The sequence below is a fragment of the Lynx canadensis genome, chromosome E1, assembly GCF_007474595.2.
Source record: "Lynx canadensis isolate LIC74 chromosome E1, mLynCan4.pri.v2, whole genome shotgun sequence".
Classification (NCBI taxonomy): domain Eukaryota; kingdom Metazoa; phylum Chordata; class Mammalia; order Carnivora; family Felidae; genus Lynx; species Lynx canadensis.
In genome coordinates, this window is record NC_044316.2 from 44287565 (window position 1) to 44417531 (window position 129967).

The following is a 129967-nucleotide window of genomic DNA, read 5'->3' on the forward strand; positions in this document are numbered from 1 at the left end:
AGAATAAAAATAACTATGTGCCAGTTTTCCTGGGACCCTAAAAACAGGAGAGCTTGGAAGACTGCATCTAATTTCCTAGCCACCAAAAAAACTTTATGGGTGGTAGAGGCTGCCAAGAAGAGAGGGAGGCAAGCCCACCAAATCCCTGAGGCATGCCAGAGAGCCAGTTTGGGTTAAGAAAGAAGCCCCTGGAGAAAAGCCCTGTATGATTCCATGATAGGTAATTAAGAAGACTTTGCAACACCAGGATTTTAACATTTACACAAAATTATATTTCAGCAGCATTGTTTTCCTTACTGATAAATTCTCTCACTCTACCTGTATATCCGTGAATGTTTGCATCTACAGACTGCTGGCCTAAATTTGATTGCCATTGTTTGAGCCAAAAAGCTCTAAGATGATGTCTTAGCTGGCATTCTTGTCAGGATTACTTCATTGTTTAATCAACAAATGGGATTTAAAAAAAAAAATTTTTTTTTTATTTATTTATTTTTGAGAGACAGAGCACAAGTGGGGAGGAGCAGAGAGAGAAGGAGACAGAATCTGAAGCAGGCTCCAGGCGCTGAGCTGTCAGCACAGAGCCTGACACAGGGCTGGAACTCACAAACCGTGAGATCATGACCTGAGCTGAAGTCGGACATTCAACGGACTGAGCCACCCAGGCACCCCGGGATTTTTTTTTCTTTTTCTTTCTTTTTTTTTTTTTTTTTAGAACATGAGAACACCATTCTTCAAATTTTCAACTTTTACCACCTTTTAATTTTTAAAGGTGAGAAGGTCGATACTAGTAACCTGGAAATTTTACTGGAAAATATGGGGATAACACTCACAGAAGATGAAGGCCTGAAACTACAGAACAAGCTTCCAGTTGATGGTGAGCATTAAAAATACCACAGTGGGGAAAAATCTCAGTGGCCTTCAGAGAAGTTGAATATGTGGACTTTTTTTTTTTAATTTTTTTTAACGTTTATTTATTTTTGAGACAGAGAGAGACAGAGCATGAACGGGGGAGGATCAGAGAGAGAGGAGACAGAATCTGAAGCAGGCTCCAGGCTCTGAGCTGTCAGCACAGAGCCTGCCACAGGGCTGGAACTCACGAACCGCGAGATCATGACCTGAGCCGAAGTCGGACGCTTAACCGACTGAGCCACCCAGGCGCCCTGAATATGTGGACTTTTTTTTAACTAATACTGCCTAGTTAAGGAATGTTTCATCCCCCTCCCCCCATCACCAAAATGATTTCACCAAATTGAGATCTGTTTCCACTCCTCTAAGTTTTATTCTTGGAAGTGAAATATACATTTCTAGGGGCCCCTGGGTGTCTCAGTCGGTTGGGTGTCCAACTCTTGATTTTGGCTCAGGTCATGATCTCACAGTTCATGGATTCAAGCCCTGCATCAGGCTGTGTCCTGACAGCTCAGAGCCTGGAGCCTTCTTCAGATTCTGGGTCTCCTTCTTTCTCTGCCCCTCCCCCACTCACACTCTGTCTCTCTCTTCTCTCAAAAATAAATGCACATTAAACAATTTTTTTAATCATTTAAATTTCTAGAATAAAATATTAGAAGTCTCCATTTCTGAACCTATGCATGTTTCATTATATATTTAAATATCAACACTCCTGCCTGAAACTTATTTTTTCCCCACAGCCAAAGGAAGGGTGTACATGAACAGATTGATGAAAGAGTTACAGTCTCTCAAAGGTGAGTAAGAAGCATATTGAAAAGGCAGGTAAAACTGGTCATCAGGTTTTGCTCTTATTTTCTTTTTTTTAATTTTTAATTTTATTCATTATTTTTTTTAATTTACATCCAAATTAGTTAGCATATAGTGCAACAATGATTTGAGGAGTAGATTCCTTAGTGCCCCTTACCCATTTAGCCCATCCCCCCTCCCACAACCCCTCCAGTAACCCTCAGTTTGTTCTCCATATTTATGAGTCTCTTATGTTTTTCCCCCTCCCTGTTTTTATATTATTTTTGTTTCCCTTCCCTTATGTTCATCTGTTTTGTCTCTTAAAGTCCTCATATGGGTGAAGTCATATGATTTTTGTCTTTCTCTGAATGACTACTTTCACTTAGCATAATACCCTCCAGTTCCATCCACATAGTTGAAAATGGCAAGATTTCATTCCTTTTGATTGCTGAGTAATACTCCATTGTATATATGTACCACATCTTCTTTATCCATTCATCCATCGATGGACATTTGGGCTCTCTCCATACTTTGGCTATTGTTGATAGTGCTGCTATAAACATTGGGGTGCATGTGTTCCTTAAAAATAGCATACCTGTATCCCTTGGGTAAATACCTAGTAGTGCAATTGCTGGGTTGTAGGGTAGTTCTATTTTCAGTTGTTGTTTTTTTTTAATTTTTTTTTCAATGTTTATTTATTTTTTGGGACAGAGAGACAGAGCATGAACGGGGGAGGGGCAGAGAGAGAGGGAGACACAGAATCGGAAACATGCTCCAGGCTCTGAGCCATCAGCCCAGAGCCCGACGCGGGGCTCGAACTCACGGACCGCGAGATGGTGACCTGGCTGAAGTCGGACGCTTAACCGACTGCACCACCCAGGCTCCCCTATTTTCAGTTTTTTGAGGAACCTCCATACTGTTTTCCAGAGTGGCTGCACCAGCTTGCATTCCCACCAACAATGCAAAAGAGATCCTCTTTCTCCACATCCTCTCCAACAACTGTTGTTGCCTGAGTTATTAACGTTAGCCATCAGACAGGTGTAAGGTGGTATCTCATGGTGGTTTTGATTTGTATTTCCCTGATGATGAGTGAAGTTGAGCATTTTTTTATGTGTTGGTTGGCCATTTGGATGTCTTCTTTGGAGAAATGTCTATTCGTGTCTTTTGCCCACTTATTCACTGGTTTATTTGGTTTTTGGGTGTTGAGTTTGATAAGTTCTTTATAGATTTTGGATACTAACCCTCTGTCTGATACGTCGTTTGCAAATATCTTCTCCCATTCTGTCGGTTGCCTTTTGGTTTTGCTGATTGTTTCCTTCACTGTGCAGAAGAAGCCTTTTATTTTGATGAGGTCCCAGGGGTGCATTTTTGGCTTTGCTCTTATTTTCAAAAACTCTTCCTATTTTTCAATTTTCAGATTATTATCCCAGCTGTCCCAATGGTTTGTTAAGTCAGTGTTTATTCTTCATATGCTTTAGGTACATTACAGTAACCCAAAGGCAACGGTTCCCAAATAAAGTTGTATATTAAAATTACCAGGGGGAGCGTGGAATATGTAGCATTCAAGTCACTAGGCCCCTTTCTAGTTATATTGATCTTGAATTTCCAGGGATAGATTCTAGAAGCATATATTCTTAAAAAGTGTCTCAGAGAATTATGATAGAGTAAATCCATGGATTGGCTGTCTGTCTGGCTCAATGGATGGCTAGCTGAATGGACAGATGGGTGGGTGGGTGGGTGGATGGATGGATGGATTTGTAGTTGTCCATTAATTTAGCAAGTTTCACATTCTTCTGTTCAAACACATGTATAAAGGTTAATTTTAGTCTGTGCTATGACTTACCAAATACCCTTAATTGTTCACTTTCTTCCCTTAAATGTTTTCCTAAAAGTAATAACAGAATTCCATAGGTCAGGGTTTAGGAATTCCTCACTTAGATAACAACAAACCACATTTAGTTGGATAGTTTAATTGTTCTTTGCTCTTCATTGTCTATGTAGTATTGATGCCTAGGCATGATCTATAATAACCCACTCTTTACATCATTACAAATATTTTTCATATCCCATCCCTTTCTTTCCTAAGGGGTGAAGGTGTCTCTAAATAAGGTGGACACTTTCCTGAAAAACATGGGAATTGATCTCAAGAAGAAAAAAATCCAGGAACTGAAGGACCTCCTACCAACTGATGGTGAGAATTTTAAGTGTCAATATACTCTTTAGCCAAACTTTGGGCTTGAGGCTAGTATCAGGCCTGGACTACCTACCTGAAGATATGATGTATCTGAGAATAAAAAGAAAGAGTGAGGCCTTTCACATAGCTACTAAACTAAGCTCAATGGCTCTCACTTGGGAAGTATCACCAAGAATGGTGCCCAGTATACATGGCAAGTGTCACTCTTCACAGGGAACGCCAGGGTTCAATGAAGAATACTCAAGATTTTAATCTTTGAGTCCCTACCACTAACCAGCATTAAACAGCAATGAGCAACATGGTCCTGAAATGTGTAAGGCACTATCATCAGCACTTTATATATATCGTCTTACTTTATCTTGCAAACAACTTTATAAGGCAGGTTCTAATTTTACTCCCATTTTACATATAAGGAAACTAAGGCACAGAGAACTCAAGTAGCTTGTGTAAAGTCATAGAGCTAGTAAGTGGTGGGCTGGAAATCTGGCTCCAGAAACTATTAACCACTCTGCTATACTGCCATGAACTACTAGAACTAAGAAATTTAAGAAGATACATAGTAATGGTCAACAGAATTCATTAAACTTGGCATATATCAGACTGTTCTCATGCTGGTAGAACTGAGAAACATTCATGAGGAAATTTTGACACCTGCCCCTTTGAGGAAGGAGTGAAGATATAAGATCCAAGTCAATGAACGTGGACTTTTCTAAACCAGTAGTACCTTCCACTATTTTATTCCATAAACTTTAACTGAATGCCTATAATATGTCAGACACTGTTCTAGAGCCTCGGAAACGTTGCCTTAGTAAGAGGTAAGCGGTTTTCCCCAAAATGGCTTTTTCTTTGGTTTTTAATCCCTTTCATAGCTCTCTTAACCTGCCAGTTCAATAAATACAGATATTTGTCTTTGCCTTGTTTTTCTACTATCCTGAAACATGAGAAAAGATACCAGCACAGTGATTTAAAATGAGGCTAATTCTAATCTAATTCTGTGGACTACCTTGTACATCTGTGGAACCATCTGAAATAGGAGGCAAGACTGTTTCAGGGGCCCGATAGGCCTCAGTGAAGCTGATTAAGAGACACACAAAGCAAAAGACCTAGGATCTGTCCTTTACAGGAACAGATTTTTCTCCAATAAAAGTTTTTCCTTATCCTGTGTAAAAGTCATAATATAATAGTATTCATCATCATCATCATCATCATCATCATCATCATCATAGATGCTCTAAAACTATAAAAGGATACCAATAAAAGATCATCATAACTGAAAAGACATAAAAAAAAAAACAAGCCAGGAAAAATTCCATATCTAAGAACCTGAACTATAAACTGGTTTTAAAGCTACTTCATTCTCTGCAATATGTTTGCATTCTACTGGAAGTTAATTATTTAGGAAGCATTTGTGTTTAGTATCAATCTTTAGTATCAATTTAGTAACAATCTTTTGCAAACTCTTAAACTAATGCTAAGGTAATAGTAGGAATACAAAGTGATTCTTGGTATCTCACTCTTGGAGGAATTGACAATCTTAGAATTATTACTACACTTAAAACAAGAGTGTGAACATGTTTGAGGAGTGACGGATTGGCACCCTTGACCAAGTCATAAGTGGAAAATGACTATGTCCACAGGCGGCTCTAAGGTTCCAAACTGAATCTTGCCAATTAGAGTAATTGCATCTTTTAACTACTATCTTAACATCCCAACCCAGTGCTTCTCAAACTTGCAATATTACAAACTACTAAAAATGTATCCGTTGACCTCCAGTAGCTTCAGAATTGAGAAATAGCCTAAAGAAACTAAGCACGTAGTCTATGAAAAAGCCTCTCAGTTGAGAATGGGTACTGCACAAGAGTTTTGTCATCATATCTGGGAATGTAACTGAATATATCAACATGATGATTATCATGTTGGCAACCTGAGAGCAGCTAGACATGGCGTACAGCACTCTATCCTTTACAGGGATCACTTGATGCTAAGGTGATCATAAGTCCAAAGGGAAAGTCAGCACTTACAAAATGGAAACATCATTTTTAAACAAAATTTTTAAACTCTCAAAAAATTTCAGACCCGTGCCTGCAAAAGAGTAACCTAGTAAATAATAGATTGTCTTGAAGGAAAGGAGAGTGCTTTAAACTTTGTTCATGCATTGTGCTGTATGTAATTTGATAATGTAAAATGCAGGAGCTATATTAATTTAAGTTAATGACATAAAAAAATAATAAACTTCTAGGGAAAGTGTCTCAAAGTGGCTGAATTTGGGGTTTCTATTTCACAATTTAAAATTTTTATATCATTTTTCTAAAAATCTTTTTCATGCTTTTTAGTCTTAAAGGTAATGGGAAGATTGATGTAAATGTACTGATAGATGAAGTTAAAAATATTACAGGTGAGTGAGATGGTACAATGAGGATTATATTATGTGATCTTAAAGTTTTATATGGAACTATTTTTCTTACTTAAAATTTAGGTAACATACAGTGCAATATTGGTTTCAGGAGTAGAATTCAGTGATTCATCACTTACACACAACACCCAATGCTCATCACAACAAGTGCCCTCCTTAATACTTATCGCCCATCTAGCCCTCTCCCACCCACCTCCCTACACCAACCCTCAGTTTGTTCCCTTTCCTTAAGAATCTCTTGTTATTTGTTTCCCTCTCTTCTCTTCTCCCACTCCCTCCCATGTGCTCATCTGTTTTGTCTTTTAAATGCCACATATGGGGGCGCCTGGGTGGCGCAGTCGGTTAAGCGTCCGACTTCAGCCAGGTCACGATCTCGCGGTCCGTGAGTTCGAGCCCCGCGTCGGGCTCTGTGCTGACTGCTCAGAGCCTGGAGCCTGTTTCCGATTCTGTGTCTCCCTCTCTTTCTGCCCCTCACCCGTTCATGCTCTGTCTCTCTCTGTCCCAAAAATAAATAAACGTTGAAAAAAAAAAATTTTAAATGCCACATATGAGTGAAATATCTACTATTTGTCTGTCTCTTGACAAATCTTGAAGATTGACTTATTTCGTTTCCCATTATACATTCTAGCCCTATCTGTGTCATTGCAAATGGCAAGATTTCATTCTTTTTGATGGCTGAGTAATATTACATTACACACACACACACACACACACACACACACACACACCCCACATCTTCTTTATCCATTTATCCATTCATCAGTTTATGGACATTTGAGCTGTCTCCATAGTTTGGCTATTGTTGTTAATGCTGCTATACACATCGGGGTACAGGTACCCCTTCAAATCTGAATTTTTGTATCATTTGGGTAAATATCTAATAGTTAAAATGCTGGGTTGTATGGTAGTTCTATTTTTAGTTTTTGAGGTGCCTCCATACTGTTCTCCAGAGTGGCTGCACCAGTTTGCATTCCCACCAACAGTGCAAGAGGGTTCTCCTGTCTCCGCATCCCCACCAGCACCAGTTGTTTCTTGTGTTGCTAATCTTAGCCATTCAGACATGTGTGAGGTGGTATCTCTCATGGTTTTGATTTGTATTTCCCTGATGATGAGTGATGTTGAGCATCTTTTCATGTGTCTGTTAGCCATCTGGATGTCTTCCTTGCAGAAGTGTCTATTCATGTCTTCTGCCCATTTCTTAACTGGATTGTTTGTTTTTTGGGTGTTGAGTTTGATAAGTTCTTTATAGATTTTGGATACCAACTCTTTATAAGATATGTCATTTGCAAATATCTTCTCCCATTCTATAGGCTGCTGTTTAGTTTTTTTGTTTCCTTTGCTGTACAGAAGCTTTTTATCTTGATGAAGTCCCAGTAGTTCAGGTTTGCTTTTGTTTCCCTATACGGAACTATATTTTTAACACAATAGTGTTTCCTCCCTCCACTTATTCATTTAACAACTATTTACTCAGCATTTAAATGTGGGCATTGTTCTAGACACTTAGGATATAAGAGCAAACAGAACAAAGATTATTGCTCCTCTGGAGCTTACACACTAGCAGGGGAAACAGGCAATAAACAATAAACATAATAAGTAAGTCATTATGTAGTATGTTAGAAAGTGATAAATGCTATAGAAAAATGAAAAGTATACTAAAGGACGTTGGAAGAGGAAGGTGTATTTGGGGAAAGGGGCACTTATGGCTTTAAATAGATAATCAGGCCTCCGAGAAGGTGACATTTGAGCAAATACTTGAAGGAGGTAAGGGTTTTGTCCATGTGGGGACTTGTAGGAAAAGAATTATAGGCAAAAGGAATAGGGACTAAGACCTAAAGGCAGGAGCATACCTGGACTATTCAAGGAAAGAAAGAAGTGCAATGTATCTGAAGCTGAATAAGGAAGGAAAATAGTAATAGGAGATGAGGAGAAAGAGGTGATGGGTGCGAGATTAGTCGGGACCATGAAAGCCCTTCCAGGACCTGGGCTTTCTTTTTTTGTTTTGTTTGTTTGTTTGTTTGTTTGTTTGTTTGTTTTAGAGAAATGGAAAGCCATTGCAGGTTTTAGAGTAGAGGCATGATATGATCTGACCTATGTCGGATGTTTTCATCAGATCTTCCTGGATTCTATGGGGAGAACAGACTCGGGGAGGTAGAGAATAGGGAATTAAAACCCTAAAAGGGCTTTTGAAGTAATTGATGTTAGAAATGATGGTGATTCATACCAGGGTAGAAAGCAATGAAGATGATTAAAAAGTAGCTGGATTCTGGATATATTTTAAAAGGAGCTACTGTGTTGATGGATTTTAACCAGACTGATTGTGGTGATCATCTCATACCAACATCAAACCATTATGTTGTATACCTGAAACTAAAGTAATGTTATATGTCAATTTTATTTCAATTAAAAAAAATAATAAAAGAAGTCAACAGGGTTTCCTGACAGCAACTAGATAAAGGAAGAAGTCAGGAATGATTCTAAGATTTTTGTCTTGAACAACTAAAAGGATAGACTTTACATCAGAGTCTGGAGAAAATTGCCTGAAACACAGGTTTAGATGGAAGAAACTTAGGAGTTCAGTTTGGGATATTTTAAGATATCTAATAGACTCCCAAATAGAGATAACAGGCACAAAGCTACCAGTAAGTCACAAATTCAAGAAAGATATCTTGGCTAAAAATATAAAATTGAAAGCCGTAGGCATATAGATGATATTTAAAGTCATTAGATTGAATGAATTCACCCAATGAGTGAGTGAGTATAGATAGAGAATGAAAGAGAACTAAGGAGTGATCTTGGCACACTTCAACATTAAGGAGTGTTAAAGCAGGGGCGTCTGGGTGGCTCAGTTGGTTAAGTGTCCAACTCTTGGTTTCAGCTCAGGTCATGATCTCATGGTTTGTGAGTTCAAGCCCCACTTCAGGTTCCATGCTGGCAGTACGAAACCTGCTTTGGATTCTCTCTCTCCCTCTCTCTCTGTCCCTCCCCTGCTCACATTCTCTCTCTCTCTCTCTCTCTCTCTCTCTCTCTCTCTCTCCCTTCCTCTCTCTCTCAAAATATAAATACATTAATTTTTTTAAGTAGTGTTAAAGCAAAAAAGACCAAGAAGTGACCAGTGAAGTAGGTAGAAAACCAAGAGAATATGGTGTCCTAAAAGCCAAATAAGTAGATTAGGTTGGGTGCCCCCAGACACAAACCCTGAGACAAATATCATACAGGCAGATGGTTTACTTGGGAGGTGAGTCCAAGAAACACAGATAGGGGAGTAGAGAAGTGAATGAAGGCAGCAAATACAGTATATGTTTATCAGGCAAGTTACCAAGAAGATAACTGGAACTTAATCCCATTGGGGAATATCTGGGAAATGGTATAGAACACAGCCTCAGGGGGAGTGGGAGAGCTAGGTTTTTATATCAACTCCTATCAGTCATTGGTTGGTAACTGCTCAAGGAGAGGGAGGCAATATTATTCCACTTGTATTTCCAGCCAGTTGAGCATAGGCAGAGTGAACTCTGCAACCAAAGAAATCCCTCAGATAAAGAGATGCCAACAACCGAAACTTGGGCTAGCACACATTAAAATGGTAAGGGTTGAAGAGATGTGATCAGTGCATCTACAGCAGCTTGTAGAAGTATCAGCCAAGAGGGCAGATCAACAGTCAAATAGGTCAGTAGTTCAAGTAAGATAAGACCTGAGAACTGACCATTGCATATAGCCGCAATAGTGATCTCAAATCATCAACTACCATTAATGATACAAAGAAGAAAATTATCAGGTAGTGAAGGTGGAAAGAAGGCCGACTAAAGTGAGTTTAAGAGAAAATGGGAAGATAGCATTTAGAAGCATTGTGAATATCTGAGAAATATTGCTGCCAGGGGAAGCAAAGAGGTGGAACAACGAGGCAAGTAAATTGGTGAAAGTGACATCAAGAGAAGGCTTTGTTGTTTTTTTTTTTAATTAAAGACATAAAAGAAGATATGATCAAATGGAAGAAGAGGAAGTGGGAGTTTGAAAAGAAGAGATATGAAGTAGTCATCTAGAAAAGGAGGAAAGTTAATACACTAGCAAAGTGTAGTGTGGTTGCCCAACCGAATTAAGGACTCACCTGAGGTTCACGATCATACATTTAAAGTGAGAACAGTCAGCACAGTTGACTCCAGCTCTAGTTCAGCTACCTGCCTGCAGGCACAGAGTAAGCACAAACTTGTATTTAAACAGGAATGAGCTTTTGCCAAGTGAGTATATTGCAAGCAAGGGCAAAGCAATTTAAATCTGATCTTTTGCAAAACTTAAATACACGTACTTTCTTTGTTCACCATTGCTTTTTACTTCTGCTCTTTTTTGGGTTCAGATTCATTCTTCCTGAAGTACATACTTCTTAGTAATTTCAACAAGGGTTACTCTCTGAAAATGCCTTTGTTTTACACTCAGCCTTGACTCATGCTTTGACTATGTCTAGAGTTACAGATTATCATTCTACCTTAGAACTCTGAAGTCTGCCGTGCGTATCTCTGACGAGTGTAAAGAAACTGGTTCCACAAGGTTGAAAAATTGAAAGCTGTATTCATTTATTACCACAGGAAGGAACTTCATTGGACAGTCTTTCAGTCCCTCTGTTTCTCTACCACTCCCCCCATCCATTCATTGGCAGAGTTTAATATGGAACCAGCTAGCAAAACAGAAACATGGTCTACCAAGTCCCAGCCTCAGCATCACAAAGCAGAGATTAGAAGGGTAGAGTTGGGACTGAGAGATAATAACTAAACAGCTGAAATAGTCTACCCCTCTGGCTACTCAGCTATGGACTCTTCTACATATGTTTGAACTTAACTTCCATATGACAACAAAACAACTCTTTGTTTCCAACGAATAAGATGCAACTGTCCTTCCTACAAATGAAGGTGTTCTCATTCTCTTACCAGAATTAGGAGAAGCAAAGTTCCAGGAGTCTATCTCTGGGAGACAGTCATACTATCTCTGGGCTATGTTAATTCTCAAATTTCATTACAGTCCCATCTGAATATTCTGTAACCTAAAGACAATCTTGTAAAGTTAACCTATAATAAAAAGTCATATTTAAATTTAAAAGGGAAAAAAAAGGAGAAAGAAGAAAATACATATGAATATTAGACAGAAAGATGATAGATTCATATATCCACTGTTCTGTGACCTCTTTTTTTGCTGTTAAAAATCAACTATAAGTTTTCATTGTTTATTTATAGTTAATCTCTTTTTCTCTTATCACTCTTATCTCTATCTTTGAAATTCTCATTATCATGTGGCCAAGTGTGGACTTCTTTTCATTTTTCCTGCTTGGAACTTATGATTCCTAAAACTGAACATTCATGCCTCTCATCAAGTTTTGGAAACTCTCAGCCCTTATGTTTCAAATATTGCTTCTTTTTTTTGCTCTTTTCTCATTTTTAGAAACTCCAATTACATGTATGTTGAACCTTCTCATTTGCTCTTCATTTCTTTTCATATTTTCCCTATTTTATGTTTTTGTCTTTTCTTAAACCTCTCTTCTAGCTCACTGTTTCTACAACTGTGTCTCATACTATTTATCCATTGGGGTTTTAATTTCAATAACTACATTTTTATTTCTAGATATTGTTTTAGTTCCTTTTCAAATTAGCCTATTTTTCCCCCAATTTCTTGTTCTTATGCCTTTTTTGTTTTCTCTTGTCTTCAGTAGATTTTTAAATATGTGATTTCAAATCTATCTCCCTATTCTCATAGGCCCAGATTACAGTGTAACAATGTAAATATAAATTTACTCAGATTTACTGAAAATTTTAATAGAGAACCAGCTTTTATTGTCATTTTTAAAACTAGTCCAATAATTCAGGTAAAAGAAGAGGAAAGGGAAGGGGGCAGGGAGGCCCAGAGGAGGGTAAGGAGAAAAGTGTAGAAGAAGAGCGAAAAAAAGAAAGAAAAGAATACAGATGTTATATTAGTGGTTGAATTATTAGTCATCAAACACATCTAAATTACTGAGAAGTTGTACAATCCCTGTTTCACCTATTATATATGATATTATCTTATCATTGAAGATACTCTCTTAGGTTAAGAGAAGATTTTCTTACCTCCTTGATTCTGAATAGCTAAACCAAGCTTGATTATGCCTAGTTCTTCCCCGCTGAACCTGGGAAGGATATTTCCTTATGTTTATGTATGTCTTTCTAAAGGAGAGAAGATTCCTACTGAGGACCTGAAAAATGTTCTGAAAAACATGGGAATAGAGATCACAAATAAGGAATATAAAAAGTTTCTGAAAACCCTGCCAGTTTCTGGTAAGCATTGAAGTTCTACTTTACTGATATCTAAAAATGTATTCATTCAACAAACATTTATTGAAGATCTGTTGTGTTCATGGCACTATCCTAAATTCTGGACAAACAGGGACCATGTCTGCAGTGACCAGGTCTCCTCAAGTCCTCAAAACTGCACAGAAGCTTTGTTTTAAAGTTTTGTGTTAGAAATTCTACTGTTTGAAACATTTTATGTCAATTAAAACTATGTTTTTTTAAAAGACTGAATCCTAGCATTTTAAAAAATATTGTTCTTTCATTTAGATTTTGGTCTAGTAAACTGGGACCTCTACAGTCAGAGGTCCCATTACAGGACAAACAAGTTCTTTTTTCCCTTTGGGAAAAAAATCTAAGGTCTAAGCTGGAAGAAGATGAAAGGGCAGAAGGGCAGGAAAGATGAAGAAAGAAAAAATGAAACCAAATTGTGAGGAGATAACAAGAAAGAAAAAGCTGTGTGCATTTTAGCAAACTAGAGTACCACTAACAATAGCCTTGTATTCTGTCCAGGGATAGAGTATCAATACACTGAGTTTTGCATTTCATTGAGAATGAATTGTGATAAATTTCTAAATTTCCCCTTCCTGAAAGTAAACACTTTAATTTCCGTGAACCATCAAAAACTCAATTATGTTTTATCTTACAGCTGATAAAAAGGTGTTTGAGAAAGAATTACTAGAGGGTGTGAAGTCCTTCAAAGGTGAGTGAGGAAAAGGATAAGGACAATAAAATATCAGACTGTTGTAACTGTTTTTGCTGATTATATAAATAATCAGGAAATTATGCATTTATTCAACGAATATCCAAGTGTCTCCTCTGTGTCGGGTATTTGAGCTGGAATATATAAAGTAACATACAGAAAAAAATGCAATTACCCATAACCCCAGGTGATATTCACCTTTTTTATTATAGTTATCACTATTCTTTTTTTTCTGTGTATACAGGTGTACAGATAATTAAACTCTCACTGTATATTTTATGTATCCTACACTTAATCCTAAAATTATAGTGTAAGAATTCCATGTCATTAAAAAAATTTTCTTTAATGTTTATTTATTCTTTAGAGAGAGAGAGAGAGACTGGGGGAGGGGCAGAGTGAGAGGGAGACACAGAATCTGAAGCAGGCTCCAGGCTCTGAGCTGTCAGCACAGAGCCTGACCCGGGGCTCAAACTCACAAACTGTGAGATCATGACCTGAGCGGAAGTTGGACGCCCAACCTACTGAGCCGCCCAGGCGCCCCTAAAATTTTTTTATGAACATCATTTTTAATGACTATACATCAAGTTGTATTTATGATTTACTTAGTCATTTTTTTCTTGTTGAACATTTATTTACATAGTCTCCAGTGGTTTGCTCTTATACATCTGTGATCTTTGTCCAACTTTAAGTCAGTTGCTTTGAATAGATGTTTCTAGTAAATCCAGTAAATCTTAACATGGTTAAGGCTGTGATATATATGAGTGGATAAGACTACTGGTTACCATTATGCCCTTGCCACAACAGTTTATTGTCACATTTTTTGATCCTTGCCAATTTGATAAATGAGAAATGGAATCTAGTCATTGCTTTGATTTTTTTATTATCAACGAAGTTGAAATTATTTTTATGTCATTATGTCTTTTGGTCTTTTAATTACTTGTTCCTGTCTTTTGCCCATTATCCTATCAGAATCCAAGCTTTTTCCTCCTAATTTGAATGGCCTCTTTATAAATTAAAGATATTAGCACAATTGTCATAGCTACAGAAAATACTTTTTTGCTTTGTCATGTCATATGTTTTATAATAGTTTATTGAAATATAATTTATATACCATGCAATTCACCCATTTAAAGTGTATAAATGGCTTTTAGTATATTAACAGAGCTGCTCAAACATCATCAAAATCAATTTAGAACATTTTGATCACCCCCCAAAAATACTATACCCATTAGTCATCACTCCTCGTTCTCCACAACCTTCCCAAACTTAAGCAACCAACAATCTACTCTCTGTCCATTATGTTGTATTTTTACACACAGACGTTTTTCATTTTATGAATTTGATTATATCAGTCATTCCTCCTGTGATTTCTTTTTTTTTCTTGTATTTCAAAAGTATTTACTATCTACACAGCATATAAAAAAATACACTTTATTCTTGTCTTCCTAAGATTTCACTTTCTTCATTTATTATTTGACTCATCTGAAACGTATACACTGACTCTCTGTAAATCCTCATATTTTATGGTGATTTGATAAAAAAACTATTGTTTTCAGTTATTCTGCCTCCTTAACTAGTTTTTCCTTATGTATAATTATATTAAGAAGGTAATTTATTACTGTAGCAAGTTTCAAATCCTTTGTCTAGAATAGCATGATTTGATTGTTGTCCTTGCCTAATTTACCATTTGCCAAACTCCTCCTCCTTTACATTTCTTCTCCCTTGTATAAACTTCCCTCAGAAGTTTAGTTATGGGGTCATGTTTTGTCCCTGACTCCCACACAACTTGCTATAAAGAGCTTCTTTGTGCTTTCATTTCTAGATAGGGTTGATGGCCTGCATTTTTCATTGTATGACATCCTTATCTACTTTTTCTTGTTTTTATTAAGGAGGAAGAGTCAATGTTGGTAACATAAAAAATGTTCTACAAAGTATTGGGTTCAGACATGAAGAAAAAGAAATCCAGGACCTGCAAACCCACCTACCAGTTATTGGTGAGTATTTAAGATATATTTATCCTGGGGCACCTGGCTGGCTTAGTTGGTAGTGCATGAAACTCTTGATCTCAGAGTCATGAGTTCAAGCCCCATGTTGGGTGTGGGGCCTACTTAAAAATAAATAAATAAAGGGAGAGAGGGAGGAAGGGATGAAGAAAGGGAGGGAGGAAGGACAGAAACCTTCTTCCAGTAGACAATGACTAGTCTACTCTGAAAGCAGTGAGGAAACACATGCTGGGGAGAGAAAAATCAGGGGCAGAGATGCAATTTAGACGTTGCTGCCAAGGTCCAGATGATAAGAGTATTAAGGAACTACATGGTGATAAAGGGGCAGGACTGATAAAGGGGCAGGTGATGTGGTAGGTGAAGGGGAGAGAGGTACTAGAAGTGTGAAGCAGAGGTTCATAGCTTATATGATTGCCACACACACACACACACACACACACATACACACACACACACACACAAAGGCAAGAGTGGGAGGAGAAACAGAAAAAGGAGCAGAATGAAGACAAAAATGTCTAGAACATAACTGAATTGGGCACCTGGATGGCTCAGTCAGTTGAGTGTCCAACTTCAGCTCAGGTCATGATCTCATGGTTCATGGGTTCAAGCCCCACATCGTGCTGACAGCTCAGAGCCCAGAGCCTGCTTCAGGTTCTGTGTCTCCCTCTCTCTCTGCCCCTCCCCTGCTCACACTCTGTCTCTCTCTCTCAAAAATAAATAAACATTTAAAAAAATGTTTTCATACTGGCACAAAAACAGACACTCTGATCAATGAAACAGAATAGAGAACCCAGAAATGGACCCACAAACGTATGGCCAACTAATCTTTGACAAAGCAGGAAAGAATATCCAATGAATAAAGACAGTCTCTTCAGCAAGTGGTGCTGAGAAAACTGGACAGCAACATACAGAAAAATGAACCTGGACCACTTTCTTGCACCATACACAAAAATAAACTCAAAATGGATGAAAGACCTAAATGTAAGACAGAAAGCCATCAAAATCCTCAAGGGGAAAGCAGGCAAAAACCTCTTTGATCTTGGCCACAGCAACTTCTTACTCAACATGTCTCCAGAGGCAAGGGAAACAAAAGCAAAAATGAACTATTGTGACCTCATCAAAATAAAAACTTCTGCACAATGAAGGAAACAATCAGCAAAACTAAAAGGCAACCGACAGAATGGAAGAATATATTTGCAAATGACATATCAGATAAAGGGTTAGTATCCAAAATCTATAAAGAACTTATCAAACTCAACACCCAAAAAACAAATAATCCAGTAAAGAAATGGGCAAAGACATGAATAGACACTTTTCCAAAGAAGACAAATGGCCAACCGACACATGAAAAAATACTCAATATCACTCATCATCTGGGAAATACAAATCAAAACCATAATGAGATACCACCTCACACCTGTCAGAATGGCTAACATTAACAACTCAGGCAACAACAGTTGTTGGCAAGAATGTGGAGAAAGAGGATCTCTTTTGCACTGCTGGTGGGAATGCAAACTGGTGCAGCCACTGTGGAAAACAGCATGGAGGTTTCTAAAAAATTAAAAATAGAACTACCCTATGACCCAGCAATTGTACTACTAGGTATTTATCCAGGGATACAGGTATGCTGTTTCAAAGGGGCACATGCACACCAACATTTATAACAGCACTGTCAACAATAGCCAAAGCATGGAAAGAGCCCAAATGTCCATCGATGGATGAATGGGTAAAGATGTGGTATAAGTACATAATGGAGTATTACTCGGCAATCAAAAACAATGAAATGTTGCCATTTGCAGCATGGAAGGAACTAGAGGGTATTATGCTAAGCGAAATTAGTCAGAGAAAGACAAAAATCTTATGACTTCACTCATATGAGGAACTTAAGACACAAAACAGATGAACACAAGGAAAGGGAAGCAAAAATAATATAAAAACAGGGCGGGGGACAAACGTAAGAAACTCTTTAAAAATGGAGAACAAACAGGATTACTGGAAGGGTTGTGGGAGGGGAGATGGGCTAAATGGGTAAGGGGCATTAAGAAATCTATTCCTGAAATCATTGTTGCACTATATGATAACTAACTTGGATGTAAATTTAAAAAAATAAAACTAAGTTAGAAATAAATAATTTTTTAATTAAAAAATTAAAAATGACACAAAAAATCAAACAAAGGAAGTTAGATCCTAGGTGTATTTTGATCTGGTTGTTGAAAGAAAAGAAAAAAAAAGAAAATATAATTTTTAAATGTATACGATAAAATAGAATAAAATGAAATGAAGTAAAATAGAATTTTAAAAATTTACAAAAAAAATTTTTTTAAGTAAAAATTTTTTAATTAAAAACAGAAAATAAAAATAAATGTTTTCTTTCTGTATCCAAGAATAAGAAAAGAAAAAAAAAAGGAAAAAAGAGAGAAAAAAAGAATCAATAGTTGGACCAGTGAGCAGAATGAAATCTGACTGAAATTACATCCAGTTTTCCCTTGAAGTTTAACTGTGAAGCACTTTATGGTCCATGCACTAAGCAGGCAGAGAGACTTGTGGTGGTCTTCTAGGGCCTCAGCTTAGTTGGCGCAGTGGATGGGGCTTGGTGCAATGGCTCCTTTCTCCACTAAGCGGTGCTGCTTAGCTTACTGGGGTGGATTGTTTTGGGGTGCGCGCATGCGTTGGAAAGGTGAAAATGGGGTCACTCAGCTTCCCAGTCTCTCTTACCAGAACTCTGCGCTGTCACCAACCAGCGATCAAGCACCCCTCCTTTATCTCCAGCTTCCATCCGCTCCCCGCTTCTACACTATCTGTGTCCAAGTGTCAGCCTGCCAGGTGGCACCTCCCTCCTGAATTAAATCTCATAAGGGGCCGTTTCCCTCACTTCTAGAGACCTGCAGCTTGGACCTGCTCCGACCCTCTGGGGGAGGGTCTTGCCAGGCAATAACCGGGTCCTGACTTGCCCCCAGGAACGTTTGTGGGGTTGCACTATTGCAGAGGTTCACAGATTATGGCCAGGTGCCTGCTTGTTCCAGAAAAAGGTTGTGTGATCATACCCTAGCATCTTTGTTCCAATAGCAGCAAATGTGGCTGTTCTCCAGGGTCCACTGGGACCTTTCCCTGTGAGGAGGCTGCATGGCCTCTACCAAATGTCCTTCTAGCAGGGGAACCGCTTCTCCCCTTGTGGCTCTCAGACCCCTTGGACCTCGCTGCCTGCTCTTGGGGATTCACCCTTCCCACCAAAGCACCGCCAGTTATTGAGCTGCGGAATTTCTGACTCTGCTCTCCCCTGTTTATGGAGTCCTAATGGCATTGAAACCCTCTCCTTTCTCCCTTTCTTGCTCAGTCACTTGTGGGTGTTTCCACAGTTTCTCTCTAGCTACTTTTGTGGGGAGTGCTTTTCCTGCACTCTCCCCTTTCTCCGTCCTCCCTCTGCAAAAACAGCTCCCTACCCTCCGTGGCTTCTCTCTCCCCCAGTTGACCTCTCTGTGCCTTGTACTTGTTGAGTTCTGTGGCTCAAGTTGTACAGATTGTTGTGTTGATCTCAGATCAATTTTCTAGGTGTGCAAAATGGTTTGGTGCTGATCTAGGTGCATTTCAGGGACAAGAGAAGCCGAGAGCGTCCATGCGGTTCTGCCATCTTGGCCCCTCCCTAAGGTCCTGAGTTTTAAATACATTCCTTTAATTGTGCTACTGGCTATTTACCCAAAGAATACAAGAACACTAATTCAAATGGATACATGCTCCCCAATGTTTATTGCAGTATTATTTACAATAGCCAAGATATGGAAGCAGCTTAAATGTCCGCTGATAGATGAATAAATAAAAAAGATGTGGTATATATAAACATACAGTGGAATATTATTCAGCCATTAGAAAAGGAATGAAATCTTGCCACTTGCAATGACATGGATGGAACTAGAGCGTATAATGCTAAGTGAAATAAGTCAGTTACAGAAAGACAAATATCATATGATTTTACTCATATGTGGAATTGAAGAAACAAAACAAACAAGCAAAGGGGAAAAAAATAAGAGAGAAGGAGACGAAGCAAGAAACAGACTCTAAGTTACAGAGGACAAACTGATGGTTAACCAGAGGGGAGGTGGACAAGGAGATGAGCTAAATAAGTGATGAGGATTAAGGAGGGCACTTGTGATAAGCACAGGGTAATATATGGAAGTGTTGAACTACTATATTGTACTTGAAACTAACATAGCACTGTGTGTTAACTAACTGGAAGTAAAATAAAAACTTTTTAAAACATAAAGAGCTTTTCTGATTTTGATTATATCTACCTATTAATGTTAATTGTATTAGAAATTAGAGCACATTTTAATAATATGCATTAATTCACTTTAAAAATAATAAATCTATTACATGTTAAATAAAAAACATTTTTTGAAAAATGTATTTTTCTGGGGCACCTGGGTGGCTCAGTCGGTTAAGCATCCGACTTCAGCTCAGGTAATGATCTCACAGTTGGTGGGTTCAAGCCCCACGTCGGGCTCTGTGCTGACAGCTCAGAACCTGGAGCCTACTTCGGATTCTGTGTCTCCCCCTCTCTCTCTGCCCCTCCCCCGCTCATACTCCGCCTCTCTCTCTCTCAAAAGTAAATAAAACATAAAAAAAAATTTTTTAATAAAAAAAAGAAAAATGTATTTTTCCAAAATAAAACAAAAAATTTAGTGAGAAGAGAGGTACTGTTTTACATATTTATATGTCAGTTTTACATCTGTATGGTTTCTCCTATCTGCCTCTGCATTAAATCTATTGGGATATGTTGTTTCAGTTGGAGTATATAAAGACAATCTGGCCTCACATAGATGTATGTAGTTGGCAAAGGAAGGAGTATTTCAATAGCCTCTTCAGATAATTGTGGATATTCTTCTTTGATATTATCCCAAAACTCAACAAGTGGTAGCTTCTTAAAGTTTAGTAGCAATATAGGATCAGAAATCATATAAATGAACTTTTTAGACTTGGTTACATTAAAAATCTGTTGGTCTGTCTTACACTTAATCTGTTACCCATGCATGGATATTTGTAACATCACATTTTGGTCATTTGGAAAATAGTGGCTCACTGAGTTATACAGATCTTCCAAATACTGGCACATTTCATTATTCAATATTAAAAAATGATATTTGTTAATATTGTCACCAATCTAATCAGAAGAGTGCTCAGTATTGGGAATCTATCAAGTCATTGTGTAAATACAAGGTTTCCTAAATTCAAACTTGTGTTTGAAAATTTGAACTCTACCATTAAAACATCTACTGTCAATTGTTTTCTTAAATTAACAGGTTTACTCTGTTCCTTTACAAGTAGATGCTTCCCAAGTACCAAAGTAAATTTTGTCCATTTTCTCAAGCAAAAATGGTGATCCATGAAAAAGCAGCTAGTTTGGGGGTGCTTGAGTGGCTCAGTTGGTTGGTCTCAGGTCATGATCTCACAGTCTGTGAGTTCGAGCCCCACATCAGGCTCTGTGCTGACTGCTCAGAGACTGGAGGCTGCTTCGGATTCTGTGTCTCCCTCTCTTTCTAACTCTCCCCTGCTTTTGCACTCTGTCTCAAAAATAAATAAACATTAAAAAAAAAAGGCAGCTGGTTTTCTTGAGACTCAATCACACCAGTTCTTACCTTTTCTGTAAGAAATCATTCTATTTTAGTATGCAACTGACATGCTTTCTACAAACTTCTCATTTCACTATACAGAATATTAAAAAGATGTGTTCTCAAGGGTTCAGATTTAATAAAACTAACACCTTTTGCTGAACCATCAAGAACACTTAAGTGAAACTGACATCCATTTACTACAAGCATGTACAGTGATGAACACAATGATGGCTAGTGCTGTTTGTTGCCTCAATTCATGCAAAGATGTCAGCAATTTTACCCACTACTACTTTTGCACCATCAGTGCAAATGTCACAAGTGTAAAATGCAAAGGGTATTGGGTGACTCCAAAGGTCCTTGGACCACACTTTGAGAACTGTTGCTCTAACCTGTCTCAGGCTTCTACTTAGTGCAAGAGAACTAGGTCTGAAAGACGGAAAACTGCCTGGGGTGGAGCTGACTTCAAACAAACAAAACATCCCATTCACCATAAGACTCCAAAGATTTTTAACAGCTTATGAAGTAAATAAGAAGTTTTATTAATTGAATGGTTATATACTTAAAGCTCAAACTTCTTTCCTTTATTATATGTTCCTGTAGATTGAAATATAATAAGGGGTGCCTGGCTGGCTCAGTCAGTAGAGCATATGACTCTTGATCTCAGGGTTGTGAGTTCAAAGCCCCACGTTGGGTATAGAGATTACTTAAAAATGAAATATTTTTTTTTTAATTTAAGTTCAAGTTAGTTAACATGCAATGTAGTCTTGGGTTCAGAAGTAGAACCTGATGATTTATCTCTTACATGACGCCCAGTGCTAATCCCAAAAAGTGCCCTCCCTAATGCCCATCCCCCATTTAACCCATCCCCCCACCCACTTCCCCTCCAGCAACTCTCAGTTTGTTCTCTGTGTTTAAGAGTCTCTTATGGTTTGCCTCCCTCTCTGTTTTTATCTTACGTTTCCTTCCCTTCTTCTATGTTCATCTGTTGTGTTTATCAAATTCCACATGAGTGAAATCATATGATATGTCTTTCTCTGACTGACTTATTCAGCTTAGCATAATACCCTCTAGTTCCATCCATGTTGTTGCAAATGGCAAGATTTCATTCTTTTTCATCACTGAGTAGGATTCCATTTGTATATACATACCACATCTTTGGTGAGGATGCGGGGAAAGGGGAACCCTACTGCACTGTTGGTGGGAATGCAAACTAATGTAACCACTCTGGAAAACAGTATGGAGGTTTCTTAAAAAATTAAAAATAGAACTACCCTATGACCCAGCAATTGCACTACTAGGTATTTATCCAAAGGATACAAAAATGCTGGTTCGAAGGGGCACATGCACCTCAATGTTCATAGCAGCACTACCGAAAAAATAAAATCTTTAGGGGCACCTGGGTATCTCAGTAGGCTAAGCATCCAGCTCTTGATCTCAGCTCACAGTTCGTGAGTTCGAGCCCCATATCAGGCTGACAGTGAAGAGCCTGCTTGGGATTCTCTGTCTCCCTCTCTCTCTGCCCCTCTATCTCTCTCTCTTTCTCTCAGAAAATAAATAAACATTTAAAAAATAAAATTTTTAAATAAAATATTTTTTAAAAAGAAAATATAAAATTTTTAGAATAAAACATGAAAAATTATTGGGATTCCATACACCAAATCTTCATTTAAGAATTTTATATAGGGGCCCCTGGCTGGCTCAGTTGGTAGAGCCTGCAACTCTTGAGCCTGGGGTTGTGAGTTCAAGCCCCCCACTGGGTGTAGAGTTTACTTAAAAATTTTTTTAAATCTTAAAAAAAAAAGAACTGTATATAACTTTTCAAGTCTCATTATCTTCATCTGATTCTACATTCTGAATTTTCCTACAGAAGATGAAAAGGTGGAGTTGGCTGTGTTGATGGAAGCAGCCAGTGCCTTTACAGGTGAGTGAGAACTTGTAGAAGACATCATAAAGTTGAGATCTTGATGCCTTGTAGAGAAGTACCTTTTTAAAGCAGTACTTTGCCCCCCCCATCCATCATTAGTAAGTTTGCTTTGTTCTTTTACTTATTTATTGATGATTTTCATCTTATTGCCAATAACTTAGATTATTAGAGATTTAGGAAAAGTGTGGCCACTCTCAAAAAGAAGTATTAACTTGTTCGATATTTTGACCAGTGTTTATTTCTCCAGTGTTTAAAGAATCAAAATCCAGGTGAACCCAGTAAATCTCAAGGTGAAGTTTTTGCATCAGGAAATATGGTCACTAAGAACAGTCAGCCCCATAGTCCAAGTCATGAAGCACTATCAGAGCTAGTATCAGTATAACTATGCACATTCTATATACCATCACACTGCCCCCATGTTACTCAATGCTATATTCACCCCCACACAGAAGAGAAGAGTTGTCTTCTCATTTTGAGTAAAGAAACTTTTCAGGTGTTGGATTTTACCGTAACTCTAGTGACTGGAGTCAGCTTGTGTGTTTCAACTTCATCCTGCAGTTGGAAATAATGCTGCACTAGATTATGTTCGCCATAATTCAGAATAATTCGATTTCTTAATGTTTTCACCTGAAACGATTCCCATCTATTCAAAGGAGAAAAGGCGGAAGCCAATGACTTAAAAAATGTACTGGGAAACATGGGAATTGAGATCACTGAAACAGAGCAGTTGATGCTGTCAAAAACTCTGCCAGTCTCTGGTGAGTATATAACATGCCACCGTGGTGCTCAGGGAAATGTGGCACTGTGGGCTTCTGGGGGAGAACTGTCTGATGTCCTAAGAAACCCCCTAAGGAACATGCAGTCCAGACAGAAACCCCATTCTCATCTGTGTTTTAGTTTGGAAGTGATTAATTTTTAAGTGAAAAATTTACAAGTCAATGGGCCCCTGCTAAATAGTTTTTTAACTTTTTAAAATTTATTTATTTATTTTGAGAGAGAGAGAGAGAGAGAGAGGAGGGGCAGAGAGAGAGAGAGAGAGAATCCCAGGCAGGTTCCATGGTGTCAGCACAGAGCCTGATGCAGGGCTCAATCCCAGGAACCGTGAGCCAAAATCAAAAGTTGGACACTCAACTGACTGAGCCACATGGGCGCCCCACCCCCCAACTAAATATTTTAAATGCCACACAGCTGACTTCTCTGTAGCTCCCCTGAATGTGCCTCCCCAACACCCCATAATCCAGCAACTAAAAGATAAACACCTGAGAGCAGGGTGCCTCCAGAACCATGTGCTGGGACTGTCAGTATTCGAATCCAATTGGTCAGTCCAATTAGTCCCTCAAAAACCACCTCTTGGGCACCTGCATATGCTCACCACTAGAGACCCTAGAGACCAGCCTGTGCCCCACCTGTGTCTCCTGCCCAGTCTCATGGACCTCCACGTAGACCTTCTTCCCACATACACACTCCCATCACCACTTGTCCCCTAAGCAAGAGCGAGCCTACACATCACCGAGGGGGCTGGTACCCCTTGATGGCAGAAGCAGCACCATGGGCAGCAAATGCCCGATGCCCATCTGTATTCTCCCCACATACACCTAAGGCTGTGGCCACTTCCCGTGTCTAGCATTCCCCTAGATTTCTCTCAAGGAGCCAATTATGAGAATTGGGACATTGGCTCTGAGACAGCAGGACAAAGACGCAGAGAGAAGATGGGCTGTCATGGAGATAACTGCATATACATGCCAGGCATTGTGGAGTCTGTCAACACTGGAGACACTCCTGCCACAGGAAGGGGCCTTTTGGGACAGACAGCACCTGTGGAGATGGGTGGGGCTGGCAGATGTCCCGTGTTCTCCGACCCTGTTGAATTTCCTCTCCATTTATGGAAACTGTCTAGAGAACATTTATTTAAATATTGTTTTATACCACCGCTTGGATTGATAATTATTTTTAATAAAATCCCTTTATAGGTCTATCATTCAGGCTAAACATGGACTTAGAGGAATACCTTATGGGCCTAGGGCACGAGCAAGGAAAAGGGAGAAAGGCAGAGCATCAAAGTGCAGTTCAAGAAAGAAAAAAAAAAGAAGAAGAAAGAGGCAACTATATGGGTGTATTTTTAGCCTGCATCAGCTACTGCCATAGGTTCCAGTGATGGAATAGACTGACCACATTGAGGGCATTCCTTTTATTATTCTTTGAGGGTGAGATAAATAAATTGCTAGATGAATCATATCAAATGTTTTATAAAATTATAGAATTCCTTATCCTTTTTCTTTTGACTTAAACTTTACCCTGTCTCACAGGAGATGGAAAGGTGTACAAGAAAAGATTACTGAATAGTGTGAAACTTCTCAAAGGTAAGAATCATGAGAACAGCAGCTAAAATCTATTAGGCTTTGCATTTGCTTTTTTTTCTTTTTTTAAAGTTTATTTATTTATTTTGAGAAAGAGGGAGAGTGGGAACTGGAGAGGGGCAGAGAGAAAAGGAGAGAGAGAATCCCAAGCAGGCTCCACACTATCAACAAAGAGCTTGCCACGGGGCTCAGTTCCACGGACCATGAGATCATGACCTGAGCCGAGATCAAGAGTCGGATGCTTAACCAACTGAGCCACCAGGCACCCCTGCCTTTTTAAATTTCTGATTAGAATCATGCTATTCCATTATTCCACTAGTTTAATGACACTGAACTTATGCTCATAACCTACCACTCTTCTTTAGGTATAACTACCTCAAGTTATTCTTAATAATATGCAGCAAGTTTGACATTCTGATTTCATTTACGCTGATTATCACAATTCATCAGGCTTATCTAATTCTTCTTCATCCATGATTATTTCTTTTTAAAAAATTTTTAATGTTTATTCACTTTTGAGGGACAGAGAGAAACAGAGCCTGAGTGGGGGAGAGGCAGAGAAAGAGGGAGACACAGAATCTGAAGCAGGCTCCAGGCTCTGAGCTATCAGCACAGAGCCCAACATGGGGCTTGAACTCACAAACCGTGAGATCGTGACTTGAGCCGAAGTCGGACGCTCAACTGACTGAGCCACCCAGGCACCTCCATGATTATTTCAATGAAAAGTTACAACACAGTGCTGAGGGAGCATTTTCTCTTCTCACCTCCAACACTGACTATCTGGGTCCATTTAAATGGCCAGTGTTTCACTCTCCACCGAGGGTGGATACACATTCAAAGCTAGCATCTTCCACTTCTTGGACTTACTTCTATTATTTACATCCTCTTCTTTCCCAAGGAAGGAAAGTCAGTATCAGTAACCTGGACCCCCTTATAAAGAACATGGGAATTCAGCTTGAGAAAGCGGACCATCAGGACTTACTGAAACACCTGCCGACTGATAGTAAGTATTTCAGATACCACTGTACTTGGGAGCAAATCTTAGAGCTTCTATATGAGGGCTTCTGAAGGCAAACCTATTTTTTGATCTCTTTGAAAAACTTCTGAAAGATTTCAAACATCTATCAAAGCAGAAAACACTGTAACAAATACTTGTGTATCCGCTGGCTAGAGCTAACAGATGTTACCATTTTTCCTTATTTCTTTCATACATCTTCCTTCCTTTCCAAGTATGTCTTTTTTAAATAAGACAGTTTCATTAATGACTGAATAAGACCACTTTAGCTGGGTAAAAATGTCATGGAGGCAAAAATAGTAGAATTCATTAGAAAGAGTTGGCTAAGGGGTAATCGCCAGGCTAAAAGGTCCTGAATTAGAGGGCTCTTGGATTCCAACATAGAGCCAGTGGCTTCCCATTAAAAGCCTGATGAAAAACAAGTTGTAAGAGAGCCAGACAGCACATCTTTCAGCACAACCAGCACATGCCACACCAAAATAAACAAATTATTCTTCTTCCCTACTTCAGGGTTCCTATTCTCAACTAATGATTGGCAGGTGTGGCTAAGGCCACTGTCACCAGCAAACATCTTTGCTGCCCCTACCTGTAGTTGGCCTTAATGAAGAAAACAGTTTGAGCCCACCTTGTAGTTTAAAATTTCCCGGGCACCTGAGTGGCTTAGTCGGTTAAGCATCCGACTCTTGATTTTAGCTCAGGTCATGATCTCACAGTGCAGAGTCTGCTTGGGATTCTCTCTCTTTCCCCCTCTCACTCCCCTTCCCCTGCATGCTCTATGAATGAATGAATGAATGAATGAATGAATGAATCCCTCTCCCTGAGTAATTATCCATTATTTTGTCTGGAGCCTCTTCTTATCATGAAAAATATCACTATAAATCATTTAATTGTGACATTGTCCCCATATATTAGCTAGGCACCCTTAAAATGTTTCCTACCAGAAAAGGGATTATTACCAATGAGTATTTTGAGGCCATTCAAAAAGAAAAAAAAAAAGGAAAGAATAATTTTTTCTAATCCAACATTATGACTACTATACCACTGGAATTCATTCATTTAGCTAGCACAAAACTAGATGCAAAACACTGAACTAGAAAGTGAACAATTTATACCTGGTAGGACAAAGAAAATTAAGGCATGATCTCTGCTCTCAAACAGTTCACTGTCCTGAGGGTTGGAGGTGGGGACTATAAGCAAAATTTCGAGAGTGGGAAGATAGCATTCTGTCAGGGTTTAACAGTCAACTGCTCATGTAAATAAATGACATCTAGGCCTCAAATTCCATCTTGTCTATTGAAATATGCTTCCTTATTGGGTCTAAAGGAAGGGAGAGTCCTGTTAGAAGGGGTTACAGTTGATCCTTGAACAACAGGGGTTTGACTGTGTGGATCCACTTATGTGCACATTTTTTAAAATTCTGTCACTGCAGTACAGCACTGTAAATGTCTTTTCCTTATGATTGCTTTAGTAACATTTTCTTTTCTCTAGCTTTCTTTATTGTAAGGATACAGTAAATACACAGAACATACAAAATATGCGTTAATTGATATTTTATGGTATCCGTAAGGCTTGTGGTCAACGATAGGCTGTTAGTAATTTTTGAGGAGTCAGAAGTTACACATGGATTTTCAACTTTGTAAGGGGGTCAGCACCCCTACCCCCCACGTTGTTCAAGAATCAACTGTATTGGGGCGCCTGGGTGGCTCAGTCGGTTAAGCGTCCGACTTCGGCTCAGGTCATGATCTCGCGGTTCATGAGTTCAAGCCCCGCGTCAGGCTCTGTGCTGATGGCTCAGAGCCTGGAGCCTGTTTCAGATTCTGTGTCTCCCTCTCTCTCTGACCCTCCCCCGTTCATGCTCTGTCTCTCTCTGTCTCAAAAATAAATAAAGGTTAAAAAAAATTAAAAAAAAAAAAAGAATCAACTGTATTATTAAACCTGCTTAATCTCTGGGTTAAGGGTCATTGGATACTTTTTACCAAGTAGTATTAATTAGAGGATGTTCACTTTAACATTTTGATCTTTCTCTTTGTTCTTGCTTATTTTGACTTTAAAAAGTTACTGAGGAAAATTATGAAAAACAGCTGAATTTGAACCTTTTGTATTACGACTTAAATTTTTCATATCGTTTTTCTAAGTCTAAGATTTGGTCTCTGTGCCTGAATTGCCTCTTCTTACAGAGAATAAAATGGTGGATTTGAATGTGGTGATGGACGACGCAAAAGCTTTTATAGGTAAGAAGTAGTGGTAAAAAGGGAATTCGTTATTAACTAAGACCTTAATGATTTACAGGAAAAAAAAAGATGCTTTTAAAACACTAATTTTCTCTTCAGGCTATTACTGACATGCGAAGTTGACCCGCCCCCATCCTACAAATTTAATGGTTAAATGTTTGCTTTATAATCTTACTGTTTGATCTGGGATTTTTCCTGTATAGACCTACATTATATGGAGTTTGGACCAAGAATGTTTTCCACTTCACCATTGTTTAAACCACCAAAATATAGGTGAACGCTGTTCAGTCTCAAGGTGAAGCTTTTGTAGGACAGCCAGGAAATATGTGTCAAAAGACCCCATAATTCAGGAAACATAATGGCATTTGACTTATATCCGAGATTATATCTACTTTTGCTTGAATTGAAAGTATAAATTCTATTTCTGAACATAATCCATTTGCCCACATGTACTCTAAACCTACATAGATTAACAAGTTTCATTGTCAGTTTGCTATTCTAATTAAACTTATGCCAAATATGCAATCTTCTCTATAATTTGAAATCATTTGCCCATTCCTAACATTCTTATGCATGAACGGGGTGCCTGGGTGGCTCAGTCAGTTGAGCATCCGACTTCAGCTCAGGTCACGATCTCACAGTTCATGAGTTCGAGCCCCGCATCAGGCTCTTTGCTGATGGCTCAGAGCCTGGATCCTGCTTCGGATTCTGTGTCTCCCTCTCTCTCTGCCCCTCCCCCACTTGTGCTCTGTCTCTCTCTGTCTCTCAAAAATAAATAAATGTAAAAAAATTTTTTTAAATTAAAAAAAAAATCTTATGCATGAACAATTCTCATCTTTCCAAAGGAGAGAAGGTTAATGTGGGTAATCTGAACAATGTGCTGAGGCAAATGGGACTAGTACTGACTGATGAGGAGAATAAGGAGCTGTTGAAAACTCTGCCCATTCATGGTGAGCATTTAGCACATCTCTGAACATTCGTGGTGAGCATTTAGCACATCTCTGAAACTTGGATTTATGGGCTTGTGTATGAAAAGTACTGAAATCATATATGCCTATGTCTAGTAAAACCCCATCTAGAAAACATGGTGTTACAAAAGAAGAAATCCTGTTCTTGTCACTTACATTTTAATATTGAAAATTGGCAACATCTTTCACTAGTCTCCATCATCAAGGCTACATTATCCTGTCACCCTGGGATCACTGCTTCACCTAAATCCTGACCAAGGAAATGAGGAAAACCAGAGGAGTAAGAGTAAGAAGGAAAATGGGAGAAATAGGGAGATAAAGACTGTTTTTAATTCAACCAGTAGGTAGATTTACATCAGTGAGAGCTTTATCTTTGGTTTCATTCTTACTTGAGGGCAAAATAAAATAAAATCCTCAACAGATCTGAAGCATTTTCCCCCCTGAGATTATGGATGTTGAATTGTCTTTGTGCTCTATTTGTTAATCTTCCCTTCATTTAACCTATATTCTTAATCGTGTCTTGTCTTACAGCTGATGGAAGAGTATATAAGAAGAGATTGCTAAAAGGTGTGAAAGCACTCAATGGTAAGTGAGAATCATGGTGAAAGCACCAATAAAAATAAATTCCTCGTGCTTAGCATTTGCCTTTAAATGTTCCAACTTTGCTTCTTGCCAATTTTTTGATCCATTGTTTTAGACTCATAACTTCCCATTTTTTCTTGGGTGCATTGACATTTCAGGATAGAAATACTAACACTGTATTCCAGCTAGAACTGTACAGACTAGTTGCTATTTTCAACCATGAGTGGACTCACTTATTCCCCTCTGTTCACCTCTCCTGGGAAACTGAAGCAGAGTCCACTGAACGGGTGTTAAGGAAAATATCCTATCTCTACCCTTTATACTATTCTGTTATAAGCAATAATTTTTTAAGTTTTTGATCAGAAATTATTTTCAAAACATCAAATACTACAAGAAAACGATCCAATTCTACCACTTAGAACACTGAGAAAAGAATTGTAAGCTAAGGGGTACCTGGGTAGCTTAGGCAGTTAAGCATCTGACTCTTGATCTCGGCTTAGGTCGTGATCTCACAGTTCCAGTTGGTGAGATCAAGCCCCGTATCGGGCTCTGTGCTGACAGCATGGAGCCTGCTTGAGATTCTCTCTCTCCCTCTTTCTTTTTGCCCCTCCCTTGCTTGTGCCTCTCTCAGAATAAATAAACATTTTTAAAAATTCTTCAAAGAATTGCTAAGTCAAGTCATGGGGATATAATATGCAGCATCGTGACTATAGTTACAATACCATATTGCATCTTTGAAAATTGCTAAGAGATAGGGGCTTCTGTGTGGCTCAGTCAGTTAAGTGTCTGACTTTGGCTCAGGTCATGATCTCACAGTCCGTGAGTTCCAGCCACGTGTCGGGCTCTGTGCTGACAGCTCAGAGCCTACAGCCTGCTTTGAATTCTATGTCTCCCTCTCTCTCTGCCCCTCCCCTGCTCATGCTCTGTCTCTGTCTCAAAAATAAAAACATTTAAATTTTTTTTTAAAAAAGAAAATTGCTAAGAGATAGATTTTAGAAGTTCTCACCACAAGAAAAAGAATTCGCAACTTTTCATGGTGATGGATGTTAACAAGACTTATTGTGGTGATCACGTTGCGATAGATACAAATACTAAATCATTATGTTGTACACCTGAAAGTGATATAATGTGTCATTTATATACCAATTTTTTTTTAATTTTTTTTTTCTCAACGTTTTTATTTATTTTTGGGACAGACAGAGACAGAGCATGAACGGGGGAGGGGCAGAGAGAGAGGGAGACACAGAATCGGAAACAGGCTCCAGGCTCTGAGCCATCAGCCCAGAGCCTGACGCGGGGCTCGAACTCACAGACCGTGAGATCGTGACCTGGCTGAAGTCGGACGCTTAACCGACTGCGCCACCCAGGCGCCCCTATCCCAATTTTTTTGAAAAGCGAGAGTCCTCCTACCTCCATCAATCTCATCTGTCCCCATAAAGGTAAATACTGTTTACTGTCCACCTGGGCCTCAATGGTTATCTTTCTCAATTTTCCTACTTTCTTTTTTAATATGAAATTTATTGTCGAATTGGTTTCCATACAACACCCAGTGCTCATCCCAAAAGGTGCCCTCCTCAATACCCATCACCCACCCTCCACTCCCTCCCACTCCCTCCCACTCCCCCATCAGCCCTCACTTTGTTCTCAATTTTTAAGAGTCTCTTATGCTTTGGCTCTCTCCCTCTCTAACCTCTTTTCCTACTTTCAACAGAAATATCTAAATCTAGGGAGATATATATGTTAATGGTTTCTTTGTGCCCTTATGCTTTATCCTCCAGTTGGAATTTATGATGCATGACCATGATTAGCATTTTTCACTCTTAAGCATCAGTATTTATGATCTTATTTTGTGCCCTTCTTTCCTAAGGACCAAGGGTCAAACTCAAAAAAGTGAAATCCCTTGTGGAAAACATGGGAATTAGACTCAATGATGAGGAACTTGAGGAAATAATGACTGATGTGTCAACTGATGGTGAGTATTACAGGTGTCATTATGCCCTTCAAAGAAATATTGAACCCTTCTATCAGAACTACTGAAAGTAGCCTTCCTTTTTCATATTTAATGAAGTAAATGTAAATAGAAAAACTTCATCCTGACTCATTAGGAAATACTATCTCCAAAAATGCTTTTTAAAAAGCCATGTTGTGGGGCGCCTGGGTGGCTCACTCGGTTAAGTGTCCGACTTCAGCTCAGGTCATCATCTCACAGTTCATGGGTTTGAGCCCCGCGTCGGGCTCTGTGCTGACAGCTCAGAGCCTGGAGCCTGCTTCGATTCTGTGTCTCCCTCTCTGTCTGCCCCTCACCTGCTCACACTCTGTCTCTCTCTCTCTCTCAAAAATAAATAAACATTAAAAAAAATTTTTTTAAAGCTATGTTGCAGGGGCACCTGGGTGGGTCAGTAGGTTGAACATCTGACTCTTTATTTTTTTTTTAATGTTTTATTTATTTTTTTAGAGAGAAAGCATGAGCAGGGGAGGGGCAGAGAGAGAAGACAGAGGATCCGAAACAGCAGCAAGCACGAGATTATAACCTGAGCCAAAGTTGGACACTCAACCAACTGAGCCATCCAGGCACCCTGAGCATCCGACTCTTGAAATTGTCTCAGGTCATGATCTCACAGTTCATGGGATCAAGCCCCAAGTTGGGCTCTGTGCTGACAGTACAGAGCCTCCTTGAGTTTCTCTCTCTCTGCCCCTCCCCTGGTCATATGTGCGTTCTCCCTCTGTCTGTCTCTATCTCTATCTCTCAGTCTCAATAAATAAATAAATTTAAAAATATATATGTTGGGGATACTACTTGTAAAACTTAGCCATGCCTTCAATGCCATACAAATAAGTCACTGAAAGAAAAGTGAAATTTTATACCTCATTTATAAGGGAACATGTTGGGGACACCGGGGTAGCTCAGTTGGTTAAGCCCCCAACTTCAGCCTAGGTCATGATCTTGCTGTTCTGGAGTTAAGCCCTGTGTTGGGCTCTGTGCTGACAGCTCAGAGCCTGGAGCTTGTTTCAGATCCTGTATGTGTCTCTCTCTCTCTCTGCCCCTCCCCAACTCATGCTCTCTCTCAAAAATAAATAAACATTAAATTTTTTATATGGGAACATTTAAGAGAAAAATTAACAAAGTCGGAAATCAAATGATGAGTTAGCAGAGAATGATTGCAAGACAAAAGAGCTAGTACCCCAATGGTAGAAAGAGCCCTCACACATTTATAAAACATACTGAGAGTAGAAAAAGTTAAGTACACAAATAGATAATTCATAAAAGAGCAATATAATTGCCCAGTAACATAAAAGATGTCTGACCTCACCAATAGTCATGAAAATACAAATTAAAAAAATACAGTATTATTTTCACTCATTGGACAGGCAAAAATTAGCAAGATTGATAATATCCAGTTCTGGCGAGGGTATGAGGAAAGGGACTCACTGACAGGTAAGAGTTTGCCACTGCTATAGATGGTCTTAGAAAAATCATTTAGCAGTATCTATGGCAGGCGGGGGGGATTCCCTTTTCCCCTGGTGAATCTAGCCAATATGCCTCATCTGTAGTGTAGCTTTTCTTTGTGCTGAGGCCTGGTCCCTGTTCTGCCACTAAATTGCTAACAAATAATTTAACCCTACTGAATGTTAGTGTCTTCCCATGTTAAATGGGAAGTTGAACTAAATAATTCTCTAGGGTCACTTCTTTCTCTGAAATCAATATAGATAAAACCTGCAAAGTACTTAATGCAATGTCTAGAAGACTCCGTAAATGTTAGTCATGATGATGGTGGTGACGGTGAAGGTGACAGGGAATATGGAGGAGATGCTGGGGAAGAACAGAAGGAAGAAGAAAAGAAATTCCATGACCTATGAATTAATTTTGCCATCGTGAAAATATAAGTCCTAATCAAATAAATATTTGTTTACTAAATATGACCTTTATATAAATAAATAGGTGAGATGCGACCAGAGCATTCGGTAAGAAATAGCACTGGGCTCACGTCTTCGTCCTTCACTACTCCTCTTCTTATTCTTGGCAACTTCCATAACTTCCATGCAGATCAGGGCTTGTGACTTTACTGTGCCATAGACCCCTTTGACAGTCTGATGAATGGATCACTTTTGAGTATAATATTTTTAAATGCCTAAAATATAATAAGTAAGATTATGAAGAAACTAAATTTATCAAAACATTAAAATATCAATTATTAGTGCTTAATAACACATTTAACAAGTTCTAGTAGTAGATGTAATAATTGTTAGAATTTTAAAGTAGTGATGAGTAGGGTGCCTGGGTGGCTCAGTCATTTAAGCATCTGACTCCAGCTCAGGTCATTATCTCATGGTTCGTGAGTTCAAATCCCACATGGATGAGCTCAGGCCCTGCTTCAGGTGAACCCCACTTCTCTCTCTCTCTCTCTGTCTCTCTCTGCCCCCTCACTCGCAATCTCTCTCTCTCAAAAAAATAAATATAAAAAAGCGGTGCCTGGGTAGCTCAGTCGGTTAAGTGTCTGACTTTGGCTCAGGTCACAATCTTGCGGTTCACAGGTTCGAGCCCCACATTGGGCTCTGTGCTGACAGCTCAGAGCCTGGAACCTGCTTCAGATTCTGTGTCTCCCTCTCTCTCTCTCTCTCAAAAATAAATAAACATTTAAATAATAATAATAAATTAATTAAATAAATAAAGTAGTGATGAGCCTAAGTAACTTTTCAATATATTTGCAAGAGCTACCATATAACATCCAAAATGTCAGTGATTTGTATTAATGGCAAAGTCATAGGTTTTACTACTTCGACTGTGGTTTGTAGCCTGCATTAATAATTGAAGAAAATGCTAAATTTAAGTGAGTGGTTAGTGAAAATACAGATGGGACATTGTGGGAGTTAGAGGCACCAGCCCCCTGTGCAGTCAGAATGTAATTACTAATAGCCTACTGTTGACTGGAAGCCTTACCAATAACATAAGTCAATTAACAAATATTTTACATGTTATATGTATTATATGCTATATTCTTACAATAAAATAAGCTAGAGTAAAGAAAATGTTATTAAGAAAATCATAAGATTGGGGTGTCTGGCTGGCTGAGTCAGTAGAACATGCAACTCTTGATCTCAGGGTCATGAGTTCATGCCCCATGTTGGCTGTGGAACCTACTTAATTAAAAAAAAATCATAAGAAAGAAAAAAATATATTTACAGTACTGTATTTATCAAAAGAGTCCATATATAAGTGTAGTTCAAACCCATGTTGTTCAAGGGTCCACTGTATTTTTTTCCCATTCAAGCTCAAGGACTCCCTGAATTCTATCATTAGAGGGTACATAGGCCCCAGGTTAAGAAATCTTGATTAAATATTATTTAACTCCTGATATAAGTCACCCATCTAAACACCCTGACCTCCTGTTCCTTGACTTCCTTAATTTCAATCATCTTTCACTCCTGTCCCTTAACTGCTACTCACGTAGTGATGACCTACACCTTGTCCCCACCTTATACTTCATCATCCCCCAAAACTCTATTTCACATACCCACTCTCTGACGATTACCTTTCCAGTTTATTTACTGTGCAGACATTTCTGCCATAACACAATGGAGGAATGCCTGAAAAACCTCCTGTTGTGTAAAATTTAAATTGCCCACTAGGGGCACCTGGATGGCTCAATTGGTTACGCGCGTCCAACTACAGCTCAGGTCATGATCTCCCAGTCCATGAGTTCAAGCCCCACATCAGGCTCTGTGCTGGCAGCTCAGAGCCTGGATCCTTCTTCAGATTCTGTGTCTTGTCTCTCTCTGCCCTTACCCCACTCACTCGCTGTCTCTCTCTCAAAAATAAATAAACATTAGGGGCGCCTGGGTGGCTTGGTCGGTTAAGCGTCCGACTTCGGCTCAGGTCATGATCTCATGGTCCGTGAGTTTGAGCCCTGCGTCAGGCTCTGTGCTGACAGCTCAGAGCCTGGAGCCTTCTTCAGATTCTGTGTCTCATCTCTCTCTGCCCTTACCCCACTCACTCACTGTCTCTCTCTCAAAAATAAGTAAACATTAAAAAAAAATTTTAATTGCCCACTAAAGTAACTGAGCTCATAGGGAAAATTGGAGAAGCCCAGTCAAAATATGTAACCAGAAAACTAAGAAAAGCAGTAAGTGATACTGTGTGAGGAAGAGTAGACAGCCCAGGTAAATAGCTGAGTGGCTGGAGACTATTAAAAAATGCACACCCACACCCACAAAGAAAGAGTTGAAAAGCTGGCTTGCAGTTCTGAAATAACGTAGATGGAAGTAGATTTCTGAGCCAGTGAACCTTATTTCCCTTCCTATATCACAAGTATCTCTTCCTATATTAATTATTTTATGAAAATAGGGCTGAAAAAGCCCCTGCCATACCCAACCTAGAATTTTTTCTTTTTCTACTGAAGTTCATAATTCTAATTCTTTCACTTAGGAAAAAAATCCGTGTGAACCAACATACCATCCACATTGCTGTGACATTACCCCATTCACCAACTGAATATGATGACTAATGCTGTTGAACATGCGCTGTAGTAGGACAGAGTACAGAATTCCAACCCCAGTTGCTCACCAGCCATGTGGAATCTCGGCTCCCATTGTGGGCTGGCCCTTCCACTTGTGGCCTGGATCTCACCTCCACTTGCCTTCTCAAGGACTCAACTCCTACAATTTTCCCCCTTTCTCTCCTGCACCATCAATTTCTCCCTCTCTACAGTGTCTCTCTATGTATTCCATTGACATGCTGATAATGCTTTTCTATTCCCCTTGTCCCCTGCCAGTGACCATTCTATCCCTTAGTTCCTCTTCACAAGCAGAACCTCTCAAAAAGTTGTCATTACTTAGCGTTGTCTGGTGACTGATCATAGCTACATTGAGCATAGCATAATGTATAAACTTGTCGGATCATTCTGTTGTACACCTGAAACTAATATAACATTGTGTGTCGACTATACCTCAAAAAAATCCCTAACATTTGTGGTGACTCTTTGTCTCTTGTTCCTCACCCCCATTCACTCTTGAGCACTCGTTCCCTGCCATGGAACCAAACCAGCTCTCAATCATCAGTGACCTCTCTCTCTTGCCAAGGTTCATGGTCACATCTCTGTTATTTCACTTGCTATCTCAGCAGCGTTTGACATAGTGACTAACCCATCTTTATTAAAACATTTTTTTCTACAGACTTTTGAAGCCCCATACTCACCTAATTTTTTCTTTCCTTATTGGGAGCTTCTTTTCAGTTTCCTTTTCAGTTTCTGACTCTTTTTCCCCTGCAAGTTCTCTAAATAATGAAGGGTCCAGAAGTAGAACCTTGGCTGTTTGTTTATTTGATTGGTTGGTTGTTTTTATCTGCACCTTCTTCCTAGGGGATTGCATCCAGTCTCATTGGGTCAGATAACTTCTTAAAGCTGATAAAAGCAAATTTATTTCTCCAGCTCAACCATCCTAAGTCAGGAATGGTATCTCAAACTAGCTATTTGAGACCTCCACTTTGATGTCCAAAAAGCATCATAAATTTAATAAAATATTGATTAATTCCCCTAAAAAGGTTTGAGGCTTTCTAGTAATGACATTTAGTAATGACATTTAGTCCCATGTCAGTAATGTCATCCCATCTACCCTGTTGATGGAGAAAGAGAGGAAGGAGGGTTGGGAAAGGGGACAAATAGTTTTCTTCCTTAATTTCTCCTTTCCCTTGCATCACACATTTAAATCTAGGCTCCACCTGGAAAATATGTCCAGAACTCATCCACTTATCACTGCCTCCACTGCTGCAACCATAGCCCAAGCCACCAGGATCTCTTTCCTGGACCACTGAAACAGTCTCCTGTCTAGTCCCCATTCTTCCAGTTTCCCCATCCTGTGCACATCAGCCAGAATGATCTTTTCAAAGCTAAAATCCAGTTAAATTACTCCCCCTTCTTTGAGGCTTCCAATGACCTTCCATTACAACCAGAATAAAACCCCACCTTTATCATGGGGGCCTACAATTCCCTGCATGATTTGGGCCATGCACACCAGCCTTTTCTCTGCCTCTCAGTCACATCAAATTCATCCCATTCTTAGGGCTGTCCCTCGTACTGTCTTTCAACTTGGAACATTCCTTCTTGTCATTCAGGCTTCAACCCAAATAGTCCTCAGAGACGCCACCCCTGACTTCCCCATCTAAAGCAATCTTACCATTGCTCTTTATTATATAACCCTATTTTATTTCAATGACATTTTAATAGTACTTAAAATGATCCTTTTTGTTTATTTGTTTATATGCTAATTGCCTGTTTCCCTCTGTGAGATTGTACGTACACTCCTTGACAGCAAGAACCCGGCCAGCTGGTTTACTTTCGTATCCGCAAAGTGGCTGGCACATAAAAGCCACCCCCTTAAATATCTGTTGATTAACTGACTAAATTAAAAAAAAAATACTCAGGGTCAGGTTCATTTGTCCTTTTTCCCTATACTTACCTGTAACCAATCACTTCTTAGTTTAATCTTACTCTGGTGGCCTCTAAAGCAAAGAAAAAGGAAAATATAAGAATGATTCATTACAGATTGAAAGCTTTCTTCATTTCTAAGATAACACTGTTATCTCTGAAGTTAAGTCCATAAAATTCTAAGGAAAATTTGGGGAAAAAATTACTGAATTTTCATGGTCTTCACAGTTTCCGAACTTAGGTATCATAAATTTTGTGGGTCTCAGTTATGCCAGCTTGTCTTATTCTGAAGTTTATTGCCCTTGCCTTACAGATGATAGAACCGTTGGTCTGAATGATTTGATGAATGCTGTCAGTTGCATAAAAGGTAAGTTCCAAGCTGTGATAAAAGGATATTGTAAATAACATCTTCATATTTTATAACTGGTAGAGAATAATATTTCCCCTTCACATATGTTTCAGTTCTTTCATATGTGTACTTTTATGGATGCTTCTGAACTTGGGCGAACAGTTAATATGTGTAGTTAATATATAGTTAATATGTGTTAACATATAAATTCCCATAATATTCTCAGTTTTCCCCCAAAGAGTTCTTCACCACAGTAAAAGATCAAGAGCCAAAGAAACATTCCTTTTCTCCATGAACCCCACTCCCAGAAATTTATCCTCTGGCAATAATATAGCTGAATAAAAGAAAAAAGTCTCTACCCAAAGACCTTCAGAGAAATTTGAAACAGCCTAAATATCTAACAGTAGAGGAATGACTACATATACCCTGGCCTATTAGGCCACTGAGATATCATGTGTTGAAATTAACTGTAAAGATTACGTGGTAACTTGGAAATATGTTAGCGACATAATATTAGGTTGGAAAAGCAGAATACAGACGGTGTGGATATTAGATTTCCACATAGTAAAAGTACAGCCTTATTGTCAGAGTCCAGAAATGGAATATGAAAAACTACAAAACATTTTGTGGTAGGGTGGCAGAATTCTATTTTTTCCCCTTTTATATTAATCTTTAACGTTGCTGCATTCTTTTTACAGTGAATGAGGAAAAATTACTTCTGTGTTGAGATGAATAAAATTCTTGGAATGCATAGTGATCACAGAAGCAAGCTACAAGCAAATATTTTCAAATGAAAATAAAATTTTTAAGACTGGTCTATAGAAACACACTGAATTTTCAAGCAGGGTAGGAGAAAGGGTAAAAATAAAGCCAAATCCTTATATGTGGCTTAATTTGCTATGGATTTTGCAATAACTCACCAGTCGATCCTGACCCATAGTGTACTTTCCTTTTTGTAGCCGCCAGAATTAAAGACACAGAACTTTTTTCTGACCCTCCTGTTAATTCTGGGCACTCGTGGGTAATAGTATATATAAGTATATATAAGTAAGTATATATAAGTATAGTATATATAAGATAGCATTTTTCATCCTTCATAGATAGTTCTATAATATTTACATAATTTATTTCTTAATTTTTCTAAGGAGAGGTGATTGATATCCAGGACTTGGACACCTTTCTAGCCAGTGAAGGGATCGAGCTCACAGAAGATGATATGAAGGAGCTGATGCCTCATTTGACAGTTAAAGGTGAGAAAAATTCTCATCTTCCCAGAAGTGTGTCTTTGTTATCCTATATGTAAGATCCTCAGAAATGATCCTTGTCTTTTTTTTTTTTAAGTTTATTTATTTTGAGAGAGAGACAGACAGAGATCAAGGGAGGGGCAGAGAGAGGGGGAGAGAAAGAATCCCAAGCAGGCTCCACACTCTCAGCTCACAGAGCCCAACTCAGGGTTCAGGCCCACAACTGTGAGATCAGGACCTGAGCCAAGATCAAGAGTTGGACGCTTAACCAACTGAGCCACCCAGGCACCCCTCCCCCACTGCTTTTATTTTTTCTTTATTTTTCTCCCATCCCTTTTAAAGACCTACCTTCCCCTGGCTCTTCTGCCTGATAATTATGACCATCCACCCCTCATTCCTTTCTCAACCCTCTTTTTAATTGTCTATAGGAAGCCACTTCTGCTTCCTAGGTTCACATTCTTTGAATCCTTGCAATTGGCTTCCTCGCTCACATAGCCGTGACTCTACCAAAATAGCCCCAGAATCCGAAATCACTAATGACTCCTTTGCCAGCTTCACTTATTCAAGGTTCCCAACGTGGGAACAACCGAGGGTTTATTTCTGTCTTCTTAGTTTTAGTTCCTTCCACCCTTTGATTATATGGCTCCCTGATCATTGCTTTTGTTACCAACTCTCTATGACAGCAGCTCTCAAATGACAGTCCAGGGACCCCTCTCTCTTGGGAGGTCCACGAGTTTGAAACTATTTTTTTTTTTTTTTAGAAATGATCTGACACTTTTTTTTTTTTAATGTTTATTTAGGTTTGAGAGAGAGAGAGCACGCGCAAGCAGGGAAGGGGCAGAGAGAGAGGGAGACACAGAATGTGAAGCAGGTTCCAGGCTCTGAGCTGTCAGCACAGAGCCCAAGGCGGGGCTCGAACCCATGAACCCGTAGGATCATGACCTGAGCCGAAGTTGGATGCTTAACTGACTGAGCCACCCAGGCACCCCAGAAACTTTAAAATAACTCTAAAACATTATTTGCCTTCATCACTCTCATTCACTCACAAGTATACAATAGCTTTTTCAATAAGCTACATGATATATCCACAGGATATACTGAAAAACCTATGAAAATATTTCTTTTCTGACTACCTGAGTCTATGAGGCCAGATTTTCTTCAACCAAAAAAACACATCACAGCAAACTAAATTCAGAAACAGACTGAGAATCCCAGCTGTCTTCTATTAAGCCAGACATTAAAGAGATTCGCAAAAATGTAAAACAATGCTATTTTAGCTCAGGCTGCTATAACAAAAATACCATAGACTGGGTGGCTTATGAACAACAGAAATTTATTTCTCTCAGTTCTGGGGCCAGAGGTCCTGAGATCACGGTGCCAGCATGGTTGAGTTCCAGCGAGAACGTTCTCCTGGGCTGCAGATTGTCAATTTCTCATGGTATCCTCGCAGGGCAGAGAGCTCAGAGCAGCAGGTTCTCTCCTGACTCAGAGGGGCACTAATCCCATTCATGAAGGTCTGCCTTCATGATCTCATCCTATACTAATCACCTCCTCAGAACCCAGCCCCCTAATAACATCACATTGGGGATAGGATTTTAATATATGAATTAGGGGGCTTATGGGGGGACATAAACATTCAGTCAATAACACTTCCTTTCCCACTAAATGTTAATGCTTTAATTTTTCATTTTTAACTGATACATATTTTTCATTTAAAAGTATGTTAACAGGTTCCCTGGTGGTCTAGTGACTAGCATAAAAGTATGTTAACATGTACTGGATTTATTGCTATTTTAAAGTATTTTTTAGGGGCCGCTGGGTGGCTCAGTTGGTTAAGTGTCCAACTTTGGCTCAGGTCATGATCTCATATGCTGACAGCTCAGAACCTGGAGCCTGCTTCAGTATCTGTCTCCCTCTCTGCCCTTCCCCGCTCCTACTCTCTCAAAAATAAATAAACATTTAAAAAAATGTTTTCTCATTTTTTTTAAATTTCTCAGTTTTAATATCTAATGATAATTATAACCCACATAAACCTCTGGGAGGTTATCAAAAATTTTTAAGAATTTAAAGATGCCCTGAGACCAAAATGTTTAAAAACCTTTGTTCCCTGAATTATTCTTTGTCACCGCTGTGTTTCCAGCCGCCTGTTAAATATTTCTTCCTTTTCCACCAGCATCTTAAACTTTTTTTGAAGAGTGGACTCTTTCTTAAACATCAGATGCACACAGTGAGCTAATGAAACTCCTCAGTATGGCGCACTATCATCATTGGCCCATGCAAAGACTCTTTGTGTTTCATTTTATTATTTTCCCCTTTACCTCCCATTTCCATTCCTAGCTCCTTCCCTCCATCATAGGTACATTCTCTTTTTTATCTTTATTTTTTTGGTACTTGCAAACTTTATGCTTTTTCTTTGTCAAATTCTTACTTAAATTCTAGTTAGTTAACATATAGTGTAATATTTGTTTCAGGAGGTAAATTCTGTATTATATCTAATATATATTCTTCAATCTACCTTCCTCATGTCTATTTTAGATAGGTATGTATCCTTTTAAAAATTCAATGTGTGGGAGGGGGGGTGCCTGGGTGGCTCAGTGGGTTAAGGTTAAGCGTCCCACTTGGGCTTGGGTCATGATCTCACAGTCCATGAGTTTGAGACCTGAGTCAGGTTCTGTGCTGACAGCTCAGAGCCTGAAGCCTGCTTCAGATTCTGTCTCCCTCTGTCTCTGCCCCTCTCTCTTCCCCCCGCCTCAAAAAAAAAACATTAAGAAAATGTTTTTAAAAATTCCATGTGTGTGGTATTTAATTTCCTTAAATGATATTATGCTATAAAACTCATTCTATTTTTTTAGTGTTTATTTTTGAGAGAGAAATAAAGAGTGCAGGGGAGGGGCAGAGAACAAGGGAGAGAACCCCAAGTAGGTTCTGTGCTATCAGCTCACAAGCTGTGAGATCATGACCAGAGCCAAAATCAAGAGTCAGATACTTAGAGCACCTGAGTGGCTCAGTCAGTTGAGCGTCCAACTTTGGCTCAGGTCATGATCTCATGGTTCATGAGTTCAAGCCCCGCCTTGGGCTCTGTGCTGACAGCTCAGAGCCTGGAGCCTACTACGGATTCTGTGTCTCATTCTCTCTCTGTGCCTCCCCCGCTTGCACTCTGTCTCTCAAAAATAAATAAAAATGTTAAAAAAAAAAAAAGAGGTACTTAACCAACTGAGCCACCCTAGTGCCCCATTCCTTTTTTTCAAACCAACATTTTTAACAGCCTTATTGAAATATACTTCACATACCAAACAATTCATCCATTTAAGTATATAATTTGACGGTTTTTAGTATTCACAGATAGGGGCAGCTATCACCACAGTCATTCTAGAACATTTTCATCACCTAAAAAAGGTGCTATGTGTATGCAGAAGGTGCTAAGGGAGGATTTAGCCAAGGCTGGGGTTTCCTGGAGAAGACCCTAAGCTGAACAAGTACGGGAAGATGGTTCTAGCCAGAGAAGCACACTCTGTGTCCTTAAGAGGACAAATACACACCTCACACGTATTCATTCTCAAGAAGTACTTGTTAGAAGAAAACATACAGCAGCTCCTTCTCTCCCTATTCCAACTCTGAGCACTTGGCCAACATATTCTCTTCATATCTTTGTTTCTAAAATAACATAGATCTGAGTTTGGAAAAGATGCTGCCAGAGTTGAGCCCTGGTTCTTTTTATAATATCCCTTTTCCGCCTGTCACCTTTGGAGTGTCAGACCTTGAAACACAGAAGAGAGGAGCTGTGTTGAAGACGTAGAGAGTTTTGTCTCACTGAAGAGTTTTCCTTTGCTCCATCATCCTCACCGGAGGGAAAAATGAATCCAAGTCCCAAGCAAACCAGTCTCTCTAGTCCTTCTAACTCACGGACAAAGTCCAGGCTACCGTGTCATTTTAATCACTTCACAACTTTTATCAGTTTTTATGAGTTTTTAATGTGACTTTCTCTGTATCCGATTCAAATGTTTTACAGGAAATGGGAAGGTCAGAGTGCCTTCAATAATGGCGAGCCTGAAGAAGTTTAAACGTGAGTGGAAATTTATGATTCAATTTATAAAAATGGATAATCTGGTGCTATGCATCTATTTTTACATGTGTTTCTTTGGTTATAAAAGTAATACATATTCATTATAGAAAAGTTCTGTTTTTCATTATCGAAAGTTTCTATAATGAAAAAATGAAAGAATGAAAAAGGAAAATGTTAATAATTCTTAATTGTATCACCCAATGATAATCTATAATTTTTCTCACCCCCAATTTTATTTCCTTATACACACAATTTTTGTGCATTTAGCTTTAAAGTCATACTTTCAAAGTACTTTTCCATTTTCGTATTAATATTAAAATTTTACCTATTGATCATGATCTCACAGTTTGTGGGTTCAAGCCCTGAGTCGGGCTCTGCACTGACAGCATGGAGCCTGCTTGAGATTCTTACTCTCTCTCTCTCTCTCTCTCTCTCTCTCTGACCCTCCCCCATTCGCTCATGCTCTCTCTCTCTCAAAAATAAATAAATAAAATTTTTAAAAAAATCTTACCTACTGATTGGTATGTCTAATGACCTAAAATTCCTTTTTAGATGCCTGTGAAATTTAGCATATAACCTTAGTACATTTTGTTTGCAGGTCTCTTAGCATATTAATTTTTTTGTTTATTTTGAGAGAGACAGAAACAGTGCAAGTGGAGGAGGGGCAGAGAGAGAGGGGAAGAGAGAGACTCTCAAGCAGGTTCTGCGCTGCCAGCCCAAAACCCAAGACGTGTGGCTTGAACTCATGAAACCATGAGATCATGACCTGAGCCAAAACCAAGAGTCAGACACTTAACCAACTGAGCCACCCAGGTACCCCAGCATATTTATTTCTAAAATAAGTTTTCCAATGCCAAATGCCACAGTCTGTACTTACTTAGAAAATAATAAGTGGTAAGTTTGAAAACGATGCTATGAAACTTGCCAGGAGAGGCAAGGTAAAACTTGTCTTCGGTCCCCTTGCCCCCACACACAACCTCAATCTGTATTTCTTCAATAATTTTGATTTGCTCTCTGCGCCAGCATTCTTCAACGAGAACGATTTTGTAAAAATTGATGTCTTTGAAAGCCTGATTGTGTTTCAAAAAGAATTTAAGAATAATTTAAGGTATTTTATGTATCTACAAAATGAATCTTAATAAGAGAAGATAAATTTGAATTCTAGACACCCACACTTAACATTTCCAAACGAGTCCTGTTGTATTTTACTATTTATAAAAGAAAAAAAATCCTCTGAATAGGTCCCATTCTATCCCATATATTGCTGTTTCTGTCGCTGATGCCAGAAAACTTTCAAAAATGTCTGTCTGGTAGTTTTTAATCCCAGCATTTAAAATCCTGATGCTGAATTTAGAGATACAGAAGCAATCCTCTAGATCATGTATAATAAGATCAGTGTTCATCAATAAGCATTTATTGAGTCCCCAAGCACTATAAAAAAGAAAGAAATTCAGCAATGAAAAGGGACAAAGTTCCTGCTTTTAGCAAGCCTGGTTTTTGAGTATAGTATGTGCTCAATAAATGCTTCTTGATTGACTAATAAAGGTTCTAGTCTCCTGCTTTGTTGATAATTGAAGATTCACAAACCCTAGCAGCTGTATTGAGGTCATTCTCATAATACCCCTCCCAATCTGGGCCACTCTGAAGAAGTAGTTATGTAAAACTATGTAAAACCCCAGGGCACACAAGGGAGTTCTGCAAATCAGCCTTTCGCAAAGCTAAGAAAGCACAGCTTCCCAGTCCCCCCTGCTTACTTTTCCATTCTTCTTTCTCCTCTTTCATTTCTTCTTTTTCCCTGTTCTTCTCTTCTCCCTGTCTCTATAAGAGATTACATTTCTTTCATTCCTGCTTCCACTTGTGTTCCTAGTAGTGTTGCCTTTTTTTTCTTCCTGTCTAGTCTCTATCACACATAAATGTTTCACATGCCCATCCTGCTGTCCCACTGCTTTCTTCACTACGTAAGCCCATTCCAAAATATATTTTATTCTGTGAAGTCCACAGTGCTTTAAAGAAAATGTAGACATTAAAAGTACGTTTCCTCATTTTGGAAATTCCCAACAGTAGTGTCTATTCCACAAATTCCCCAAATATTACTACTCAATGTCCACTTCTTTTTTTTTAATTTGGAGTTTTGTTTTATTTATTATTAAGCTTTTTATCTTAATCCCAAAGTAGTTAACATACAGTGTTATATTAGTTTCAGGTATACAATATAGCAGTTCAACAGTTCTATACATTACTCAATGCTCATCATGATAAGTGCACTCTTTTTTTTCAACTTTTTATTTAAATTCTATAGTTAACATATAGTTGTAATAATGATTCCAGGAATAAAATTCAGTGATTCATCACTTACATATAACACCCAGTGCTCATCACAAGTGCCCTCCTTAATGCCCATCACCAATTTAGCCCATCCCGCACCCCTCCAGCAACCCTCAGTTTGTTCTCTGTGTTTAAGAGTCTTTTATGGTTTTCCTCCCTGTTTTTATCTTATTTGTCCTTCCCTTCCCCTATGTTCATCTGTTGTGTTTCTTAAATCCCACATATGAGTGATATCATATGGTATTTGTCTTTTTCTGACTGACTTATTTCACTTAGCCTAATGCACTCTAGCTCCTTCCACATCATTTGCAAATGCCAGGATTTCATTCTTTTTGATGACTAATATTCTGTTATATATATATATATATATATATATATATATATATATATATATATCTCACATCTTCTTTATCCATTCATCAGTCAATAGACGTTTGGGTTCTTTCCATAATTTGGCTATTATAGATAATGCTGCTATAAATATTGGGGTTCATGTGCCCCTTCAAATCAGTATTTTTGTCTCCTTTGGGTAAATACCTAGTAGTGTAATTGCTGGGCCATAGGGTAGTTCTACTTTTAATTTTTTGAGGAACCTCCATACTGTTTTCCATATCCACTTCTTAAGTTTCCTTTGTAGATGTCGGTATTAAGGGAACAGATTTTATTTCTGAACATTGTATTGACATTTCTGTACATTCAAATACATACTACTTATGATTAAAGTTTTTACTTACAAATTTCTGATGACTAGATACACTCATTGTTTAGATAATGGCACTTTTTACACGTAAGTATCTTTTCTCTCCAGTTCCCATTTCGCCATTTCTAATTTTCTCAGGAATAAAAGCAAATTTCAGTTACTAAGCAAAACAACATGAAAATGACCCTTCTATATGAACAACTTCAAGACCTGCTAATACTTATATCGTTTGACGGGGAACATTCAAAATTCTACTCTGGCCTGCGATGCTGTTTGGGTTGTAGGGTTCTGAATGAGAATTTCTAAGACCCTACTTATTAGGGCTATAGAAAACCTCTAATACACATTCAGGAAAAAAAAACCTGCTGTGTACAAATAAAGTCTGCCTCTTGACAGAAACAAATCTTCCACGTCACTATCCCAACCAGAATGGCGCCACATGCAGCAGCCTCCCACAATGGAACGGGATGCCTCTAGCAAACTAATGTCTAGGCAGGGAAAAGAAGCAAGCAATAGAGGGGAGAAGGATGAGGGGAAAGGGAGGGAATAAAGATGTTTGGTAGGGTTTTTTAATCCCACATCTGTGTCTTGTGTCAGTATTAATCTCTCCCTTCTCATAAAGAAAATACATCTACTTGATGGGTACTGCCTTCTCCAGGATAAATTACCCTGTATAGCTTTCACAGCCTAAAAATGTGCTACCAAAACCTTTTTCATGTTCCCATAACCTGCAACTGACCTTTCCTGGTATTAAAATAGTGCATTATTGGCTTTATCTGGCCAAACTAGACCAAACTTGGAGAATTGAGCCATTATATCCAGCACTTTTCTCCTGATTTAAGCTCCTTGTGTATAGAAACCCGACATTGTGGGGTGGGGAGGGGAGAATTGAATCCGTACTCTTAAAGTACTTGTTCGGTTGTCGTTCTGGCCAGAGGTTGGGGTAGGGCAAGGGGAGGAGATTTTGTAGTTAATATTATAACAAATATTTTGTGCATGCAGTTCACAGGAGAATTCACTAGAAAGAAATATCCATGCCATTAAAAGGTATATACTTGGTGAACAGTTCAGAACCAAAGCACGAATGAAAATGAAACAGGGAGCAGGCCATCCCCCTCGAGTCAACAAATTTGCAAAACCTGTTCACTTCTTTTCATCCTGAAAGATGATGAATGACCAGTCTTGCCTTCAATGTTAACTCTATAATGCTTTTCGAAAAAAATTTTCTGGAGTTTGATCCATTGAGGCACCAAAAGAGGCAGTATGAACCAAGAGGTATATCACCAACTGGGGATGAAGGGGTGCACTTGTGACCAGCACCGGGTGATGTATGGAGGTGTGGAGTCTCACCATATTGTACACCTGAATCTAATAGAACTCTGTATGTTAACTAACTGGAATTAAAAAAATTTTTTTTATTTTATTTATTTTTGATAAAGAGAGAGCACAAGTGGGGGAGGGCAGAGAGAGAAGGAGACGCAGAATCCGAAATAGGGTACAGTCTCCGAGCTCCGAGCTGTCAGCACAGAGCCCAACGCAGGGCTCGAACTCACAAATTGCAAGATCATGACCTGAGCCGAAGTCGGACACTCAACCGACCAAGCCACCCAGGCGCCCCTATTAACTAACTAGAATTTGAATCAAACCTTTTGAGAAATACAAGAGATGTATCCCCTGTAACTGACATTTTCTTCACTTCCCCACTCATCTAAGGAAAAATTAGAAGAAAATTATAATAGCCTACTATGCTACTTTTCAAAACATCAGAAATGTAAATAATTTTGATTTTTAATCTTGTCTTTAATCTTAATCCTATAAGCAAAAGGACTCGTGCCACTACACAAGATGATGAAAACTGAACACGATGCTAAAGGTGAGTGTGAGGCCTGGTGTGAAGGAATTTAATACTTTGACTCCTGTATTTCAATCCCATAGTCCTTTCCCCTCATAGTTTTGTCAGTTACTACCCTCCGTCTACTTCTTGCTAGGTGACTGTACACTATCATCTCTCCAGTTGTTTTTCTGAGCTCCTTTTGCTTTTATAGTCCATACCACACTGCATCACATGTGACTATCTGATATTTTACATTGTTTTCTAATGGATTCATTTGTGATGAATTTGTTTTTATCTCTGGTTACCTGGTACCTTATTTGATGCAATTTACAGCACAATTACATAAAGCAGGTGTTCCTAACTCTGCCACTGAAGAGATTAATTCAACTCATTGGACTTTAGTGTCCTTATCAGTAAAATGAAAAAGGTGAATCAGGGGGCCTGGGTGGCTCAGTCAGATAAGCATCTGACTTTGATTTCGGCTCAGGTCATGATCTCACATTTTATGAGTTGGAGCCCCACGTTGGGCTGTGTGCTGACAGCACTGAGTCTGCTTGGGTTTCTCTCTCTCCTCTCTCTGCCCCTCCCCAACTCGCACTCATCCTCTCCTCTCTCTCCCTCTCTCCTCTCTCCCTCCCTTCCTCTCTCAAAATAAATAAACTGTAAAAAAAGAAACTGTAAAAAAATATGAACACTTTTAAAAAATGAAAAAGGTGAGTTAGATTAAGATCCGTTCATTCTTGGGGCGCCTGGGTGGCTCAGTCAGTTAAGCGTCTGACTTCGGCTCAGGTCACGATCTCTCGGTCCGTGAGTTCGAGCCCCGCATCGGGCTCTGGGCTGATGGCTCAGAGCCTGGAGCCTGCTTCCAATTCTGTGTCTCCCTCTCTCTCTGCCCCTCCCCCGTTCATGCTCTGTCTCTCTCTGTCTCAAAAATAAATAAAAACGTTAAAAAAAATAAATAGAAAAGATCCGTTCATTCTCTTTTAGCTGCAAAATTCAAACTTTTGTGGTTGAAAGGATACCATCAAGAAAACGAAAAGGCAAGCCACAGAATAGGAAAAAATGTTTGTAAATTATATATCTGATAAGTGTCTAGTATCCAAGACCTATATAAAGAGCCCTTATAACTCAACAATAAAAAGACAAATAACCCAACTTAAAAACAGGCAAAAGATCTAAATAGATATTTCTCAAAAGAAGATATGAAAATGACTAATAAACACATGAAAAGATGTTCAACATCATATGTCATTAAAGAAATGCAAATCAGGGGCACCTGGGTAGCTTAGTGGGTTAAGCGGCCAACTTCGGCTCAGGTCATGACCTCACGGTTCCTGAGTTCAAGCCCTGCATCAGGCTCTGTGCTGACAGCTCAGAGCCTGTAACCTGCTTCAGATTCTGTGTCTCCCTCTCTCTCTGCCCCTCCCCTGCTCACACTCTCTCTCTCTCTCTCTCTCTCTCTCTCTCTCTCTCAGGAAATGAATAAACATTAAAAAAAAATTTTTTAATGCAAATCAAAACCACAAGATACCACTTCACACCCACTTGGATGACTATAATAAAAAAGAGACTTACAAGTGTTAATGAGGGTATGGAGAAATTGAAGTCGTCATATATTGCTGGTGGGAATATAAAATGGCGCAGCTGCTGTGCAAAACAATTTGGCAGTCCCCAAAATGTGAAACCTAGTTACCATATGACCCGGCAATTCCACTCCATGGGAGAGACCCAAGAGAAATGAAAACTTATGTCCACACAAGAACTTGTACAAGAGTGTTCATAGAAACATGACTTATAATAGTCAAAAAGTAAAGACAATCCAAATGCCCATCAACTGATAAATGGATATACAAAATGTGGCCTATCTGCACAGCTATAATCGTTCAGCCATAAAAAGGAATGATGCATGGATACATGTCACAACATTGATGAACCTTGAAAACATTACACAAAGTGAAAGAAGCCAGATAAAAAGGCCACATATTATATTATTCTGTCTAAATTAAATGTCAGGAATAGGCAAATTGATAGAGATAGAAGACAGATTAGTGGTTACCTACAGGCAACCAAAGGGGAACATGGGAGTAGCTGCTAGAGGTACAGGGTTTCTTTCTAGGTGATGAAACTTTTTTGGAAGTAGATAGTAGATGGTTGTGCAACTTTGTGAATATACTAGAAACCACTGAACTCAGACTTTTAAAACAGTAAGTTTTGTGGTACGTGAATTATATTTTAATTTTTTTTAAAGTATAGGAATGACCCAAAAAAAATCTGCTAAAAAAAACACACGAATGCCAAATCTGCACCTGTATACTTGTCAAGCTCTTTAAGTGGAAAAAATAAACAAGAGGTGGCCCCAAATATAAGTCCTAGCCCGAAAGCACTTTCCATCTATCCAGTGTACCTATCTGTGGAACCCAGCTTATATCCTGGGACCATAAGCCCCACAGATAAATATACACCAGCCTACCAGGTCTAAACCACCTAGGATAGGCCCACAAGTAAATTAAGTGAAATCAGCCCTTCATCCCATTTGGTTCTGGCTAGATGACTATTGGCGTAACTAAATTTAACACATGCCTGCCTCCTGGGATATTTAGTTTCTTGTGTATACCACCCTATTAATTTTGATGACTTCTGTCACAGATCATGAAAAGTTGAATTTGGATGAATTTGTCCCACTTGTCTGTCAGCTAGGCATACCTAGCTGGGTAGGCATACCATTTTTTTAAGACTTTATTCTCTGTCCCTAGCAAATAGTAGGTATCTGCTGAAGGGATGAATGGATGCATGTATCATTCATTTAAACTATCAGTTAGTGTCAACCGTGTGCAAGCATTGTTCTATGTGCTGAGGACAAAAATCCCTACCCTCATGGAACTTACACTCTAGTAAAGAGATGTATGCAAAAAACAAATACGATAATAGTATGACAGAGATTACAGATTAAAAATAGAGCAAGGGAAGAAGGTATAAGGAATGCTGGAAGTGGGGGAAGGTAAGCAAGAAAGGCCTTGCTGATAAAGGACATTTGAGCAAAAAAATAAGGAGGTAAGGGCGTAAGCCATGAATAATCTAGGGCAAGAACACTCCATGCAGAGGGCAGAGCAAATGTAAATGCCTTTATACAAAGGCATGCTTGCAGTATTTGAGAAAAAGCAAATTAGCCAAAGTGAGCAAGGGCAGTATAGGAAGAGATAAAGTCATAGACTAGGAGACAGGACCATCACATTCAGGCGCGTAGGCTCTGCAGTGCACAATTCCAGGACCCTGCAATAACGTGTTCCAATGGCAGGGTTGGGGAAACAGGTGCAGTAGTAACAGATCATATAAGCCTTGAAGGGCATTGTAAAAGTTGGATTTTTACCCTGAGTGACATAGGAAACTACTGGAGGATTTGAGCAGAGACATGATATGATCTGATTTAAATTTTAAAAGGATTATGCTGGCTTCTGTGTATAGGATAGACTTGGCAAGGAGTGGATGAGGCAAGAGCAGAAGCAGGGAGACCAGTTAGACAAGAAGTGCAGGTAGAAATGGAGGTGGTGGAAAGTAATTTGGTTACATATACATTCTGAAGATGGAATCAACAGTATTTCCTGATAGATATATTCCCTGATGTATCCCAGGGCCTAGAACATAGTAGGCACACAAAAAAATATTTATGGAATGAGTGGATTGGATTAGATGTGGAATATAAGAGAAGAGGAGTAGAACATATTCCAGGGGTTTGGCCTGAACAGGATGGAGTACAGGCCTGGAAGGATGGAACTGCCATTTCCTAAGTGAAGAGACCAATGAATATATTTGTTATATTTGTTGAGTTAGTGTTATATTTGGTGTTATATTTGTTGAGTTAGTGAAGAAATGAATTCAAATACATATGGATGCAAATATTATGGAAAGAGGAGATATTGGAAATCAGAGTATTTAGTGGTTTTCAGAATATGGGTCAAACAATTTAATATTAAAACTTGCTATCAAGTTGATGCTAGCAAAATTTTCTGATATTTTGGATTGATTCTCAAGCTAAACCAATGAGAGGAACAGGTGGTTGTCACATATTTGTATTTTCCTCTTAGGGCCTATGTATATTGATTCTTGTAATCCCCCTCCCATTCTCGAATCCATGCCTTGCTGGAATGGGATGGGGGTGAGTGTTTTTGCTGTGTATTTCCATTGTTGCTGCTCCAAAAGAACCATCCATGTTGATGTACATATATTTTTTAATTATAACTAGTTGGTCTAAATGAGTAATAGCTAAAATGATATTGTGTAAAGGGCAGTAAGCCTTTTAATTTCTGCAAATATTTCCATTATCATTAATCTAGACTACTCAGGAGGGAGCAAGAGAGGAACTGGGGCTCATCAGGACTGGGCCATCCCTAAAATTTGTATGCAACCACAAAAGCCCTGAATAGCCAAAGCAATCCTAAAAAAGGAAAACAAGGCTGGAGGCATCATAATTCTGGGCTTAAAGCTAGTATTACAAAGCTCTAATCATCAAGACAGTGTGGTGCTGGCAAAAACCAGACACACAGGTCAATGGAACGGAATAGAGAACCCAGAAAAGGACCCACAAATGTATAGCCAACTAATCTTCAACAAAGCGGGAAAGAATAACCAATGGAAAAAAGACAGTCTCTTTAACAAATGGTGTCAGGAAAACTGGACAGCACGTGCAGAAGAATGAACCCGGACCACTTTCTTACACCATACACAAAAATAAACTCAAAATGGATGGAAGACCTAAATGTGAGACAGGAAATCATCAAAATCCTAAAGGACAAAACAGGCAGCAACCTCTTTGACCTCGGCCACAGCAACTTCTTACTAGACACGTCTCCCGAGACAACGGAAACAAAAGCAAAAATGAACTATTGGGAGCTCATCAAGATAAAAAGCTTCTGCACATATTTGTAAGTGAAGGAAACAATCAACAAAATTCAAAGGCAGCCTACGGAATGGGAGAAGATCTTGGCAAATGATATATCTGATAGAGGATTAGTATCCAAAATCTGTAAATAACTTGTCAAACTCAGCACGCAAAAAACAAATAATCCAGTTAAGAAATGGGCAGAAGACATGAATAGACATTTTTCCACAGAAGACATCCAGATGTCTAACAGACACATGAAAAGATGCTCAACGTCTCTCATCATCAGAGAAATACAAATCAAAACCCACAATGAGATACCACCTCACACCTGTCAGAATAGCTAAAATTAACAAAAGAAACAACATATGTTGGTAAGGATGCCAAGAAAGGGGAACCCTCTTGCACTGTTGGTGGGAATACAAACTGATGCAGCCACTTTGGAAAACAATATAGAGGCTCCTTAAAAAGTTAAAAATACAACTACCCTATGGCCCAGCAATTGCACCACTAGATATTTACCCAAAGGATACAAAAATACTGATTCAAAGGGGCACATGAACCCTGGTGTTTATACCAGCATTACCAACAATAGCCAAATTATGGAAAGAGCCCAAATGTCCATTGACTGATGAAAGGATAAATGAAGATGTGGTGTATATATACAATGGAAGAATAGCCATCAAAAAGAATGAAATCTTGCCATTTGTGATGACGTGGATGGAGCTAGAGTGTATTTCACTTAATTAAGTGAAATAAGTCAGAGAAAGACAAATACCATATGACATCACTCACATGTAATTTAAGAAACAGATGAACACAGAGGAAGGGGAAAAAAATAAAAAGGGAAGGACTGCCTGAGTGCCTCAGGCAGTTGAGGAACCAACTTTGGCTCAGGTCATGATGTCACAGTCCTTGAGCTCAAGACCTACATCGGGCTCTGTGCTGACAGCTCGGAGCCTGGAGCCTGCTTCAGATTCTGTGTCTCCCTCTCTCTCTGCCCCTCCCCTGCTCACATTCTGTCTCTCTTTGTCTCTCAAAAATAAATAAACATTTAAAAAAAATTTTAAGAAAAAAGAAAGAGAGAGGGAAGCAAACCGCAAGAGACTCTTAACTAGAGAGAACAAACTGAGGATTGAAGGAGGGGAGTGGGCAGGGGATGGGCTAAATGGGTGATGGGTATTAAGGAGGGCACTTGTTGTGATGAGCACTTAGGTGTTATATATAAATGATGAATTACTAAGTTCTCCTGAAACCAATGTTATATGTTAACTAACTAGAACTTAAATAAAAATTTGGGGGGGAAAAATTAAAGGATGACGTCATCCCAAAGGATTTTGCCTACCCAGGTTACCAGAGTTAAGGTAGGAAATAATATTTCCTTCATGCTGACATACCCTGATGATTTCTAGGTGATAAAGAGTGAGAAAAGCCAAAGATGAGGGAGTTGCTGGGAAGTACAGTTTCTGTGCCCAAAAGGAAGGAACATCTCGACTTTCCCCAGTCATTCAATGAACATCTCCTAGGACTCTGTCATAGAACATTGCAGCTTCTGACCTCAAGGTGCTGACACTCAATGAAAGCAAAAACAGCCAGGGAGAGAAACAAAGGAATCTGCCTGTAAAAAAAAAAAAAACTGGCCTACTGGGGCAGTATCTCTAACAGAGAGTTAGCTACATTTTTTCTTTTTCTGAAAAGTACCATTCCCATCAATCTGGTAAATGACAGAACTGGTGAGATTTTCTTCTCCTTAAAGCTCATATATCTTTAACGGTACAAGATGAACTAGACTTTACCCTAATATATTAGGTTTTCAGGGGTGCGTGGGTGACATGGTTAATTGTCCGACTTTGGTTCAGGTCATGATCTCACAGTCTGTGGGTTCAAGCCCCGTGGCAGGGTCTGTGCTGACAGCCAGAGCCTGGAGCCTGCTTCAGATTCTGTGTCTCCTTCTCTCTCTCTCTCTGCCCCTCCCCTGCTTGTGTGCGCTCTCTCTCTCTCTCTCTCTCTCTCTCTCTCTCTCAAAAATAAATAAACATTAAAAAAAATATTAGGTTTTCAGAACTTACAAATTGTAAATCACACCAAGACACAACCTTTTATCATGAAGTTTTTCTCCTTTAGCAAACAGTACTACATAGGAAGAAGCCTAATACTAATATTCTGCCCATCTAATATTCATTTCCTTCTTATTCTTCATAAGGTCAGAAGAGAATATGAGCCTAGGCAACTGTCAGAGTAATATGGTTGAATTAATTCCCATTGAAAACAGCTATAGACATTCAACATTCCTACTCAAATATCTTCAGGATTCCCCGGAGCTAATAAAGTCCAGAATGCCTCAGTTTAACAATGAAGATGTATATATGTCTTAAAAAAAAAAAAGACATTAAATAAGTGACATGGTTGGTCTAGGAAACTACAAAAAATGATGGGGACTATGACAATCAGAAAACATATGGTTCCAGCTAAGGGGATGACAGTTGTTCTGCTCCAGCCAATTATGGCTAAGCAGGAATGTGGGCCCCATGTTTTCTGATCTTTGGGTTTTTCATAAGAAGTCGTAAACTGATAACTCTTAATTTATCCATGTTTTCACTTTTGAAATTCAAGTTTTTAAATGTGGTATAAGCCTAATGAAATTTGTGTGAGGATCAAATTTGCAATCTCTGTTCTATTAACCACACCTAATCCAACCTACCTAATTATTTCTGCTCCCACTCTCTCACTTCATGCAATCCTATCCTCTAATGTGGTTGAGCTGTTCTTTGTCTCCTAATTTTCATGATTATTCTACATACTTTTGTTCCTTTTCCACTCTAAACAGCTCTTCCCTCAGTGCTACACATTAAAATTCTACTTTTCCCTACACAGAAGACCTAAAACTGTAAATGCTTAGAAGAAAACATAGGAGAAAAGCTTCATGGTATTGGGTTTGGTAATGATTCCTTGGATATTATACCAAAAGCACATGCAACAAAAGTAGAAATGAATTGGACCACAGGGGTGCCTGGGTGGCTCAGTTCATTAAGTGTTCGACTCTTGATTTCAGCTCAGGTCATGATCTCATATTTCGTGAGATCAAGCCCCACGTCAGGCTCTGCACTGGCAGCTCGGAGCCTGATTGAGATTCTCTCTCTCTCTCCACCCCTCCCCCACACTCTCTCTTTCTCTCAAAATAAATAAAGGAAAATTTAAAAATAAAAAAAGAAATTGGACCACATAAAAATCTAAAACTACTGTGCATCAAAGACCACAATCAGCAGAGTAAAAAGGCAACCTACAGAATGGGAGACAATATTTGCAAATATTTTATATAATAAGGGGTTAATATCCAGAAAATATAAAGAACTACAACTCAACAACAGAAAAAAAAAATTAGAAGGTAAGCAAAAGAATTGAATACACAGTTTTCCACAGAAGATATACAAATGACCATCAAGCATATGAGAAGATGCTCAACATTAATAATCCCTAATGATTATTAGGGAAATATAAATTGAAACCACAATAAGATATATGACCTCATACCCATCAGGGTGGCTATTATCAAAAAAAAAAAAAAAAAAAACAGGAAAGGATGTGGATAAATTGGAATTCTTGTGCACTTTTGGCAGGAATGTAAAATGATGGCCACTATGGAAAACAATATTTCTTTAAAAAATTAAAAATACAATTACTGTGTGATTCAGCAATTCCACTTCTGGGTATAAAGCTAAAAGATTGAAAGCAAGGTCTCAAAGAAATATTTGTACACCAATGTGTCATAGCAATGTTATTCACAGTAGCCAAAAGGTGGAAGAAACCCAAGTGTCCAATGACAGATAAATGGATAAATAAAATGTGGTACATAAAATGGAATATTATTCAGGCTTAAAAAATAAGAAAATTCTGACACAGGCTACAGCATGGGTGAACCTTGAGAACATTATGCTAAGTGAAATACACCAGTCACAAAAAGACAAATACTGTGGATTCCACTTGGTTGAGATTTCTGAAGTCAAATTCATAGAAAATAGAATTGTGGTTGCCAGGTATTAAAGGGAGGGGTAAATTGGGGAGCTATTGTTCAGTGAATTTAGAGGTTCATTTATGCAAAATAAAGTTCTGGAAGTTGATTGCACAACAATGTAAATATACTTTTTTTTAAGTTTATTTATTTATTTTGAGAGAGCACAAGCAGGTGAGAGACAGAGAGGGAGAGAGAGAATCCCAAGCAAGTGCTGACAGTGCATAGCCCAATGTGGGGCTCAAACTCATGAACCAGGAGATCGTGGCCTGAGCCAAGATCAAGAGTCGGAAACTTAACTGACTGAGCCACCCAGGGGCCCCAAATTTAAATATACTTAGTTACAAACATATGCTTAGGGGCCCCTGGGTGGCTCAGTTGGTTAAGCCCCCAATTTCAGCTCAGGTCATAATCTCGCAGTCCGTGAGTTCAAGCCCCTCATCGGGTTCTGTGCTGACAGCTCAGAGCCTGAAGCCTGCTTCAAATTGTGTCTCCCTCTGTCTCTGCCCTCCCCTGCTTGTGTGCACATGCGCTCTCTCTCTCTCAAAAAAAATAAATAAATAAATAAACATTAAAAATAAAACTTTAAAAAATAAACTGATAAACTGTATGCTTAAAATGGTTAAGATAGTAAATTTTGCTATGTGTTTTTACCGCAGTTTAAAATAATATTTAAAATAATAATATTTCTCAACAATCCCATCCAATGACAATGCCATTATTCCCATTTTATTTTGTTTTTTAAGTTTATTTATTTAAGTTTATTTATTTATTTATTTATTTATTTATTTATTTATTGAGCACACGCACAAGCGAGAGAGGTGCAGAGAGGGAGAGCAAGAATCCCAAGCAGGCTCCACACTGTCAATGCAGAGCCTGACGCAGGGCTCGATCTCCCAAACCATAAGATCATGACCTGAGCTGAGATCAAGAGTCAGACGTTCAACAAACTGAGCCACCCAGGCGCCCCCATAATTCCCATTTTATTCTTGATAGGCCCATAACACAGTAGGCCCTTATTAAATACTTGTTTAATTCATTCATAAATTAAACCATCACTTTCTTTCCCTCTGTATCCCAGACCAGAATGGGAGGCAAATATCAAGTTCAAAAGACTAGGGAAGTGTCAAATTATGCTTACAATAAACTCTGAGAACAGGAATAAGAAGCCTCTAGAACTGCAGCTCCTGAATGAGGCCTGAAACAATTTTGGGGGCTCAAGCTAAACCTTGGGTGCCAAAGGTATCTGTGTTTAGCCACGAGGAAGACTATAAAAATATGCCTAACTCATGTTATTTACCATGCCATTAGGCATGTCAGATCTTGAATATTAAAGTTTCTAATTAAAACAATCATAATCCTTTTTTTTAATTTTTTTAAATGTTTTTATTTATTTTTGAGACAGAGAGAGAGCGCGAGCGGGGCAGGGGCAGAGAGAGAGGGAGACACAGAATTCTAAGCAGGCTCCAGGTTCCGAGCTGTCAGCACAGAGCCCGACGCCGGGCCTGAACCCACAAACCGCAAGATCATGACCTGAGCCAAAGTCGGACACTCAACCGACTGAGTCACCCAGGCGCCCCAACAATCATAATCCTTTTTTAAATTGCTCTTTTTCAATCACTCTTTCCAATAATACCACAGTCTACAAATCTATGAGAGTTTGGGGTATTTTTTGTCCTTTCTAGGCTAAAACAATTAATGAAGTGGTTCTTAATCACCATTAAATCAAGGCATTTCAGTAAAATTTTTCATTCGAACAACTTCCAACTCACTGATGTTTAACATGGAAATATTCTAATACAGAATTTAAAAAAAAAAACCTTCCCCTTCCCTGAAACCCCAACAGTGTCAAAACGTTCCCATTCTGTAATTCACACCCACGATACCCCAAGGGTACTAAATGAACCACATTGAAAAACCCGTTGCTTTAAATCTGGAAGGAGCTTATAAGTCATTGTCTCCTGGGCCCAAGCCTGAGAAGTGAATGAGGTCACAGTTGTATGATGGAACAAACCCTTTATTGGATTCTTGATCTGATTGAAGCCCGGGGTGGTAGGTAGCGTGGCTTAGAAGTAGGCAAATATCTGGATTGTGTAGGAATTTATGCTGAGTCCTTTTTTTTTTTTTTCCAAATCTATCATCTCTAAGAGAGATTGAAGGTAGTTTTTTAAAGGAATGATTATTTTGTACCATGAGGATGATTTCGCAGCACCTTTCAAGTGCCTAAATTGTTGAGCCTCTCCGGAGTTCCCAGTTCTATGGTAGGTTTTTGGACTGTGAACGTATGTAATTGAGTTGTTTAGAAACAACTGGCTTTCCAGGCTCTGAGGTGAAGAGCTGGGAAAATGGATCAAACTATAACTAAATATACAAAGACTTTTTCTTCGTGGTTTCATAGTATTTGATTGTCTATTATTCCTAAGTCAGCAACCCAGTATTCTTGTCAGTGAACCACCTAATATACTTTGAAAAAATAATTAGAGAGGGCAAGCCAACAATAAAAGGGGGAAGCCCTACCAACCTGGCTTCCGGCCCATAGGCCCTGATGTCCAAACTCTGCAGAAGTGGAAAGGCAGGACTAGGGAGGATCTACTGGTTAAAAGTCCATTCAGGAGAGTCTAGGGCGGTGAAACAGCATTGTATCCTACCTCCACTCCTACTTTTAAGGAAGACCAGTGGGTTCATAAGAACTGACGGGACAGGGAGGGACCTCCAGGAAGGAAACCCTGGGAAGATCTACTTACTACTAGGCAGGTATCCAAGATATAAATAAGTAGGTAAATATTTTATAAATGCTGTAACATTTTATTCTCTGTCAATTACGACGTGTATATTCTACCGATTTCAGAAATAAATTTGTCTTTAAATAACTCTTTCCACATCTTTCTAGGATGCTTTATGTCGCATGGTACCACTTATTTTTACTCTGTGAAGGGGGTAGACAATGATAAGAATTTTGCTTAGAGATCTCTGGACGGTGAAGGGCCCCTCCGCATGGCCTTCCAACTCTGCACACACCTCTAACTTGAATTTGCACATATTACCATTCCTCAAGGCCCTGGACTTCAAACTCTAGGTATTAAGCTAGGGAAGTTGCAAAAGAAAATAGAGGAATTAATCTGTGATTTGATCTATTTGTATCTTCTGAATTCCAGACAGAGTTATTGGCCCCATGGCAGTTTCTGATATTAAATCAAAAGTTAAGCTGAATCCTCTAACAAAAGTACCCAGTTCCCATGGCAAGAGGTAAGTAATGAATGTATTCAGGTGATAAGTAGATTAAGATAAAGGATTATTAAGGTGTCTTGCCATTTGCAACAATGTGGATGGAACTAGAGTGTATTATACCAAGCAAAATAAGTCAGAGAAAGACATATATATGATTTCACTCATATGTGGAATTTAAGAAACAAAACAGATGAACATAGGGGAAGGGAAGGAAAAATAACCTAAAAACAGAGAGGGGGCATCTAGGTGACCCAGTCGTTTAAGCATCTGACTCTTGATTTCATCTCAGGTCATGATCTCACAGTTTGTGAGTTCGAGCCCCACATTGGGCTCTGCACTGACAGCATGGAACCTGCTTGGAATTCTCTCTTCCCCTCCCTTCCCCCTCTCCATTTGCTCTCTCTGTCTCAAAATAAATAAACATTAAACATTAAAAAAAAAAAACAGGGAGGCAAACCATCAGAGATTCTTAAATACAGAGAACAAACTGAGGGTTGCTGGAGGTGAGGTGGGAGGGGTGGGCTAAACGGGTGATGGGTATTAAGGGGGTACTTATTGGGATGAGCACTGGGTGTTCTACGTAAGTGATGAATCACTGGGTTCTACTCCTGAAACCATTACTACACTGTATGTTAAATAACTTGAATTTAAATAAATAAAATTTAAAAATAAAATAAATGGAAAAAAAGAATTATTAAGGTGGTAAATATATTAAATACCCGTAAAGGCTATGAGGAAACAAATTAGGATGTTCTTCAAGTATCCTGTGATAAATTTAGTTATAAAACAAAACATATGAATTGAAGATAAAGATTTTTATGAAAAGAAAAAATCCTTTTTGATTGGAGAAACAAAAAGTTCTTCCTGTTCGCCCAAATGAGAGACAATTTTTGTGTAAGGTGACAGAATATCCTAGAGGGCTTAAGAAGTTGTCAGCAGTACATTAAGATATTTTGAGTGCCAGTTTATTTTTTTTAATTTTTTTTAATGTTTATTTATTTTTGAGACAGAGAGAGACAGAGCATAAACAGGGGAGGGTCAGCGAGAGGGAGACACAGAATCTGAAACGGGCTCCAGGCTCTGAGCTGTCAGCACAGAGCCCGACGCGGGGCTCGAACTCACGGACCGCGAGATCATGACCTGAGCCGAAGCCGGACACTCAACCGACTGAGCCACCCAGGCGCCCCTTTTTTCTTTTTTTTCTTTTTTAATTTTTTTTTAACGTTTATTTATTTTTGAGACAGAGAGAGACAGAGCATGAACGGGAGGGGCAGAGTGAGAGGGAGACACAGAATCTGAAATGGGTTGAGTGCCAGTGTAAAGGAGAATAACATTAGGGGATCACAAAGAAGACCTAATCCCCTAAGCAAGTCAGTACAGAGAAGGTCTGTAGCTCAAATATGATGGGTAAAATGAAATCTAGTAAATTAGCCGTGACTGACCTTGAGCTAAAATTGGGAAGGGAGATTTGCCTGTGATATTAGCAAAAGCTTTTTCCTCCGTCTGATAATTACAAATTCCAATAAACAGTAGCCACTAGTGACTAAAAGAGCCTGATCTATATTTTATCAGAGCACAAGAAGAAGAGCCTCTCTTCTCCCTCACCACCATCCATTTTCTCTGCCACTTGGAGAGATTTCTCCAAGCGTCCTTGACTGTGCCATTCGCTGCTGCAGGAATAGATTCCTGACCTCTTTCCGAGGGATGTGGGCAAGACACCTTACAGCCACCAAGTCCCTTGATCTCATTGTTCCCTCACCCTGCATTACAAACTGTCCCTTGAACTAGTGACGTTCTTGTCACTGAAAGGAGTCAAGCAAAGTCTAGACAAAGCACACGTAGAGGGAATTCCTACATGAAATGAGAGGCTAGCCCAGGCTCATTCCAAACCTAAGGTTCTTCAAAGCTCTGAAACATTATAAAATAAAAAGACCATTTCCTGTGTGGTTTGAAATTCTGCCAAGAGGATCCTTTTTGAATGTTGCTAATAAAGACATCACACTGCCTGACTTGCTTCTCGAGAACTTCCTATTTCTCCATCTACCGCATCTTTCATATCATGCAAAAGGAACCTGTTTATATTTAGAAATACGATGAATATAAAATAACCTGAGTAAGGCAAACTGGAGTTTTCAGAGATTCAAATAAGTGATAGAATGGAAACAGCAGCAGAAGAAATCAGTGTTGGTAAAAGCAGAAAAAACAAACTAATTAGGTAAAATTCCATGTTGTAAAAGTTGGGAATGATGCATTTTGAGACCTATTACCTCCTTTTTCCCCAGGTCCCTCTTTGAAAATGAGTTGAACCTACTAGATACTGAGGAGACTAAATTCATAAACGATAATTTTTTAAATTACCATGTGTAGTATTTCTTCCAGTTTCACTTCATTTGCTTCTTGTAAAAAGATAAAAACTAGGAGATTCCATTAAAACTTTTAGTTTAGGGGCGCCTGGGTGGCTCAGTTGGTTTGGTATCCGACTTCGGCTCAGGTCATGATCTCACAGTTGGTGAGTTCGTGTGCCTGGAGCCTGCCTCGGATTCTGTGTCTCCCTCTCTCTCTCTGCCCCTCCCCTGCTCACACTCTGTCTCTCTCTCTCTCAGGAGATGAACAAACATTAAAAAAAATAATAATAGGGGAGCCTGGGTGGCTCAGTCGGTTGAGCGTCCAACTTCGGCTCAGGTCATGATCTCACAGTTTGTGAGTTCGAACCCTGCGTCAGGCTCTGTGCTGACAGCTCAGAGCCTGGAGCCTGCCTTGGATTCTGTGTCTCACTCTCTCTCTGTCCCTCCCCTGCTCATGCTCTGTCTCTCTCTGTCCCAAAAATAAATAAAACATTAAAAATAATAATAATAATAAAACTTTTAGTTTAGTATCAAACCTAAATGTATTTTAAATAAAATTAATGTATAAAATTATGATTTTTTAAACCTACTTTTAAATTACTATAAGAAAATCCAGTTATGCATAATGTACTTTATGTACTCTAAACTAATAACCTCCTGTAGATCTATACAAAATATCCCCAAAGTATCCATACATTTTCTCTTTTTTCCAGATTTTATTTTTCTGAGGAAATGAAAAGTCACCCAGTGTTCCAAACCTTCCAGAAGTGATCACTTTCTCAGTAGATAGGTAGATACATACATACAGATATGGTTGATATACATATAGACCATATATAGATATAGGTATAGATGTAGATGTACATATATCTACCTCTATCTCATATGCGGGTAAAAATATAATTTGGCAGTTAAAGTCATAAAATAATTATAGATACAAAGTTTTCAGTATAAGGATATTCACCATAAGATTATTTATACCAGTTAAAAAAATTTTTTTATGGGGCGCCTGGGTGGCGCAGTCGGTTAAGCGTCCGACTTCAGCCAGGTCACGATCTCGCGGTCCGTGAGTTCGAGCCCCGCGTCAGGCTCTGGGCTGATGGCTCGGAGCCTGGAGCCTGTTTCCGATTCTGTGTCTCCCTCTCTCTCTGCCCCTCCCCCGTTCATGCTCTGTCTCTCTCTGTCCCAAAAATAAATAAACGTTGAAAAAAAAAAAATTTAAAAAAAAAAATTTTTTTATGTTTATTTCTTTTAAGAGCGAGACAGCATGCACGCATGAGCAGGGGAGGGGCAGAGAGAGAATCCCAAGCAGACTCCACACTGTCAGCACAGAGCCCAGTGTGGGGCTTGAACTCACAAACCATGAGATCATGACCTGAACCCAAATCCAGAGTCAGATGCTGAACCAACTGAGCCATTCAGGCACCCCCTACATCCGTTAAAAATTTGAATTTATATTTCTAGCAATAGGAATAGTGTAGGGCTTATATCCTTGAGCTTTGAAGTCAGATAAACCTGAGTCTGAATCTCAGGACTTCTACCTATTATCTGTGCAATTGGGACAAGTTATTTAATCCTTCCGAGCCTCAGTTTTCTCTTTTGTAAAATGGAGAAAATCAGAGTTTTTTTAAGGATGTAAGGGCGATGGGCAGGGATAGGGCAAAGGTGGACCTTGGTGGCCAACATTTTCTCGCTGCATCTCCTCTGGATATGTTGTGATGCATACAGTCATTCCAGTCAGCAAAAACTGAAGAATGGAACTAACATTTGCTGGTTTCACATATGTATTAAATCTTCTCATGTCTTTTGTCAGGGATAAAGATTTACCAGGATCTCTCCCGTGCCAATTACAGCACAAAGAAAGGAAGCTGAATGCTTCACAAATACAAGGTAATGAGAATCATCCCCAAATGAACGCTCCTTGGTATATCTGATCATTTTCTTCTCTGAGATCTGTAACTTCAAGGGTTGACTGTAGTCCTCTGCTATTTGAGACCACAAGTTCTAATTCAGGGTCTAATTTATGGGAAGGAAGGGCGATTACTTTCAAACAGACATCTTCCTAGAATTTGGACAGTCCTAGACAAATATTTGTATTCAAATAAGGACTGTGGGTATGCAAAAGAACAAATGCAAAGTCAAATAGAAATCAAGTAATGAAGCCCCAGGATTTCTCACAGAAAAAAAAAATCATAATGATAAAATTAGCTAAGCTTCCTACAGTTTATCAGTCCAAATAGCAATATTTATTGAAAGCCCATGATGTAGTAAGCCTGGGAAACATGGTCATTGCCCTGATAGGAAGTCTTTCAGAGAAGTCAGATCATTAAAGCGTGAATTTTTGACTGAAACAATTTAAATCACAATATGACACAAGTTATGATAGGGGAAGTATAAAGTATTATGGGAGCATAAAAGACAGTCTCCTCACTTGGTCTTGGGAGGATAGAAAGGGAGTCCCAGAGAAGGTTGGATAATGAGTGGAAGGCAGACAGCAAAAAGGAAGCGTTCTGGGCAAAATAGAGTAGAATCTGCAAAGGCCCAAAGGAAAGGGAAAGCATGACTCGTTAGAAAAAAAGAAAACAAAACAAAAAAAAGAAAGAAAGTCAGTCATGACTGCGTTTGGGTTCTGGGAAGGCTAATGCTTCACCCTCCAAGTTTGGGACCAGTTGAAAAAACAGGAAGCAAAGAATCACCTTTATTTCTGGGAAAACCGGTTTGAAAAACAAAAGATTGTCGAGATCGGAATTGCATTTATCCTTGTAAAACTGAGCTAAATGCCTTAATAATAGTTTATAGGGGTGCCTGGGTGGCTCAGTCGGTTAAGTGTCAGACTCTTGGTTTTGGCTCAGGTCTTGATCTCAGAATTTTGTGGATTCGAGGCCCGCATGGAGCTCTGCACGGGAAGTGCAGAGCCTGCTTAGAATTCTCTCTCTCTTCCTCTCTCGCTGCCCCTCCCTAACTCGGGCTGTCCCTGTCTCTCTCAAAATAAATAAATAAACTTCCAAATAATAATAATCACAACAACAACAACAGTTGATAGCCTTCTAAAACTTTAAGGTTTCGGGGCACCTGGGTGGCTCAGTGGGTTAAGTGTCCCACGTCAGCTCAGGTCATGAGTTAGCGCCCTGCGTTGGGCTCTGTGCTGACAGCTCAGAGCCTGGAGCCTGTTTCAGATTCTGTGTCTCCCTCTCTCTGACCCTCCCTCGTTCATGCTCTGTCTCTCTCTGTCTCAAAAATAAATGAACATTAAAAAAATTTTTTTTAAACTTTAAGGTTTCTAATAGCATTCATATACATTGATGCTTGTTTTAAGGGTTCCCAGGATCTATTTTAATTGGGTATTATAAGACAGACAGACACATAAATGACCGTCAAGGAGGAAGAAAGTGTTATACTCCTACATCCCTAGAAATAAGAGGCACAGCAAACCATGAAGGGCACACGGGGCAGCACCAGAGTCAGCCAGGAGGCAAAGTGGAGGGTGGGGGGCAGTGGGCAAGGTCCCTTCCTGTGGTTTCTGCAGGAAGGAACAGGTTTTAAATACTACTTACATGCTGACACTTCCCAAATGTGTATGTCCAGCCCAAGCCTCTCTCCCCAGCTCCAGGCTCATATGTGATTGCCTCCTTGACACCTAATATGTCATATGTATATGTATGTATATGTCTATTATGTATATGTCTAATAGATACCGCAAAATCAACATATCCCAAACTGAACTCCTGACGTGTTCTTCATACACTCTTTTTCATTGTGGTAAAATACACACAACATAGGGGCACCTGGGTGACACTCAGTGTCCAGCTCAGTTTCAGCTCAGGTCATGATCCCAGAGTCATAAGATCGAGCCCTGTGTCGGACTCCATGCTGAGCATGGTGCCTGCTTAAGATTCTCTCTCTCTCTCCCTCTGCCCCTCTCCCCCACTCACATGCTCGCTCTCTCTTTCTCTCTAAAATAAAAAAATTAAACTAAATTTAATTAATTTCAAAAATACACATAACATAAAAATTACAGTGTTAACCATTTTCAAGTGTATACGTACAGATCAGTGGCATTAAATATATTCACATGTTCTACAGCCGTCACCACATCCACCTCCATACATTTTCATCTTCCCAAACTGAACCTCCACACCCACTAAACAGTACCTCCCCATTCTTCCCTCCCCTCAGCCTCTTACTCTTAAAACATGCTCGACCCACAACCTTCCCCATCTCAGATGATGATATTCCATCTTTCACTATTCTGGAAAAAAAAAAATCTTGACTCTTCTGTCTCACCCTACCTATCAGTCCACCAGGAAATCTCATTGGCTCCACCTTTAAAATACATCTAGAAGCAGCCAGTTCTTACCACCTCTGCTCCAACCCTGGTCGGAGGCACCATTGTTGTTCACCCACAATAGCCTCCTGACCACCAGTCTCCAACTTGTATCCAAACTCTTCCAAAAGTCTGTTTTTCTAACAGCCAGAGTGATCCTGTTGAAACATAAGTCAGGTGGGTGTGAGGGGAGGAGATGACCTAAGGAACTTTGAAAATGGTGTTTTGACTGGAAACTCTAAGACCCGACACAAAAGGAACTGTACAGAAACAACACACTGTAGCCAGTAAAGTTGTTTCCCATAGGGGTATAGCTTAACAATTCTGAAACTGTTGTACCTATGGACTGGGTGGAGTAACCCAGTAAATGGATGGCAGATGGCAGAAGCCAGGTTTCTCACGGTTTGGAGTGGGAAGTTACAGATAAACACGGGGAGAAGGCTCCAGTAAACCAGTGGTGCTGGCTTAGGTTCTGAGACATCAGTGTGAACTCATGTTTAGCTTCATATGAATACAGATGGACAGATCAAGAAATAATTAGAAGTATGTGTGTATCCATGTGTTACTATCCATGCACAGTATTTCCTAGCTCTGTCGGCTGAGAGGACTTAGAAGCATCAATACCCCCACAGCATACCCACCACCCAGATCTTGACTCCTAATGCCGGCCTCCCATAAAAGAAGCAGACTAGCTTGGATAAATGGCTGATTCTGGGGCCCGGGCAGGGAATAGACAAGACAAACCTGGGACATGTTGTACTGGCAGAAAGTAAGGAAGCACTCAGGAAACAAAAGGACACAGGAGCTTTTCAAAGGGATGCATGAGGGCAACCTGGAAGGGCTCACAATGATTAAAGCTAGAGTAATTTGGGGCAACCAAAATAAATAAAGTAGTGTTGGGTTATAACACTGCAAGTCCATACTGACAGAAATAAATGATTGAATTTTTTTTACAGAGTCTTTCAAAGATAAAATTTATTAGGATGAGATCATTCTTTCGTATTTCTACGTTGTTGATATTAGCAAGAATAGATGTTCTTGTCAAGTACTTTTTTCTGTCTCTTGAAATTACCACATTTTTTATGTTTAGCTTGATAAGATGATACATTAATACATGGTTTTGATTATTAAATCAACCTTTTATTCCTGGGATAAATCCTAGTTGGTCATTGATTGAATTTTTTTTTAATGGAGAAGCGAGAACTCTCCCTTACAAGAGAATTCCAAATAATGAATGTAGTTATTACCTCCTCCGGGAGATGGCGCTTCATTCCCCGGCCCTCTGGCCCTTGAGTCTGGACTTCCCTTAGTGACTTGCTTCCAAAGAGTAGAAAAATGGAAAGGAGGGAAGTAACTTTACAGGGGGAAACCCTTACAAACACTCCCTCAGCCAGGTAATCCAGGTAAACGTATCTGTGCCGAGTCATCTTGACAATATGCAGCCTTCTTACACCGTGAGGAGAACGTTACCTCACTTTGCTCATCTTCTTTCCAAAAATCCATAATCTCAGGCTAACCATGAGAAAAACATTAGAAAACCCAAGATTGAGGGACTTCCACAAAATACCTGAGCAGTACTCCTCAAAACTGCCAAGGTCATCAAAAACAAGAAAAGTCTGAGAAACTGTGACAGAGAAGAGGCTAAAAAGACGTGACAACTAAATGTAATAGAGCACCCTGGATGGGATAGACTATTTCCTGGAGTGGGAAAGACTAATGAAATCCCATTCATGTCTACAGTTTAGTTAACAGCACTACACCAGTGTTGGCTTCTTAGATGTAATGAATGTCCCAGAGTAATGTAAGGTGCTAACATTAGGGAAAACTGGGTGAGGGATCTACAGGATCCCTGGGCTATCTTTGCAACTATATCTAAAACCAATCTGAAGTAAAATTTGGGGTGCCAGGGTGGCTTGGGTGGTTAAGTGCCCAACTCTTGATTTCAGCTCAGGTCATAATCCCACAGTTCCTAAGTTTGAGCCTCACATCAGGCTCTGCACGGACAGTGTGAAGCCTGCTTGGGATTCTCTCTCCTCTCTCTCTCTTTCTCTCTCTCTCTCTTCCCAAATAAGTAAATAAACTTTTAAAAATGCATTTTAAAATAAAATTTAAAATAAATGGTAAAATATACCCACACACGCTCACACACACACACACACACACACACACACACACACTACACTTCTGACCTTTCCTGTTCCTCTCCTGTTGCTCACTCCAATCCAGACACACCAGCCTCTTTGTTGTTCCTGGAACATGCCAGGCCTGTTCCCCGTGGCACCTTCACTCTGGCTCTTCCCTCTGTCTGGTCCTCTCTTCTCCCAGATATCTATTCCCTCATCCCCTTGAAGTCTTTGCTCAGATCTCACGTATTTAATACAAGCAACCTATCCCTCAATCCCTGGAACTCCCAATCCCCCCAACATGCATTTCTTTTTCTTTTTTCCTTTGTCTTCTACCTTCTAACATGTTATCCAACTTACCTATTTATTATATTTATATAAGTGCAGAGATCTTTGTCTATTTAGGGCACTAGTGCAGCCTAGGCACCTAGAGCAGCACCTGACGCAGAGAAGACATTCGTATTTGGGACGCCTGGGTGGCTCAGTCAGTTAAGTGTCCGACTTCAGCTCAGGTCATGATCTCACGGTTCGTGAGTTCGAGCCCCACATCGGGCTCTGTGCTGCCAGCTCAGAGCCTGGAGCCTGCTTTGGATTATGTGCCTCTGTCTCTCTCTGCCCCTTCCCTGTTCGTGTTCTGTCTGTCTCTTTCTCTCAAAAATAAATGAACATAAAAAAAAAAAGACGTGCGTATTTGTTGAAAGGCTGCATGAATGAAGGTAATACCTACTAACATGCTAGAAATACTAGGGAGAAATTAGAAACCAGTCAGAGATGGCTCCAGCCCTAGAGAAGCCTGCCTCCTATCAAGGGAGAAAGATGTTACCTATTCACACATTTTTAAGACAGGTATCATTATCTCTATAAGATGAATCTCATACATACAGACACATTGCATACATATAGATGCTAATACTTGACTGTGATATGAAATAAGTTTTATTCTGGTGCCATTTGGGATATACTTTGTTCTCGGTTTATTTATTCATTCGCTGATTTTAGAAAATACATGTCTAAGTTTGGCTCCAGTTAATGCCTGGAGTATGTCTTTGAAAAAACTTTGACTCTATTCAAAACATTCGCATGCATATAATTTGGGTATATTTGGGTCCATTCGTTTTCTGTTGCTGCCATAACAAATTGCCACAAACTTAGCAGCTTCAAACAACACAGATGTATTATCTCACAGCTCTGTGGGTCAGAAGTCCAGGTGGGTTCAGCTAGTTCCTCTTCTCTGGGTCTTTCAAGGCCAAAATGAAGGAGTTGGCCAGCCTGGCTTCTTACCAAGAGGCTCTAAAGGAAAATCTACTTCCAAGCTTATTTAGGTTCTTGGTAGAATCCAGTTCCTTGTGGTTCTGGGGCTGAGGACCCATTTCCTTACTGGCTGTTAGCCAGGAGTCTCTCTCAGCCCCGTAAAACCATCTGCATTCCACATTACATGACCCCATCCATCTTCAAACCAATCCCTCCTCATTCTTTGAATCTCTCCAATCTCTCCTTTTGCCACATCTCTCTTGCTTCTGGCTGCCTAAAGGACCTGTAATTATATTGGGCACACTCCGATAATCCACAATAATTTATCTTAATTATAACTGCAAAGTCATTTTTATTGTGTAAGTAATACATCCACAGATTCCAGGGATTAGGGCATGGACATCTTTCAAAGACCATTTTGCGAACATATTTGGTTTTCCACCAAGTAGTTTATTCCAGTTCAAATCTCATGGAAGGATGATGTCCTTTATATGAAATGTCTATTATGTACTCATTTTTCTCTCAATAATTTTTTAGAACATGATCTCCAATCAACTATATAGTCTATCCTAGTTCATTAGAATATGTACTCATTCTTTTTTTAATACATTTTTTAGTATTTATTTTTGGAATACAGAGACACAGCACGAGTAAGGGAGGGGCAGAGGGAAAGGGAGACAGAGAATCCGAAGCAGGCTCCAGGCTCTGAGCTGTTGGCACAAAGCCTGACACGGGGCTCGAACTCACAAACCGTGAGATCATGACCTGAACTGAAGTCAGACATTCAACTGGCTGAGCCACCAAGGCACCCCTATACTCATTCTTGAATAACTAACTGTCTGACTAACTTAACTGCATTCCCTCAGCCTTCCAAGATGCCTACAACTTCTTTAACAAGGATAAAACTGGCTGTATTGATTTACACGGAATGATGTGCACTCTAGCCAAGTTGGGAATGAATCTAACCAAGCATGATGTCTATAATGAATTAAAATGTGCTGATATTGATAGTGAGTACTTTGACTTGTAATTACTTTTCTCATAGAAGGTTTTTATAAATTTATATATTTCTATCAGTGATTACATAAATGAGAAATAAATCTCATTTATTGTCAAAAGTACATATACGTGTTTCTCTTTAAGGATATCAGTAAAGTATGTGTACAAGTTACAAAATCAAATTGTACAAAATGGACTATCCTTTGAAAAGTTCTGTGTGGAAACTAAAAGTGACTGTCATATTTCAACATCAAATTCAGATTACTTGTCATGATGTACATTTTGGAGGGTGCCTTGAAATAACAGATACAAAGTCATTGACAATTTCAAAAATGACATGTTACCAAGAAAATCCAAGCCCTTTGTTTCCATTTGAATCTTATTAGTACAAATCTTCCTTCCATCATTAGAGCCCACCTACATATTTTTTAATTTATTTAAATTCCAAGTTAGTTAACATACAATGTAGTATTGGTTTCCAGAGTAGAACCCAGTGATTCATCACTTACATATAACACTGTGCTCATCCCAAGTGCCCTCCTTAATGCCCATCACCCACTGAGCCCATCTGTACTGTGACAAAAATGCCACAGCATTTTTGTTGCTATTTTTAAAGCTGTTAGATAACATTCCCTTTGAATACACTGACCTAGTGATTATAGCCCATGCTGATATGTTGTATGGAGTATATATTCACTATCTCCTCTTACCTCTCCCCACCCAATTGCCAGCGCCCCATTCAATTAGCATAAGGCCCACATGTGAATCAGTGTCACTGGTCAATTAAGGCATCACTTGTTTCCACTAACTCCGCCCAGTTTGTCTGTTCTTTCATCAGAACACACATACATACCTCTAACAGCACTATTCTTTAACGTTAGAGGTGACTGGGTACAACTTGGGGTTGTTTTAATAATAAAAATAGCAGGGGGGGGGTATGGGAAGCCAGGGGTGGATTCCATGCAAAAATGGCAAGTCTCCAGGAAAGGAGTGAGTGGTTAGGACTGCAGGGGCTGAGAGCCTGGTTGATGTTTTTACCCCACCATTGCTTCTGGTGGCTGTGGGTGACTCATGTAACAGTGCTAAAACCACTTCGAGAAGACCAGTGCTCACCTGAGCACATCTCCAGCCTTAACATGCTGTGATTTTACGTATTGAATAGTCCAAGGTGTTTTCATTTGACATTTAACATATAATCTAATTACTAAAATACATCTTATATCTTTGTTCTGAGCCTTCAAATTTCTGTTTCAGGGGATGGAAAGGTGAATTTCTCAGACTTCATAAAGGTGTTAACAGATAAGAACCGCTTTCTTAAAGCTGTGGGTGAGTAGAGCTATTACAGAACAGATGGCAGCTGGGTAGCTGTGAGTCACTGCATAGTAACTATTATTCATTTAGGCCTCTGATCAGGAGACACGTGAGGAAGGTGTATTCTGGGGTGAGATTTACTTGCCATACTGCTTCTCCAAAACACTATTTGCTAAGCAAATTGATACAGTTTTAGAATTTTAACTTAAATGCATCAAGTCCTTCTGCAGGAGACACTGCTTTTTGGTCTCTGGTGTGAACATTTGGAGTAGTGTAGAAAAAATCGGTCACCTTTTATAATATTCTTTACCAAGCGCCTGTGCTACTTTGAGAGGAGCTCCCTTTACAAATGAAAATTTTTTTTTAGAAAAAGAAAAATGCTCTCTCTCTTGCAAATTTGGGGTATAAATAATTTACTATTCCTAAAAAATACCTTCCTCACCCTGATGAAGTCTTCCCTCAGTGCAAGGACTGGAGAGTCGGCTAGAGGTTAAAGAGCATATTCTCACACATGGTCATAAATGATGTGAAAGTGTACTTGACATATTATTAGTCCTCTGATGGTTTATTTATGAGTTTAACAGCCTGCCTTGGAAAAACTAACCACAATTCAGGTTATATTTTCTAGGATAAATACATTCTAAATTCTAAATACTGTGTACTGTTTTGAAAACACACTCATTCAGGGGCACCTGGGTCGCTCAGTCGGTTAAGCATCTGACTCTTGGTTTCGGCTCAGGTCACGATCCCAGGGTCATGGGATCGAGCCCAGTGTCAAGCCTGTGCTGAGTGTGGAGCCTGCTTAAGTTTCTCTCACTCTCTCTCTCCCCCTCTCCCCTGCTCACTCTTTTTCTCTAAAATAAAAAAAAAAAATTGTTTTTAAAGCACTCATTCATAGGCTGTGAACTGTCCTTAGAATAAACAGAAGTTACTGCTTCAAGTACTACTATAGTAACGAGGGTTTGCTTGCAAACCCGAGATATGTTTATCAACAATTTCTTAATCTAGAAGAACAAGACAATAGTCCTTAATACATGAGTCGTGTTTATGTTAAATTCAATTTAATTACAAGTCATATTTACTTCAAGTCAATATATACTTAGAAGTCACTGAACGAAAAGTATTTATTTATTTTGAGAAAAAGAATGCATGAGCCCGTGTGAGCAGGGGAAGGGCACAAAGAGAGGGAGGGAAAGAGAATCCTAAGCAGGCTCTGCACTGGCAGCGTGGAGCCCGAAGCGGGGTTCGACACGGTGTTCAAACTCATGAACCATGAGATCATGACCCAAGCCAAAACCAAGAGTCGGTTGTTAACCAACTGAGCCACCCAGGCTCCCAGAACTAAAAGTATTTTTTAATGATTATTCTGTCTGTTCAGTAATTAAAATGACCTTTCTACCAAATAGAACAGATTTTTTAATGTTTTTCTATAACTCTCTAGTACCTAACCTGGTATTACTCTTGTAAATAGAATAAAAAGACTTGTCAGCTTATTACTTTTTTTTGACAGATGGTTTTTTTCAGAAAGCATTTTGAATTTTTTTCTCCTTCATAGTTCCAGAAAAGGAGAAATGTTTAGATTTAGCTGGCAACCCAGGGATCCTGTTGTTTGAAATCCTATCAAAGCTTGTAGAGACTTCGGCCTTACCCAGAAAGGCTATAATGGAAATAGTAAGGTAAGTGGCAAAGAAAGGGGTAAAAACAGCCTTCTTAGAAGCACTTATGAGGATATGTACAAGGCAGTCACCTCTGATTAACATCCTTCTCCACAGGGTCTGCCCCAGAACAAAGGAGATGGGGTCTGTGGCAATGCTCACGTGCCACATGAGACCTAATTCCTTCATCCCAACTGTGCTACCTAGTTCTGAAATTGCAAGACTGACCTCAGTCCATCTCAGGGCCCACTGAAGGCCTAAGACAACCAAGAAAGTTCAGACTCTCCTACCCTAGGCTAGAGAATCCCAGAAGAATTCAGACTTTTCCAGGGATGATCTTTGTGTTGGGCTTGGAAATCTCATTTGGAAGACACTCTCATTCATGTTGGAACTCCCCGGGGCTTCCTTTGACTCTGGGACGATGTATAGCAATTTCAGACATCCCAAAGTAGCCTTTTGGACTGGAGCACAGCCAGAAGTAGACCCGAGAATGGAGGATGAGGAAATATTCTCACACCCAAATGTGTTTTATTCCAACAAATATCACTAAAGATAAATTTTCTCAATCTATTGTTATCATTATATTATATTGAATGTTGCTGTTACCAATTTTTTAACTAATTCTCTTTCAAAGTTGTGCCTTCCCTCCTAGGCTTAAAAATACAGAATGTTTTCTGAATCCTCCGTGGGTAGCTCTATGCTGTCCTGTATCTGTCAGGTGTGGAACAGAAGGCACACAAAATTCTACTCTTCATTCCAGTTCAAAGGCATTTATTAAATGCCTGTTATTAGTACACAAACTTGACACATTGCTTAACCTTTCAGCCTTGGTTTTCTCACCTATAAAATGGGAACAATAATAATACCCACCTTATAGGGCATTTGTGGGAACGTAGGAATAAATATTCCTAGAGCCCCATAAAAAAGAACTATTATTATGTGGAAGTAACTACAATAATCATACTAGATAGATAGATAGATAGATAGATAGAGATAGATAGATAGATAGATAGATAGATAGATAATGTTTGAATCCTCACCTCCTTAATGGGTACTATTGTCCTCATTTTACAAATGAAAAACCTAAAGTACAGGTAGTTGTACTTTGCCCCAAGGAGCAATGGTGCCTGGATTTTAGCATAGTCTGATTCCAGAACCCATGCGCTTCTCCACTGCCCTACACTGCCTCTCACACCCAGTAAGTGACCAGGAAATGTTTGCTGATATTGGTGTTTTGATGATGATGATGATGTTGTTGATGATGATGATGGTTGTTACTTATCATATACCTGGTTTCTAAGGAGATGAAGTGTTTGATATGTAGTGTTTGCATTTAAGGAACTTAAAATATAAATTGAGAGTAAAGCCTTAAGTACGTAGACAACTAAATAATGCCAAATGAGTGGCAAAGATCATTCATGTAGTTTCCTGAGAAAGCCGGTCTTGAGCTGGGTAATGGTAGAATTTGACAGGTGTTCCTGTAGTTGATTACAACGTTTACTAAACATTATGTGCAATTTCTGAGTGTGCACTTTACACGCATTAGCTTTTTCCTGGATTGCTGTCTCCTAACTGGTCTCCCTGTTTGTACCTTTTGGTTCCCCACCCCAGCCTTGCCCACTCCAGTCTATTCTCAACACTCCCTCTATCTAGCTGATGTCTTAATGCCTACAGCACCAAATGATCCTTTTAAAACGTCGGATCATGTCAGTCCTCTGCTCAAAATCTTCAGCCAATGGGGCATCTGGGTGGCTCAGTCAGTTAAGCATTCGACTCTTGGTTCAGTTCAGGTCATGATTTCGTGGTTTCATGAAATCCCTGCATCAGGCTCAGCACTGACCGTGCAGAGTCTGCTTAGAATTCTCTCTCTCCCTCTCTCTCTCTGCCCTTCTCCCACTTGCGCTGTCTCTGTCTCTCTCAAAATAAACTTAAAAACATAAAATATTATTTTAAAAAACCTTCAAAACCCTTCCATTTCCCTCTGAGTATGAGTCTTAGACTGTATGTGACTTATTGGTCTTCTAGGTGACCTGCCCTCACTTTTGACCTCTTTGACTTTGTCTCCTGTTACTCTGCTCCATTCAGGCTAGCACCCTTGCTGTTCCTCAAATACACCAGACATGCTCCTGCCTCAAGACCTTTAAATTACACTAAGAGAAATGAGCATTATATATTTTCAGAGGAGGATAAGAACATTGTGGATAGTTGGGTTCAAGGTTAAGGAAGGAATTATCTGATTATAAACCAGACTGCTATGGCACCTGTGTGGCTCAGTCAGTTGAGCATCTGACTCTGGATTTTGGCTCAGGTCATGATCCTAGGATCATGGGATAGAGCCCCAAGTTGGGGTCCACACTGAGCAAGGAGCCTACTTAAGATTCATTCATATGCTCTCTCTCTCTCTCTCTCTCTCTCTCTCTCTCTCTCTCTCCCCTCCCCTTTCCCCCTGTCCGCTGATCACACACTCTTTCTTTCTAATAAGATAAAATAAAATAAATAAAATAAAATAAAATAAAATTTATAAACCAGACTCTAAGCAGAATGCTATTGGCACATCTACCCAACCACTGCTGCAGCTGCAACATTTAGAATGAGTTCTTTCCCTCTTTCTGAGAGGAAAAAAAAAAAAGGTTGCCTGTCATCATCCCAGAAAGCAATGAAGCTTCCCATTGCTGTAACAGAAAAACCTGCCTGTGTAATGATAAGCAAGGTCTTGCATTTCGTCCTCTGAGACAGTAAGCAGTGACGGTCCTCTGCTCCGCAAACTGAGAAGCGAGGTCTCCCACATTGGTACTGAAGCCCCACTATACCAAGTCCTCCCCCACTGCCCACAGCTCCAGAGAGACGTCCATCGTTCCAGCTGCAAGAGGGAATCTGATCTGCAATGAATGTTTAAGGCATGCATGTTTGTAAATCAGATGTCTATACCTTTGGGGATGTTTGTGCTGTGAATGAGAGTTCCTTAGCATATCTTAAAGTATTTATAAACTAAAATGCACAGTAACAGATCTCCTAAATCCGTTGATACACATGTGCATGCATACACACACACACAACTCAAAGAAATGCAACCAATAGTAATTTACTGAATAGTAAGATTATTGGTGACACTTCCTTTTTATACTCTTCTGCATTTTCCAAATTCTCTGCAATAAGGATTTCTTTTAATTAAAAGAAAGTTGCATTTTAAAACTCAACACAAAGTAATATAATGGTAGGCATGATTAATGTTTGTATTCAAGCTGGTACCACTCAAGGCTTTGTCAAGGATCACTATCGATAGGTATTTTTTCTAGACAAGACTTGAGGTTTGGGGGGGAGGAGGAAGGAAGCCAAAGCCCAGAAACTAGAAATATAAGCTAGCCAAATGGCCTGGGGAAAGTATTAGTAGATATTCTATGAATGTCACAAAATTAAGCACTCAATAAATGATATTGAATGAATATATAAATTAAGTTTAAAATAAATGGATTCAGCCAATACCTTGCAGCTGGACTTTTTTTCCTTTTGTCCAACACTTAGGCAGTTTTTCAGTAGGACTATACAGCACTTTTTATTCTTTTTTTAATTACTTTTTTTTTTTTAGCTATTTCCAAAGAAAATTCCAGGAAACAGGAATGTTATGGAATCCCTACACCATGGCTTATGAAAAAAGGAGATTTAAGCAAGACATAAGCACCCCTCCCAGCTCAAGCACAGCTGCCTTTGCCAATGCTGCCCAGACTGCAATAATGAAAGAAAAGGATTTATTTAAATTTCTTGAAGAGCTCAAGAGTAAGAGCCATTTGTCCTCTCCCCACTGTTGCAAAGGATTTATTTGTAGATTACTGGTCAGAAATAAACACTAGAGGTCAAGTGCTATAGAAACAGGACCACAGCCTATTCTGTCTGGTCTATGTCACACAGGTATCATTGGAAAGCATATCTGCATCTTAACCTGAGTCCTCATGATTCAGGTGAAGCCTGTAGTCTGGGGGCGGGGGAGAGGGCAGGAGAGTGAAGAGTGGGGGTCACAGCCACTGAGAAGCCTAGACAAAGAGCAAAATAGGCACTACATGTATGTCTTTTATGTGAATTTCCTCTTACACGGTTCATAATATCATTTTTGTTTTTATCTTTAGGGTGCAATCCTCCTTCAGATAGCCCATATTCAAAAATACCCATCTTTCCATTGTTTCCTAATGTGGATGGGGTGGTGATGGGAAAGCCATTCAAAGACATGCAGAAATTAGAAATGCTAAGGAGAAAAGAGCCTCTGAACTTCTTTGAGAACTATTTTTTCCATAAAAGAGACTGGAAAGCACAGGTAAGATTTCAATTATTAATTAATTCAAATTAATATTAGTTAAACATTAGTTAATTCAAATACTTAAGTTTTTAAGTTCTAACTTAACAGAACTAATAACATGTTTTTTAATGACAAACGTTTTAAGTCATTGTATTTTTTTTAAATTTTTTTAGTGTTTATTCATTTTTGAGAGAGAGCAGGGGAGGGGCAGAAGTGGGGGGGGGGGGACAGAGGATCTGAAGCAGGCCCTGTGCTGACAGCAGAAAGCCCGATGTAGGGCTTGAACTCATGAACCATGAGATCATGACCTGAGCCGAAGTCAGACGCCCAACCAACTGAGCCACCGGGTGCCCCTTTTTAATAGATATTAATTCTGCTACTTCAAGATCAAAAATTTCTGCATGGCCAAAAATAATCACATTTGCAACTCGTACACAAAGGGCTAACTCCTTTAATACATCAAAGAGCTTCAAATTGATTAGAAAGAAACTAACTTGTATAAAAATAAGCAAAGGATATGAACAGATAGTTCTCAGTAGTGTGAAAAGATATTCAATCCCATTCTTCATAAAAGATCCAAATCAAAACCACCTTGAAAGTGGTAATACAGGGGCGCCTGGGTGGCTCAGTCGGTTGAGTGTCCGACTTCAGCTCAGGTCACAATCTCACGGTCCGTGAGTTCGAGCCCCGCATCGGGCTCTGGGCTGATGGCTCAGAGCCTGGACCCTGCTTCTGATTCTGTGTCTTCTTCTCTCTCTGCCCCTCCCCCATTCATGCTCTGTCTCTCTCTGTCTCAAAAATAAATAAAAATGTTTAAAAAAATTAAAAATAAATAAACTTTAAAAAAAATCTAAAAAAAAGAATAAAAAAAAAAAAAAAAGAAAGTGGTAATACAGAAAGATAGTATCTTTCCATATTAGACTGACCAAGATCAAAAGGTTGAAAAATACATGGGGTACTCATAAATTGCAGATAGGAGTTTATATTGGTTCAACCTCCACAGATGAAATTTGGTAATACCTACCAAAGTAACAGACCTCACACCTGTGGACTATGAGTGAGGAACAATTTCTCCACTGCCCTCTTAGGGTCTTTTGGCTGAGCCTGAGAATTAAATTGACATAAGACAGATCAACAGGAGGAAAGCATACACATTTTTAAAAATTTTACAGGTACATGGGAGTCCCCACAGAAAACGAAGACTCAAAGTAGCAGAGTCCAACACTTGTGTGCTAAATTGGCCAAAGAGTTGTAAATAGAGTGAAAACGTGTCCAGGCAAAGGGACTTGGCCTAGGGTAGTTAATTGGGTGGAGTTTAGAAGACAAAGATCAGTTTAACACAATTTGTACAGATTTCTGCCAGCCTCAACTCCCCATTCCCAGTGATAAGAATGTTACTTTCCTCCTGATATAAAGAGAGCATCTTCCTTATGGGGCGTTGATCCCCTGCATTCAGGAAGGAAGAGGAGAGAGATCAGAGTGCTCTTCTTAACACCCGCTGTTTTCCAAGTCCCTTTAACTCAAAATACTCCTTTTGCCAAAGTCACATATTTGGGGTGGCATATTCAGCCACCTTCATGACCTAGCATCTCACCCCGAGGATACTATCTGGGATACACTTGTTCCAAATGCCACCCATACAGGGCAACTCATTACATGGTTGTTTATACTAGCAAACGGTTGGGGAAATAACTAAATGACCATTTACTAGATTAACTCTATTACCGGGTTAACTATTTACTAGGTTAACTACTACTGTATTTACTAGGTTAAATAACTAGGGGATTAGTTAAATTATGCTTTATCCTTACCATGAAATATTCTGCAGCCATTTTTTAAAAATTTATTTATTTTGGGGAGAGAAAGAGAGCGAGAGTGTGAGAGAGAGACAGAGAGAGAGAGCACGACCAGGGGAGGGGCAGAAAGAGGGACACAGAGAATCCGAAACAGAGAGCCCCATGTGCAGCTCGAACCCACAAACTGGGAGATCATGACCTGAGCTGAAGTCGGATGCTTAACTGACTGAGCCACCCAGGTGCCCCTGCAGCCATTTTAATGACTTAAGAAACTCTTTGTGTGATGATGTAAAAGATCTCCAAAAGGAAAAGGATATGAAACAGTATGTGTAATACACTGCTATTCGTATAAAAAGGAGAAAAATAAATAAATACAAAGTATGTACATATACTTTTTCCTTGTAAAATGTTCTGGAAGGAAATCCAAGAGAATAGTAACATTGGTTGCCTGCAGACAGAGAAAGTAAGGGGCTGGGAGACACAAGAGGCAAGGAGATCACAGTGTATATTCACCATACTCTGATTTTTGAAGCATATGTATGTTTTACACTCCTAAAGATTGGAAATAAAAAAGAATTAACTGTTTTGGAGAGTACTAAACAAGAGCTAAAATACTCTACAGCACAGTGACATGGGAGATGAGAAGGGTGGTGCTCAGAATTAAAGCTTCCTAAGTTCATTTTATTGTTTGAGTAGAGACTTAGGATACTGGTCAAATCTATAATTTGTTAAATTAATTATGAGTGTTGGGGCGCCTCTGTGGCTCAGTCAGGTAAGTGTTGAACCCTTGGCTTCAGCTCAGGTCATGATCTCACAGTCGTGAGATGAAGTCCCACATGTGGTTCCACACTGCGTATAGAGCCTGCTTAAGATTCTCTCCCATTCTCTCTCTCTCTCTTCCCTGATTCTCTCCTGCTCATGCTGCCTCAAAAATAAAATTGAGTGTTAAAAATGTGAGGATAATCACTAAAATGAATCATAAATAAGTTAATGAATAATCATTAAAATGAATAATTGTCAAATAGAAGGAAAAAAGAATAAGAAAAAAGAGAAAACATGGAATAATAGAAAATGCAAAACAAAATAGGCAGATGGGGTGCCTGGGTGGCTCAGTCAGTTAAACATCTGACTTTAGCTCAGGTCATGATCTCGTGGTTTGTGAGTTCCAGCCCCATGTTGGGCTCTGTGCTGACAGCTCAGAGCCTGGAGCCTACTTTCGATTCTGTGTCTGTCTCTCTCTGCCCCTCCCCCGCTCATGCTCTGTCTCTCTCAAAATTAAATAAATTTTTTTTTATTTTTTTTTCAACGTTTATTTATTTTTGGGACAGAGAGAGACAGAGCATGAACGGGGGAGGGGCAGAGAGAGAGGGAGACACAGAATCGGAAACAGGCTCCAGGCTCTGAGCCATCAGCCCAGAGCCTGACGCGGGGCTCGAACTCCCGGACCGCGAGATCGTGACCTGGCTGAAGTCGGACGCTCAACCGACTGCGCCACCCAGGCGCCCCTAAATAAATATTTTTAAAAATTTTTAAAAATAGAAAAATCCAAGTATGTCAGTAGTCACGACAAAAGATTAAACACACTAGTTTAAAAAAACAAGGATGAAAAAGAAAAATACATAGACAAAGGATCATCTTTCAAGTTTAAAATAAAAAAGGACACTGAGACTGATTTTTAATAATTCTCAGATATATGTTCTCTAAAGGAGACACACCTAAAATACAACACAGAAAGTTTGAAAGTAAAAAGACTGAAAAAGATAAATCAGGCAAATACAAATCAAAGAGAGCTGGTATCAATATATTAGCATAGGGAAAGTAAAATTTAAGGAAAACATAGCTAAAGATAAAGATGCTATTTAATTACTTTTAAAAATCTTCAGAAAGATATAACTATCCTGAACCTGTGTGTACCTAGCAAACTGACAGATAACAGTTAACAGAATTGTAAGGATTAACTTTAGACTTTTTAAAGGCACTATGCATGCTAAAAAAGTGAATAGGCAAACCCATAATCACCGTGGGAGATATTTATCATGCATCTCCAGAAACTGATAAAGCAAACTGAAAGAAAGAAAGAAAGAAAGAAAGAAAGAAAGAAAGAAAGAGAAAAGAGAGAAAGAAAAGAAAAAATAAAAGAAAATAGGAAGGAAGGAAAGAAAAAAGAAAGAAAAGAAAGAAGGGAGATATTTATCATGCATCTCCAGAAACTGATAAAGCAGACCAAAAGAAAAGAAAAGAAAAGGAAAGAAAAGAAAGAAGGAAGGAAGGAAGGAAGGAGAAAGAAAAGAGAGAAAGAAAAGAAAAAATAAAAGAAAATAGGAAGGAAGGAAAGAAAAAAGAAAGAAAAGAAAGGAGATATTTATCATGCATCTCCAGAAACTGATAAAGCAGACCAAAAGAAAGAAAGGAAAGAAGAAAAGAAAAGAAGGAAGGAAAGAAAGAGAAAGAAAGAAAGAAGAAAGAAAAAGAAAAGAGAGAAAGAAAAGAAAAAATAAAAGAAAATAGGAAGGAAGGAAAGAAAAAAGAAAAGAAAGAAGGGAGATATTTATCATGCATCTCCAGAAACTGATAAAGCAGACCAAAAGAAAGAAAGGAAAGAGAAAAACAGATAAGAGGAAGGAAGAAAGATAACGAAAGGAAAGAAAGAGAAAGAAAAGAAAAGAAGAGAAAGAAGAAAAATAAAGAAAAATAGGAAGGAAGGAAGAAAAAGAAAAGAAAGAATGGAGATTTTATCATGCTCTCCAGAAACTGATAAAGCAACCAAAAGAAAAGAAAGAAAGGAAAGGAAAGGAAGAAAAGAAAAAGAAGGAAGGAAGAAGGAAGAAGAAGGAGTGAGGAGAAGAAGAAGAAAAAAAAGAGAGAAAGAAAGAAAAAATAAAAGAAAATAGGAAAGAAAAGAAAGAAGTTAGATATTTATCATGCATCTCCAGAAACTGATAAACAGACCAAAGAAAAGAAAAGAAAAAGAAAAAAATAAAAGAAGAAGAAGGTAAGGTAAGAAGGAAGGAAGAAGGAGGAAGAAAAGAAAGAAAGAAAGAAAGAAAGAAAGAAAGAAGAAAGAGGAAGAAGGAAGAAGAAGAAAGAAGAAGAAATCAACTCATCTTACAAAAAACTCTTATCTGTTAAGGAAGAGAGACATAGAACTAAAGCTTAATATAGAATCAGAATCTAGAAAAAAGTTGTTTCCGGACATGGGGAACTTGAGCACATTAGTAGCCAGGAGGAAGAGCCCTTAGAGCTATGGTTCTCAATCCTGGCTGCACAACGGAATCACCAAGGAGAGCTTTTAACAGCCCTGTGCCCAGGCCACAACCCTAACCAATTAAATCAGATCTCGGGATGGTGCTTAAGCTTCAGCATTTTTTTAAAGTTTCAACATGCAGCCAAAGCTGACAACCACTGCCTGAGGCAGAGAAACTGAAGTGGTAGGAAAGGGGCAAGACTGGTTATGCCATTTGTGGAGCCCAGTGCAAAATGGAAATGTGGAGCCCCCTTGTCCAAAAATCACTAAGAATTTAAAGACAGCAACAGCAGAACAGTAAACCAAACTCAGGGCCCTTCTAAGTACGTGGTCCTGTGTGATTGTACAGATCACACACCCACGAAGCCAGCTCTGGAACAAGGGAAATTGAAGGAAAATGGTCCAGGGAGCAAATAAATATTCAGGAAAAACTCTCACATCGAAGAGGCAAAGAGGAAAAATCAGGCTACAAGATGGAGAAATCCTAAGGTGGAAAGAAGAGTGAAAAGAATGTATATTAGACAGCCCTGGAGAGACAAGATCGGTAGCTGAGGGAGTGTGCAGACCTGGTTTCCCAGCAGCCACTAAGAGGACTGCTCTGAGGGCTGTAAGAGAGTTAACGGCAAATGAAGAAAAGTAATGGCAGGCGGTACAACGGGCCTGAATGAGACTGGGCAATACACGTCTTCAAAGAAATCAATGAGCATATTTACATGATTTCTGCCAGCATTGTTCAGCAGCCCAGGAGCAGGGAAAATGGATGGCTGACTCCCCATGGGAAGTTTGGAAGTACTGTAGGTTGTCCTCTGTGGAGGGCACCATCTTCATTTTCAGAGCTTGGTGATGGCTTGGGAAATTTGGTGCAAGTAGAGTTGGCTCCTCTCTACCTTCCATATCCATTCCACACATAAGCCATCTCTTCTTGTTTTAATGTTTATTTACTTATTTTTGAGAGAGAGAGAGAGAGAGAGAGAGCACGTGTGTGTGTGTGAGCGAGGGGCAGAGAGAGAGAGGGAGACAGAGAATCCAAGCAGTCTCTGCGCTCAGCACAGAGCCCCATGTGGGGTTCGAACTCACTCAGTGTGAGATCATGACGTGAGGTGAAATCAAGAGTCGGGCGCTTAACCAACTGAACCACCCCGGCGCCCCATCTTCTGGTCTATACTTCTGAGTAGGCTTCATCATTATGAAAGAAAATTTGCTAAATGCTCATTTACACATGGCACCATACCATGTAGCCCAAAACAACTGACAAGTGGCTTAGCAATTACCTTCTGTATCATACACAAACCCCTTCATAATGCAATGTATTTCTCCTTATTATGTCTATGTTGTATAATTCAACCCAAAAGATATCACTAACCTTCTTTTTTGAAATGTGTATAAAGGCAGCAAATATAAAGCCTATTGACCCCGTCTCAGGCTGTCCTACTGACATCCTGGCCATTGACCAAATGCTCAAAAAGAAGCAGAATTGGACAGTGACTGATGCGGCAGCTATTAAACAGCCCGTGAGTATTCACTGTTGGCACCTTCTCAGAAAGCACTGATGAGAATATTTTCCATTTCAATACTACAACCATAAATCCCAACGTTATTTTTTCTGCCCTGTGTCTTTAAAACAAGACAAGCTCATTTCTCACTTTTACCCATGGCAATGACGCTTCTTGCTCTGTAATCAAGTGGATTCAGATGTTAACTGTTATAATTCATCCTGCTAATCACCCATGGAACCATACCCAGCATCGCTTCTGGGACATTCATTTGTTTCATGCTGGAAATTGCAAATAGGTAAGGCAGCCAGCTGTCACGGTGAGGGGGGTGTACTGAGGGAACCATGATGAGTGAAAGCATCTCGATTACAGCAGCTAAAAGGATAGTTCAAGAGCACTTGCCAGGTGCCAAGCACGGTGCTATATAGGTGCTCCACAAGTACTCTACGGGTACTAATTCATTTACTGATCACAACAGTGCTTCCAGATAGGTGCTGTTATGGTTCTTTGTCATTTTAGAGATAAGCACAGAGAGGTTCACTTGTCTAAAGGCAGAAGGAATAGGGGAATAGAGCCAGAATTAGAAACACGAGCCGTGTGGCTCTGGAATCCACATTTTTAACCATAACTCTGTGCTCCCTGACTACCTTTGTGCCGTGACATCTTAGCAGCTTTTATACTCCACAGAGACAGACTGGGGTATATGTATTTCAGGCCGCCTTTTTTCTGCACGTGACACTAATGATCAAGGTCTCCTGGATGGTTTCCACTTCCTTGGCCTTTACAGTACTGCATCTTGCAGCTCTGTGTCCCTTCCTCTCGCTTTTCTTTCCTGAATGTTCATCCCTTCAGTCTTGATGGTTCTTCGTTTTCCTACTGCTCTTCCCATTATAGGCACTCGTCCGGTCATTTGTTCAGTAAATATTTATACATTATTAACAAAGTTCTAGGTTTACGGGATACCACGGGGGAGGAAAAAACAGAGTTCCTGCCCTCCATGAGCTTGGAGTGAGGGTGAGAAGGAAATAAACAGTAGTAATACATGGGGATAAGTGAAACAACAGGTGAGGTCGGCACTGGACGCCACAAGAACACAAAGGACTGGGCTCCCGACCTCTGTCTCATCATGGCACATACTCATGCTGGAGTAAATGGAGGCTCCTTATAGCCGGAGGCCTCCAACCCAGAGTACCGGCTGCCCCAAGGGCTAAGGAGCTTGAGGAAGGCAGTCAATTGGCATACCTGTAAACCAGTCACAACAGAACTTTGGGGATCTCTGCGTTAAGTGAAGGAAAAGCCAGGACAAGCATTCTTTGCACTATCTCAATCTACCCTTCTTGTTTCAGCTGCCACCTACACACAGATAACTCTTAAATCTGTCTCTAGCCTAGACTTCTTTCCAGTACTTTCACCTTAGCTCATTGGCTGCCTGATGAACATTTTTACCTCACTGTCTCAGCCTATCTAACTCTACCAGTCCAAACCAAACTCGTCATCTGCATCAAAATGGCTCTTCCTTGGGGATTCCGTATGTCAGCTGCTGATACCACCCTCTACCCAGTCAACGAAACTAGAAAGCCAGGAGTCACCCTTAATTTGTGAATTGTCCTCACTCCTCACATCCACCTACAACCAAATCTGGCTACTCTTGTTCTCCTGAAAATTTTTCAAATCTGTCTCCTTCATCCCATCCTATCACTACTGCCTTCACTAGGCCCTCATTAGGTCTTGCCTGGACCCCCCAACCTCCCATCCCTACCTCACAGCTGCTCCCCTCCACCCACTCTCCACACAGCTGCTCATGATCTAACATAAAGATACAGCTCTGCCCCTGTCCTGCTTAAGAACGAATTCTTCCCTCTCAACAATGGCAGGATTTTTCAACTCTATTTTCTGCTCCACACTCTGAGAGACTTATCTCCCTTCCGTCAGAAACAGGTGGTAATTGTGGTACCTGACTGGCTCAGTCGGTGGAGTGTGCCACTCTTGATCTCAGGGTTTAAGTTTGAGCCCCACATTAGGTGGAGAAATTACAGGGAAGGGGAGGGGAGGGGAGGGGAGGGGAGGGGAGGGGAGGGAAGGGAAGGGAAGGGAAGGGAAGGGAAGGGAAGGGAAGGGAAGGGAAGGGAAGGGAAGGGAAAGGAAGGGAAGGGAAGGGAAGGGAAGAGTGGCTCACTACAGCATGATTTTCACTGAGGAAAGGGCTCTCCCAACCTCCCTGAGATCAAGTCTAAGGGCCAGTACAGCACAGTGCTTTGCCTGCCTCATCTCCTTCACTCCTTCCCTCCCACTTTCAAAACCTGACACTTTAGTGACACCAACGTGCTTGTGCCTCTACCAATTCCAGAGGCCTTTGTTCCTTTGTTTCTGCTATCTCCTGTCCCTGAAACTCCTTCCCATCACCAGTGACTCTCTCAGTCTGGCCAAACCCTTGAGGAACTACTCAGCATCTCTCCCTCCCTGTCCTAAGCTGGATTGAGTGCCATCCTATTATATCCAGAGCCTGTCTCCATCCCCCATTTCCTCCTTGTTTTAGTCTATTGTGTTTTTAATATTCTCATAACATTTCTTCTCTCATTATTCCCAAATCATACATTTGGATTGTCCATCAACTCCTAACTTGCGTGTCCTCAAAAGGTCCTACCAATGTGTAAACTCAGTGATGTTCAACCAGCCTGGGAATGTAACTCTTAGGATATCTAGAATTGTGGTCCATAAGTCAAAGATATGTTAAGGTAACTACTGCCAACTTCTGCTCTCTCACTGCAGGTGAAGAGAGCTATAGATACCTATAACTTGGGAATTGCCCTGGAGCACCGGAAAGACATGCTAAACCTCTGGCAGAAGATCCGAGGGGATTTGATTGGAATAGACACTAAAAATGAGTCCTTTTATGATACCTTTTCTACTTACACATGGTCCTGGAATGTTTGCCAAGAATTACTTTCACCAAAGGACTTAAGGTTATATGATGCCTACATGAATAGGCATACCTTCCACAACTCTGTATTCTCTTCTTCCTCGGATATCAGTGAATGTGACACAGGAAGAAAACGAAAACGGAAAGGTTTCAAAGGGTTTCGACGATGAGATTTCTACATTTTCTAAACACCTCACTGCAAACTACTTTTCCATAGATATCAAAATTGTGGTTTCTTGCTTTTGTCTAGTACATTCTTAGCAGCTGGAAATGTTGACATCTTTTGAATTCTGACCAGTAAAAAAGTTTAAGTCATAATGTGGTTTCCCTTTCCTAATTCTTACCTAGTAAATAGAGGTCATGTGGTTTTTTTCCCCAGCAAACAACTGCACTCTGCTGCCCCCACCTGGCTCAAAACGGCCTGGGCACGAGGAGAAAACCTGAGATGTGCGCTTACCTTAAGGGCCTCTGTGAGCCCTTAGGGGCTCTCCCTGTAACGTGCCTCTTAGTTTATGACTGTAAGTGGCACTAGGTTTTTGATTATTTGTAAAAGAGGCCAAAGACAGCAGGTGACAATGATCCTTCAGTTCCAGGGAATAATATCACCATCTCCCAGGGAATCTTGATTAAATTTGGGTGTTCCTAAGGCTCCTTAGCCACACATCTTCAGGCTGATCTCTTGGATACCTTTTAAAAAGGGATGCTGTTTTCAGGGCATCTGGGTGGCTCAGTCGGTTAAGCACCCGACTTCGGCTCAGGTCATGATCTCACGGTTCTTGGGTTCAAGCAGCACGTCGGGCTCTGTGCTGACAGCTCAGTGCCTAGAGCTTGCTTCAGATTCTCTGCCTCCCTCTCTCTCTGCCCCTCCTCTGCTTATGCTCTGTCTCTCTCTCTGAGAAATAAATAAACATAAAAATTTTTTTTAAAGTTTATCTCATCCATTACACTTGTTCTTTAATGCATTTAATAAAGATGCACATATGTAACTATATTACACGTTTGGTAGTTATAATTTTTATGGTGGAAAACTACACACAAAATTTACTATTTTAATCACATTTAGGTGTATATCATCCATTATATTATTTTTTCCTGTTAGAAAAAGGAAAAAACATGTTTCACATTGATGGGGACAGTGGCTTATAATATAAAATCATAACATGCCAGAAAAAAGCAATGAAAATAGTGAAGTCTCCTAGAACTATTTAATGAAACAGTCTTGAAGTAAATTTGTGTTACCTTGAAGAGTCAAAACTGTCTAAATATATTTGCCATTCTTTACAATGTTATGATGTTGAGAAAAAGAAGCTTATTGACAAGTGGCCATGTTTCTTACCTGAAGAATAAGATTTATAGTTTGACAGATTTTTTTCTTTTTTTGGTATGGCTATGACCGTAATAGGCAATCTAAGAGATGTAATTTGGATGCCAAAATTAGAATTCCTGAAATATTTTCTTGGATCAATGAGATAACAGGAAAGAATATTTTTAAGCATATCTGTCCTGGAAAATCTAAAATGTACAGTAACACAGTCTTTCTATCAAATTGTCACATACTGTAGTGACAGTATAAACTGGCATCTTGTCAGTATAGCAATAGGTACTCGGCCATTCATTCAAAAATTATTTTTTTAATGTTTATTTTTGAGAGAGCATGTGCAAACAAGGGGGGGAGGGGCAGAGAGAGAGAGGGGCAGAGGATCTGAAACAAGCGCTGTGCTGACAGCAGAGAGCCTGACGCGGGGCTTGAACTCACAAACAGTGAGATCATGAGCCGAAGTCGGATGCTTAACTGACAGGCACCCATTGTTCAACATTTACTGAGTTGCATACTATGTGTTGGACCTTGTTCTAGGACCTGGATATAACAGTGAACAAACAGATAAAATGCCCTGACCTCACAGCTTAGTAATCCAGCTAATTATAACCACTGACTCACTACTTCCACTTCTAGACATTATTCCTAAAGAAATAATCATGAATATACAAAATGATTTAGTTACAAGGATGTGTATCGTGTTGGATTTTAAAGTTGCCTAAACGTCCAGTAAGTCACGGTACAGTTCTATAAATTAAAATGATGTTAGAAAAGACCATTCAAACAAAAGAATGATATTACAAGCTATCATCAGGTTATAAAATAGGCTACAACTGCTCAGAGCCATGAGAAGGCTGTATGGGATTGTTCTAGAACCTAATTATGATTGTAGTTGCACAAATACAGATTTTTATGAAAACTTATCAAACGGTACACTTAAAATGGGTGAATTTAATTATATGTAAACTATACCTCAATGAAGTTGTAAAATAAGAGGGCATAAAACAGTTCTGAAACTATTGTAATTTAAAAGTTACTTCTATAAATACATAAGAAAAAAAAAGACTGGAAGGTATACACCGGTGTTGTTTTTTTTAAACCAAAGTATTTAATGGGTTAAATTAAGGATGGAATGGGGTAGTTTCTTTTTTTCTTTTGTCTAAATGTTCTACAATAAACATATTTATTTTGCAATAAGAAAAAAAAACACAAAAGGCTGTTTAAATTTGTTAAATCAGCTTATTCAATTATCTAGGCCTGCTACATGTTCTGTGAAACTTTAAGGAGAGCAAATCAGGACACCAGGGTCCCTTCCCCCACTTTCAGTTCCAGAGCACATGCTTACACAGACCGGAATTTCCACTGACTGGAACTTAAAGAAAAGCATGAAATAATTACCCACGTCCCAGGTTGACACCCAAGGCAATGATCCAGACTGAGAGTTGTTAACCTTTCCAGGCTTTGAACCCATGCCACCCAGCTAGAAGAGCTCTTCCAGCTCACCAGCAGAGGGACCCTTAACTCCCCTGAAAAGTTTTGCTTGCTGAAGATACAGTCCAGCGTGAAGTCTGGTAGCACAGAGGACTCAGAGTCACGTCTTCCAAATTTCTGCAGAAAAATAACTTCAGGTGCTTCAAAAGATGGAGAAACATGAGTTGTACAGGTCAACCAAAGATAATTGTACGAAAATTCAGGATACTTTTCTCCCATTTCACCAAAAGGGCCCAAGTTGTTTGCCATTTTAAATGACTAGTTATGGGAATTAATATAGTAAGTGACTTCAAGTGAAAACAGAGTGAGCTCCCTGCAAGAAACTCTGCAGTGAGAATGTTGATTAGGAGCATGAATAGCTTTTGGTGTGGGGAGAAAAACGAGTGTAGAAGAGACAACAAGATGCCAAGAATACATATAAATCAACCACTATGTCAAACAACTGGCCCCGAGAAACTATAAAAATCCTCGTCACTTGTTTTTTGGAGAGGAGGTCTTGTTCAAAATGTTTCAAAAGACCATGAGAATGGCAAAAGTGTTTTCAAATAAAGTACAAATTCTCTACTCTCTTATCTTTTCAATTCACTCACATATTTTTCTTTGTGATTAAGGAGGATTTAGGGCCCGTTCCAGTTTCTTTTCTGAGAAAGATACAGAACCTCTCATAGCTCCCCTCAGTTTTTCGTATGGAAAGAATCTGCAATGAAGGAAACAACTGGGTACCAGTGTGCTGAGTCTAGTAATGCACCATCTAAGTAACTAATTAACCCTTTCCTTATCTTCTTCCAGATGGTAATCATTACTTTCCTGGAACTCTTCTCAACTAACCTTGTGCAGACAGCATGCTTTCTTTTGAGAATCAGTTTGTAGTAATTATCAAAATAGAAATGGAAGGCTGAAAATGTATGAACATAACAAACTATGTGTGTTTGCATTACAATCCTGATTGTGTGAATAAGCTCGGATATGGATAATTCCAAAAAGTATGTGGTTACAAAAATTTTTTTAACTTGTCCTTGGATGGATATTCCATTTGATTAAACAGATAAACCTTGTGCTCTCAGAATCCATTTCATATCCTCCTCCCAGAAAAATCGTTTTGTTTTTTTTTCATAGCTTTTCACACTACAAAAAGCTGACGATGGAAGCTGGAAAACTGCCAGACTTCCTCGGCCAGCTTGCTACCTTCCTCAAATTCTTCTGACTATAAGCTCCATGGGACTAGCTACCTTTAATTCTCAAAGTGATTTTTCCTGTCTTAAAACTTGAAGGAGGGGTGCCTGGGTGGCTCAGTCATTTAAGCGTGAGACTCTTGATTTCTCCTCAGGTCATGATCTCGCAGTTCAGGAGATCAAGCCCGCCATCAGTCTCTGCACTGACACTGTGGAGCCTGCTTGGGATTCTCTGTCTCCCTCTGCCCTTCCCCCATTCTCTCTCTCTCTCTCAAAATAAATAAACATTTTTAAAATTTTTGAGGGAAACGGGGGAACCTGCTAGAGGACCCCAGCATAGAGAGGAGGCTCAAGCTTAATTAATGTCTCCCACTTTCTTGCGGGCCTGCAAGACCACTAGGGCCTCCTGGCAAGGGATGGGGAGTAGGAAACCCACTCCGAGAAGACATTCTGCCAGAGTACGCCCCGCCCCATTCCCCAACCCCATCCCCAACTCAGGCCCCGCCCCAGTGGGCGGAGCTCGAGCACCAACCTCCACAGGGGACTGCCGCGCCCCGCCCTGCCCTGGTCCTTTCCCGCCCAGACTCCGCGACTTCCGGAAGGGGGCGTGGCTCCGCAGGAAGTTTTCTCTTTACGGAAAAGTAAGTATATCCGGCTCCGGTGTCATGGCTGGTCCCTACGCCGAGTGCGCGCCCGCTGCCGTCGGCCAGAAGAGGCAGCAGTTTGGGAGCCGGTTCCTGAGCGATCCGGCGCGCGTCTTCCACCATAATGCCTGGTAACCGCCCTGCCCCTCGCCTGGCCTGCGGCCCGCCCTCTGGCCCGCCGCCCCGGGCGCTGCGAGAAGCCCCTGACCGCCGGCCACGAGTCCCGCTGCCCTGCTTGAGGCGCTCTCCTCCCGTGGGAGAGGCGCTCCGGGGCCAGCGACTCACCCTGCCCGCGGCTGGAACGTGAGGCCTCTAAGCTGCCCGTTTGATTTTCCCAGGGACAATGTTGAGTGGTCGGAAGAGCAGGCCGCGGCGGCGGAGAGGAAAGTCCGGGAGAACAGTACCCAGCGAGTGTGCCAGGATAAGCAAGGTGCGCCCAGGTGGGCCCTCGGTGGTATCTGCAGCCAGTGTACTGCTGAACGAACTGTCCACGAGAGGCAGAGAACCGAGACCGCCGAGAGTCTTTGTTACTGGACTTGATACCGAACTCGGGGGTAGAACGGGAGGGGGGGGTGGTGGGTTAGGACGGAAAAGGGCGTCACCCTAAAATCTTGTTAGAGCAAACAGGGAGTTTTGTTTTGGGCTTTATTTGAGAGTAAGTGTATCTTGATATTTTCTAGCGATTAAGTTTTAGTTACGTTGTCTAGACCCATGTTAATGTGACTCGCCTTCGTCAACCGTGTGGTCACGTGATTGGCTTAGAGGCTGTGCTTTCTCTATGTGATTGCACTTTTACTGAGGAAATGTGATTGAAGCTAGATTCTAGTGATCTGATTCCCAATGTTGTTGGGGGAGGAAGCCAATGACTGGTGAATGTGTCTTTTCTTCGCTGTGAGGATTTAAGGCTTCTGCCGAGGAGAGCTGGGTGAAGCAGAGTGTAGATAAGTCTGGCCAAAGAAAAAGAGGCCCCTTCTGGAGAGGTGGATGATTTCACTGCAGAATATCTCTGGGTACTAAAACTAGTACTGATTGGGCCTTTTTCCTAAAAGACAATTGAAAGTAGGACTAGAAACTGAGAGGGTAGCAATCCCACAGTTCAGTGTAACAATTAGAAGATTCCAGTTGCAAAATACTCACTTTACATGCTTTGACAGAGACTAGATCAATGCAGGTTAGAGTTGAAAGGGATTTTGAAAATCATGTAGTCCAATATCCTCTTTTTACAGTTAAAGAAACTTGGACCACAGGACATTAAGTGCCTTTCCCAGAGGTAAGCAGTTAGTTAGTAGTAGCAAGGGTGGAACGAAAATCCAATTTCTTAGATTTGTATTCATTTCTACTACACTAGTCAAGGTCTGGCAAAAAACCAAAAACTGAAGCCTTAAAAAAAAAAAAAAAGAAAGAAAAAGAAAACAAAACTCAAGTCTAACACTGCCTTGATCACCTTAGACTACGCGTAAACAGTCTACCCTTCTCGAGTCTCTCCTGTCCTCCATCATCAAAACTCTTCTCATCTGAAGACATTTTTCGCTCTTGTCCGCATTTCTCCTTTCCTTTTAGCCTTGTTTCTATTTTTTAGTATCTTGTGGTATTACTGAATTCATTTCTTAGCTCCACACTCTATGAAGAGCCACAGACTGGAGTGTATTTTAAGAAGAGCTGCATGTATCATAACCATTGAGTTTACATGGGGAATAACTGAAGAACCTGGGACGTTTCACTTGTAAAAGAGAAAATTTAGAGGTGGAAATAACTGCCCTTAAATGCAAAAGAGTTGTTCTGTATGGCCCTAAGAAGTAGTAGAACTTTAAAAAAAGAAGAAGAAATGAAATAGGACTTTTTGATCAAAAGACAGATTTTTTGCTTAATGTTAGAATTTTCTAGTAGTTAAGAGCCACCCAAAGATGTGGGTGGAGAATTGGTAGTAAGTTCGCTGGCAGAAGCTGGACTCCCTAGAAGGACAGGATGCAGAGGGAGTTCAGGTAGGGTACATGATAGGACTAAAAGATTTCCAGCTCTGAGACAATGGCTCTGCTTGAGGATACTTTTAGTATAAAATGACATTCAATGAGACAGAATGGTATATGACATTAGGGACAAATAAAATCCTGAGAGATGGTTTTTTAAACTCTTCCCTTAATGTTCACAGTTGATTATGAAATAAATGCCCACAAATATTGGAATGACTTCTACAAAATCCACGAAAACGGGTTTTTCAAGGATAGACACTGGCTTTTTACCGAATTCCCAGAGCTGGCACCAGGCCAAAGCCAAGATCACTTGGAGGATTTGCCCTCCGACAACAAGAGGAGTGAAGTACCTGAATGTAGGACCAGTGAGGATGGACCTGGTTTAAAAATAGAACAGCACAAGTGTTCTTCAAATAGTCTTGAACATGAAACACAGACAGCTCCTGTGGAAGAAAATGTAACTCAGAAACTCAATCACCTGGAAATCTGTGCTGATGAGTTCCCTGGATCCTCAGCCACCTACCGAATACTCGAGGTAACCCCCCTTTATTGTCCTGATAATGGGGTTAATGAGGCTGTCGTACACGTGGGTGGCCTAGGGAGGCTGACCACAAAAGTGGTGAAGAAGGTGCCTAGACTTGACTCCTATATTGGCCTAGAAACACCTCCTTTTTTTTTTTTTTTTTTTTAGCTAACGTTATGTACTAAATTCAGACCAGATATTTGGTGGTTGTAGCACACAGATACATCACCTGGGGTGCTACTTGGGAACATCGTACTGCCCTGAACGTTGTAGCATCGTGCTGTACCTACCACCTAGAAAAGGGTCCCGAGTCACAAGACAAAGTCTTTTACTTCTCTTGTAATACAGTTAGAACATGGAGGGGTTAGTTGGGATGGTGCCTGCTTCTCCGGCATGGGAGAATTCTTGTCTTCCTAGTTGGGGTGGTGTGGCTGAGGCCAGACGGTGACTATACACTCCCCCAGATTACCCTAGGGTTGAGTATACTTCCTGCATGACCTTGTCAGTAGTCCCTTACCCTCCCCAAGCGGAACGGGACCTCTGCCTCTCTGTCTGCCTCATAGTTACGAGGATTGCATACATTGAGGTAACATGTAAAATGGCTTAGAATCGTGTCTGGCAGGTAGTGAGTCCTTAGTATATGGTGGTGGTTTTTATTATTACCACACCCAGACTAATCTTATTTGTGGTCCCCTTTTCATAAATTTTTCAGCTTAGTCAATTAGAAACATTTTTTCCAGTAATGATATAGTGCAGTTCAGTAAAAAAATATTTCATCTGTAGGACTGTTGGCTAAAGCTGAAAAAGTAAAAGCAATCTATGCCCTTTTTTCCATACCAACTCCCTTCTGCTGTTGAAAGCCCATGCTTTCAAAGTCTTCTATGGCTGCCTCTTTTAGACTTTCTGAGGTCAAGGTCAGGGAACGGCATGGGTACTATTTAGCTCTGGTCACCACACCTTCCCTAATGGAGTTAGGAGGCAAGATTATTGATTATTTATCTAGCTCCAGGAATTAATTTTTTGGAAAATCCTGTAACTAAAAGTTCATTTCTGTCTGCAGGTTGGTTGTGGTGTGGGAAACACAGTCTTTCCGATTTTACAAACTAACAAGTAAGTGTGTTTAAAGTTTAACTGTGTGACCGCACAGAGGAGAAAGGGCTGTGTTGTTTCTCAGAACTTACTGCAGCAAACTGGCAACAATGGTTATTGGGCACCATGGGTGACGGGAGATCGGATTTATGGTCTGGATTTTTTTTTTTTTAATGGTCTTGATTTAATTTGATTTCTAAGTTATCTTTGTCATCAGGAAAATTAGTAAGATTCAAAACCTGTTCCATTGTTAATATGTGGTGTCCTTGATATTTTAACCTCTGCTACACAGGAAAGAGAACAGACACAATTCACTTTATAGTCTTAATTGTTACTGTTTTTCTGCCCATTTCAGTGATCCAGGACTCTTTGTTTACTGTTGTGATTTTTCTTCCACAGCTATAGAACTGGTCCAGGTGAGTGTAATTGCTCCTATCCATCATTTTCACTGGTTAGAGGGGAAAACGTCTTCTAAAAGTCAGGGTCTCTAGCAATGTTTTTAATTCTTGTGTTTTTTTAAGTTTTTATTTATTTTTTAGAGAGGGAGGGAGGGAGGGAAAGAATCCCAAGCAGGCTCCGCACCAGCAGTATGGAGCCCAGTGTGCGGCTCGAACTCACAAGCCATGAGCCAAAGTCAAACATTTAACCCACTGAGCCACCCAGGTGCCCCTTTTATTTCTTATTCTTATGTGGTCCGAAAGTGAGAGATTTACAGGCAGCAGTAGCGGAAAAAACTAAACATGAATACAGAACCTCTCACTGGCCAGCTGTGGAACTTTGGGCCTGTCTCCTGACCTCTCCAAACTTTCCTTTTAAGGATTGAAATGAGAAGACTGTTTCTAGTCAGAATTCTTTGAATTATAAGTCACAGAAACATCTAGACAAACTCAGCCAGTGAAAGAAAGAGAAGGTCATGCAACCCAAGGACATAAAGTGTAGCCAGGACTGTAACTGAGCCCTAAAAAGGTGGCAGATACCAAGGCAAGTTGACTAGCCAGTAAGATGGCACCACCCTCTCCTCCTCCTATCTCAATACCTCCCTCAAGTTCATGGTTTCCTATCAATCATAGCTCAGTGCCCATTTGTCCTTTGTTTGTTCTCTGTTTACAGACCAACTTTCTGTAATAGGTTTTTCCTGGTTTTACATATGATCCTGACATGCTCACCCTTACCAGTCCACCCTGTTCAGGGTTCTCAGAGCCTCACCACAATGACTTGTCCTGATTCCAAAGTCCCCAGGAATAGTCTGATTGACCCAGCCCAGCTGATAATCTACTTGCCCTGTTTGAATTAGCGGGGGCCAATGAGGAATAAAGTCACATTTTTGGAGAAGAGATATGGAAAGGGAAATTACCCTAAAATGTGTCTGTTACAATCATGTCTAATGCTTGTAGCAGAGGAGCTCCAGAATTGGTAGTTGTGTCTTTCTGGAGTTACTTTCATGGATCCAGACCAGGTGAATATTGAGGCTTATCTTTTGTTAGTTTTGAGGTTTTTTAGTTAATTTTATGGTAATAAAATATAAAGGTAAATTTTCCACATCTAGAGACATAGGTTTTCCTGGAGAATTCTGTGGTCTATGTAATATGGTATAGTTGAGTTGGGAGTTGTTTTAAATCATGCTCTTAAATGTTTAAATGTCTGTATGTTTTATCTCTCTCCTGATGGGGGTTTTATTTTTCCTTATGGCCACTTACCTTCCTGATGATTTTCCAGTCTTCAAATCTAACTCTGCATCAGAGTAAAGAATAAAAGTAGAGGAATGAAGAACTCTAGTTTTAAAAGTACTGGTTAAGGGCACCTCGGGCTGGCTCAGTCAGTGGAGCATGCAACTCTTGATCTTGGGTTGCAAGTTTGAGCCCCATGTTGGGTGCAGACATTACTTAAAACAAAAATCTTTTTTTAAGTTTATTTATTTTCAGAGAGAGAGAGAGAAAGCACGAGGTAGGTAGGGGCAGAGAGAGAATCCCAAGAATCCCAAGCGGCACTCTCAGTGCAGAGCCCAATGTGGGGCTTGAAGACACGATCTCTGAGATCATGACCTGAGCCAGAGTCGGACGCTCAACCAACTGAGCCACCCAGATGCCCCAAAACTAAAATCTTTTAGAAATAAATAAACAAAAGTACCATTTGGATTCCACAAGCTCCTCTCTGGAATCGTTCAAGAATCTTAACCTTTGAGTAAGATTGCGTGCCTTCATGATTAGACTGATAACCCTCAGTGGGCAGTAGCTGCAGTTACACTTAAAGCAAGATAAGATTTCCTTGAGGCCGTGTGAATGTGTGTGTGTGTGTGCGCGCGTCTGTGTGTGTGAGAGAGAGAGAGAACATTTTCTAACCTGTGTGTCTCTCAACTGTCTGCAGACAAATTCAGCATATGATCCCTGCCGGTGTTTTGCCTTTGTTCACGATCTGTGTGATGAAGATCAGAGTTACCCAGTGCCCACGAGTAGTCTTGATATCATCATCCTCATATTTGTTCTTTCTGCAGTTGTGCCAGACAAGTAAGTTGGAGGTCCTTTCACCAGCAGTGTAACAAAAACAAAGCGTTCGTCAAAGTTGGGCCCTGAGTAAGAAGGATCCTGATAGGCAGGGAAAAGCCACTCTGTCAGTGTTACGAGTGTCTCATCCCTTTTCCTAAATTTGCAAGTTCCCAACTTCTCTTTCAGCCTCTAAACCTCTGCCTGTTGACTGCAGTGATTGGTCATCGTTATGGTTTAACATCCCTAAGGAATGGGAGAGAAGTCTTTAGTGGCTGTGTTTTTTTAATTTTTCTTTTAAGTAATCTCTGCCCCCAGCGTGGGGCTCGATCCCAAAACCGCAAGACCAAGAGCCACACACTGTACCAACTAAGCTAGCCAGTCACCCTTCATTGGCCTTTTTAAATGCTTGCAGCAAACCAAGCTTATTAACAACACAGAATTTATGGTGAACCTTAACTCAGGTGTTCCTTTATGCTTAAGTTCTTTGGAAAACTGCAGTTACAAGAGAATTCCATAAAATAAAGTTTAGATGAAAGGAAAGTCAGTTGCTGAACTCTAAAAGATGCTGTTAAAGCTTCTTAGGGACACCTGGGTGGCTCAGTTGGCTAAGCATCGACTCTTGATTTCAGTTCATGTCATGACCTCAGGGTCATGAGATCGAGCTTGAGGGGCTCCTCGCTCGGCATGGAGCCTGCTTCAGATTCTCTCCCTGTACTCCACCCCCACCCCCACCCATGCTCACATGCACTCTTCTCTCCCTTAAAAAAAAAACAAAAAAAAAAAAAAAAAAACTTCTTAGACATGGGCAACCAGCTGTTCTGATGAAGTACTGTCCTCAGGAAGCAGCATCAGCCAAAGACCCAGAGGAGTGATTGATTTTCTTTAGCTCCCATTTCCTTTAGGATGGCACTGAGTCATCTGACCTAACACGGACATTGTGAGTGTGGATAAAGGCAGATGCAGGACAGCCCAAAAGCCAGGCATGCTTCTAAACATTAATAACTGCAGAAGTTCAGGGGCACCTGGCTGGCTCATTCAGTAGAGCATGTGACCCAATCTCAGGGTCATGAGCTCAAGCCCCACATTGAGGGTAGAGTTTACTAGATAGATTTTTTTTAAAACGGCAGAAGTTTAACTGCTATAGACTTAAAAACTGACATGGACTGAAACAAAACATTAGAATTAAAATTCATTATTCAGTTATTTAAATAGACTGTGTAGCACTTATACTTCTGAGGTTAGCACAGCCGAAACCCCCACGAGGACTGTGTATGGAAAGTGCAGTCAGAATGGAAAGCTCTCTGCCGAGGTGCTCATTTGCATGCTGACTCACCCTGTAAATTGCAAGTTCTTAGGGTTTGATCTTCAACAAATGGAAAGACACAGTCTCTGCGCACAAAGAGCTCGGGCCTGGGGGGGCAGGCAGAGGAGTCCACCGACTAGTAGTCCTCACTGCAGGTTTTCAGCGTGGCGCCCAGAGAGGCACAGGCGCACAGGCCAGGGGCGGCTTCCCTGGGAAGTAATCGCAGGAGTGGGCAGTGAGCAGATGCAGAGTGTGTAACTTGGCCCATGGTCGAACTTTCCAGCAGAAGCAGGTTGTCCTCGGGCCTCTTCATACTGAAGGGACTGGGTCGAAGCCACAGTTGTGAGCAGACCACAGAAGGCACATCAGAAGCTCAGACACGCGCTCCTGTTCTCATCTGAAGGGAGAGCAGAGGAGCTAAGATTTCAGGGGCCATGTGTCAGCAGGGTTACGAAGTCCACTGGCTCTTCCAGACGTGCTACAAGGAGAAGGGACCCTGTCCTTAAGGAGACCTGATCTTCCTTCTCTGTTGCCCCACAGGATGCAGAAGGCTATCAACAGGCTGAGCAGGCTTCTGAAGCCCGGAGGGATGATGCTTCTGCGAGATTATGGCCGCCACGACATGGCTCAGCTTCGATTTAAAAAAGGTATCGTGGGAGTACCTGGGGGGTTAAGTTAAGTGTCCAACTTCGGCTCAAGTCATGATGGCGCAGTTAGTGAGTTCAAGCCCTGCAATGGGCCCTGAGCAGACAGCTCAGCCTGGAGCCTGCTTTGGATTCTGTGTCTCTCTCTGTCTGTGCCCCTCCCCCACTTGTGCTCTATCTCTGTCTCTCAAAAATAAATGAACATTAAAAAAATTTTTTTTAATAACTAAAAAATAAAAAAGGTATCATGGGGGCACCTGGGGGGTTCAGTCGGTTAAGCGTCCAACTTAAAAGTTCAGGTCATGATCTCATGGTTCATGAGTTCGAGCCCTGCATTGGGCTCTCTGCTGTCAGCAGAGAGCTTGCTTGGGATTCTGTCTCTCCCTCTGTCTGCACCGCCCCCCCCCAAATAAATAAATAAACTTTAAAAATAAAATAAAATAAAACATATTTTGCTACTGTAAGCAAAACAACAGATTGGCCATCCGAATAGATGTATAAATCCGTGAAATTGATTAGAAACCTAGAGTTACAGCTCCAATATGAAATCATTTAATACATGACAGAGGTGGTATGTTTTTGAAGATTGTGTGATCTAGGTATTGGGCAAATCTTTAAAACCAAGACCACTGCATTTAGAAGAGCTAGTTTTAGAAAAGACATTTGATTACATGAATAATTTTAAACAAAGTATGGCCAAAGGTACCATTAAAACAGTTTAAAGACCGATAATTTCGGTGCATAGAACAGATAAAGACTGCATTATTATCTGTGCTCTTCGGGGACTGTTGGTACGTTGATAGGGAAAAGATCAGCAACGCACCCAAAACACAGGGAAGAAAATTTTAGACTTGATTCCCAGAAGAACATATCCAAATGACCAAAAACAAACTTGAGGGTAACAAAAATTAGGATGAGATGACCACTTCTCTAATCTGCCAACTCACGAAGAGCTATGCTTCTCCATTAATGGTTTTTGTTTTTGTTTTAAGATTTTTTTTTTGAAGGAGAGAGACAGAATGTGAGTGGGAGAGGGGCAGAGAGAGAGGGAGGCACAGAATCCGAAGCAGGCTCCAGGCTCTGAGCTGTCAGCACAGAGCCCGATGTGGGACTTGAACTCACGAGCCGTTAGATTGTGACCTGAGCCAAAGCAGGGTGCTTAACCGACTGAGCCACCCAGGCGCCCACTGGGTTTTTTGAGCACACTGGGGCTATTGACTCAGTCTAACAGTCCTTTTGGGAATTCCTCAAGAACTAGCATGTAATACATATGTAAGCAAAATCTCGAAAACCAAGTGAATGCCTCTGGAGAGGGGAATCTTGTGCCTGCCGCGTGGGGTAGATCCCTTACTGTTGGTCTTGGAGGGGTTTCCGTTCTGCATTCCCAGATGAGAAGAGCAGTGTACAGACAAGTATTTTAAAGTTGACCCCACATGTAGGAGTAGCTGGAGAGAAATAAGCAGAAGTGAAGCAAGTAAGATCATATTGGCATTCAGAAGGTACAGAAGGGCGACGTACCAGGTTGGTAAATTGACGTTAGGTCAGAGGGCTTGGCGGCTGAAGGGAGTCCATAACCAAAACAGCGTATGTCTTGTACTTGTGAGCGAGTGTGGGCACGTGGACAGACATGGGAAATGGTCATGGTGTCTATCTCAAGTTTCCTCAGACTCAGCTATGGTCCTTGGCTTTTATTTATTTACTTTTGTTTTACAAAGAGTATGTGGTATTTATGTAGTCAGGGAGGGGGGAAAACACCTTCCAACACGAAACAACTCTAGAACAGAAGGCTGAGGTTCACATGTGTGATGTAACACTGCATTTCGATCACTCCCCTTGGGGTCCTCTTCTCCGAAGATTCCTGCAACGTGCCCAGAGCAACCAAGAAGGGGTTCTGTTCTCTGCCCAAGAAATGGTATCACGATGTACGTTTGATTGGCAGTGAAATTCGAGGAAGTGCTTTAAAGTCTCTCTGATGTTTATCACATCGCCCCACAGGTCAGTGTCTGTCTGAAAATTTCTACGTGAGAGGCGATGGTACTAGAGTTTACTTCTTCACACAAGGTATGGAAACGCTCATCTTTCTTCATGCTAACAGCCCCCCAAACACCAGATCAAATGTTGCTTGATACAGTCTCGGAAGTAAAACTGTCATGCCCCTTCTGCCTTTTGAAGACTTTTCCTGCCTTTCCAGGCCACCTGAACGGTTCACTGTTCTCCATACGGGCTCCGCTTACAGGAGCCTTCAGTCCTCTGCTTTGCTCCTCAGCTGTCTGCGCTTCCTCCCTGTGGCTTTGTCCCAGATGGGAAACCTGCCCCTTCGGCAAGACCCCAGTGCAGCTGGTTTTGCCCTGTAAGCCGGGTTGTCCTGTAGGTGCGCCAGAATTAGGCTGTGCTCCCCGTGCCCCGGCTCCCAGGTGTAATCCAGAATTGCCCTCCTCTGCGGCTTGCCCTGCCTCGGGGTTCCTCCCCCACCAGTGCCATCCTTGGGCCCTTTATTGTGCCACATACTTCTTTGAGCTGTTGGTTAAAATATAGTGGAAACTCTCTGCTAAAAAAGTGGCTTTGACATTACGTGCATAGAGATTTTGCATATAACCTGAAGGTGTCCATAAAGCCCTTGAAAATTCTTCCCTGTCTGCTCTAAGGCTCTCCCTCTGGATTCCAAGGGGCCCTTGCCAGAAGGTTTGGCTTCCCCCATTTAAACATGAACTTAATATTACCAAGCTGCTCCTACACTTCTAAATAAACAGCCCTGCTGAAGCCACTTGTAATACATAAATAAAAACAGTCTCACGGAGCCCCATTTAATATAGGAAGTGGTGGACCATGTTTTTTCTTTAGCGGAAAATATGTAAACATCTCTTTTCTGAACCAGATGAGCTGGATACACTTTTCACTACGGCTGGACTGGAAAAGGTTCAGAACCTGGTGGATCGCCGATTGCAAGTGAACCGAGGGAAACAGCTGACCATGTACCGAGTCTGGATTCAGTGCAAATACCGCAAGCCTCTTCTGTCCAGCGCTGGCTGAGTGGCACCTGCTCCTGACGCGTGAGCTCATTGGAGCTTTTTAAAAAGAACATTCACAAGTGGTGTCTTGTCGATGTGGGAAAGTCCAAGGATTCAGACTTGAACCTTAAACCTAGAAAAAATTGCTTTTTATCAAGATTCTAATAATTGTGCTTCCAATTTGGGAAGGCCTTTAATATGTACTTTCCTAAGTTTTTTCTTACTTTGAGATATCAAAGAATCTTTCTTGCCATTTTGTAATTTATCATAACTAAAATTTCATGGGAATCGTGAATTCAAAAGGCATCAAGAATTTATTTCCATGTGGAAGTATTATACGTGATAAAGTATCATCTGACTGTGAGTTGCATTAAATTATTTCGGAGTTCAAATATCTGGACTAGGCAGTTGATATATACGGTGAATAAAGGTCTCGTTCAGCGAGAAGCACGTCAAGAAGAATCCTCTTTCTTTGGATATTTTCCTGACTCAAAAATACTGCCTTAGGGGCACCTGTGTGGCTCAGTTAAGCGTCTGACTTTGGCTCAGGTCATGATCTCTCAGTTCACGAGTTCAAGCCCCACATCAGGCTCTGTGCTGACTGCTCAGAGCCTAGAGCCTGCTTCAGATTCTGTGTCTCCCTCTCTCTCTGACCCTCCCCCACTGGCGCTCTGTCTCCCTCCCTCTCTCCCCCCCCCTCAAAAATAAACAATTAAAAAAAATTACTACTTTAAAGAGAATCAAAACATGTCCTTGTTACGTGTTTATTTAGTCATGGTCTCCACTTAACTCTAGTTCTGTGGAATTTTAGACACTGTTCCCCCTCTAAGTAACCTATTTCTCAAACAGTAAAACGATCTAGACTTTTCTTGGATGTAAATTTTAAAAAATAAATAAGTAATGGGAAAAAAAGATCTTGACATTTAGCAAACTTGTCTCGTTTTTTTTATTGTGCCCTTAACTGTTTGACACAAAAGGAATTGAGAACTTTATTTTAGCCACATGACTGTACAACTGAAAATGATCATCATCAGTATTGCTTTTTTTATGTTCTGCTTTTTTTCAGTTACCACTCCTACATGTTTCCCTCTTGGTGGTTCATAAGTTATACAATGTATTCTTAATTTTTACCAAATAAAGAATTTTCAGTTCTTCCTATGTTTTGCATGTTCAACTCAAATATTCCCATAATTGCTTTTTATCATTGTATTACATGTGGAAATGTGATAAGAAACAAGCAATTTTTTTTTTAATTTCAAACGTAAAGAAAAGTACCAATTACCAAGAATATTGCAAGAATAGTCCATTTTCTTTTCAGAATAGTTTTTAAGAATAGGTTGCAAGGTGATGTCCCAACTCTCCTGCATATTTTCATGTATAATTCCTATAACTAAAGACATTCTTTTTTTTTTTTTTTCAACGTTTATTTATTTTTGGGACAGAGAGAGACAGAGCATGAACGGGGGAGGGGCAGAGACAGAGGGAGACACAGAATCGGAAACAGGCTCCAGGCTCTGAGCCATCAGCCCAGAGCCTGACGCAGGGCTCGAACTCACGGACCGCGAGATCGTGACCTGGCTGAAGTCGGACACTCAACCGACTGCGCCACCCAGGCGCCCCAAGACATTCTATCACCAGATAAATCCATCAGAAGTAGAAATATGAAAACATCCACAAGATAACCACGTTTTCCCAATGTTCCCAATAACCTATCACCAGAAAAAAAAGTTGCATTTAGTAGTCATATCTCGGTCCCCTATACTCTGAACAACCCAGGCGTGTTTCAATGGCCTTGACATTTGAAGATCACAGGCTATCTTGCAGACTGCTTTCTCATGATTTGGTTCAAGTGACATTTCTGGCAGGAACACTGAGTGATGCTGTGCTCTTCCCATTACATTCTATCAGGGAATCGATTTTGAATTACCCTGTTATTGGTAATGTTAACCTTGAACACTTCATTGAGGTGGTATCTGCTGTTTTTCTCCACTGAAAAGTTACTAATAAGCATTTCATAGGGTAATGCTTTGAAATCGGGTAAATTACCCATTCCTCATCAATCTTTACCCTCCATTTGGCATCTGTGTTCCAATTTCTTGGCTGAATTACTATGATGGTAGCCTGTGAGTGTCTCCTAACCCTACCATTTTTTCTCCATGTATTGGTTCTGTAAGGAAAGCTTTTTTTTCCTATTCATTTACTTCTCTTAATCTGGATTCAGATTTCTGTTTTATTTAGTGATTATTACATCTACTGTCATTGGTGCTCCTGTTACCCCAGATTTGGCCAGTGGGAGCCTCTTCAAATGCTTCTGTGATCTTGTGACTGTCCCCACGATTCTCAGAGCACTTCAAGCACAAGTTGTTCCAAGCTTATTTTACAGTTTCTGAATCCAGCATTTCCCCCCAAGAGGTGCTGGTTTCTTTTAGTGCAGAAAGGTATTTAGAAACCAAGCTGAGTGTGCTCATTGCTCCTGGTATGTGCCCGTTCCCAGCCCCCTGAGTGGATGGAGCGCCAAGATATTTGCATGTAGGTACACACACACATACTTGCATCTGTATTTTTATACTACTGCATATTGAAAACCATCAGTTCTGGGGTGCCTGGGTGGCTCAGACGGTTGAGCATCTGACTCTGGCTCAGGTCATGATCTCGTGGGTGACGGGTTTGGGCCCCGCATCGGGCTCTGTGCTGACAGCTCAGAGCCTGGAGCCTGCTTCAGATTCTGTGTCTCCCTCTCTGCCCCTTCCCTGCTCACGCTCTGTCTCTGTCTCTGTCTCTGTCTCAACTATAAATGAACATTAAAAAAAAAAAAAAAAGAAAACTATCAGTTCAGATCACTGCCTTTGGTACCGATCCAACACAAGATTTATTCTAGTTTTTATTCTTCTCTGTACTTTAGTTTCCTTTTGCAACAATCCCAAACTCCTGTGGTCCTCAATATATGGGGGCCAATGCCCTCATATATTCTGACACCCACACCAAGTCACTATTGCCACAGCTCCCCGCCTCACACAGAGGCCCTGCCAGGGTCCAGCACCCCACCACCACCACCCCTCCGCCCTTGCACTAACCTCCACCTTGCTTGGCTTCATCTTTAAAGGGTAAGAGAAAGGGAACTTCCCATCTCTTCCATTGCACTGAATGTATTTAAAACTGGAAAAGGCTGAGTCACTGGAATGGTATTTCACTTATCTTTTGGGATGAGGAACAGATATATTAAATGATCCACTAAAACCTTCCTTTGGCATTTCTGAGGCATTTCCAAGCAACAAGAAGAGTTTTGATTCCATCTTTGGGGCACTTGACTTGGGCTTTGGGCTTTAGGTGTAAAAAAAGAGCCTCTTTCTGCCCGCTGCTACCTTTTCTTCTCAGTCATCTGCTACACTCTGTTCCCTTGCCCTCTGACTTTTTATCTGTCAGCCTACCTTAAACTCTGCGGGAACTTTGTGTAATTTTCTAGCCTTGGAATCACTAATACTGGGCAGAGAACGGTTAAACACGGTCAGGGTAGATTAAAGTAGGACTTTGGTGCCGCTCAAAAACACACAGACTGGACTGTGTCTGACTCCCAACAATATCTCTTGATATTCTCTTTTACATTTATTTATTTAATTGAAGTATAGTCAACACACAACGTTCCATTAATGTCAGATGTACAGCATAGTGATTCAACAACCCTCTGTATTATGCTGTGCTCACCACGAGTGGAGCTACCATCTGTCATCATACAACACTATTACGGTACCATTGACTGTGTTCCCAATGCTGTACCTTTCATCCCCTGACTTATTCATTCCATAGCTGGAAGCCTGTACCTCCCACTCCCCTTCCCCCGTTTTGTCCATCCCATCCCCCAACCCGCTTCCCCTCTGGCAACCACCAGTTTGTGCTTTGTATTTTCGAGTCTGATCTCTTGATAGTCTTGATGCAAGAAAAGTGCTGCGTTGGCTGGGAAGGTAGCTCCACGTGTGAAACTGCTCAGGAAGTTGTGTGGTTTAGATTCAAGTCTAATGGAGAAGTTTCTGAAACTGACTGATCTGCCTGAGTAGCAGTTAATTAGGCAGAGGAGATAGATTCAATATCGCTTGGAAAATGAGTAACGGTTTGAGAAAGGTGGGTGCACTGGGACTACAGTGGGAGTGAAGCCATGTTCATGTGGGTGGCGTCCAGGGTCAGGTAACACCTGGAGTGCATGGGTTCTTATGCTGCGAACCCATTCATCATCAAAGATTCATCCCCTGGTTTATATACTTCACTGGAGCCTGGCCTCTGCTAATGCCGTCAAACCTGTGCTTTGCAATGGCTCCACTACCTGCTTTCGTGTAAGTTCCCACTCCCTGGGGCTCTGGTTGGAAAAGTAGGGCCTGGGACGCCTGCGTGGCTCAGTCAGTTAATCTCAGGTCATGATCTCACGGTTCATAGGTTCAAGCCCCACTTCGAGCCCTGTGCTGGAGCCTGCTTCAGATTCTGTGTTTCCCTCTCTGTCCCTCCCCTGACTCGTGCTCTGTCTGTCTCTCTCAAAAATAAACATTTTTTTAATTAAAAAAAAAAGAAAATCAGAACCCTGGAGACTTAACAGGAAAATGAAAACCCAACGTATTAAGACATTCTACTTTCCTCGGGTTGATCCCTATCTTTGCCTAAAGATGTTACTTTAGTAATCGTGGGGAGTCGTATGTAGCTTAAACGATGAACTCAGGACAAACAGCTTCTTTCACTCCGTTCACAAAGGTCTGTTCTTTGGTTTGTGGCTTCTGCTGCTATTTTCAGAGCCCGCTGCATCGATGCGTTGCAGGCTTTTATATGCTTCTGAATGTGTGCAGGTGTGCAGGTTGTGCAGGTTGATTTGGGAACCTTGGTTAGGAGGTGGAAGGAGCATTAATGGTAAGTTTCACAGGTAAAAAATACTGAAATGGTGCACTATGGCCCCCTCCCTTTATTTCAGTGAATTTCTAGGTTCAAGATTGGACATCGCCTCACCTGCAATTCATGGAACACAGTGCATGACCAAGTTAGCGAGCAAACAGCCACAGTTGGATTCCATGCTCCAGTGGGGGGACCCTGAGACACAGTAGCCAGTATCCTCGACAAAGGCTCAACCTTGGCATCTTCACCCTGAGGCGAGCCCCAAACTGCATTCATTCCTTCATTCCCCACCTTCCTTTCTCTGAGTTTGGATTTCTCCATTGAAACTTAAAATATCCTCAGAAGGAGCCGTACCTTAAACCTTTATCAGCAGTGGCATGTTAGAGAAACCCCTCCAAGGGGGAGGAGAAAGCCCTGACATACCTGCTGTGGGTAAGCCCCCCACCCCTTCCCCAGCCTTGCTTCCCATTCCTCAACGTTCATTGGGTGAGTAAGGCTGACAGTGGAGCTCATCATTTAGTGGGGAACTTTGGATTCTCAACACTTAGCAGAGTAGCAAAGCGCCTGGCCCTTGGTTGGCGCACAATAAACGGGGACTGACTAAACAGCTTCTTCCTGCCCTGCCCCCACGCCCCCCACCCCCAGACACCCACTGACACACAGTTTGTGTTTAACTTCAGAAGACCATCGTGTACAGGGCTATGGTTGCCAGTATCAGCAGCTCAAGCTGGTTTAAAGGCGAAGACAGAAGGTAGGAAAACACAGGGTGTCTCATGACCCCCAGGACAGAAATGTACAGGGGCCTCAGAAGAGCCCTGGGAAGTGTGTGCCCACCATTGCCCCATCTCTCTAAGATCCGCTCTCCGCCCCTGTAGGAGGCAACCATCACTTAGCTCCTGAGACCTGATGCGTCTGTTAAATGGGTGCACAGTGTGTGCGTGTCTTTGTCAGTAAGCTGGTCCCAGAATAGGTCTACAGGCCAGGCAGAGTCTCAAAAGGCATCCCCAGAGCACTGTTTTGTTTCATCCTCCCAAATATTGACCCCTGCGCACCATCATTATTTCCTTGGTCTTTTAAAATAACTGATATTCTTACATTTATTTTGAAAGGAAACTTTATATCACTACTACAAATGTAAAACAAGTATCACTCATCATGAGCAGAAGGTTTTTTTTTTCTTTCTTTCTCTTTCAGAAGGTATTTTAAAAAATAAATACAGTGAGGTGTGCCTGGGCGGCTCAGTCAGTTGAGTGTCTGACTCTTGATTTTGCCTCCGGTCGTAGGATCCAACCCCACGTTGGGCTCAGCGCTGAGCATGGAGGCTGCTTAAGATTCTCTCTCCCTCTGCCCCTCTCCCCCGATCGCGCACACTCTCTCTCTCTAAAATTAAAAAAAAAGGGGCGCCTGGGTGGCGCAGTCGGTTAAGCGTCCGACTTCAGCCAGGTCACGATCTCGCGGTCCATGAGTTCGAGCCCCGCGTCAGGCTCTGGGCGGATGGCTCGGAGCCTGGAGCCTGTTTCCGATTCTGTGTCTCCCTCTCTCTCTGCCCCTCCCCCTTTCATGCTCTGTCTCTCTCTGTCCCAAAAATAAATAAACGTTGAAAAAAAAAAAAGTAAAAAAAAAAAAAGTAAAATACATACATACAATGAAAATTTTTAAATCTTATAAATTCCAGCTGGATCCCGTTGCTGACCAAAGGCTCTGAACCCTAAGCCTAGAAACACCAAGCAGAGTCACAGCTGTCGTGGAGCTCACGTGTGGTTCATCCATAAAACATGAATCAGGTGGGCATGTGCCAGGAGGATTGAGCAGGGTAGACAGAGGTGGAGGTTGGAGTCGGGGAAAAGGCCCTTTCAGATGGGGTCTCCTGGAGGAGGTGACATCCCTCCTGGATGTCTGAACAAAGAGGCTTCTAGGCAGAAGGAACGGCCACTGGCCTAGTGGGAGGACCATGATAGACTCCACTCTCCCTGCCCCACAGCATCGGGAGTGCTGAATTGCTCACCCTTGTCAGAAATGCATCTGCCTTTAGCACATTTTAATAAGAGCATTACTCAAGTGCACTATGTACTAAGAAATGAGTAAGAATGATTATCTGTCTCCTACTGACCCTCAGGTCCAGGGTCTGGAGTCTTCTCAGTTCATCTAGGGACTGTTAACATTATGAAGCCAGCCCAACTCACCAGAACCTGGCATATAAACCAGGATTATTGACCTGTGATCTCAAACTTAACTGACAAGCCGAGGGGATCCCCCCAGGAAAGGAAGCTGCTTGAGAAACTGAAGATCAGAAGTTGATTGTTAAGAATACACCAGAGCCCAGTAGTCCGGTGGCCCCAAGATTTCTGTCAAACTGTGGCCGAACCAAGGTCCCCCGTCCGCACCAATGAAGCTGATGCTGAGCAGATCTTTAGTAACATTAACCGGCGTTTGTTTAGACCTTAATACTCTTTAAAAAGCTTTTCATACATTTAATCCTCACAGCACCCCTGTGAAATATAAGTGTAATTATCTCCATTTTACAGATGAGGAAATCTGGTGTTCAGGGAGGATAAATGGTTTACCAAGGTCAGATGGCTAGTGTTAATTGTCAGGTAATTAGCCTAAGATTCAGGAGGGGTATTTTGATATAAATGGTATTTGACATAATATATGGGTTTAAACATTCTTGGCTCCAACCAACTGTGCCTGTCTGGAAGATGCCACACCTGCTCAGAGGTCAGCCCTGTTGCCTCCCACTTGGGGGCGGGGGGAGAAGAAAGAGCACTGGCCCCACACCACCCACCACCCACCCCAACCTCCCAAGAAAAAAGAAAACGCGGCAACTCTCAGAAGTGTGAAACAATTATAGGTAGTCCGTGAAATCTCTTGCGTAAATTGCGTTGGTTTTGCAACATTGTACAATTTGCGACATTTTCCTCAAAATAGTAAAAAAAATGTAATCCACCAATTTTACCCGGTGCCTGGGAGGCTCCCACCCCCTGGGGTGAAGGAAGGATCCGGGCCTGCTTTTCCACAGACACTCCAGCCCAGGGGGCGCGTCCTGTTCAGTCACACCCCTGAGCACTCAGAAGGGCCCAGCTAGGCTCAAAGCTCTGCTGTTGCCATCTGGAAATGCTTGATAATGTTTAACAAAGGGCCCCTCAAACTGTGTAGCCAGCCTTGTCGCTGCTTCCTTCTTGCTCCTTCTTCCTTTCTCTTTCTCCTTCCTTAGAAAAGAGTGGTCTTGGGGCGCCTGGGTGGCGCAGTCGGTTAAGCGTCCGACTTCAGCCAGGTCACGATCTCGCGGTCCCGGAGTTCGAGCCCCGCGTCGGGCTCTGGGCTGACGGCTCGGAGCCTGGAGCCTGTTTCCGATGCTGTGTCTCCCTCTCTCTCTGCCCCTCCCCCGTTCATGCTCTGTCTCTCTCTGTCCCAAAAATAAATAAACGTTGAAAAAAAAAATTAAAAAAAAAAAAAGAAAAGAGTGGTCTTCTCTTGACTTGTTTTTCCCTCCCCACCTGTCTGCTGATCCTTGGCTGCCCCGGGTTGGGCCTTCTTGTCCAGGGAAGGACCGCTTGCCCACCTTCGGCTCTTCCTGCCTTTCCGTTCTCCTACTCAGGCAGGCTTTCCAGACGTGCCATACCTGGACCCCTCAGGACTCACTGCTCCTACTCTCCCAGAGCCCTGCAGGTACCCTATCTTCTCATGACTTGTGGTTTCTCCTCATTCAGCTTTCAACTCAAATGTCCCTCAACCTGTGAGAGTCCTTCTCTGCTGATGCCCTTGGCCAATGTCACTACCACCCCCTACAGCTCTCTCCTTTCCCTCAGTCATACCGCATTATGGGGCTTTATCTTCTTTATGACACACTACATTATTCTTTTTTTTTTTTTTTTTTTAATGTTTTTGAGAAAGAGAGAAACAGAGCAACAAGCAGGGGAGGGGCAGAGAGAGAGGGAGACACAGAATCCGAAGGAGGCTCCAGGCTCCAAGCTGTCAGCACAGGGCCCGATGCGGGGCTCAAACTCATGAACTGTGAGATCATGACCTGAGCAGAAGTCGGACACTTAACCAATTGAGCCACCCAGGCACCCCATACACCGTATTATTCTTAATTGTATATCTACCTCCTGTCTCTCTACTATGAGCTCTTTAGGGTCAGGGATTTTGTCTGCTTTGATCACAGTTGTATCCTCAGTACCTACAATAGTGTCTGGCCCATAGTAGGTGCTCAACAAATATTTCTTGGGTGGGTAAGTACATAGAAGGTCACCCAGGAACTGGGTCCCTAGTTGCCCATCACGGAAAGTGAGGAAAGTCAAGTTGTGTCATCTAATCCAGTGGGAAATAGTTTGTCTGGAGATGGAAGGTGCCCCCTAAAAGTTTCTCAGAAACCAACCATCCCTGGGAAAGCATAGGGACCAAGAGCCACCAAGGGAGCAAGACTGCCCAGCTACCCGAGAGAGGAGGCCCAGTCAGAATGGTTTAAAGGTGCAGAAACAGCCATAGGGAACTGGCTGCTTGGGCCCCATGATACAGAGAGACCAACACAGTGAACAAGATGATCCACTTTGAATTTTGAAAGGTCACCAATACTTGGATAATTCCTTAGTTTTATGTCATGAGCTAAGGATCTCACCTGAGCCTTGAACTAGTTTATCTAAATACCTCCTAGACACACCTCTCCCCTAGAGGGCCCTTGGGTACCTCAACTCTGTCCAAAACCACTCATAAGAGCACAGACTGAGGATGAAATCCTAGAGTCGACATTTCATTTGTTCTCTGTGTCACCCGGGCCCAGTCAGTGGATTCCTCTGATTCTCAGTTCCTTCAACTGCAATTTGGATATAAATAATAGGATACACATAATCCGGCAGCCCTAGTGGCCCCCGTAACACAACCCGAACTCCTTGCAGAGAATACCATTGAACGCCAAATTCAGTGGGCTATTTATAAGACTCCTTTGTGTAAGATACATGTCATTATATGTTGTGTATTTAGTAGTTATACCAACAGTTTGTCCCTTGGCCTGGAAAGAATAAACATGTGTTACTGTATGATCATTGATAAGATTGTAGCAGAAAGCACAAATCTACATGTCTTCTCTAAGCTCCCAGAGAGCAGTGAAGAGGAGGTAAGACCTTCGGGCTTTCAACAAATTTCAGGTTTTCCCCCTTGGTCAAGGCCAGCTTTCTCCATCAGGTACAGAGCACATTCAGCCTCAGGCCCATGATCCTTTGGGGGTCCTGGGAAATGTTTTAATGTTAATTTATTTTAAAACCAGAAGGAAAGAAAAGTGAATATAACTTTAATGAATTTAATGAATATATGATAATGAAGGCAGCCTAGCTTATGTTTGTTTTTATATCAACACATGTGTGTAATAGAGTTACTTTTTTTTTTTTTTTTTTTTTTTGAGGAAAGGATCCATGAAAGCAGACATACCCAGAACCCACGTAAGTCACAGTGTGATCCCACTGTCATCAGCCCATCAGATGCAGGGGCAGAGGTGATAGAGGTAAATGTGGGTGAACCCTTCCCTCCACCTTCCCTTTCTGTCCAACTCACACTGCCTTAAGGAAACACATTTGTGGAAAGAAGTGTTTTGTAAAGTCTTTAGCATTTGTATATACAGGTAGGGCAGTCTAACTGGGAGAAAGTGTCTATGGATGAAGAGTGTGGCATGGCAGCATCCAGGGCATTGAGGAACAAAATCTAACCTTTTGCATTCTTTCTTTCTTGCATTCTTTCTTTCTTTTTTTTTTTTTTTTTTTTTGAGAGAGCACGAGCAGGGGAGGGGCAGAGAGAGGGGGAGAGAGGATCCAAAACAGGCTCTGTGCTGTGAGTGTGGAGCCCGACATGGGGCTCGAACTCACGAACCGTGAGATGATGACCGGAGCCCAAACCAAGAGTCAGACGCTTAACCAACTGAGCCACCCAGGTGTCTCCCCCGCTCATGCTCTCTCTCTCTCTCAAAATAAATAAACTTAAAAAAAAAAAAAAGACATTTAATAAAGTTACCTCTGGCAACAATTCAGAGAGATAATCACAGAGGACAAAAGGGTGTGGTGGGGAGAACTGTAGGGGAGACCAGAGCCGGGAAGGTCCCGGAGAAGATTCCACTAGTTCCAACACAATGGGATGAACCAGCGCTATGGAAGTGAGGGCAGAAACTTGGGAACAGGGCCAGCCCGCACTTAACCAGTATAATGGACAGAAGTGGTGGTGGGTATGAGGTAAGGGAGGCAGGGAGTGAGACAAACAGAATAACCTGGAAGTTTCTGGCCTTAACCATGGTGGGATGTTAATGCCATAATTAGGGTTTCAGTCAAGAGAAAGAGGAAGAGATTTGAGGCTATGGAGGGAGAGTAATGAGCCTATAGTTTGAGTCACCCACAGGTATCTCCTGGAGAGGCCAGATCCAAAAACCAGATACAAATTTGTAGCTAAGAAATAGGCAGGAGAGGATTTAATGAAGGAATCGCCTGCTCAAAGGTGGTGATTGAAGCCACTACAAGGGATGAGTGCGAGTTGGAAAAAAAAAAAAAAAATGGGGTTAAGAATCAGAACTGTGGGGGTGCCTGAGTGGGTCAGTTGGTAGAACATGTGACTGTCAAACTTGAGGTCATGAGTTTGAGCCCCACGTTAGATGTGGAACCTACTTAAAAAATATTTTTTTTTTAATTTTTTTTTAACGTTTATTTATTTTTGAGATAGAGACAGAGCATGAATGGGGGAGGGTCAGAGAGAGGGGGACACAGAATCCGAAACAGGCTCCAAGCTCCGAGCTGTCAGCACAGAGCCCGACGCGGGGCTCGAACTCACGGACTGCGAGATCGTGACCTGAGCCGAAGTCGGCCGCCCAACCGACTGAGCCACCCAGGCGCCCCTAAAAAATATTTTTTAAAAAAGTTGGGGCACCTGGGTGACTCAGTCGGTTAAGCATCAGACTTGGCTCAGGTCATGATCCTGATCCTAAGGTTTGTGAGTTCGAGCCCTGCATCAGACTCTGAGCTGACAGTGTGGAGCCTGCTTGGTATTCTCTCTCTCTCTACCTGTCTCTCTGCCCCTCCCCCACCTGTGATTTCTCTAAATAAATAAACACTAAAAAAAATAAAAAGAATCAGAACTGCACTCTGAGGAGGCGGAGAGGAGAAGGGCCCTTCAGTTTCATGGCTGGAGACTGTCCAAAGAGAAGACAACAGAGTGATTAGAGGCTAACAGTGGTTGTCATCAGCTGGTGGAAATCTAGAGTCTCCTTCCCCTCTGTTTTCTGTGTTTTTGAACTCTTTCATTGGTTTGAACTCTTTTGAACTATACATTCCCCTTTTTTGGTTAAAAGTCTTCCATTGGAAAAATAAAAAGGGCAGTTCCCTGATAGGTTAAGTGCTGCCCAGCACACTGAAGACTAAGCAGAGACGTAGAGAAGACGAATTGGGGTGTTATACACACACCCCTTTCTCCAGGACCAGCTCCCCTTCTTCAGCCCTTCAGCCCCGGAAAAACGAGGGCAGCTCCCGGCAGCCATGTTTCCGCCCGGTGACCTTCTCCCTGGCCACAGGTGATTGGACAGGGTGTGCATGTGACACCGGCTAAGCCAATCAGAGACCTTCCCGAGACATTTACAAGGGAGGGCCGAGGACGCGGGTGGGCAGATCTTTGCTGTGTGAGTTAAGGGATGTCGGCAGCCATGAAGGCCGAGGACAGGGCAGCTGAGGAAGCTGAGGAGACCCAGAGTTAGAGCATGGCCGCCCCGAGGCAAAAGCCAGTACAAACAAAGCCCTGTGGGAGGCCAGGGTCTGGTCACCAGAAACAACCTCCTGGGAGGAGGTTGGAGAGAGGCGGGGCTGAGACCACCAGGGCCTCATAAACCCTGCGGAGTTGGGATGTTTTCTCATTATAATGAGAAACTGTTGGAAAGTTTTACGAGAGGGAGCTGCCTGACCTGGATTACATTTTAAAAGATTAGCACGGGTGGAAAATGTATTGTAAGGGTGGAGAGCAATTTGGAGGCCCCCAGGGTATCCAGGCCGCTAAGGGTAGACCAGGCTTTGGTAGTGGCTGTGAAGATGGGAGTCCAGACGGGACCCAGTGGGGGGTGGGGTGGGGAGGGGGTGTGGCAGGGAGGAAGGGGCGGAGTCAGAACCAGAGAGTAAGTGAATGGTGATGCTGTTACTGAGACGGGAAAGGCAAACCTCGAGGGTTCCATTTGGACATGTTAAGTTGGAGGTGCTGATGACACGTCCCAGGGAAGATGCTGAGAAGAAGGCAGTGGGGTGCATCAGTCTGGAGCTGGGGAGCTGGGTTAGAACTGGTTGGCCCTGGATGCGGGAAATGTGGGAGGCATCAGACTGCAGCTGGTCCAAAGCATGGGCCTAGATGAGACCACCTGGGAGCTCGAGAGGAGGGCCCAGCACAGAGGCCTGGGGAGGACATTCAGAGGACTGGTAGAGGAGAAAGAGGAAGGCGGAAGGAGAGGAATGTGCGGTGACCCAAAAGCCCAGAGGAGACTGCTCTGGCTGAGCCCCAGCTGAGGCCAGAGAAGCACCGTTTAGATTTGGTGATGAAGTTACCCTGATGTTGGATAATCTGGGTGGAGTTTTAATCTGGAAGTTTAAATCCAGTCATCCTTCACTGGAATCTGCAAAACAGAGCTACGAAGGACATTTTGGGGGCAGATGGAGAAATCTGAAAATGGACTTTATACTGAATATTTACTAGCATTCGCTTTCTTGTGTGTGATAATGGTCTGCAGTTAAGTAAGGAGCATCCTGGTTCTTAGGAGACACACGTAGTATTTATTGTAGTATTGAGGGGTGAAGGAGCAGGATGCTTGGCAACCTTCCAATGGTGCAATAATAACAAAACCGAACATACCTACCTACATACATTTACATATACTCATTTATGTCTATTACCTATGTATATATGTTACATACTTTATACAGGTATATTATCTATTAGAGCAAAGGAAAGCAAATGTGGCAAAATGCTAACTGGAAAATCTAGGTCTAGGGTATTTTAATACTTTTCAACTTTTCTGTAGGCTTATGTAGGAAAAAAAAAAATTGGAAAAAAAGATAACTTAAGGGCGCGTGGGTGCCTCAGTTGGCTGAGTGTCCGACCCTTGGTTTTGGCTCAGGTCACAATCTCACAGTTCATGGTATTAAGCCCTGTGTCAGGCTCCACGGCCTGCTTAGAAGTCTCTCTTTCCCTCGCCCTCTGCCCCTCCCCCACTCACACTCTGTCTCTCTCAAAATAAATAAACAAACGAAAAAAAGATAACTTAGGGATGCCTGGGTGCTCAGTCAGTTGGGCGTCTGACTTCGGCTCATCAGTGAGTTCGAACCCCGCGTCAGGCTCTGTGCTGACAGCTCGGAGCCTGGAGCCTACTTCAGTTTCTGTGTCTCCCTCTCTCTCTGCCCCTCTCCCCCTTGCACTCTGTCTCTCTTTCTCTCAAAAATAAATAAACATAAATTTTTTAAAAAAAGATAACTTAGAAAAAGTGAGTGAGAGATGAACAGGTAAGGGATACAGCAGAGTTTTCAAGGAGAGAAATGGTACAGTAGCTGGAAGGCAACACGAGGCCAAGGGAGGGTTTTATACAAAATTTTTAGAAACGAGAGCATGTGTGTGTGTTGACAGGAATGATCCTGTGGAAAGAGAAATTGGTGATGTAAGAAAGGGGTGAGAGGTGCAGGGCAAGGTCCTCGGGAAGGCCAGTGGCAGATGCCAGCCGCGAGCACACGGAGGGCAGCCTTGGCCCAAGGGGACACTGTTCTGTGCTGGGCTTGGCCACGGGGTCATCGGGTGGTGGGTTTTCCTGTCTGATGACTTCCATTTTCTTCACGAAGTAGGATCTTGGGCTGTGGGCTGGCTGACAGGACCTGGAGGTCAAGTGAGAGGTTCAAGCAGCTTGGGGCACAGGGCCAAGAAAAAACTGGCAAATGTATTGTTTTGTGTTTAAGATCTGAATGAAGACTTATTCATTGGTTTAAGAAAGGAGCCAACAGAGGAGAGATTTAAGTGCTTATGCCTCAGTTTTTCCATCTGTAACACAAGGGGATCGTTCTGGGAGATCTCACAGGACCCTCCAAACTCCTGTACGCTGAGGTCCCTTCGGGACACCTGCTGGGGAGCTTTTACTGAACAGCATGTGTTCGCATTGTCTAAGAATTAGAGATAGCTGTAAAAACTGGACGCTTGCCTAAGAGATTTCTAATTGAGGGTAAAAACTAATATATACAGAGAGACACTTGAAAGACAAGACTGTGTAAGGCTTCAGGGCACCCCTGGGGAGTGTGGGGGTGGCCCAGAGGTCCCTGGGCCTCTGAGATGCCTTGATGAGGCGCCGTTTGGGTGAACACAGCACGAAGCCCTTTGAGAGTAAATTCTGCTCTCTCCTGGCTCTCACTGAAGTTGGCACCACACAGCGTGAAATGAAACAGCAGATTAATGTGATTAACACTGAATAAACCTCTGTGTGTGAGCAAATATAGCATGAAGTGGGTTCAGGAATTTTAAAATATCTATTATTAAAGACAGCCCGCAGGGCTGCGGTGGCATCGGATGACAAGCCATAGACTGTACTGGAACCTAATATTCCCACAGTCCTTTCCTCAGGCAGGGTGCAGTTGCAGGCTTCCACACTCGTGCTCTTTCCAGATCCTCTCGGGAGATTACCACCTCTACCCCATTTTAGAGATGAAGAAACTAAGAGCAGTCAACAGTAGGTTTCTAGTATCGTTGAGGGCAGAGACCGCGGATGTCATCACCGGCTCCCCATGACTGGCTGAGCGCCAGCGGGAGGGAAGGAGCCTCTCAGCTCCTGAAAGCCTGCCAGCACGCCAAGTGCACTGCACCGGGCCGTCCATTTCTGGCGTGCTCTCTGGGCGCCAGGCTCTGTGCTGAATGCTTTGTGCAGATGGTCTCACTCAGTCTCGATGACAGCCCTTGGCGGTTGGCATTATTAACCCCAAGAGGAAACCAAGGGCAGAGCGGTTAAATAACTTGTCAAAGGCCACCCAGGAGAATCAGGATTCAAATTCAGATTCGAGTGAACTGAAGCTTGTTCTCTTGACTGCCCAGCCAGCCCAGCTGGCTGCCGTCGTCCAGGAGAGCACCATGTGGACGTTGGAGTTCTTGTAGCCCTTTACTCGAAAGCCTTAGCGCGGTGCTGAATGCAGGTAACAGGGCACTTGACAAGTACCAGTGACTGTTGACAGAGGGACAGATGAATGAATGAGTGGAGATGTGAATTCCTGTCTTGTGGGGCCTTCCTCTTCAAATTGAAGATTTCCCCATAACTTATGAACGCTCACTCTAAAGCAAAGAGGCATCAGAGAATCACTGGGCCTTTCCTTTATTAACTGTCAAGTCCAATCTGTAGGCTGTTTACGTGCCAAGGTCAGAGATCAGTCTTTAGCTGCTCTCCTTTGATTTCATTCCGCAAAGCCCTGAACATAAAGTTTATTGATGTGAAACTGATTGGCAGGCAGAGGTAACGAGGTGGCAGGGACAGGGCATATCAGAAGGAGTCTAAGTCACTCTAGGAATCAGTCCTCCTTTGCCATGCTAACTTCCCATGCTCTGGGTTATCAAGGCATGGCTCTGTGCGCTACAGTCCAGATGAGCAGCAAATGTCATCTGGACCTTGGGCAGTGTTCACAGACCTCACCAAGATGGGGAGGGGAAGAGGCGCCTGGCTGGCTTAGCTGGTAGAGCATCTGACTCTTGATCCCAAGGTTGTGAGTTCTGGCCCCACACTGGGCATGGAGCTTATGTAAAAAAAAAAAAAAAAAAAAAAAAAAAAAAAAAAGGGGTAGGAAGGAACCCTTACTTCTGGTTTTGTCTATTAACTTGGAAAAGAGAGTGAGGGAGGGACAGAACTTAGGTAGGGATGGTCTTGAAACTTCACAGATCAAAGGAATTCCTGTGTAATCCTCCCTCAGACAGGCCTGGGAATCTGAAAGAGGGAGGTCATTGTTACATGTGCAGTTTGCAGCCAGCCCACGACTGGGATTATCACCGCTACCCCACTGTACAGCCCTGTGTCTGTTGAGCAAGGTGGAAAGCATGGGCTGCATACCTGCCTCCTGCAGAGCATCCCAGGGATAAAAACCAGGACTTAGGTAGTAAATTTCAGGAGAGGGAAGTGGCCACTAGAGTGGCTGAGAGTAGCTGAAGCTCGTGCCACTCAAAATATGGAAAGGTCTTTAATATTATTCCTTGTTGTTTTTAAGTAAATCATGCATTAGACTTAAAAAAAATTTTTTTTTAAATCTGTATCTTTGAGAGAGAGACAGCATGTGAGCCGGGGAAGAGCAGAGAGAGGGGAAGATACAGAATCTGAAGCAGTCTCAAGAAAGAGCAGAGAGAGAGGAAGATACAGAGTCTGAAGCAGACGTGGGGTTCAAACTCACAAACCGTGAGATCATGACCTGAGCCGAAGTCGGGCACTCAACCAACTGAGCCACCCAGGTGCCCCATAATATTATTCCTTTTTATCAAGACCAAACTTACTTCTGTCTGATCTGAGAAAAAGCCATGTCTACTTAGTCTCTATAACTTAGAAATAGTGGTTTTCCAGAGCAAACACCTATTTGGATTCCCCCACACACACATACTTACAAATTAAGATAGTCCATTTAGAAGCAAAATAATGATGATGATAATTGTAACAAAATTAAACCAACCCTCACCCTCTCTTGTTTTATTTCCTTAGGAAATAGTCCAGGTTCAAGGTCTAGTTTGAGCAGGGAATGTCTCCTTTCCTGGTCTGTTTCTGGGCAGGCAGGGAGACAAAGTCCCTTTTCCTCGTCTCCATGGCAGGGCTGGGCCCGGGGGCATAGAGTGCCAGACAGAAATGTCCACCAAGGAGCAGGGAGGGACCTGGAGCCTCAATGGCTGTGACCTTCCCTTGAGTTCAACGAATGTTGAGCAACTGTTATGGTTAGGCACTAAGATGGGAAGATGATTAAGAAAGGATCCCAGAGGGGCACCTGGCTGGCTCAGTTGGTAATACTCTTGATCCTCCGGTTGTAAGTTCAAGCCCCACGTTGGGTGTAGAGCTTACTTAAAGATTTAAAAAAAAAAAAAAAAAAAAAGGATCCTGGAGACCCACACACTGACCATTAACCATAATATAATATAATTAATATAATTAATATAATTAATATAATTAATATAATATAATATAATATAATAAATATAATAAATATAATATAAGCTGTGTTTGCAACAGGAATAAAGTATTTTAGGTGCACGTAGGAAGAAGGGGAGTGGGAAAGGCTACAGTGGTTCTAGAGAGGCTCCCAAAGCAGCGGCATCAGCCTCACCTGGGAAGTTAGAATTGCAAACGACGACAGGCTCCACCCTAGACCCACTGAATCAGAAACTCTGGGGGTGGAGCTCAGTGATCAGCCTCTGAGGAAGCCCCCAGGTGATTCTTTTTTTTTGAGCTGTAGGCAAAAGTTGATTATAAGATTAGAAAGGAAGAATAATAGGAAAGCTCTCTTTACAGAGAGGGGACATTCGAAAATGAATGCCCGGAAGAAGTCGCCTTCGTGCTTCTGATGTCAGTTACAGTTTGAGAATCATGCAGGGGTTGGCAAACCACCTTTGCAACCAGCAGCTTATTTTTGCAAACGGAGTTTAATTGGAAATAGCCATAGTCCTTCACTTATATATTACCTGTGGCTATTTTCCTGCTAGCCCTCAGAGTTGCGGCAGGGTCAATAGCCTGTGAAGCCTGAAGTATTTACTATATCTGACCCTTTACAGAAAAAGTTTGCCGCCTCCCAAGGAGTGGGGGGGAGGAGAGGCTGGGCCCCTTTCCCCCCTCCATCCCTCTTCTGTGGCTGGTGCTGCTAGGGCCTCTGGCCACCACACTTCAGTCAGCAATGCTGGAACCCAGCTCTAGTACAGAGACTTCCTGAAAACCCTATAAAGTCAATTTTATGTATTATAAATCTGTACCGGCCAACACAAGTGGGAAGGTGGTTTCTTTAAAAGTCAAATGAGCAAAAGAAGAAGTCCTCATTCCAGGAAGACCCATGTTACAGCCTGTCTGTTTGGCCAAGCACTGCGCTTGATGCTTTAGGTATGTCCTTCTGGAAGGGTATTGTATCCCCATTTTATAGAGGAGGAAGTTGGAGCTTGGAATGTGAAGTAACCAGCCCACGTTCACAGAATGGCGTTCGGACTGGATCCTGGTTCAGCATTTGCCCCACACCCTACACCTCTGTTTTCCCAGTTGTAAGACAGAATGCCCTCAGTGGACAAGGGGACACTCCACAGGAATCTGTTAACATAACACACACTTCTCCTTTTCTGGTGGAGGAGACAGACCAGCAGGAGCTGGAGAACCAAACCCAAGCCTCCTCCCTAGGGGTGGGCTGTGCCGGGGAGCCCAGTGAGGGGAGGGGAGGCCGTGGAAGGCCCACGAGGGCCCAGGCCAGCTCCCCACCTGCACGAGCCCAACAGGGCAGCACAGAAATGCAGCATCAGTGCCAGGTGTGATGCCAGCTTTCTGGAGGCATGAACACCTGAGGCCTCCCAGCCTCCACCTCTTCCCTACGAACCAAAACCCAGGCCGCGGGGCCTTAGCTCAGCTCCTGGTTGTCAATGTGGGGGTTTGTGTAAGGGTTCCCCAGGGAAGAAGGACTTGTCAGGTGAGTCTTGCATCTGTGTGAGAGGAGAAAGGCACCTATCAGGGTGTTCGCGCTTTGACACAGGAGTGGCATGGATGGGTCAATAAGATTTCAAGTTCGTAGTCAGACTGGGGAGCCTGTTACCATGTGATATCCTTGCAGCGTTGAAGCTGGTGACCGAACCTCAGAACAAAGTAAAATCTTAAGTAACCTGGGGGCTAACACACCATTGTCTTGGTGGCTAAAATAGTGACCAAGAAGTCCCCCCTCGTACACACAGTTATCTATTCTGGCTTCCAAATATTTTGTTAGATTAGGAAGACAAAAAAACATTCTTAACAAAGAGCTTGGGATATCAGGCAAAAGTTAAAACCTCAGAAGAAAGCTAGCATTTTGAGGAGATTAATGATAGACTGTTTTCTCTTGTCAAATCAGTCGCCGTGACTGATGTTTTTATTGTTTTAAACAAGCTTCTTTGGAAAAAATATTAGCAAGCATCTTTGGAGTATCTGCTACATGCCAACCTTCATGCTAGTCTCTCTTGGGTCACCACGTCGTGGCCTCACAGCCGTTCTGAGGGCAGGTCATCTGAGCAGCCCTTTTACAGACGGGGAGCAGCCAGGAGCTCAGTCCGGGGAGTGACTCTTGGCTGAGCCTCACTGATAGGCAGAGCTGACTTTTGAACCAGGTCTTATGACTGTGTCTTGTATTCCTTTCACAGCATTGCACTTACTCTGCACCAAAATCTGGATTTAGGGAAGAACAATGGGAGACCAGGCAAACAATATCCCTAGTCTGTGGATGGCTTCAAGTCGAGATATTAAGTATTTTTTAGGGCAGTGGTTCTTGGACCAGATAGAACCACGCTCCCATCAATAATGGACACTGGGCTGCTGGGTAGACAGTACAGGCTGTAGATTGTGTGCGGGTTTCTGGGGCCAGCTCTGATGTCACTTTCTCTTTCCCTGGTGCAACTGTTGATATAGGGAGGTCTTGCCTTGAAAAATAATTTCATTTTTAGGGGCATTCACTTTTGAATGCCCGCTCTCTGTAAAGAGAGTTTTCATACTGTTCTTCCTTTCTAATCTTATACTCTAATAAACTTTTGCCTGCTGCTCATTTTTAAAAAAAGGAAAAGAAAAATAATTTCAATTTTTATTTACATACTTTTTTTTTTTCTAATTCTCAAAAAGCTTTGTTGTGTTAACAGGCTTAATGCTTGAGAAAGCTGGGGAGGAAGACAGGTGTTAGCTCTCAGTTTGATAGATGAGGACATTGAAGTAACTTTCCTAAAGTTTTTTTTTTTAAGAGTAGGTTTTATTTTTATTTATTTAGAGTGAGAGCAGGGGAGAGGGACAGAGGGAGAGAGAGAGAGAATCTTTTTTTTATTTTTTATTTTAGAGCACATGCAAATGGGGGAGAGGGGCAGAAGGAGCGGGAGAGAGGATCTTAAGCATGCTGAGCATAGAGCCTGACGTGGGGCTCGATCCCCCTGGGATCATGACTTGAGCTGAAAACAAGAGTCAGACACTCAACTGACTGACCCACCCAGGCACCTCCTAAAGTCTTATGCTAATAAATAGAGCAGAGCCTAAAACCTGAGGCCTCACCAAGATACCTGCAAAACCCTGAGAACAAGACTTGGAAGATTCAACAAGTGTAGGATGAGATCAGCCACCTACAAAGAAGCAGAGTTGGCTAAAAATGGGCGATCCAAATGTCTAAGAAAATGTAAGCCTCTACATCGCTTGTGGTTTCAGAAGAGCTGTGATCTGCCCACCCAGCATCCAGGAGAGGAGTCTAAAAAGCAGGGCTTTGGTGTAATTTCAGGACAGGGACAGACCAATGCTCTGGCCTTTTAGAAGACCGTGTCCTGTCTTGAGGAATTGAGAACAGCAGCTGAACACAGCTTGACAGGTGGAGCCGGTAAGATTAGCCCACTCATTCCCCTGGCTCGCTGAGCCACCTCCTGGGGCCGTCTGCCTTCCTGAGTAGCTTTTCTGTGAGGAGACTCTGCTGGTCAAATGCCCCTGCTTGGCAGTCACGTTCTCCTTTTAAAATGAGTGAAGTGACATCATGGGTGTGTCCCATTCTCTCAGTGTTTTGATTACATTCTTCCTGAGCTAGATGAACTCTGAAGCAAGGGACCTGAACCAGATTCTGGGTGCTGATGAATTTGATAAGAGTCTTACCTGAGTAACCACCTGCCTGGGTGTGAACTTTCAAAGGAAATGAGAACTAGCTGCCAGCTAAGGAAAGACGTGGCACACAATGAATATGGGGTAATGAAACAAGAAACCAGAATGAGGTGAAGGAAAGTTAGAGTTAACTGAACCAAACTGAAAGAGCGGGTGGAACCTGGGGCGGGCCAGGAGGGGCAGAACTGGGCACTCAGCCCACCTGCTGCCACCCAGACCCAGTGGCACAGGCGGCGAACTGCCCTGGCTCTGGAGCCAGACATTCTCTGGGAGGATTCCCCTTCAGCTGCCTGTGAGCTGGCTGGGGACTTCATACCTCTCCTGCACTTTCTCCTTGTCTGTCTGGTGGGCCTCCCTCAAGATTGAAAGGATTAGATGTGATAATGAACATGCTCTTATTCTAGTGCCTGCCCTATAAATGCCCAATAAGTGCTTTTTGTTATAATCCCTGTCCTTTGGGATCAGACATTAAACACAGCCTCGAAACTGCTGAAACTCGCTACAGCATTGAGTACCCTGTTGTAGCAGAACCTTGCTGCACCTGTGGTCCGCCCGTGTGCTCTGCTCTGCGGCGGGCATCTCTCTCACTGTATCACGCAGAGCCCAGAAAGCCCAGAAACACGCTTTGACAAAATAGGACTGCGAGTTTGTGGGCCCAGGGCATTTTCATTCACTGTTCCCTCTTCCTGGAAGGCTCTTCCCCTAGACAGTGACGGAGTTTGTACCTTCATTTCATTTAGGCACCTGCTCAGATGGCACGTTATCGAAGAAAGGCTGTCTTTGACCTACCTCCCTATGGAAAGTAGCATCTACACTGCCACCAGGGCCTGGTGCTCTATTCATGTTTCCTGCTTTCTCCCCACAGCAGTCATAACCCTTGACATAGTCACGTGTTTATTGTCTGTTTCTCCAAGTGGCATGGACATGAGAGCAAGCATTTGATTTGGGGCTATGCTCTTTTTTTTTTTTTTTTTTTTTTCAACGTTTTTTTTTTTTTTATTTATTTTTGGGACAGAGAGAGACAGAGCATGAACGGGGGAGGGGCAGAGAGAGAGGGAGACACAGAATTGGAAACAGGCTCCAGGCTCCGAGCCATCAGCCCAGAGCCCGACGCGGGGCTCGAACTCACGAACCGCGAGATCGTGACCTGGCTGAAGTCGGACGCTTTAACCGACTGCGCCACCCAGGCGCCCCTCTTCTTTTTAAAATACCCTCCTCACTTCTTCTACTCAAAAGCCTGTAATGGTTGTCCCTTGGAAGAGGTGGGAGGCTCTTCTCACTCTGTCATGAAAAGGCAGCTACTTGCCAGCTCCGTATCATTATCAAACGTACACAGAAGATAGGACGCACTTCAGGTGATGTCAAAACACATGGCCAACGCCAGTTAGGCATCTGATGGAGAGCATTCCAGGTGGAGGGACAGTAAGTACAGAGGCTCTGAAGTGGGAGCAGACAGGCTGGAATGAAAGAGCTGGGGGTAAACTTGGAAGAGGATAATTCCAAGCTTTCTGATCTAGATTGTAAAGAATGGAATTGACATTTGCTAAAACAAGTCAGCTAGGGGGAGGAACAGGTTTGGGGTATGTGACTTTTTTTTTTTTAATGTTTTATTTATTTGAGAGAGAGAGCGTGTGCGCATGAGCAAGTGGGGGAGGGGCAGAGAGAGAGAGAGAGAGAGAGAGATACAGAAACTGAAGGAGGCTCCAGGCTCTGAGCTGTCAGCACAGAGTCTGACGTGGGGCTCGAGATCAGGAACCATGAGATCATGACCTGAGCTGAAGTCGGACGCTTAACCGACTGAGCCACCCAGGTGCCCTGGGATATGTGACATTTTGAGATGCTTGCACAAATCCAGTGTGGCATACCACGTGCTTTGCAAACATCATCTCTGTTGCTCAGGTAGGGAAATTGAGGCACGAGAGCTTATGTGTCTCTAGGTCTCAGAACATGTATATAGAAGGGCTAGATTTGAACCCAGGCTGTTTCTCCAAGGGTCTGAGAACGCTGGTCACTGAAGGAAGAGCTAAGAGAGGCTCTTAGCTCTAATTTGCCACAAATTAGAAAAATCAAGAATAATTTGGATAAGGTCAACTCAGACCTCTTTCTCAAGTTCTGGAACACCTAGAAAGATGACCTTTCTGTAGCTGGGATGATAAGTTTAGGACAAATAAAAGGGAGTCTCAGGGCGCCTGGGTGGCTCAGTCGGTTAAGCGGCCGATTTCGGCTCAGGTCATGATCTCATGGTCCGTGAGTTCAAGCCCCGCATCGGGCTCTGTGCTGACAGCTCAGAGCCTGGAGCCTGTTTCAGATTCTGCGTCTCCCTCTCTCTGACCCTCCCCTGTTCATGCTCTGTCTCTCTCTGTCTCAAAAAGAAATAAACGTTAAAAAAAAAAAATTTAAAAAAAAAAAGTGAGCTTCACATAACAGGAGTGTTGGGGCCCCCATCCCTTTGGCCTCAGTGAGGTTGCTGGCAAATCCATTTCCACATCCTTCAGGCTGTCACATGATGCCAAAACAATGGAACGAAATGTGGAAAGTCTGTTTGAGGTTATTATGGGTTGCACTCCAAGTTTTCATGTTTTCTAAGATTTGCTTACTTAGAAATCATTCACAAAACCTGATGTAACAGACAAGCCTTTCAAGGCCTTGATGCTCAGGACAGTCTACAGAGCAGCAGCAATAGCATCACCTGAGAGCCACTGGAAATGCAGAATCTCAGGCCCCGTCCCAGACTTCTTAAATCAGAACCTGCGTTTTTGCAAAACCGTCAAGGCTTAGTACAAATTGAGAAACCCTAGGCCCGGAGCCAAGGTAGACACACATTTTCTGTAAAGGACCATATAGTAAATGCTTCAGGTTTTACTGGCCTGTCATGATTATCAAGTTTTGTTTTTGTGGTGCAAGGGCAGCCACAGACAAACATGTAAAGGATTAGTGTGGCTGTGTTCTAATGGAACTTTATTTATGGATGCCAAAATTAGAGTTTTATGTAATTTTCATGTGCCATACTGTGCCTCTTTTTATTTTCTTTCAACCATTTAAAAATGTAAAGTTCATTCTTAACTCAGAGGCTATACAAAAACACCCTCATCTTCTGACTTGCCTTTCACGGCTGACCATCCCCAAGTGTCCTGCCCCTTGCTGGGTGATCCCCTTTTTTTCATATGGGCATGGGGCTTGGGCCCCCTTTCCCTCATGACCTGTGTCACTGTGTCAGAAGGTTAATTACTTAAGCCTAATATAAAAAGCCAACAGAAGAGGGATGCCTGGCTCACTTAGTCAATGGAGCGTCTGACTCTTGACCTCAGGGTTGTGAGTTTGAGCCCCATGTTGGTTTGTATAAAAATAAACTTTAAAGACCTATATTTACAAGAAAAAAAAAACACAGGAGAACTGAGATTTTAGCAGAGTTTTATTTATTTATATTTATTTTTTAAAGTAGGCTCCACCTCCAACATGGGGGCTTGAACTCACAACCCGAGATCAAGAGTCACATGCTCTACTGATTGAGCCATCTACCCATCCCTGAAGAACAGAGATTTTAAAAATATACTTTGTCCGTTTCCAAAAATATCGTGTGTTTGCTGTTGTTTCCTGTCTTGGAAGTTTTCTGAGAAAGACCAGTATGGGGGATTCAACAGCTAAGGGGAGGGGGCTGGCTACATGTCAGTGGCCTTTACTCTCTTTCACTCCTCTATTTGTCTATCTTGCATTGCAGCTGCTGGGAAGAAGGAACACACAATGCAGGGAAAAGGCAATTATTAAAAAAATAACATTTGGGGATGGAGTTGGAAGAGGAATTTAGAGAAAGGAGATACTCTTTAGGAGAATAAGAATA

At 41.3% G+C, this 129967-nt stretch overlaps 2 protein-coding genes and 1 long non-coding RNA gene across 5 annotated transcripts; all 3 read left to right on the plus strand.

Annotated features, from left to right (window-relative positions):
* The first annotated feature begins 1645 nt into the window (after window positions 1-1645).
* LOC116737759 lies at window positions 1646-6280 on the plus strand. The gene is made up of 3 exons (XR_004342898.1): window positions 1646-1700; window positions 3779-3883; window positions 6228-6280. It is a non-coding gene; the product is annotated as an uncharacterized LOC116737759 (long non-coding RNA).
* A 6213-nt stretch (window positions 6281-12493) lies between these two features.
* EFCAB3 (EF-hand calcium binding domain 3) lies at window positions 12494-89430 on the plus strand. The gene is made up of 24 exons (XM_032591138.1): window positions 12494-12589; window positions 13251-13304; window positions 15194-15298; window positions 22781-22834; window positions 23491-23595; window positions 25144-25197; window positions 26093-26197; window positions 28387-28440; window positions 29286-29390; window positions 29940-29993; window positions 31858-31962; window positions 38724-38777; window positions 39905-40009; window positions 44013-44066; window positions 48911-48964; window positions 60966-61056; window positions 65197-65273; window positions 71948-72091; window positions 73335-73406; window positions 74947-75067; window positions 78633-78820; window positions 79168-79352; window positions 85763-85885; window positions 88637-89430. Exons 1-24 carry the CDS (start codon window positions 12529-12531, stop codon window positions 88955-88957), a joined length of 2445 nt encoding a protein of 814 aa, XP_032447029.1. The 5' UTR covers window positions 12494-12528; the 3' UTR covers window positions 88958-89430.
* Window positions 89431-93408: 3978 nt separating this feature from the next.
* METTL2A (methyltransferase like 2A) lies at window positions 93409-105588 on the plus strand. Of its 3 annotated transcripts, XR_004342883.1 has the most exons (10): window positions 93431-93543; window positions 93751-93842; window positions 94639-94682; window positions 95562-95917; window positions 96966-97015; window positions 97350-97410; window positions 99359-99498; window positions 101321-101427; window positions 103420-103485; window positions 104300-104894. XR_004342883.1 is itself a non-coding variant. In XM_030295781.2 (9 exons), the coding sequence occupies exons 1-9, from the start codon at window positions 93434-93436 to the stop codon at window positions 104452-104454; spliced, it is 1137 nt and encodes a 378-aa protein (XP_030151641.1). In that variant the 5' UTR covers window positions 93409-93433; the 3' UTR covers window positions 104455-105588. The 3 variants fall into 3 exon arrangements, 2 of the variants coding, with proteins under 2 accessions (XP_030151641.1, XP_030151642.1); XM_030295781.2 differs by lacking the exon at window positions 94639-94682 and having other exon boundaries at window positions 93409-93543; window positions 104300-105588; XM_030295782.1 differs by lacking the exon at window positions 94639-94682 and having other exon boundaries at window positions 93454-93543; window positions 93751-93852.
* Window positions 105589-129967: the final 24379 nt, after the last annotated feature.

Coding starts and splice junctions, on each gene's coding strand:
- EFCAB3 (XM_032591138.1), top strand. CDS start 12,529: ATGGGAATAGAGATCACAAATAAGGAATATAAAAAGTTTCTGAAAACC. Junction 28,441..29,285: donor CGACGCAAAAGCTTTTATAG/GTAAGAAGTAGT, acceptor ATCTTTCCAAAG/GAGAGAAGGTTAATGTGGGT. Junction 29,391..29,939: donor GAAAACTCTGCCCATTCATG/GTGAGCATTTAG, acceptor CTTGTCTTACAG/CTGATGGAAGAGTATATAAG.
- METTL2A (XM_030295781.2), top strand. CDS start 93,434: ATGGCTGGTCCCTACGCCGAGTGCGCGCCCGCTGCCGTCGGCCAGAAG. Junction 97,016..97,349: donor CCGATTTTACAAACTAACAA/GTAAGTGTGTTT, acceptor TGCCCATTTCAG/TGATCCAGGACTCTTTGTTT. Junction 99,499..101,320: donor TCTGCAGTTGTGCCAGACAA/GTAAGTTGGAGG, acceptor GTTGCCCCACAG/GATGCAGAAGGCTATCAACA.